General features: G+C 35.0%; 1 protein-coding gene and 3 pseudogenes across 2 annotated transcripts; 3 read left to right on the forward strand and 1 right to left on the reverse strand.

The window, feature by feature from the left end:
• The first annotated feature begins 4,526 nt into the window (after positions 1 to 4,526).
• LOC145690954 (uncharacterized) lies at positions 4,527 to 61,536 on the forward strand. Of its 2 annotated transcripts, none has more exons than XM_081766420.1 (2): positions 4,527 to 5,053; positions 51,291 to 61,536. In XM_081766420.1, the coding sequence occupies exons 1-2, from the start codon at positions 4,689 to 4,691 to the stop codon at positions 52,828 to 52,830; spliced, it is 1,905 nt and encodes a 634-aa protein (XP_081622546.1). In that variant the 5' UTR covers positions 4,527 to 4,688; the 3' UTR covers positions 52,831 to 61,536. The 2 variants fall into 2 exon arrangements, with proteins under 2 accessions (XP_081622546.1, XP_081622547.1); XM_081766421.1 differs by lacking the exon at positions 51,291 to 61,536 and adding an exon at positions 32,551 to 32,903.
• A 25,740-nt stretch (positions 61,537 to 87,276) lies between these two features.
• LOC145689744 (NADH-ubiquinone oxidoreductase chain 4 pseudogene) lies at positions 87,277 to 99,211 on the forward strand (annotated as a pseudogene).
• A 128-nt stretch (positions 99,212 to 99,339) lies between these two features.
• On the forward strand, positions 99,340 to 101,019 carry LOC145689745 (NADH-ubiquinone oxidoreductase chain 5 pseudogene; annotated as a pseudogene).
• Positions 101,020 to 103,165: 2,146 nt separating this feature from the next.
• LOC145689746 (cytochrome c oxidase subunit 2 pseudogene) lies at positions 103,166 to 104,289 on the reverse strand (annotated as a pseudogene).
• Between the last annotated feature and the right edge of the window lie 39,890 nt (positions 104,290 to 144,179).

The raw sequence follows: 144,179 nt of genomic DNA on the forward strand, positions 1-144,179 counted from the left end.
CGGAAAAGACAGGTGAGATAGGTGAAGAAGTACAAGGGCAACGGCAAATTCTAAAACTTAACAGTGAACTGTCAGATGGAACCGAACAATCCTTAGAAAGTTTCAGTGAACACCATAAAGCTACTGTTGAAATGATAATGGAGCATTTTGAGAAATTGCCCGCTGTTATCGTAAACTCCGAACATGATCAAAATATTACTCAGGAAATGCATAGATTAGAGAGAGTAAATCGTGAATTATTAGTACGACAGGAACATATTGATAAATTGCGACAATTGCATATTGATACATGTACGTCACCACGCAAAGAGAATCAGTTCGATCATGAGTACCACGGCTCACATTATCAAAGTGAAGGATTCGAATCCGACGGCCCCCTAGTGTATTTATGAATATGTAATATTTGGCATAATTTGAATGAAATTTGTCGTGACATCCTCATATATATATACATTCTGCGTGTGTGTCCCCCTCCAATTATACAGAGAAATGGGCGCCCTTGCGTAGTACTATATACCTAGGTACTTGCTAGAAATTACACAAAGTTATTCGCTTTATACCCACCCATTTTCGATTCGGTGCTGCCACCTGGCGTATCATACTGGAATTATGGTCACCTTACAAGGGCAGTGTTTGTCTGACCTGGAATACTAGCAGACACAGTTAAAGATGCTTTTATCATGGAATGTGGAAAGTCCTCAGAACTTTCCCTTCTGTTCTTTAAAATATTCTTTAGAAATTTATGACCCCGTTACCTGAAAATCAACGTTGCTACTTCCCTCTGTTGTCCCTTACTTTTATCTTCCATTCATTGTTTTTTTTTTTAATGCTGAATTTTGTTGTTTATGAAAGGTTACGGAAGTACGGCAACATTGAAGAGAATGACAGCGCACGTGCTGCTTAAGATCAGCTCTGGGTTGTGTGAGGGGAAATGTGTAGTGTTTGGGGCAAGAGATCTCTAAGTTTGTCTCCAATAGTTACAGTAGGTGCGTGAGTGATGGTAGTGACTGTTATCAAATACACCGAAAATCAACATCTTATTCCACGAAACGCATACACATACACACAAAAGCCACAACCAGTTATTGTTCTCAAATGAAAAAATTGTGTTAAAATATTAAATTGTTCGCACTAACTATCTTAAGTCGCGGCACAAATCACAATCAAAAGTAGCATTTAAAGCAATAATAGCACGTGTATTAAATAAAATTAGTACCGGTATACGCAACCGGAGTTGGACAGTCAGTCAAACCGCAATGACATACAGAAATACAGGTTTTGCTATTCCCGCTAAAACGATAAAGATGGATGGATACATTCTGAAACACGAGAATAGCGGTAAGAGAAAGTGAGCTACACTAGCGACAAAGGATCTCACTTGAACGAAATCTGAACTAAAGAAGAATGCATCCTGGTTCCTTTTCACTTCCTCCGGCTGCTACAAACAAACAAACAATTGCCTAAAGACAGTGATGCCAGTTGGCGGGAAATTTCCCGTAAAACGGGAAATACTGAGCACTGCCGGGAATGCGGGAATTTTTCTTTAAAATAAGCTGAAAACGGGAAATTCTGACATTCTCGACTTTTCTGGTATGTTTTATCATTCATTCATTTTTTCTTCTTTTGCTCTTCTCTCTCTCACACGAACAATTCCTTCACTGACTTATCTCAATGTTGACCAACTAAGCAGGCATATAGCCAGCACAAACTACTAGTAAAGACAAAGTGAAACAAAAAGGGTTTGGTACTATGAACTCCTGCTGCGATCTGACCGTGAGTAAATACCTGATCTTTCCTCTGTGCTACCCTTCCCCTCGCACATGTGAGGTTGGTTTATTGTTTCCAAAATAAATTGGGTACAGTTGTCTGATGGTTCTGTGTTTTGGCACACACACTGGTGTCACTGCTATGCTTCGATAATGAAAAGAAATATCAAACCCATCCGATACATATGATAGGAAAAAGCAGAAATCGGGAGTCGATACGAAAGCTAGGTATAAGATCTGTAACGTCGAGCTCTTTTGTAGTAAAAGTGAGCTTCACAGTATCACAATAAAACTTTAAGCATGTAGTTAATGTAATGCAATAGCAAAATACTTTGTCTATTGCTACCAGGGGTGGACTGGCCATAATCAAGTACCGGCCCGCTGGCCGCTGCGCCCTCCTCACATCAGTGCCTTTGCGCCTTCCTCGGGAGGGGCTAAGACCCGTCTTAGCCTCGGGAAGGCGCACAGTTTCCTCTCTGAACACATTAAAAAAAGCTACATAATTATTTTCTAAATTCGCTAGCCTTTGGCCAGCTAGTGCTCCACCCCAGACCCCGGTATTTCCTCGGCCTGCGGCCTCGCTCTTTCTGTTTTCGGCGTGGGAATGCTATTAATGATACTAGATTTACCTCTAAATATATAGATTTGACTCTAATATCGGTCATTTTGGACGATTTTACATATAACCCTTACCAACCCCACGCTCCGCCCCAAATCCTAGTATTTGCTCGGCCTGCGGCCTCGCTCTTTCTGTTTTTGGCTTTGGGAATGTCATTATAATGATGTTAGGGACCCTGAAATGTATAGATTTGACTCTAATATCGGTCATTTTGAATGATTTTTATATATCAACCCTCCCACGCCCACTGCTCCGCTCCCAGATCCCATCTTTACTCGGCCTATGGCCTTGCCCTTTCTGTTTTAGGCTTTGTTGGTACCATTAATGATCTCAGCGACTTCGAAATACGTAAAATAATCTATCTACTATATTATAAATGCCATTGTATATGAGTATGTTTCACTTCTCCTCCTAGGCGGTTCAACATTTTGAGCAAACTTGGCATAAATATTCTTTGGTACCAGGTAATCAACACTGTCGGGGTTAGCAACCTCCAACTCTCCCCTTTGCAGAGGGGGAGGGGGTGGAAACTTGAACCCAATGCTATTTAAATGGGGGTTATAACAGTAGAAATGGTTTCAATGGTATAACGTAAGAACGAGAAAAATAATTTTAACGAAATTTTGGAAACATATAGGCTATAGCGTGACATAAAACAGCCTTGGTATATAACTCCACTAACGCCCCTAACGGCGGGAGTGGGAGGGAGAGACATGTATAAATGATCCAAAATGACCGAGATTAGAGTCAAATCACATATATATGCACCGACTGACGATATTGTGGATTTAAGGTCTACAAAATGTGATGGAGTGAAGTGCAATCCTTGCTTTAAGTGCGCCTTTGATATGATTCTGCAGTACAATATGTACTCAAGACTCTACACAGGATTATTCAAAGTTTATAAGTATCTCCTTACATTACCGGCAACACAAGTGCCCTGTGAGCGAGCATTTTCAAAGCTCAGATACATAAAAACAAGACTCCGTTCAAGACTTACAGATGAACATCTGGAATCATTGTTCTTGACGAACTCAGAAAGAGACATTCTGACCAAAGTAGACAACAATCTTATTATTGACAAAATGTGTGAGAAAAGCAAGGAGATGCGAAGGCTCCTTCAAGCATAAAGCAGTGACTTTACTTTCATTTTCCAATTTTTGTTTCTGAATTTCTTTTACCGCTAGGTAGGTATATAGTTCTAAATTTACTTTTGTTAATTTGTAGTAAATGTTTCATGTTTACTTTTTATCAACGGTTTTAAAAATAGATGAAAAATAAGTTAATGTTATGATGAACATAGCTTTAAGAGGACGGAAGTATGAAAAATAGCATAAGCCCCAAACTTAACTCAACAAATCTTCAGTTATTATTAGGCTGTTAACAAATGTAGCCGAAGAATTTAAACAACTGGTGTGATTTTTGTAGTCTCAGTTAAAGTGTGCGATTTATGTAGGCCTAATATATTTAGTACTCAAGGTCTCTTTGTTTATGAAAATATTGAATTTGTATAATTCTATCGTGATTAACTGCAATAGCTACTTAATCTTTTGTTGTTGTTGTTTTTTTTTGTGTGTGTCTGTGTACTAATTTTCCGGGGGAGGCCCCCCGGCACTTTCTTTTATTAGGACGGGGTATTCCATACAAGCGAAAGCCTCGGATGGACGGCGCCCTCCCAGAGTATGTGACCGCGCCCTTTTTACATAGCCAGTCCACCCCTGATTGCTACAGCTTTTTTTTCTATTTTTAGCAAGGAACAAGTAATGTGCTGCAAAACAAAAATCTTGTTAAAACCAGAAAATTGTATTGTTTTTCTTTGCCGAACACTACATTCCCTTCCAAACCATAAAGAAAACCATAGTGTTAGTTAAAAAAAAAAAAAAAAAGTTCAGTGTTCTTGATTTAATATTGTGCCAGCATCTTTGTGATATTATCATACATAACATGTAAATAGTGGCTTCTACGTTACGAGAATGAGTTCAACTGCACGTTATAGGCCCTCTAAAGTGATATTTTTCAAAATTAATAGGTGTTATAAATTTTATCTATTTTAGTTGGCGGGAAATTTTGCGTCTAATCGGTAAATTTCATGGCTATGGACGGGAAATTCGCCGTTGCAAAACTGGCATCACTGCCTAAAGAGCGATCGTGGCTAAGGAAATAAGAAACTGCAGAAGAAGGTGATTTTAAATAAAAAGTTGCTTTTGTGAACGTTCTTGTAAATCATTTCATTAACACTGGCAACATAAAATAAACGGGAAGTATAAGAACAGTGTTAAATTCTTATTATATTTCAATTCACAATGGCTGGTGAGGAGTCTGTTAAGTTGGAATTGATGTGCAAAGAAGAAATTGCTTTTGACTTACCTCAGGAAGATCCACTCGAAGGGAAAGGATGGACATACGAACTGATGACTGACAAGAAAGAGTTAATATTATCCACAACGGAAGGAGAGGGAACAATGGACAATGATACAGCTATGTGTTCTTTGGATGTGAAACTGAACGTTGATAGAGTGAAATCAGAATTAGCAGTAGAAGAAGATCCTGAATTTGAAAGGAATATAGAAACGCCTAGAAAAATAGTGGTTCAGGAGACTTGCGCGTCATACTATAATGACTTCCAACAATTAACAACAAAAAGTTTAAATTCACTTCGCCCAGAAAGGTAATGTTCAATTTTTCATATACTAATTGGCCCAGATTGATAATACGGTTACATGCGTTCGGAAAGTTTGTTGGCTAAAAGCAATACTTCACGAGAAATATTTAGGTATGGGAGATATCTCGAACGTAAGTTAGTAACCTACAATTAGGAAATTGCAAGGCACAGAGAGACAAGCTGTATACAAAATAAAAATAAGATGGATACGACTCATACAATTCTTACGTAGTTTAGATCTTGATAAACTAATTATTTCTTGGTAATAGTTAAGAACAGCTACTTCTCATCTCCCGTGCACGAGGATACGTCTTACTGTTGCACTACCTAAACACCCTAAGTACAAGGGCAAGAACTCAGTCTATTACCTACTTTTTAACATCCTAGATAGTCAATGAATAATTCCTGAAAGTATAGCGTTTCTCGTCCTTCCCTAAATGGGAAGTACGGCTCCTTAACTATAACCGCACATATTTAAAATATGGGTGCTCGACAATATTGTTTTATTTATATAGAGACTTATGTATAATAAGAAATAGTGATAATAGTATTTATCCTAATATTTTGCAAATTTAAACGTGGAATGTATTATATTGGAACAAGAACTATGGACGTGTGTGTTTTTACTTAGAATTCAGCTCAAATGTTTCTAGCCTCATTTTTCCGGAGGGCTTCGAATGACATTAGTAAAATACAAGAGAAAGAATATTTTAACCATCAATGGATGTTCGTTAATTGTAGAGGTCCATACATCAAACCATTTCATAGCTGCACTCATTTCTTCCAAGGAAGTCGATTTTTTACATTCCCAGGAATCATTTCTAGAGTATGGACCTAAATTTCTCACTTTAGGGGCTTAGTGAACGTACATGATATGTGAATTATTGTACAAACAACGCTAATCAGCATGTGCTAGATGGCCGGTAAACATAAGATTGCTATGCAGATTAGGGCATTACGCAGAATGTTGGTAAACGAGGATAGCGAAAATTCTGTATTTAGGGTAAACTTACATGTCTTACGTGTTGAATGTGTTCTTGTACGTTCCTAAGTATTTTATAAGTAACATCCTGAAATGCTTTCTTTACTTGTATATTTAGTTCCAAATTAACACAATATATTAGGGACGTAATTCCTTAGTTATATGAATTCCCTCCTTCCCAAACGTTTTTCTAGTTTTGTGTCATGATTTGCCACATTGAATTTTGATATTTCATTTCGCTTACAGTGATAACTAGCTACCGTAACACGGGATTATTTTGCACATTGGGCATTACTTCCCACAAAATATGAAAAGAGATTCAGTCATCTGTTAGTAAAACCCTGAACTGTAAACAGATTGGTGGTAGTTCATATTTTTCTCACTGGGTGTCTCTGTAAAGTCATATGGTACTATGTTACTGTGGCGTCGCATATTCTGTCTGCTTCTATGTGTGGAATGCGGTGAGCGGGTAATTGAATTTTGGTTTCATGGCGACGATCGTGGCAACTATTCTCAACCAACTTTACTGAATAAATACCTTAGTTCTTTTCAGTTTTAGTAGTTAAGTTTAACAAATTTTGATTTGTGTTTTTTACAATTTAGAAATTTATAAGAACATCCCTTGGTGGAGACTACAAAGAAAGTTTCAATTCGTTCTATTTCAAGCGCGCTTTACAATTCGATTTTTTTTTTTTTTTTTTTTGCGCTGCTCTGAGCCTATCGTAGAAGTATATATTTGACATCTAGCTATTCCTAGTATAAGAGGCAAGTAGCTCGCGAGTTTTTTTGTTTTTTTTTTAATGAAGAAGGAAGTATTAATGTTTGTACTGACAATAAATGAAATACATTTTGATCGTAGCTTTAAAGTTGTTTCAAACTTCTGATCAGAACGGCTCCTAGTCTGCGGATAGTATAATTTGAGAACGTTTTATTTCTTTTAGCCGAGTGCAATAAATTGAGATCTTATTTGAATATATAAAGGAAAGCAAGAATATCTCAGGTACAAACCATGAAAAATTTCCCAACCATTCTATTTTTAACATCTTTCAAACTTTAACAGCTATTGCCAGTTATTTCGCTTCTAACTGCAGTGAATATAATTGAGATCACGTTTTTCTTATTAGGTGAGTTAAATAAATTTTCTTACTCTACTTTTGGATTTTAGATTTGTGTTTTTTTATTTAAGAACAGTTTTAGGATAGAACATTAAGAATAGATCTATCAATACAAAATAACTATGCAAAGTATCTATTTTGTCAAAATAGAATCTTAGTATGTTTTAAAAATGTGCCCGACGTCGGTATCTTCTTTTTGGGTTCCCTTTAAAGGGGGGTGTTCATTATGACTACAAATCGATTTCTAAGTAACGTTAGTTTCAATTTTTGTTATGGGGTAGCAGCATTTTATCAGATAATGCTCTCGTTGTACTGTTGAAAATGGTATTTTATAAACGACTTTTCCTTCTTCTACATAGAAATGTAGAACTTCTGTATAGATCATCATTATTATTTAAATTCATTTCAGAACGATATTAAATCAAATTTCATTGTGGGTTACTGAGATATACTCACAAAATACCAGGGAAGCGTTATTTATTTATTTATAAATTAGCCTTTTTAGAGTCCAGATTAAGAATATCATTAATACAATATTATTAAGTACATCCCGCCTTTCGAACAAAATTTCTTAGTATGATAGAAAACTACATTGTATAAGCTGCATTTCATTCTTGAATTTAGGTTTACATTAGGAAAGCACGATGATGGTTGAGTCCAAGTTTTTATGAGACAAATATTTAAACTGCTTTAAGAAAAATTATTTTTTCCCCTTTTATTATATTTCTTACACGAGGTAATATATTCTATGATCCAATAGAAAGTGCAGGATTGTGAGAGTAAAACGAACCAAGACAGACGAAAATGTTATGGAGTTAATGGTTTATAGTTTACTTGTGTATCAGTTTTCTGATATATTTTGTTTCCACGTATTTTTCCCTTTCTTTAATTTGCACTTTTCTCAATTTTTAAGATTTTTTCACAGCATTTTATACTAAATTCCACCAAGATATGAGTTTTCTATCATTTTGTCAGTACTTGTGTGTATTGATAGCTTTTTCCATAGTTCATACTTCCTTTTTGGACAGGTCTACATTTTTGCTCTTAAAGTTGTAAACGCTGAGCTATTCCATATGAAATCAAGAAGTTCACGAGTGAAGCCTTAAAAATTAAAGTTAGATTTTATGTTTCAAATGAAATTGACGTTTGTTTGATTTGCACACGCTGATAGCTCAAAGCTCATAGGATACAGGCTTGGGTGTCGTTTCTAATCTTGTGCATCACCCTTTACAAGATTTTCCATTAACAAACCTGGATTTCTTTAATTTGTACTATTGTTTTCTTTTGAGATTTTAGCCTGCATTCTCCGTTTTTTGTTGACTACTTACAGCTTTATCTCGGGTACTTGAGTAATGCGTTTTTCATCCTTGTAAATGTCTATTTCCTTTGTTTTTTTCTGGTTAGTTATGACTCAGTAGGTTAGGAAAATGCATTTTAAATTTTGCATCGGCCCTGAATTATAACTCGATCTTTTTCTCCTTCGTTTCCTTCTCCTTTTTAACCCTTAAGGGGAAATATGTGTATGTCAGACACCTATGGTTTTACTTTGTATTACATTGGCAACACTGAATCACTCAATGTATCGGTTCTCTCAGTACCTTCCAATTATTTAGTTGTATGTGTGTCGCAGTAGTCCATTGTTGGCGTAATGTCTGAGTGAACATTTATCGATGATTTTAGAAAGAGGCACACATTTCCATTATTGTTTATATTTTTGCGTGATTATTCGACATACATTTCCTGAAGAGTTTTGCTTTCAAAAATTTTTGTGGCTTACTTTTATTTACAATGAAATAGAAGCTATTAAGCTCTTGAAACATACTATTTTGTTTGTATGAGATTTTATGTTTTTGCAAAATATAGACCTAGTACCTCGAGAAAGAAATTTAAGAATGAAACTGTAAGTACAGCAGATTCTTATTTAACGGCAAAAATTCCAAAAATGCTGAAAGTACAGAAGGAATTTATATTATTGTCTTCAGTAGCTTCTGACTGAGACGCCTAATTTTTTCCTCAAAATCAAGAATTACCTACTGACAGTGAGGGCGATACCAATTCTGATACAGTGCCAGGTATGAGGTCAAGTAGTAACAGAACTGTCAACGTGAGGAGGCCTAGTGAAGTTTCATGTGATAACGAAGGCCTTAGATACAGAGGTAAAAACAGGTTTGTTTGGAATTGAAATGAACCGCTAATAAACCGAAGGGTTCTTCATCAAAACATAGAGGGATGCCTGGTATAGTCACCCATGTAAGAAATCTGGGGAAAAAATCTTGTCTAAGTTATGTGATGATGATATAATTCAGGAGATTTCAATATGAAGTTGGAAGAAAATCGAAAAAATTTTGAAGTAAATTAGAGCAAAGTCAAACTACAGATCTACTGATCTATCTAAAAATAAAGCCCTTATTGCTCTCCTAATATTGTGTTCTATTTGTAAATCAGGTTACGAAGACGTGTATTCACCATTTTCAAGACATTTTGGGACGACCTCTATTTAAAGCTACCATGTTCGTTAAACGTTTCCAAGCTCTTGGACAAATAGCACATTTGAACAGGGCAGCAACATATGGACAAATAGCATATTTGCAGGGTAGTAATATGTAGAATTATACTAACTTAAAATTTGTCAGTTTTTAAATTTATGTACTATTTTATTTAGAAATTGAAATATTTTCCGAATTTATATTCCAATGTAACCGAATTATTACATGTAATTCTTGTTTATCATATTTTGCTCGAAGTACAAAATATAAAGTTTCATTATTCTACATTACACATACGTTTTTAAAAAAAGATATTACTTTATACATTTCAGTGTCCCACAGACACGCATTTCCTGTAAGCGAACAAAAATAACGTTCCTTGTTCGGGTTTAAGATATTTTCTGAATATCAAAATTACTCTACTAGCATATATTTTACAAAAATGGAAATTTTAAAAGAGCTGGGAGTGAATCAAAAACTACTCTCTCTTCTTTGTCTTCAGTTAAATATAATGTTACTATTTGGATGAATCCTTCGCGATTAATTCCAATCAGTATTGTCTTAAAATCGATAAGATAAAGCGCAAGGAAAATGGAATTAAAACAAGAAGAAACAGCTGGCATTCAACAAGGATATCATCTAAAAGTTTGTTCTTGGCTTTCTTTCCATTCTTCCGAATATCTCTTTTCCATTTTGTCTATTGCCAAACAACATCTGGAATTACAAACATGTATTATAACGAACATTAACAAAACGGAAGTGATTTTCACCTGTTTCACGTTATTTCGAGAGAAGATAATTTTGTTTATAACAGGTTTTCGTCTTCGTTTATAAAGATTTATAATTTGTGCTGAAGTAATGTATGATTTTTTCTTGCTTTCCTTGTGTCTTTCTTCTCCCGATATTCTTTACTATATATTGAGCTAAGTTATGAAATTAATTTCCTATCTAGAAAGGTAGAAATAAAAAAGTTAACACGGCCGAAAATATATACAGTAAAAGCTACTTTTTCATTTGTAACTTTTTGATGTTCTTTTAATTTGTGTAAATTACATTCAGTATTATCACATTTTCTGCACAGTTTAACCAGGCTTTATGTTTGCACCAGAATATAATTTTAGTTTGTTAATATCTGAGGTTAATTTGATCATTTGCTCACTTTTCCATTTTTACGGTATCTATGTTTTGTCTACCGTTCTCCCCAGCTTCGGTTTATGACACAACGTATGTACGGAAGAAAAAGCGTGACTTGCCGTAGCAAAGTTGGGATAAACGCAATAAACAAGTGACAGAGAGAGAGAGAGAAGGATGTGTAAACTTTCGGGAAAAAAGCGAAAATCTATATAAACTTTCCCAATATATTTACAAGATTCTAACAACGACAGGAAACAGGATTTCATGGCCACAGGACTAATCCACGCAGTTAAAAGAAAGAAATAGAAGTGTAAAGATATTTCACCAACACTAGCCTCCACTAACCACTGGGCAATAAAATTTAAGATATCTACAAGAAAAGCAGAATTAAATTATTATTAAAAAAATAATGTGTTTTGAGAGTAAAATATAGCTTGTACGTACCAGCCGATACTTGAACGCGGCTTCTTTAAAAAAATAACACGACCTAGTTCCGACGTGTTCATGCGAGAGCTTGTAAATATTATTTTCGAAGATTTATTTACGCTGTCAAAACATTACATAACAAAACTAAGAAAAGTCATTCCCGCCATGCTTTCCCTGTCTCAGCATGATGCATATTAGTATATTAATTTTGTTTGTATTAATTTTCCTCTCTTAGAACTGAACGTGAATGTAGTTTATCAAATCTATCTAGTGCGTCTCTAAGTGATGGCGAAATATTCGATCTTTTTTTTTTCGCTCCAATTGGAGAAATATACTGGCATGTCATATTTCGGGGCATGCTTGTTGCCATGTACGATGTCCAGCTATCAGACATAACCTGAAAGAATTCAACTGAAGGAAGGAGCTACTATTTCTTAGAACGCCAGTCTCCTTAAATGTTAGTGGTTAGCTGACTAGGACAAGTAATAAAAAATTGGATTAAAGAGAAATAAGTGAACGTTTAAGAAATATTTGGAACAATTCCTATTATGTAGCTAAACGCAATCATCAAAAGAAAATGCATGTCATGGTAAAAAATAATTATAAAAGGACAAATTGGAATAATATATACCGACCTTAAAATTAGGAAAGGGAAAAGGAATTTAAACGAAGAAACGATGGAAATGTTTATAGGTCATGGTTCCTATAATTCTTATACTAGAAGATTAAATACCGAATATGATTAAACATGTCACTGCATGGTAGACCAAACGCCGGAAGAAATCAGTGTCGGACTAACTTATGGCCAACGGTTTGCGCTTCCTACAAGCAACGGCTTTTGGGTCAAATATGTGAAATGCCATATGATCGTTTTTCTGAAGTTTGAACCCACAGAGATCAAATAATCTATCTATGTGACTACTCTATCCTTGAATTTTTATTATGTTCAACTTTTCAATTTGGATTTCAGGGTAAAATTTGTACATGTTTAAATATTTGGTCCTCTAGCTATATTTTGTACATTTCAAGTTGGTAGCATTGTTATCCCGGATGTGTAGGCCTGTATCAGAAATATTCGATTAAACTTTTCTTTACAAACGTAAAAGTTATAAAATGGCCTTCTGGCAATTTTGATAACTCACTACACTACCTGTGATCCGAGGAGGTGTGTTTCCAAACCTAGTAACTTATTATGGAATAGCTATCATTTCGCTGCGTTTAGTTATGGAGAAAGAATTTAAGATAAATACTGTGTAGAAGTTGTACCGTATACTGTATGAATACTGTATAGAAGCTCTACCGTATAAGAGATGTAAAGAGTATTTACCAACCTTATCTTTTAAGATTTGTGTGTTTCTAAGATTGCTGAAGGCAATGGTTTCATGGTAAATTCAAGGTGAAAACATAATAGTGTCTGGAGAAAAGTAAGATCATTAAGTCGTTTCAATACGTTTCTGGTTTTAAGTTTGTTAACGTTGAGTTTTGCGCTTAAATACAATTACTATTAATGCGAATACATTTTACTACTCCTCTGGACTTTCCTGACTGGGTATATACTATTCATTTCACTCCGTTTGCTTCTTTGGAAATAGTTCCGCAGGTGTGAATTCGTTTTGCTAATGTGTACGCTAGGAAAGTAGTACCCGAATCATGTGCTGGCATGTGATGGTATTATTGCCACCTCGCATACAATTTTGATATTTGGTGACTTTTCACTTCACACTCAGTTAAAATAAAAATTAATGGTTTAACAAATTCTTCATTACCATAAACAAGTAATAAAAATATCATTTAAATTACCTTGTCGATTCCATAATACTTAGATACAAAATTCAAAATATCTATGTTGCATCCGTTAGTGCGCTCTAGTTCTGAAACTGAGTTGTTGACCACGCGGAATTTACGTGGCATTTCACACCAGGTGTTGACAATAAGGTAACTCTGGTTAACAAAAAGAATGTCTTTGTAATCCACAAGGAGCGTAGCAGTTTGTGTGTTGCGTAAGCGGGAGGTTGTACGGGTAGTATGGAGTTGGAGAGGGGTAGGTTCCGAAGAAATCAGCAGGAGGCATGCATTTTGCTGTGGTCAAATAATATCAAACCATAGAATGTATTCCTTCGATTGTAACGTTATAATTAAATTTAACGTATTTTTCATCACATTAGCCCAGTTCAAATACTAAGATAAGTTACTGCTATCAGGCACCCTCAATTTATACGTATATTTGTAATAACTAGTGATTGCATAACTTTCAAATTAGACACATCACATTCACCACAACTACATTTTATTCTGTAATCTCCATTAATAAATACCAGTTGCCATAGCAAACCGAAACAAAAATTCTATTTTATTACTGTAACCACAAATAGAGATTATATATCTAAAATCAACATATATTCTATATGTTTTTTCTTCTTCTTCTTAACAACAGATTGTGCACTTTTAAGTAGTACCTTTCCCCAAGATAGCTACAAGAAAAATGGAAGTAATTCACAAATATATAATATCGTTGCATGATCTGAATTGGCATGTCATGAAATCAAAGAATACAGAAGAGAAAAGTTTCAGACCGTGCGTTTTCAGTGATGTCCTTAACAAAATCATTCAAAGTGTGACTAACCGGACTTCGAAACACGAAAACCTTTACCACAACTTTGTGTGTTCGATCGAAGGCGGATTTCTGATTTAGAAGACGTACTACCGTCAAATGCAATGAACAAAATCTGTGGCATAGATGAAGGGAAAGCTATCGAAGAACTAAAGATTTATACAGATATTTAGTCCAAGACATCGCAAGGAGATGTTGTGAGTGAATATGATATTGAATATGTAAGTAGTGAGTATGAAGAGGAAGCATGTTGAAGCGATATTGAACCAGGGATGTAGGAAATCAAAATAAACTTGCAAATCCTGCCTTACTTTTGCGTTTAAAATTATATATGAGTATCACATGTATGACTTATGTTATACATACCTTTTTAAAATGTACAAGTTCCTCCTTACTATCCCTCTTACACATGTAGAAAGGAAGTTGTAAATATGCTTTTCTTGAAACTCAATATTATAAAATAAGGATTGAGAGCAAACCACGGGAAAGACAACCTTCAATCTTTAATTTTAATGCAGTATGAAAGGGATATACTAAATAAGGTGAATAAAGATGTCTTAAATAATAAATTATGTCATGATAATGCAGAATTGAAAAATTTCTGATATAAGGTAACGATGTCCTTCCTTCTTGTCATCTAAACAGATCAAAGTAATAAAAGTTAAATGCTATATATATATGATGCACTGCCACTACATATATATAAATATAGTGACAGTGCATCAATAGTAATTAAGCTGTCTGAAACCAAAGTGAACTATCATAACTCCATTTTCGAGCTGTCAACAAGTATGTGTAAAACTGGAAACCCGGGATGTCAAATACCACAAAAAAGGTACATTGCCACATTTTTACATCATCTTTTCATGTGAGTTTATCCACCACTCTTTCCAAAAATTATAATTTATCACAAATTATGAAAAACTACAAAGTTTAACCTGGTTGCTGATAGTTTGAAAATGCATTTAGTTCACTGTTTTCAGACAGCTCAATTGAGGTCCCCATAATAAAAGGGATCCAAGTTATACATGACGTTTCCAAAAAGTTTTATTTATAATCGGAAAACCACTCTCCGGATCACAATATGCAAACTTCAAAAACCTCATCGCACTCCACTCGAGGGTCTACCAATGAGTGAATTGTGTCGTGGTTATCCTCCCAGCTTATATACAGATGGTGATAAGAAAAATGAAAACACCTGTTGTTGGCAACACGTCAGATGTATGGGTAGACAGTGATGTGGCACGTGCAGCGCCGGAACGCTGGTGGTGGTGTGTTAGGTCGGTCTCCATACTACGTCAGGCGCAGTGGAACAGCAGTGTCCAGTGGCTGCCTCAGACGGAGGTAGTGTAAAATGGGACAATTATCAGATTTTCAAAGAGGGCAAATTGTTGGTGCGCGGTTATTTGGAGTGAGTGTGACGGCAGTGGCTACTATGTTAGGTGTGTCGCGTGGGACAGTGTCGAAGGTGATGACGGCCTACACAACACACGGGAAAACCACATCGGGGAAACGGAATAAAATCATGATTGACAGGTCACGCCGGGTATTAAAGCGCATTGTCACCCAGAACCGTCGTGCCACTGCGGAGCAAGTGGCGGACGAACTCAACCAGCACCTCCCCACCCTGTTTCGACAATCACAGTCCGCCGCGAAATACATGACATGAACTTAAGGGGTCGTGTTGCACGTGCCAAATCGCTCATCAGGAACCATAACGCTTTCGCACGCCGCAAATGGTGCCGCGACCATGCAGCTTGGACCGTTGAGGACTGGAAACGTGTGATATGGTCGGATGAGTCATCCTTCACCTTATTCCCAACACGGGCTGTGTTTATGTGTGGAGAGCATCCAAAGAAGCTTATGATCTCCAGTGTCCCCGCCCAACTAAAACATCTCGGTGGCTTGGTGATGCTGTGGGCCTATGGTCAAACTTAGCGGACGAATCACTGCCTACGATTATGTCGAAATTTTGGAGACCACTTGCATCCTATGGTCCGGATGTTGTTCCCGGTCAATGACGCCATCTTCCAGGATGATAATGCACCCATTCACACAGCTGGAGTTGTTGCAGAGTGGTTTGAGGAACATCGGGATGACGTTCAACACCTTCCCTGGCCCGCCCAATCACCAGATCTCAACATAATTGAACATCTGTGGTCCGTCTTGGAAACACGACTCCGGCGACGATTTCCACCTCCATCCTCTCTCACAGAACTGGCCGATGCCCTGCACGAGGAATGCTGTAAAATTCCACTTGCTACCATTCACGACCTCTATGCCTCCATCCCACGTCGCATCAAGGCTGTTCTGAAGGCGAAAGGTGGCCCGACACCATTTTAATCTGGTAAGTTGCAATTTCGTTCAGGTGTTTCCATTTTTCTGATCACCATCTGTGTTTCATTATGCAGAGTCAATTTCCTAGACATTAATTTATCTACTTCAAAAGTCACTTCCCTTGCGCTACAAGGTCTTCACCTTATGTTTGATGTAGATGTATTATTGAGTGTAACGGAATAACATTATGTGGTTTTGAAACTTACAATTTTGAGCGTTTAAACGGTCTGCGAGGATAGTTTGTAATAATACTCCACATACAACTGTTTATCAGCAAGTTAAATAAAAAATACGCATATGTTATAACGTCCGTATTTTACATTCAGTGCGCCTTATTAATGATTTTAGGTTTACGCCCCTCACAGGTTATCATTATAACCCTTTTAGAAATAAGAACACTATTGATATTAGAAAAATCCAGAGGCCAGACTAATCCAGAGGCATGGGATAACATCAAAGCGTAAAACAGAAAATTAATTTGAGAACTTAGCTCAATATATAGTAAAGAATATCGCGAGAAGATAGAACAACGAAAAGAAGAGAAAAATCATACGTTACTTTAGCACAAATTATAAATATTTAAAAACGAAGCCGAAAATTTGTTATAAACAAAATTAGTTTCTTTCGAATTAACCTGAAACAGGCGAACATCACTTCCGTTTTGTTAATGTTCGTTATAATACATGTTTGTAATTCCAGATATTGTTTGGCAATAGACCAAATAGGAAAGAGAAACAAACCATAACAAAATGATATTCGGAAGAATGAAAAGAAAGCCAAGAACAAACTTTTAGATGATATCCCTGTTTATTGCCAGCAATTTCTTCTTGTTTCAATTCCATTTTACTCGCGCTTTATCCTGTCGATTTTATGACAATACTGATGAGAATTAATCGCGAAGGATTCACCCAAATAGTAACATCACATTTAACTGAATACAAACACGAGAAAGTAGTTTTTTCATTCACTCCCTGTTCTTTTAGGATTTCCATTTTTGTAAGGTATATGCTATTTGAGTATTTTTAAATTCAGAAAATATCTTAAAAATCAGAACGAAACGAAGGAGAAAGGAATTGAGTTTAAACTTCAGAGACGATGCAATATTTAAAATGCATAATCGTAACCTACTGAGTTATAACCAACGAGAAAAGAGAGGCAACGAAAATAGGCAATTACAAGGAAGAAAAAGGCATGAAGCAAGCGTCCTAGATAAGACTGTAAGTAGTCTACAAAAAACGGAGAATGCAGGCTATAATCTTAAAAGAAAACAATAGTACAAATTAAAGAAATCTAGGTTTGATAATGGAAAATGTTGTGAAGGGTGATTCATAAGCTTAGAAACGACACCCAAGCCTGTATTCTATGAGCTTTGAGTCATCAGCCAGTTCTACTCGAACAAACGTCAATTTCACTTGAAAATCTAACTTTAATTTTTAAGGCTTCACTCGTGAACTTCCTGATTTTATATGGAATAACTCCGCGTTTACAGCTCCAAATGCAAAAAAAAAAAAAAAAAATAAAATAAAATAAAATAAAATAAAAAGGACCTGTCCAAAAAGGCAGTATGAAGTATGGGAAAATCTATCAACACACACAAGTACTGAAAAAATGATAGAAAACTCATATTTTTTGGTAATTCAATCGAAAATAGTGTAAAAATAATCTTAAAAATTGTGAAAAGTGCAAATTAAAGAAAGGGAAAGATACGTGGAAACACAAAATATATCAGAAAACTGATACACAAGTAAACTATAAACCATTAGCTCCATAAAGTTTTCGTCTGTCTTGGTTCGTTGTACTCTCACGTTCCTGCAATTTCGATTGGATCATCGAATATATTCCCCCTTGTAAGAAATATAATAAAAGTGGAATATAATTTTTCTTAAAGCAGTTTAAATCTTTGTCTCATAAAAACTTGGATTCAGCCATCATCGTGCTCTACTAATGTAAACCTACATTCAAGAATGAAATGCAGCTTAGACGGTGCAGTTTTCTATCCTACTAAGAAATTTTGTTCGAAAATCGGGATGTACTTAATAAATTCGTATTTATGTTAATATTCTTAATGTTGACTTTACAGGGCTAATTTATAAATAAATAAATAACACTTGGCTGGCATTTTATGCGTACATCTCAGTAACCCACAAAGAAATTTGACTTAACATCGCTCTGAAATGAACTTAATTAATAATGATGATCTACAGGAGTTCTATATAAAAGAACGAAAAGTCGCTTATAAAATACCCTTTCTAAAAGTACAACGAGAACATTATCTGTTAAAATGCTGTTGCCCCATAACAGAAACTGAAACTAACGTTACTTAGAAATCGATTTGTAGTCATAATAACCACCCCCCTTTAAAGGGAACCCAAAAGGAAGAAACCGTCGGGCACATTTTTTTTAAATATATTAAGATTCTATTTTGTCAAAAAAGATACTTTGCATAGTTATTTTGTATTGATAAATCTATTCTTAATCTTCTATCCTAAAGCTGTTCTTAAATAAAAAAATACAAAATCCTGCAGGACTTGTATCTATGGCCATTCTCACTTATGTCTAAAATCTAAAAGCAGAGTAACAAAATTTATTTCACTCACCTAATAAGAAAGACGTGATCTCAAATTACATTCTCTCCAGCTAGAAGCAAAGTAACTAGCAATTGCTCTTAAAGTTCCAAACATGTTTCAAATAGAATGGTTGGGAAATTTTTCATGGTTTGTACCCGGGATATTCTTACATTCTTTTATATTCTCAAATATGATCTCAATTCATTTCACTTGCCTAAAAGAAATGAAACGGTCTCAAATTATTTCATCCCCAGAGTAGGAGCCGTTCTGATCACGAAGTTTGAAACAAGTTTAATACTACGACCGAAATTTCTTTCATTGTTTGTCAGCACGAACATTAATACTTCCTTCTTCATAAAAAAATACTCACGAGTTACTTGCCTCTTCTACCAGGAATAGCAGGATGTCAAATATGCATACTTCTACGATAGGCTCAGAGCAGCGTAAACAAATATTCGAATTCGAAAGGGCTTGAAATAGAACGAATTGAAACTTTCTTTGTAGTTTCAAGCTAGGGATATTCTTACAAATTTCTAAATTGTATAAAGCACAAACTCCTTATTTGTTAAACTTAACTACTAAAAATGAAAAGAAATAAGTTATTTATTCCGTAGTGTATGTTGTAGAATAGTTGCAAGTAAAGGGTACAAATCCGATACAAGTTAGGAAGATATTTCCAATCCTTATTCTTGAAATATTATCAAACTTGTGGTTGGTAATAACTGTTTTTACGCTTCTCAACACAAAGGATATAATTTGAATTTGTCTTATCCGTAATAAGTGAGGGAAACACATTTGTTACTATGTGATACAATATAAAATATACAACTATGTCCGTAGATAACAAACTAAAATTATCCGTTTCTTCTATTCTTTACGTACTCTAAATTTTGGCCCCTCATTTACGCTCTCTGAGGAACTGACGTGGAAGTTTTTCACTACAAATCACGTTATCGCTATCCGATGAGTGAAATAATTAGTTATTTTCTACAATCTGTTAAAGGATAAGAATATATGGTAAGGTAATATGGTCAACCACTTGCACCTTCGTTACTTTCTGATTATTGCTAGTGCTCCTATGTTTGTGCTCTAAACATAGAGCTTATCATAACCTGCTCTAATGCTAATCGGAAAAATCGAAATATATAGCCTACTAGGTTTGGAATTTTGCTTTTACAGAATTTTTGCAAACAATGCCTCTCGTGTGTTATTAGCATCGTGAAACACTCTTGTCATTATTGCTTTTTTATGCTAAAAGTAAAAAGGGAGTGTGAAGATAAATGCTAGACTCTGAATACCGAAAAATTGAAGAAATATGTTATACATCACATTATAAAATACAGGAAGCTGAACTGTTTGAAATAAATATTTAATATGTTGGGCTTGTTCATTTAAGTGGCATTTAATTACGTTACGTTCATTCAAATGGGTATCATAAAGACGGGAACAGGATTAAATCTGTACGTCAAATATTATAATCTGGGTGTTCTCTCTTGTTAGAGAAAGGACAGTTGGCACACTAGCCATTTTTACTTTTAAAAAAGTGTCGCCTGCAGCAGTGTTTCCGGAAATAAACATTCAAGAGAGAGAAGACGAACAATCTGAATACTATACTTCAGTACAAAAAATTTGACACCAACCTAATCTGGTATTAGCTCCAGAAATGGCTGAATCGATTGGTATTAAATTTTACGTGTCAGCAGTTAGCCAGACATGTAACTCATTTAGAAAACATTTTTATTTTTTCGTACGTTACTGTCACTAGAATTAAGATCCTACGACTAAAAGAACAGATTTAAATTTTACGCTAAAAATGGTGAGTGGATTATCCTTAGGAGGTTTCTTTACGCTATTACAAGTGAGCAAGTGATCTACGACTTACGAGATGAAAACGGGCAAATTCCGCCTTAATATGCATTTATGAATAACAGATAATGTTTTGTATATGGTACTAGTTTATATCTGTGGTTACTTTATATTGAAGCACTTCGCAAAGTGTAATCTGAGCTGTGAAAAAAACAAGGATTGGTTGTTAATGGTTGTAATATCAAAATTCTTCGTGTTTCATGTTTTAAGTGCATGTTTCTTATTTTCGTATCAAACTGAGACATTTATATTTTTGTAATTTGAAATAGTTGCTTTTAAGCCATATCAATATGGAGGCTAGTGTTTTAGAACAATTTCAAGCAATGTTGACAGATGAATTAGAGAAACAATTAGAAACCAAGCTTAGAAAATGGAATTGAATATTGGACGTCTAGGACATAAAATAGATGAATCTGTAAGTGATTCAATTGTGAAGAGAACCGCGGCCGCCAGAGGGTTAATGGTCTTTGTTAAGTATCACTGAAGAAATCACTATATTGTGGAACATCCTATATATAGGTTCAATTCACTGGAAGTTCGCCATGGAGATCGGTATATTGGTACCTCACTGTATATAATGGATCACTTTTCACTTGTTAACTATAAGGTTATTCAACGTATATGACGATAAATCACCTGTTATATTTCTAATCCCTCATTTAAGCCACCATTATACCACCATTAATAAAAAGTATATATTATTCATTTAAATTTGCAGTTTATAAGTCCTTTTCTTTCATTCACTTATTTATTTATTTATTTATCTATTTATTTTTCAACTGTGGGTCTCTCAGAATGAGTGGATGTTTCAATTGATTTTCCAATCTTGTTCACTGAACATATAACATATTTGAAATCATAGTAAACACCTTAAACTAAATGAATATACTGGTAGACATTAACACAAAAATACTTAATTACTAAACCATAATAGAAAATGTGTATATTTCGGAAGTGTTGCCTAACAACAGTGTAAACGCTAAAGCCGGAATTCCTAATATGTGTATTTAGTGTAGTGTAATGTGTGTATATGCACCTTTTATTACAACAAACTTGTTCAATACTCAAACCTTTTTATTCAAAAATATTTTGTAATATTTAAGTACTAAATATAAACACATAATGTAGCATTAAAATTATAATACAAATTAATATATATATATTCATACACAAAAAACATTAATAAAGCAAGACAATTTTCAGAACAAGCATTTCGTAAAATAGTTATAACATTACTTGTATACTGATTATTTAAAATACTGTATCACAACTTACTAAATAACAAAAATTCTAAAGGAATGCAAAAACATTTAAAGTCTCAAGTTTCAATAATCATATTACTCATACGGCAAAACGAAAGACTCATTAAAATGTTTCAAATAAATTTAGAATCGCAGGTCAGCTCACAAAACAGTCCCTCTTGTCTTGCTGTTATTTAAACACATATATATGAAAACTTACATTTTTTTTAATTATCAGTAGTACTCGCAAACAAACTTCTATTTTTACCAAATCATCAACTATAACAGGTACATAGGCATCAACACTAATGCACGGATCTTTACAACATTAGCGAACACGCGATCTTTAGCTGATAGAATCATTACTTAGTCTTATTTTCAACAAACATCTTATTGGCTACGGCAAAGTAAAACTCTACTAGCACATTTATGGGCATTGATCGCGAACGAACATCACAAGAGGGATATTCTATCCACCTCCAAAATATTAATGATGCACAACAAACGGTTCCTACTCATCTATCATTCACAAGCTAGGCATTCGGGAAGCAAGAAGGAGTAGCTATCTACGGAGTGATCCGCCCTCTAATGGCCATTGGCATCACGTTAAAATACGCATTCATTATAACAGTAAATTCATGTAAGGATGCCACTCTAAATCAGCCTTTTGGCATCTTGAAAATAGCCCTAAATCATTTATAATGCTCAATTGCCATTTAGTTGAACTCAAACGTGCACAGCTCTAAAATACTTTATATGCAATCATTTTGTTCGCTTGACGAACGTTATCAATTTTCACGTGCCTAGTTGGGTCATGCATTACTCCCTCAACATACCATGAACAACGGGACCTACCCATCACTAGATTCCTCAACGAATCAAAAAAAATATCGTTTTTTTAATATCAGAATTCTCAAATCTAATTTAAAATCCGTTACATAGTATTACTGTTGTGTGAATCATTCGAACCGAAATCAGTGAAAGATTTATGGGGTTTGTAAGTTTCAGGCTGAAGGCCACCCAAAATTGCATGATTTCTTTTTCTTCTTTTTTTTTAAAAAAAGGAAAATACTTAATTAGACTCAAACAGTGATTTAGACGGTTCTTATTGTTTCAATCACTTCTTGGAACAGTTTCTGCGTGAGTCACTTGCTGGAAGTGTTCGTGCCGTTTGAGTGACGTTCTATTTGAAACATTGGTGGTAGTTCATATTTTTCTCACTATATGTCTCTGTACAGTGATATGGTAGTTTGTTACTGTGACGTCACATGTTCTTTCTGTTTGTATGTGTGGAATGCGGTGAGCGGGTAATTGAATTTTCGTATCATAGTGACAATCGAGTTAGCAAGTGCGATTGAGAAACCGTAACATGAATTTAATACAAAGAATTTGAACTTGTCGTTTTTAAATATGTTTGAATTAGATTCGGATATTAACTCATATCGCTTTGCAGCATTGTGTGGTTTCATTGAGTTAGAGAAATCCTAATATAGTTGTGGTCAAAGGCTGAAGATATTTCTGATGTATGGTAAAAGTGGGCGTTTATTGGTTAGTCTTGTTTGTAATAATAACAAGTGTCCTCGCTTTAGTAAATCGACGTCTGTGCGGAAAGGAACATTTTTCAGTAATGTGTAATTGAGTATTGCGCATGTTTTCTTGCTATCTTATTTTTTCGTGAATCATCACTTGTGAGTTCATTATTTATGAATGTTTTGGTATGGGGAAACGGTAAGTGCTTTCGTTATTAATTGATATTAATTTTATTCTTGATTTGCTTTGCATTTGAGTTTTTAGCAAAGCATTTGTTTGGCTGCTGGTGGTTCTATTATCTTGGTGAGATGTAATTTAGTTTTCCTCGTCATGCTGCACTAATTTATAATTAGTGATGATTCTTTTTTCTAAATTTTCCTTTTTACGTCAGCTTTATAGTACTGGTTTGAATAAATATTGTTTTTTTGAATGTTTTTACGATACTTGAGTGGGGGATTGAGGGAGCGGTAGTCCCCATTTAGATATCAATATTGATAGTCATCACTTCACCTGGATTGATTAGGTATAGTGTTTAGTAACATTTTGGCCCTTGTACTTATAGCAACATTCTTAAGATTGTACATTACCTTGACTCGGAAAGTGACTGTAACCGATTCATCTGATCCGGTTCCGGGAGCAATTGAGGAATGATTCCTAAACTGCTCTGGTAACCGGATCAGATGAATCGTTTGCAGTCACTGTTTGACCGAAAGTAAAGATTTGCCGAAGAATCTATTGTTAGTGATTCCAACATGTATAAGCTACAAACCTACTCACAAAAATTTAGTGATTTCTAAAATAAAAAAAAAAGAATTTTTGAATGAAGGTCCTGTCAAACTACTTTTCTGGATTCTCCGGTGTTCATAATTATTTTTCTAGCAAGAAATTCATTCCGGCATCTACCTAAATAGGAAATTTACCGAACGTGCAAACCGGTGCAAAGTAACCGCGAGTATAGGCTGAAACCCCTTCTCCCAGTTTTACGTTTTTTATGACTAATACGTTAGACATTTCAATTTCAACTACTGCATCAAAGTCCCACTATACATGGTAGTCTACGAAACTAATTTAATCTTGACGGAAATTCTTATAGATGATATCTTTCAAATTTTATCAGCCTTTACAGTGACTGCTTTCAATACCTCTACAAAAATAAACTTTCCCGGTAAGTAGAACTGAATTTAACCACCAACATTACAGCCAAAATACAGTTACGTGTTCTATCTTACGGTGGAAGTTGAAACTTCCGGTTTACTGCTCATGGTTTTCCCGACAGAAAACTGTGAAACTCTTTTCGAATTTTGTGCAAAGTAATGCCCGATGTGCCAAGTAACCCCGTCTTATGGTACTTCAAAGTAGTTTTATGCAAAACATCATAGTTTTCAATAAAGAGTAGGTTATATATCATTATTTGGTTTAGCTTAACTGGGGAAAAGGAATTCCTATGATGATATTATTAATTTATTTTTTTTCTCTCTCTCTGTCATTACGTTAGGAATATAAAGCTCGATTCGTATACTAATTTATAACAGGAAGTTAATATACATTTATAACTAACATTATGGAGAATAGCACTATAGATGTGAAAGACCCCAAAATATTATGAAGAGTAGAGATAAGAAAATGATCAAATAGGGCCGCTATCAGTATCGAATCCATAGTTTTCTGGCGCAGTAAATGTTGCTCTTTGGTATTTATTTTGCTTAATTTTTATAATAATAGTTATTATTATAATTACGATAAGGAATTGGAAATGTAACGGTAATGGGCATTGAAATCGCAAGAATGTGTTTTTTATTTATTCTCATCAGTTTCTTATTTCAAAATTCTTTCTATATGCAGTTCTTTCCTGAAGCTAGTGCTATTTCGCCTGGCACCTGGTAAAATACAAGTTTGTACAGTATTATAATAAGAATTTTTACCTAATACTGCGCAAAAAATTCGTATTGTGTATCATTTGTTTAACATAGCATACAAAAATATAACAGAAAAATATATATTAATAATCAGTACCTGTTGAGTAATCGAGGACAATACATAGTGATTCCAATGATGTGTGAAAATTTTTGTAACAACCTTTGAAAGATTCATCACTCGAAATCGAAAATGGAATCAATAATCACTACAGTTTGGAAATACGTCTCAAATAAATAAAAAGCTAAGAAATTGTGTGTGATTCATATCTAGTCCCATTCGTTCTGTAAGATCCTCGAAAATTTTAGGTCATTTAACTTGTCTTTTAAATGGTTTGATTTCAAATTATAACTCCTATGGTGAAAAGCTGAACGCACGCCATTAATAGATCCAAATTCAAAACATGTTACAAATAAAACGATTGAGCATATTTTTATAGCTCTTACCTACGATATTCTTATCCTTTCCTAGATTGTAGAAAATAATTATTTCACTCATCGGATAGCGATAACGTGATCTGAAGTGAAACGCTTCTACGTCAGTTCCTCAGAGTGCTCTAATCAATTGAATAAATTTAGCTGTTAGAATAGACGTATCACGCAGCTACAGTTTCACTTGCAATCGATCAGGAACGAGAAAATATCTGTTGACCGGCTTTACAAAATTTCATCTGAACTGTGAACAATTCCACAGAAAGACCAAATTGAGAAATGGATGATCATTTCTTTTATCTCAAAAATAGAAAGAAAGAATAGTGGTTTCGATAATCTAGTTTGATCTACTAATCCTCCTAAACATGATTTATTTTTTTTAACTATTAACTTTCGGAAAAAATTAACCTGCACAATGATGCATGTTCGGCTGGTATTGTATATATGGCTGATTCTATTTACCTGCACAATTGTGTAGGTCAGGGCTGAAAGGGTTACAAATGGTTATTAGCAATCAGCTAAAAGACGTAACATCTTCAATAACTTACTTAGCGTGATATGAAGGAAAGAAAGTTTACATGTTATATATATATAGTTAACACTTACAGTAGAAAGACATCACATTTTTTACATAAATAATGAAACCGATATGTCTACTATAGGCGGGTCACGTTGCTTGCGTCAGTAATATGCATGTGAACTGTAAATTTTTCGTGAAAGGTTGGTGTATCAAAAATGATAAGATAATATTATACAATACGATAAACTAAGAATGGGCTATAATAATAAAAGTTGGCATGGTTTAGTATAGTATGATATCCAGTTGAGAAGTTAAATGTATGAGATGTGGGACTTCGGTTATGGTTAATTAGTGAGTGAATGAGTTTCGTATATTCTTGAATGTATACGAAACTTTAAAGTGAGGTATATATTTTATTTTTAAGATTTTAATATTTGCTGCTAAAATTACACAGGGAAAATTACTATGAAAACTTCAAATGAAGGTCACGTTTGTTGCAATCAATTGACTATTTCGGCCTTCATTCACAATTTTGCAAACGTATGCTCAGTACGTTGTACTTTCTTGTAACCAGCGAAACAAACATCTGATCACGAGGGTGCTACCTCTGCAAAAGAATGTGCAGGAAACCAATGCTTAATCTCAACTTTTAAATTTCACACATAGTACAGTAAACACAACAAGGACCAAGCTTATGCTTATTGTCCCTGGTTCAGGGTATGCTTATGCTTATTGTCCCAGGTTCGATATTTTTCCCTAGAAGTATGTAGATATACTTCCCCATATAAGTAGATTGCTCCATATAAGTAAAGAAGCACATTCGGAAGGAATAAATGCGTAGTTTGAAAGAGAAATGACGAAAATAATTTGTTTCCTAGTAAACAATTTTTAGTCGTATACTACAAGCCTTTTTGCTGTTTTTGACGTTGTTCTTGTTAAAACATCTAAAGAAGTCTATAGTTTATTTGAGGTTTACAGCTTAATTTCACAATATCCTCTTGAAAACGTAGTTCTTCTATAATTCTTTTTATGCTAGCAAAATTGTGATCACTTGAGTGCATCAGGCAATGTGTGACGAAGTTCTGTACATTGCATATTAATGTTATATCATATGGTAAATTTATGTATTATGAAACCGGCGGAAATTGCCCGTTTTCTTCTTGTAAGTCTTAGATCACTTGCTCTCTGGTATAGCGTAAAGACACCTCTCAAGCATAATCCACTCACCATTTTTAGCGTAAAATTTAAATCTGTTCTTTTACTCGTAGGATCTTCATTCTAGTGACAGTAACGTAAGAAAAAATAAAAAAGTTTTCTAAATGAGTTACATGTGTGGCTAACTGCAGACATGTAAAATTTAATTTCATCTATTTCTGTAGCTAATCGCAGATTAGGTTTATGTCAAATTTTTTTACTTAGGTGTAGTATGCAGATTATTCGTCTTCTGTCTCTTGAATATTTATTTCCGAAAACTGCTGCACGTGACACTTTTTTAAAAGTAAAAAAGGTAGTGTGCCAGCTGTCCTTTCTCTAACAAGAGAAACCACTCAGATTATAATATATGACGTACAGTTTTAATCCTGTTCCCGTCTTTATGATACCCATTTGAATGAACGTAACTTAATAAAATGCCACTTAAATGAACACGTTCAACATATTAAATATTTATTTCAAACAGTTCAGCTCCCTGTATTTTATAATGTGATGTATAACGTATTTCTTCAATTTTTCGGTATTCAGAGTCTAGCATTTATCTTCGCACTCCCTTTTTACTTTTAGCATAAAAAAGCAATAATGACTAGAATGTTTCACGATGCTAAGAACATTCGAGAACATTGTTTGCAAAAGTCCTGTAACAGCAGAATTTCAAACCTATTATATATTTCGATTTTTGCTAATGGCATTACAGCAGATTGTGATAAATTCTATGTTGAGAGCACAAACATAAAAGCACTAGTAATAATGTAAGAGTAACGAAGGTGCTGTTGGGTGTCCATATTACCTTAACGTTGAATTCTGGAATCATTATATCATGTATTTCAAATAAGTACATAATAATAACAATAATTTACAAACTCTAACTTCTCAAATGTATTTGTTTATTTAGAATGTATGAGATGTAACTACGTCGCTACATATCAATATAAACAAAATTTTACTATCTCAAGGTATCAGACTATATAAAGCGCAACCTTAAATTGGTATGCTTAATGAAATCACGTATCTTGTGCAAAATTTTAAAAGTTGTTATATCGTCCTTTTTGTTTCTTTGTAATCATAGTGACAGTTTATTGTAGCTGCAATTGCAAAAGCCTCTTCCGTTTTTAAATTTTCTGACACAAAAAGTAATAATATTAGTGACAACGGATCTCTATTTTCACTTATAATAAATGTTTATTCCATATAGCACAAAATAAATATTTTGGTATGTACACCTTGTCTCAAAAAGGTTGAGCGCATTCTTTATTGGTGTTTTGAGGCAGAAATTTTCAAAGTCCAACTTCGGGTATCTTCGGGAAATAGTAAACCAGGTTCGAACCTCCAAGCCAGCCTTTGTAATCGGGAAAAAGTTTGCAGATGTGTTTTTGTTCTTTTAAATATAATAAGACTTGTTATCAAGTGTTGAAAAAAAAGCAATATTGATTGAAATACTTAATGACAGAATATTTCGAAACTTTGTATTAATGTCACCACATGCTTGTTTGTCATTTAGCTCTCCATACGTAATGGAACATTTAGATACGTAAACGAATCTTTCCATATGTAAAATAATGCTCAAAGTTAAGACATAGAACATAATTATCGCCTAAGTACTAAAATAATAGTCAAAGTAGAACAAAAACAGCGTTTCTAGTGGGTATGAATGTCATAATTTTCTTGTGAACCGTTATACATCGCTAAAAGTACCTTAGCAGAAGTCCTTGTGTTTGCTCACTGGTAAGCTGTTGGATTTCAAATCATAAGGTTGTGAGTTCGAATCCCTTCTGGGTCAATGCCTTTTTAAAAAATTATATTTTCCGCAATGCATAAAAAATTATATAAAATAATGACATTAAATACATCAGTTGTATATATATAACATAATCATTGCAGAATGTAGTAATTATTATGTTTAAAATATAACATCTGAAATAGGTAGGTGTCCACAGTAGGTCTGTATTATATATATGAGAATGTTAACTACAAGTTAAGAAACTCGTTCACTAGCAATAAATAAATTATGTAGTGTATTTATTTGCAGCTATTTGTCATATAGAGTGTAATTCTCATACCCTCTATATGACATTTTCATCATACAGCATGTCATTTATGTTTTTGAAAACTTATTCGATGCATAAACCGAAGGTTTAAACAGAGAATCCAAAGTCGCAACGCTCGCAAGAAATTCATGAACCCCAAAGATCACGTGAGCAGACTGGAATTGTCCTTATGAAGCATGCCACAGCAGAAAGTCTTTACATAGATTTTCAATTCAATTCCTGATATATGCTTTTGCAATGTGGAAGTGGTGATGCCTTTAGTCGTTCTCTCTCGCTCGCTCGCTCACTCTCAATTTATACAGAATATAAAAGTGGATGGATGTGTGTGTTTCAACATAATTCTGATATATCTAGCGCAATTATAACTATATTTCTTACAGTCTGGAAAAGAGTACTGTCGGGATACATATCAAAAATGCTAGAAACTGGTCGATATTAGTATCGAATCCATAGCTTCGTGGTCGCTTAGGTGAATAGTTCTACTTTCAATTCAAGTCCAATTAAGTTCCCATTAGCGCCCAGGGTGGTTACGTAGCGACATAAAAATATCGAAATCAACCGATATTAGAATCGAATCGTAAATTTTCAGCGCCGCTAACTGCCGCATTTCCCATTAGTCCACATTAGTCCACACTTCACATTACTCCCATTGCCTAGAGGGCAATATATTTGCAGAGTGCAAAGTTTAAAACTTGAATAATATTTTAATTTTTTCCGTATGAAAAAGTTAAAAATTAAGAGCAAATATACTATTTCATGAACAATCCTCTTTCACTGTTCTAATATGTATAATAATAGCGTAAGAAATCTAAAAATAATTCAGAACACGTTTCACATTTGTTATTTTTTGTTACGTAGTTCTAGCTGTAGCATGTAGTGAGTGGTATTTAAATGTAATAAATTCACTAATTAAGCATATTCGAATTAAGTTTTATTTTTAAGTTAGGGATGAAGGGGCAGAGAAATATGTAGTTATTGGGGCGCCGAGAGCAAAAGTGCGTAGAGGCGCCGAGCTTTTAAATGCAACACTGGTCGCTAAATTAATTGGTAGAAATTTTAATGTGATTTAAGACCAAATTTAGTCCTAACGGTGGCAGTATCCGTTTGCTCTCCTAGGAGAAATGAAAGGGCTGACATGAAAATTATATATATATATATATATATATATATATATATATATATATATATATATATATATAAAAGACCGACATTAGTGTCGAATCCATAATTTTCGAGGTGGATTAGATAAAGAGTGGCACTCCAGGTGCTTAATGATATAGAAAATTAGTTTTTCTTTCTTTTTTTACGTTGGTCTACTTTTCCTTGATTTGAGACTTTCAAATTTCATCCTATTTTCTACTGAAATGTGTCTGTAAGGCAACAAAGAAATAATTGTATATGATAAATTTAAATTCATTTTAATTCGGAAGTTGAGAAACACTTTGCCATTATATATCGTAAAGGTCAGATCCACCAGCATAGTAACAGAGAGGTGCTTGAGCCATTGACGGTAGAAATTCAAACTCCGGTAAGTGATAATTTCACAGTCTTGTTTTATTACAAGTGTAGCCTCTTTAGTCAACGGAGAAGAGGACGTGGATCATGGGTCAGAGTTGATGTCGATGGGTCGGAGTTGTTCGCAATGGTTCAGAGTGGTTCATATTTGGTGGTGGGTCAGAGTAGATCACGATGGATGATGGGTCAGAGTGGGCCAATGGGTCATTTGGGTGGTGGGTGATACTGGATCATGGTGGGTCGTAAATCAAATTTTCATTGACCCACACCATCTCTGGTTAAAATTGTACTAAAGATAAGAGGCACCGAAGATGCATGTCGGCTATTATGATCAAATTTTGCACATAGATAGCACCCCACCAGAATGCAATAAATCTGAAACGGTTCACGGTATCACCTCCTAGAACTCGAGATGTAGGGGTTTGTCTGATTGGCTAAATTAAGACGTCAATGATTTATCCTTCAACAACCAAGCTTTTTATGATCGTTTCCGTGGGGAAGTCAGAAGAACACGTGCCTAGTAATCGTAATATTGATAGTTCGCGTCCTCCCCGGGGTATTTGTTTTGTGTTTTTTGACTCACCTAAATATAAACAAATCACACATATAGGCATTTTAGCATATTTTGAGAGAGTAATTTTGTGGTTCGTTGTCGTTTCATCGCGTCTCTGCCGCTGGTAGTAAAGTTTTCAAAATGGAACTGGGGCCACCGTGGATTGTCGCTGCGGGGCCACCAATTTTTGGCGAGAGGTCAATAGTTGACCATCTGTAGTCCGCCGACGCTTACAGCTTAGGGTAATGAACGATGTCTTTGCCTTGTAGACGTCATGACTACCGACGTCGGCAGTCAACTAGCTTTTAGTATTCCTTTACTAACCATCTATCGTTCATGTTTATACACGGTGTTGTACTACTACTACTACTACTACTACTACTACTACTACTAATAATAATAATAATAATAATAATAATAATAATTATTATTATTATTATTATTATTATTTGTAGTAATAGTAGTATAATTGATAATAGAATAAATATATTGTCTATGTATTGTCTAGGTAGGACTACACACAGGATTTGGCTCGTTTTAGTTTGACTCGACTCTAATCCGAGTCGAGTTGGAGGATATTTTTCGCGCCGAGTCCTAGAGTAGACCTCAAAGATATCTATTTCGAGTCGAGTCGAGTTTCAAAGAAAAGTCGCTCGTGCCCATCCCTACTAATGAGAGCTTAATCGGAGTTAAGCGAAATCGAAAGTCACACTATCTAAGCGACCCCGAAAACTGAATTCGACACTAATACCGATCATTTTCTAGCAATCTTTTATATGTATCCCCCTCCCATTCACCATAGGTAACTCGACAGCACTCTTTTTCAGACTATAAGAATTTTGGTTAAAATTACTCTAGGTCAGTGGTTCTCAATCTAATTCCTATCACGATCCCCTTTTATCACATCCTCTTGCCAGCGACCCTTTTATAATTTGTGTTTTATAATAAGCTTGTGTGGGATTTTTAACATACCTATTTCTATTTTATAATAGTAGAATCCATTTCTTGTTTATAGTGAACAGTGCCGTGGCATGGAAAATCAGCGCTCGGGGCAAGAGTATACGACGATGTCTCCGTACATATGAGTGAGGTCGACAGACTAGCTGCGAAGCGCCACCATGGTTGTCACGAAGCCCAATAAAATTTTCAAAAGTAAACTCTGCCTTTTCTTGATTTTGAGCACATTTTATTACGTTTTTCCTTCTATTTTATACATGTGCACATGCACTTTCCTATAGGGATGCACGCGAGACGCGAGAAGTCTCGTCTCGTCTCGCATTTGCGATACGAGACACGAGACGAGAGTGAAAATTTTATGCGAGACGCGAGACGAGACTAAACCATGCGAGACGAGACGCTAGACGAGACTCGGTTAAGTCTCGCAACATTTATGAATTACATTTAATTGTATATTTAGTAATTTTACATTTATTGAGTTTTCTAAGTTGAGCGTTAATGCCTCCAGGAACAAAAAAGTGATTGGGGCAATAGACATTTTATGAGATTTATTATTAATCAAGGTTAATTTTCAGAATTAAAGCCTTCTTTAGTTTCTAAAAAAGAAAAGCTTTGTAAATTGAAAATTTATTACAGCATCGATTTAGGACTTTATTTTGCGACACAAACATATACACGCGGGCGCGCACGAATACATGAACTTCTATTTTTGGTCTGAAAAGCGAATAAGACTCCCTATTGCTGCGAAATATGATATTTCTGTTGTTTCTGTCTTTTTCACATTACTACTAGCGATTAATGTTGGGGAATGGCGGGGAAATCCCCTCTCGTCAAAGTTTATCCCCGGCCCAGCTCGCAGAAATAACATGATATTTTTACATGGAATAAGTATTTTCTTTCTATATATTTATCAAAAACATCCCCCTCTAGTTCGGAAGTTTAATTCAAATACTGGTTTGGCAGGATGTCCCTATAGGTTTCGTAGGAGATGGTAAGAATGGCCCTATATCTGTCAGTAATTTTATTTTCTAGATCTGGCAGTATAAGTTGAAAGCGAAAGTTGATAAAATGCGATAATCCAACATTGCTACAAGCCCGAACGAACCAAAAGAATTGGGTCGTATTGTGTTGTGAGGAGTTCTTCAACAAGCGCTTTTTTAATTAGTGTACAAGCGCTTTTGGTGGTATAAAAACATCTTTATAATGGAAAATCACCCTTCAAGAAAACGACCAAAACGTGTAAATGTTGATAGTGGCGACGATATTTTAGAAGAGACAAATATTGCTGGAGACCTCTAAGCTGGAAAACAATGTTGGATCCAGCAACAATTATGCTGGTTTTGCTGTAAATTATGCTATTAATTTGACGAAAATTAATGGTCCAGCGATCAAATTCCAACACAACTTTTCTTTTAATTTGGAGCGGAGGGGACACAAGTTCGGATACCATATTGAACTCTAGGTTCCGTCCCCTTAGGATGTTATGAACATTCATCCCATGGAAAGCAATGGCAAACCACCATTCACCTTGCCAAGGGACTTTTAGGTCAAATACCTGCCTTCGGAAAGAATACCACATCATCATTCATTAACAGCCGTAGAATAACACATTGCAAAATTTTGACCTAGAATATATGCGAGACCATGCAAGAAAGTCTCGCGCGAGACGCGAGATGAGACTGAAAATTTTATACGAGACGCGAGACGAGACTTCACATTTGCGAGACGAGACCAACGCTTGAGGTTGCGAGACGAGACGAGAGTTTTCCATTTCTCGTCTCGTCTTGTCTCGCGTGCATCCCTACTTTCCTAACATGAGTAACACACTTCCTCCGAAATTTGTGCCCCCTTTTTTCGGCGCCCGGCATTGTCAGTGGATACAGTAACTGTACCATCTATATTCCCAACGACGAAGGTGCTGGTTCAAGATGGATGTTAAACTCCTTCTTTGAAGAGACCATTAACGTATCTGATCTAAGCCCACAACTTCTTAACCAAATAATAGAATGATAATGCTACAAGTCTTTGCAACTGGTTTTCTGTAACAAAGACTTGGACAAGTTCTGCCTGATGAGGAGAGAAGAATATCCTGGTCTGATATCTGCTGCTTTAAAAGTAATAATTCCATTTGCTACATCGTACTTGTGCGAAAGATTTTTTTTCATGGTAAACATTAAAACAAAGACAAGAAATCGCTTATCAGTTGAAAATGGCTTCATAATGTTCGTCACGAAGATTGAACCGGGCATTGCTCCACTAGTGAAATTACACCATGCTTAAGTATCTCATTAGGTTTCAATTTTAATTGTATTTCAATGTGCAGGTTTTGTTCCATGTGTATTTTTCTAGTATTTCTATATACAGTTCTCATTGGTATCATATCATACGTCTTTCATTTAAATTCATTTTTAAACAACTCTGCACCCTTTGGCAATGTTCAGTAGACTTATTTTTTATTATTCTTTACAGTATGTATAAAAAATAAAAGTATGCCTATCAGAACAAAATTCAAAATAATTTCCGGTATTAGATTCTAACTATATTTATCTCTTCCGCTTATATTCGCGACCCCCTATGGGCCACGACTCCCAGGTTGAGAAACCCTGCTCTAGGCATACATGAGTTATGTTGAAACATACATACATACACTTTTATATGTATAAATGCAGATAAGAGAGAGTTGAGAGAGAGCGATTAAGGTATTACCGCTCTCAATCTCTTCACTTTACTTTTGCGATTCGTGAGTTTGTTACGTGACAGTTTGGGGCTAGCTAGTTTTTTGTCTTGAACCACGATCCGATTTTCGATATGCTCTACCTAAATGCTGTAATGCGAATATTGAGAAGTTACCTGCGTATGAAAATAGCTGCAAATAAATACATTACATAACTTATTTATTGCTATTACACGATTTTCTTAATTTGTATTTAATATTCACATATAACATACCGACGTTCTGTGAATACCTTAAATGTTATATTTTAAAGATAATAATTGCTTATGTCGTGAAATGATATGAATATATATATTCAGCTGATATATACAACTGATGAATTGTAATGTAACTATTTTACATAATTTTCATGCATTGAGCAAAGTAGAATAGCATAAAAGAATCTCACCTGAACGGGTATCGAACTCACGATTTAAACGCTCGGGTGTGTACCACTGAGCTAACATGACAGCTTTTCGGAAGCTGCTTCTGAAATATAACTGAGCTCATACGTAATTTTTTTTTTTCGTATGGAAATCACAATGACGAAACGAGAGTGTGAATATATAGTTTCGAAATATTGTATCATTAACTATTTCAATCAACTTTACTTTTTTTCTACACTTAATACCATTTCAACATGTCTTATTATATTTAACAGAAGGAAAAACATATCTGTACATTTTATCCCGATTGCTAAGTTTGGCTTGGAGGTTCGAACCAGCAGCTTTAGTTTACTGTTTTCAGAAGATACCCGAAGTTGGACTTCGAAAGTGTCGTCTCAATACAGCTATCATCATATCGCTCAATCTGTTTGGTATATGGTATGTGTTTTTATACGTGTAAAGTCAGTATAACAATTCATTCTTTAAACAGCTTTTCATATGTATTAATACTCCTTTATAAAAACCAGCGGCGTAGCGTGAGGGAACGCCGGTATGCCCGGCATCCCCTATTAATAAGAAAAAGTACGTATTTCATTATATATAAATTGTTTGCTTCTAATTATCACAATTATTTCCACTGCAATCTTCTGGCGCGCTCTCTCGACTTACTTTGACAAGAGGAACCTACGCATGCGCGTCGCTCAGATGCACATTTTCTGTCTTTCCTCCTGTCGTATGCTATTTTCCTCGGGCTTCCAGGCCTACTGAAAGCATCGGTTTTTTCGTCTGCTTTCTGTTGAATGCGCATGCGCAGTACTTCCCTTCTCACTCCTCCTCATCCCTTGCAACCGTACATTTGCTTTAGATATACGCTGGCATATTCAAATATTTCCAACTGTATATATTTTGAAATAAGCTATAGTTTCTGAACAGAACGTACGAGCCCTAATATAAAGGAAATAGAACAAAACGGAAATGGTTAGTTCAACGCATTTTTGAAGCATACCGGTTATGTAAATAATAGTATTAAAATAGTTATGCCTTAATCGTAACTAAATGCATCGTAATTGTAATCTTCATCGTAAAGGAGCTCACAGACACAGGCATAAATTTAAAGCATTCTGTAGAATTACGGTCACCGATCTGGTAGGACAAGAGAGCCACCACTCCCCGTCACTCGCAAAGATTGTGCCAGGGCCCTTCAGTTACTGGCACAAATCTCGGGGACATAAAGGGAACAAGTTCCCTACAATCTTGTCCACTCCCCCCCAATAATCCGATTTGAGATTGTGATGGTGATTTCTATCCGACTGCCACAAAGGAAACTGATGTCCTTTGACTTGTTTCATTTTTTAAAAAGAATCGTATTCTTTAATATTTCATTGTCATCAATAATTAGTAGTGTATTTTCAACTATTTGTTTAATTCCTGTAACAATTCCTATAATGCTATTGTGGTAATTATAGTTTTGCTCAGATAAGAGTATTGTTGCGCCAAATATAGGCCTGATTAATTTTCTTTCATAGTTTTGGGGAATTCATTATTTGTATTGTTATAAAACAAATGTCCTAAAATTTTAATGTGGATCATTGTGGATGCATAAGTAGAAACATGTCAATTATTATTATGCATATATTCAAATTTCAGAATGTGCTCACGGCACTGAGTTGTAATAATGATATGTACCACTATTTCATGTACATCATTTGGTATATAATATACGAGTACAACAAGTTTACCTCAGAAATCTGATTCATCTACTGTAATATGAGTCTCTTCTCCCCTCCCCTCACAATAAGCCTTAAAATGTGCCCTCCTGCCAATGTTATAGACAACTCTGCTCCCCTAATCCTCCACAGCATTTTTTTCAACTTCATAAATATTTTGAACATCGTTAAAAAAGGAAAGGATTATGGGAACAGTCTTACCCATCCCTCAAACGTTCAAGACAGATTTGCGCCCTTGACTTCAGTATTTGGATACAGAAACAGGCCCCCAGAGTTGGTTTAAGTGCTTTGTATTTACATCTTCAAATGATATATACACTCAGGTCCATATTCACGAACGGGCGTCTCAGTTCCGGACCCAAGATGACACATTTCTAGGGGCGATATTTTTTTTTGAAAGAACAAGATTGACGTGTGGTATGTGGAGAAAAAAGCCGCCCACGAGAAAGAAATGAAGGGAACGATACTGGAAACCATGTTCATACAAAAGTGGGGCCTAGTTTTCTCGTCACAACGGTAGTGGCAAGAAGGAGCTGAGACAATTGGTTATTAAATTCTAACGTAATCCACGCATTCGCTTTTCTATGCCCCAGTAGACCTCCAATTAGAGGGGCTTCCTCCTAAATTTTGTATAACCCTATATTTCCATTCGGAATAGCTATGTATCGCTGCTTGCAGTAGTACTATATCGCACAAATGACTAACTTTGGCATCCCCCTTTCGGAATATCACGCTACGCTACTGATAAAAACTGTTTTTAATATTATTATTACGGCGCACCATTTTCAGATTTCTTTCGCGAGTCGTTGACCAAGTCGTTCCGCACAATAGGCGTGTCGTGCAATTAACCAACCACGCGTCAGGTACTAGCTTTTACCTGTTGCTTCCTGCTCACAGCTCAGAACATTGGTAACTATGGATAGACGTACAGCAGTAATTACTTTATGGGAGTTGGAGGGCTATTCTGCAACTGCAGCTAGCAGGCGAGTAGGTATCCCGGCCTCTACAGGAAAGCGATGGATTCGGAAATATGGTCCTACACGTCAAACTGGTAATTTACGATCTTCTGGTTGTCCGCATGTGTCAACCGAAGCCGAAGATGCGAGATTAGTAAACGAAGCCCGGCTAGACCCACTAAGGACGTCTAGACAGCTAAGGGAAGCTTCTCTTTTTCCTGGTAGTAAGCATACAGCTCTGCGAAGGATTCGTCATGCCGGGTTACGTGGCTGTGTTGCTGCCGTGAAGGAAAAACTCTCAGACGACCACAAAATTTACCGTCTCGCGTTTGCACAGGCGAATGTGGGTCGCAATTGGGAAAACGTGGTTTTCTCAGATGAATCCATATTCACAACATTAAATGAGGGACGCCGTTTTGTGTATCACCCGAGAGGCACCCGATATAACCCTGGATGTGTTGCTGCTTGAAATCGCAGTGGCCATGTATCTATTTCATGTTGGGGTTGGATTTTCAGGCGCGGAGCAGAACAGCTTCACAGAATTGAAGGACACCTGGACAGTGCTCAGTACTTGGATATTATGAGTAATATGGTGCCATCTGTACGAGTATTTCAGCCTGATGGTGTAATTCAGTTCCAGCAAGACCAGTCGCCAATACATACTTCCCGTGTGGTTTAGGAATGGTTCGCAGGGCAGCCTGAGATTGATTTAATTGACTGGCCGCCTCGTGGAGCAGACCTCAATCTCGTGGAAAATATGTGGGCAGAAGTGAAGAGTACTCTAAGGGATAGTTGGCCTGAGGCAGATCCACCAGAACCCAAGATGACCTGTGGCATCTTGTTTCCGAAGCATAGCTGGAGGTAGGGGAAGGAGATAAATTTGTCACCCATTTAATAGATTCCATGCCCAGAAGAATAGGGCGTGTAATAAATTCAGAAGGGTGAATATTTTTATTCTAGTGTTTGTTTTAAATTGATAACATAGATGTAATATTTTATGTAAGACTCCTGTAATTGGGATTCTCTTGTTGGAGTCAGCGGATTTAAATAAATAAAATAAATATTGGACACAATGTCCCCGCCTTAGCTCCCGAAAACAGTCCTTTTCAGGGCTACCTAAACGCTTCTGAAAATATTTCTAGAAGTAAACCACTCCTTGAATCCGATTTCTGTGCAATTCTAGTAACAAAAAAGGGATAATTCTCTGCAGGCTTTGAACTCAAGACGACCTCATTAACAAGCCCGTACTCTACCAGTGAGCTAACATGAACACGCAAATCCAACCTGAAGAAACACGACTTTCAATTTCCGGTATTCCATTACACTGATGGTCATATACTTTGCAAATGTTGTATTCAACTTGGGATATTCCGCAACACATAAACAAAGGGAAACAGAGAGAGAGAGAGAGAGAGAGAGAGAGAGAGAGAGAGAGAGATGAATATACAAAAGCATATTCAACGTATTCGAATGAGACTCTAAGTAACGATATTCCGTTCTAAAGAGAATTTGTGTTTCTTCCCGTGACGTTAAGGGGATCGGGAAAAGTTGTGTCTTGAAGCAGGATCCGAGTTTGGATACTCTGTTTACACACTTTCTATATTCGTAGGAATATGCTGTATTTCACGAATGTAAATGACATGCTGTATTGAGAATATTGAGAAGTTACATCTGTATGACAAATAGCTGCAAATAAATACACTACATAATTTATTTATTGCTATTAAACGATTTTCCTAACTTGAATTTAACATTCTCATATATAACACTGACCTACTGTGAAAATTATCTCAGATTTTATATTTTAATGTAATTATTTTATATAATTTTTCATGCATTGCGGAAAATATAATTTTTAAAAAAGGCATTGACCCAGAGAAAATTCGAACTCATAACCTTATGATTTAAGGTCCGACAACTTACCAGTGAGCTAACACAAGGACTTCTGCTAAGGTACTTTTAGCGATGTATAAATATTCTCAAGACAATTATGACATTCATATCCACTACAAACGCTGTTTCTGTTCTACTTTGACTTTTATTTTAGTACTCAGATGATAATTATATTCTATTTATTAACTTTAAGCATTCTTTTACATATGGAAAGATTCGTTTACGTATCTAAATGTTCCATCACGTATGGAGAGCTAAATGACAAACAAGCATGTGGTGACATTAATACAAAGTTTCGAAATATTGTATCATTAAATATTTCAATCAATGTTGCTTTTTTTCTACACTTGGTAAGAAGTCTTATTATATTTAAAAGAAGAAAAACACATCTGCAAACTTTTTCCCGATTACAAAGGCTGGCTTGGAGGTTCGAACCTGGTTTACTATTTCCCGAAGATACCCGAAGTTGGACTTTGAAAATTTTTGCCTCAAAACACCAATAAAGAATGCGCTCAACCTTTTTGAGACAAGGTGTACCTGAGTTAACTCTGATATCGTATGTGTCGTGTCGGACATAAGTCTTTGACCAGGTAATGGCGACTGCTTTGAAACAAATGCAGAGTGTGAGAATTAAATCTGCCATGTCTGTAGTTTCGTGTGCAGAAGATACATACTTCTGGGTCATTATCGCAGTGGGTCGTGGTGAGTGGTGAGTTGTAGTGGGTCGCGTGCTGTTGATCCAGTATCGACTGCCCCACCGACTCAATGACCAAGTCCAGCTGTGGCACTTTCCAGAATATCCGTACAGATTTTGGAAAGTTCTAAAGGATATGTAATTGTTACATTTTAATTTAAGGTATTGCTAGTCTGCTGTTTTGTTTTTGAATGGAATTACGATTCGCCATGACTTTTTCTACATATTGTTTTTGTGAGAAAACCTTAATGAGTAATAGAAAATACATCTGTTTTTTGGTTCGGATTGGTTTGGGTTAACAGCTTGAAAATGAAATCACTTAATGTCCAACGCTTATCCCTGTTAGGCTAAGGAAAACTATGATTGAAGCAGGTGATGATGGACGAATTGGTGGAATGAGGAATTGCGAGTGTCCCCAGAAAACCCACGACCACTATTTTGTCCGTCTCAACCTTGCTTGCCTTGGAAACGAACCAGGCACACCACCCATCTGATTGATTAGTAGGCGGGGTCTCACTTTCGATTATCGATGGGAAAACCTTTGAAATATACAATGCCCTTGGTGTATCCCTGCCTTTCCAGGTTATTGAAATTACCTGTAGAAGGAGAATAACCGAATAGAATAGAGACAAATTTCAGAGATGCTTTCAGTCTTTTTAAAATTTAATCTTGAATTCTCTGGACTGCACTATTTTATCATGACCAAAATCAGTGATTCATGGTTAATAAAACATTGCATTTGTAAACGTTTGCATTTCCTACATAGACGAGTGATTCTTCACTCTTACTTAAAAGAGCATTATTAGGGTAGTGGCTTGAGTATTCGCTTCGTGTATTAGGGATCCGCGGTTCGATTCTCCGTGGATATTCAGAAAAGAAATTATAATTTAGAATGATCATATTTCTGATTTGTAATAAAATGTAGAATTGTCGATTTCTGTCGTTCTTACAAATTAAAGTTGAAACGACTTCCTTCACAGGGAAAAAGTAATTACATGACGTCACAGCCTACAATCTCGATTTCTACTGTCTGAAAACTTCGCTTCTTTCGCAAACAATTCATGAATAGAAACGGGTCATTTTTCAGGCCTAGTTTGAGTCATAAATTTTCCTGGAACGTCATTGTGTGTTACTAAGTGTTCTTGCACTCTTACTAGAAATAATATTTTCGTTCGGCATTTACAAGAAGTTCCGTATATTCCCTCAAAAAAAATTGATAAATTATAATTATTCCTTTTCATATATTTTGATAATATATCAATATTTCGCATACATAATCCAATGTCTTTAGTATTGTAATAACCTAACTTCTGGGCCAAAACTCTGGCCAACCCATTTTGGAAATATCATTTAGCAGCACAGATTGAGTAGGGTGAGATTGAGCAGGTTGCTTTGCGCATAGACTTTTATGCCATTTAAAATCATAAAAAACTTACATCTAAAACTATATTACACAATACATAATTACATTTTTACTTTATCGCATAATGTCCTCCTGATTGTTTATAACTTCTAGACCATTTTTTGAGTTTCTATAACTTTCAGCACACCCGTTATCGCAATGCTTTGATCAGAACATAAGAATATCGTGAAGTATTTAATAATTAGAACGCTAAAGTGCTTTGAGGTTAAAGCTAAATACTGTACATTGCGTCTATAACTAACTAACTAACTAACTCTATGGCCTATGGAACGCGGAGGTTCAATGCCGCGTTCACAAAAGCTCTCCACTGACTTCTATCCTTAGCCAATTGGATCCAGTTTCTACTTTGCTTTCCTATCTCTGCGAGATCCATCTTGATATTGTCCTCCCATCTGCGCCTAGGTCTTCCTAATGGTCGTTTTCCGATTGGTCTTCCAGTCAAGACTTTGAAAGCGTTTCTACTTTCTTCCATTCTAGCTACATGACCCGCCCACGTAAGCCTTCTAGACTTGGCGACCCTAACAATGTTGGGTAAACCATATAACTTATGTAGTTCCTCATTATGAAGTTTCCGCCATTCCCCATACCCGTCCCTCTTGGGTCCGAATATTCCTCTAAGGATCTTGTTCTCAAATACTTTCAGTCTATGTTCTTCCCTCAGAGTAAGTGACCATGTTTCGCAGCCATACAGAACAACAGGCATAATTATCGTTTTGTATATTTTAAGCTTCAAATTCCTCGACAGAAGTTTAAATTTACACACAATTCCAAGAATACTTACTTTGGGGCATACTCTCTTGCAAAACAGATTTGCTTAAACTTACATTCCTAAAAACCTTTAAAGACAAACTCTGTTGGGATATAGTTTCTAAAAATTGTCACATCTCAGGAAAAGAACTAACAGCCTTCTTGAGAGAATTTGATACTATTATCGATTTGTACGATATTACACCACTGCTAGATGAAGCAGATGTGAGAAATAACAAAATAAAGTTTACTGGTCAAGTGTTAGTTTACACGATAAAAGCGAAAAGTTCGTTCTCGAGTTCGAAAGCAAAGGTTTAGAGTAAAAACAACATAATACGCACTTGTTGCGATAGGAAGTTCTCAGAAAACTTTCTAATGAAAATCACAGGTAAGATCGATATGTTTAAATTCTTAACAGTAAATAAGCATGTCACGAATTCCTCAGAAACAAACTAATGCTACTCTTAACAGGTTTACATTTAATAGAGAACTCAGAAGAATGCTCAATATGCAAAGAAACAAAAACTGAATTATGTAAAATGACGTGTAAGCTTGTGTTCTGTGTTGAATATATGCTTACCTATCTAAGAATTAATAACACTTTTCCTTTCTGTAGAACAGTTATTATACTTAACAACAACAATGAATATCCTGAAGAAAATCCTGATTTTGATAATCCGTTTTTTTTTCTGTGGAAGATTGGAAATAATAACATCGAAGATTGATGTTAAGTTTTTTTGAAATGATAATCGAAAGTTATATCGAAAGTTTTTACATAGGACTCGATGTTAACCGATAATAGAAACAATCAATTTTTTTAAATTTCTTTAACCAAATCTTCTTCTGATAGGGACGTCCAAAACTCATTACCCTTACCTTTACGAATATCTAATTCTTTTAGCACTAGGTTGAATAACTTAATACTGTTAGGATCTCGAAACTTTTCGTATATTATCTCATGATCTGGATATTTTTCTTCTGCCTCATTAAGAGGCTTATATAGATTTCTCTTTTGGCATCTGATAGCATAATAAGGGAAAGGATAATTAAGTTTGTTCTTCTTGTATATGATTAGGCAATTATCTTTTGAATCATCGTCTGTATATGGTGCTGCTATTTTTTTAAGCCCTTGTTCTTAAGACTTAACTTTTCCGTCTGTATTTCTATATCTTGCATTCGTGTTTGGAGTAATTCGTTGTTAACTCTATATTGCTTAAAGTCTTGGATGAAATAGTCTTCGATAATATCATAACACTTATTGTAAAAATCTTTAGATAACAAAAAGGCAACAGCTAGAAATATTTCTTGTGTACATAAGTTCCACATATGATTAAGGTTGCTTCTTTGTCTCCTCCTTTTATTAGGTATGTGGAAGAGCAATTCCTATAATTAGAGGAGTTGGTTAATTCTAGCTCGTAGTATCTTATTAGCTCTTGTATCTTTTTTTTAACCAATTATCAAACCTCTTACCACCATCTTGACACAACTTAGTAGCAATGAAGTATCTTGTACTCTTATCCACAATCAATTTAAAATCTTCAAAAATAGCATACCAATATATGTCTTCAATCTGTTCGTAACAAATAACGTTTAAACTATCCATAGTACTCGTATTTATTGTTATGAAAATATTTTTTAACATTATTTCGTTACCAGCTAGTTTTACTGTATAAGGTGAGTTTTTGAAGTGGCCCGAATTCGGTACACTGAGTTTGTTATTGTAATATTCTAATATTTCATTTGAACCTTTATTTTCTAACTTTTTTGTACATCTTCTACCTCCCATTGCACACAATTTAGTAGCATTGAAGTAACCTGTGTTCTTATCTATAATCAGTTTAAAATCACCAAAGATACCATACCAATATCTTTAGTCTGTTCGTAACATATCTCATTCAAACTTTGATCCATACTAACCTATTATGGTTATTATTCCATAAAAATAATATTTAAATTTATACTATAACATTACTTTTATCTATCCAGCTATTATGTGAATCATCAAATACTAACCATTTAACGTATGCTTTGTCACCTTTCTTTCTCAACACCTTCACTAAGTATTCATCTTTATGTTTCGTCTATAATAGTTCTGGTCGTAAAATCTACCTTGCACATCCTCTTCTTCTAAAGCTTTAATTCTATACGTAGGTGCATTAGATGGTATAACTTCGCTAATAAGAAATACTTCTGTTGACCAATTAGGTGTATATCCTTTTTCAAATAACCCTTTCGATTTACTTGTTTTCTCATTCTTTTTATTAACTTCTATAGGCTTGAAACCAATGGTTCTATGCATACGATTATTATACTTGTTAACTAGTGTTGGTAATATTTCTATCAATTTATAATTTCCTTGTGTTGTAAATTTTTGCACGTGTTTTGTTTAAGAGTTATATTGAATCTCTCAACAACAGAAGCTTTCTTACCCCTATAGGTTGAGTAATGATTAATCTTATTTTCCTCCATCACCTTCTTAAATTCTTTATTGAAAACTCTTTGCCTTGATCAGTTTATAAGTTACGAGGTTTTCTCGTTCTTAATATGGATTCAAATGCTTCTGTAACATTTTTACCGCTCTTATCTTTAACAGGAACATCAAAAGCATATTTCGAAAACATATCTATAATCGTTAGCAAATACTTATAGCCTTTGTTTACTTAGAGATACCTTTTAACATGCCACTATGCATTTCCACAAGATCTGCTTGCCATAAATCATCTATTCTTTTAACAATAGCATTTAACCTAAGATAATTCTTTCCAGAACGTTTGTGAATTTCTTCTATAATGTCTTCTCTAATATCTTTACCTTGTTTTAGTCAATCTTTCTTTTTAACGAATTACGATTTAGTAACACCACATATTGAACCAATACCTTTCTTACTATATCTTCCATTCTGTTTTTTTTTCTATTCTAATAGTGTTTTCTTCGTATCTGTTGATTTCTTACACTTAACACAATACATCCTGTTTATTATATACAAATTTAAAATTCATCATTACCTAATACTACCCTCCTAACATTATCATTATCACTTGATTCGTTTTCGTTTTCATCTTCATCCTCTCTTTCTACATACATAATAAGCATTAATGATTTGCCTTGTTTCAAATCAGAATTTTTGGATTGTCTAATTGTTAACTGATCATTTATATTAAAGTGTAATGGAAAACTTTCAAATAGAATGCCATTTAAAAATGTGTCTATAAGTTATGAATTGAAACTTGATTCTGTATGCATTAACTACTTCTATAAAGAAATTTGTAGGCAGCAGCTAAATTATATACAAAAATGACTGATTTCTCAACATCATCTTTTGCCAATCGACATGGTAATTCTACAGTTTCTTTTTGTGTAAACTCTTCGTTTGCTTATTCAAGCTGCTCTAATGTTACAACATCTTGTTTATCGATAGCATTAGATACATTAACCCATCTTTTATTCTTAAAATCAACCCAGGATGTATAATTTGACGTAAAAACTTCTTTTTTACTTTTAATGTTAGATGTAAGTTTTAGATGTAAGTATTTTATGATTTTGAATGTCATAAAAGTCTATGCGCAAAGCACCCTGCCCAATCTCACCCTACTCAATCTGTGCTGGTCAAAGATATTTCCAAAATGGTTTGGCCTAGAGTTTGGCCCAGGAGTTAGGTTATTACACTACTGTCCTTTACCCAAAGAAAAGGTGTTACTTCGAAAAGGTGTTGTGATAAGGACACATCCTACTTAGGTTCTGTTCGATTTTCACATTATCCAGTAGCTGACACCTTTTTCCTATCTTTAATTTGCATAGTATCTCATAACTCAATTCATCCTTATATAGGGTTAAAAGAATTTATTTTCATTTCCGTAACTTCAGTATGTTTATTTACTTTGCTGTAGGACGTAATATTGAGGTCTCAAATATTCAATAATAATAATAATAATGATAATAATAATAATAATAATAATAATAATAATAATAATAATAATAATATAGGTAACAATTTCCGTATGAGGACACATTGTATTAAAATCTCCGTAGCGTTAGCCAAAAATTACAAAATAGTCGGGATTAGAGAGAAGTGTCAGGATCAACAGGACATACCCTCACAAACGTCCCTACAACTAGCTAAATGTTATAACGGAAAGTTTCCCTAGTACTAGTTAAATGTTATAACGGAAAGTTTCGAGGCAAATTTCGTGTAGAAAGTATGTATTCTGAAGTCACAAGAACCGTAAGAAAAATTGCTTTTAAGTGATGGTTATGCCGGCTAAGCTACAGAACACGTCGATGATGAGAATGAAAGAAATATTAAAATAAAGAAAATACGAGGAAGCAGAACACGGAGGAAATCTATACACACGTTGTTTGTTCAGCACAATGCATACTAGGCGGGAGCTAGGTGGAACAGGTTGTACCATTAAATTTACAACACTTCAATAATAATAGTAATAATAATAATAATGCTATTAAAAGTTTGTAGTTGCACTAAAATTCGGCAAAACTTACTTAAACGTAGGGGTTTCGAGGAAGGGGTACAGCTACTCTAATTGAAACGAAAGCTTTCTGCTGATATTTCGTGTAGAAAATATTCTGCTCTACGTTTCCAGGAAAATAACTGTAATAGAAAGAACTGAATATAATTGAACACTAAAGCTTGTAATAAACTAACGTGTGGAGTTTGCAGATGTAATTTTAAAAGCCTTGCTACAAAAATATATACCCAGACCATAAATCAGTGAGCTCTGAAGTACAAACTAACAAAATAATATATAAGGTGCAATCTACATAGCAATTGTTGCTTAAAGAGTGGCATATACTATTTCCAGAATCAAGATAAGACGAGAAATGTTTACGATACTTTTCGTCTCGTCTCGATTCTCATCTCCAAAGCATGTCGATAGAGTGAGTTAGCCTTGTCCCGTCTGGAATTAAAATGTTAAGTCTCATCCCGATTTTGTTTGGTTTGTTTTTAGAATCTTTTCATGGGCAACGTTACACAAAACCATTTTTTTTATTTCTGCTTGTAATGGTATGACCTGAGCGATAATAAATTTTTAATTTTTAAATATTTTTCCGCATAATATTTATTATTACTAGTATTATTCTTGAAAATTTGATATTTGAAGTGTTGAGACAAACGAGTATTTATTTATTTATTTATTTATGACTTCTTTTACGTGGCGAAGTTAAGGATCTGCAGCCTTCTCCGAGCACTTAACCACGTGCATACATTATATATATTAAAAAAAACACCAATATATAGAAAATATTAACAATTACAAAAGAAAAGTATTGAACCACATAAAAAAACAATATACTACTCAATTAAAAAAATGGTTAAGCACTTCAAAAAAAAATTGAAAAATATTATTCAATAGGGGAAACAAAAATAACATGGAGAAACCAAAAATTGCATATTGCATATAGCAGTACTAGAAGTATGAATAAGCTGTACAAATTAACATAGGTTACCTATTGGTTGTGTGTTCATATGTGGGTTATTAATAATCTGGTAAAACGAAGATGCCTCATGTGCTACCAGTGTCCTTATCTTTACTTAAGAGAAGGGAATATACCGATTTTTTTTTTTAATTTGGCGACTGTGGAAACCTTGTTTATTAATTGAGGTAAACTGTTCCAGAGGCGTGTAGTACTTACTGTGAAGGATTTTGAGTATGAATCAGAATTGTGACTGGGGATGGAGAGCAAAAAATTATCTTGTGATCTTGTGCTTCTAGTATGAAAATCTCATAAATATAAAAATCTACGGACTAGATACGATGGTTCTGACGTAGTCAGTATTTTGTACAATAGGGTAAGATTATGTAAATTTCTTCTTCCGACTAACGTCAGCCATGACAGTTTTTTTTTATAAAAAGATGTGAGATGTTCCCTGTAAGTTATATTGAAAATAAATCTATTGCAGGCATTTTGCAGTCTTTGCAAGCGCTTTGATTGATTTTCTGTTAGATCAGAATAGACTGAGTCGCAATAGTCAAGACGTGGGAACACCAGTACCTTGACAAGTTTGATCTTCAAAGATATTGGTAAGAAAATTCTTAGTCGATTTAACGTATGTAGGGCACCAAATGCTCTCTTAGAAACTCCATTTATTTGATCTGACCAGGAGATATTTTGATTTATTATGACTCCGGAATTTTTGCAGCTGTAGAGAATGGAATACCAGTATTGGACAATATTATATTTGGGAACTGATAGATATTAATAGAAGAAAGAATTCTTGGGGAGCCAATTAAGATGCACTGCGATTTTGTTGCATTTAATTTTAATCCATGAGCCGTAGACCAGTCGCTGATTTTGTTTAACTCAGTATTTATTTTCTCAATCGCATTATTAATATCTTGTTGGGGAAAAGAAGCATATAACTGAAAATCATCTGCGTAAATATGGTGTTTACAATAGGTGAGAATTTTAGGGAGATCATTAATGTAAAGGGCAAAGAGAAGGGGACCTAGTACGCTACCCTGCGGCACTCCACACTGTTGATACAATGCCATGTCGATATGTGATCCTGATTGATCACTACTCTTTGTTTACGTTCGTGAAGGTAAGAATGAAACCATTTAACCACTGATTCAGAAAAATTAAACAATAATAATAATTTCTGAAGTAATATATCAAAATCAATAGTTTGAAATGCCTTACTATAGTCAAGTAGAGTAAGGAGCGTCAGTTTTCTGTTATAAATAGCCAATCTTATATCCTCCGTTATGTTTACTAGTACAGTGCATGTGCTATGATTACTTCGAAAACCAGATTGAAATGTATCCAATAAATTATTTGTTGTTAAGTATTCCTGAATTTGATCATTTACAATATATTCAAAAACTTTTGAAAGCTCGGGAAGGACACTGATAGGACGATAGTCTGCAATATTATCAGCGTTGTTCTTTTTTGGAAGTGGGGGCACTTTAGCGAGTTTGCATACTGTGGGAAAAGTACCTGTGGCAAGAGAGTAATTAAAAATGTCAGTAATAGGATTAAGTACATGCAGTAGGATCTTCCTTATCATGGTTATTGAAATATCATCTGTACCAGTGGCTTTAGATTTAATTCTTTGGATCGCTTTTAATACATGTGCAGACTGTACGTGAGAAGACGAGAACAGAGAGTTAATTTCCGAAGCTACAATATTCTTCATTGTTTGCTGTTTCATGGAGGCTGGTACCATACAGCTTTGCAGAAAAAGTGTTCAATTCATCTGGCGTATAGTTAACAGCGTTCTTGGCTATGTTTCTCCCAACACCTAATACTTTAGCAATTTCCAAAGAACCGCTCCATTATTTTGGAATTCAAGTATTTAATAGGCAAAGCGCCGTTTTGCCTTCCTTCCTTCTTGAGTGCAACGGTTTCTTAACATCCTATTGTTTTCGAATTTCCTATTAGGATTTATTGTGCTATCACTGGAAGGATCACTATTTTTAACCTATCTCCTGTATGCTCTATAAGCTTTATCTCTCCGCGCCATTAACGAACGTAATTCATCGGTTTAGCATGGTGATGGGTGTTGCGAAACACGTTTCTTAACTACAGGGGCGTGTCTATCATAGAAATTTATTATTAAAGAATTATTAAAGAAGTATTCAAATATTTGAATGTAATAAAGCGTGTGTTATCGCTTGTCAACCGCCATCAACATTCCTAGTAAAAAAAAAAAAATGGTCGACATGTATTCGATCGAAAAAGTTCCAGATTACTGGCCAATCGCCTAGACCACTGAACTACAATCACTACGCTGTAAATGATTCGTCTTTAGTCTGATTACTTTAAGTTTCTCTGCCTCACCTTGGAAAGATGTATATTATTTTTTTTCTTCGTTTCAAAATGCCTTTCGTATTCCTTTTATGATGATATAAGTGAATGATCTTCGGTAGAGTTTATTTTAATAAGTTCAGTTGTTCTTAAACCTTTGATACGCAAGTTTGTTTTTTCTCCACATGAAACTACAGAAAAGACAGATTCAATTCTCGTACTGTGCATTTGTTTCAAAGCAGCCACGGTCAAAGACTTATGACAGCCGCGGTATAAACGATGGCTCAATTTGATATATTGAAACAAACTACAGCCTCTTATTTTGAGAATAGAAAGATATGGAAACTACTCAGTGGTACAATATTTGTACAATATTTCATGTAATATAATAAATTGAGTGTAATTTTATCATGAAATATAGAGAATGATTATTTTTTTGTTGCTACTTAATCATTATCTCCATTCACATTTCCTTATTTGTTGAATTTGTTACAGGCGCAATAACGTATTACCATTCCACGGAGAAGACGACTCGTGTATTACTTTAAAGGAAACCATTTCTCATTCACATGAGGAATCTCATACTTCGATGCAGTTTGGCAAGGGGTTTCATCCATCACTTTTGTCAAGGCATATTCTAGCTCAGGAGAGTCAAAAGCGTAATACCTACCGAAAGAGTGAAAAACACTTTAGTCAAAGTACAACTTTGTCAAGCAATAACTTAGTGCACACAGGTCAAAAATCCCACAAATGCGGAGTATGTGGAATGGAATTTAGTGTATGTTCATGTTTGGCTACGCACATTTTAAATTGTACAGGTGCAAGGTTACACACATGCCAAGAGTGTGGTAAGGGATTTAGTGCACGTTCACATTTGGCTAGACACATGTTAATACACAGAGGAGAAAAATCTCACACGTGCCAAGAGTGTGGTAAGGGATTTAAACAACGTTCACATTTGGCTACACACATGTTGATCCACACAGGAGAAAAACCTCATACGTGCCAAGAGTGTGGTAAGGCATTTAATCATCGTTCCAATTTGTCTTCACACCTGTCAATCCACACAGGAGAAAAACCTCACACGTGCCATGAGTGTGGTAAGGGATTTAGTGCACATTCACATTTGGCTAGACACATGTTAATACACAGAGGAGAAAAACCTCACACATGCCAAGAGTGTGGTAAGGGATTTAAACAACGTTCACATTTGGCTACACACATGTTGATCCACACAGGAGAAAAACCTCATACGTGCCAAGAGTGTGGTAAGGCATTTAATCATCGTTCCAATTTGTCTTCACACCTGTCAATCCACACAGGAGAAAAACCTCACACGTGCCATGAGTGTGGTAAGGGATTTAGTGCACATTCACATTTGGCTAGACACATGTTAATACACGGAGGAGAAAAACCTCACACGTGCCAAGAGTGTGGTAAGGGATTTAAACAACGTTCACATTTGGCTACACACATGTTAATCCACGCAAGAGAAAAACCTCACACGTGCCAAGAGTGCGGTAAAGTATTTAGTGTACGTTCACATTTGGCTATACACATGTTATTCCACACAGGTGAAAAACGTCACACATGCCAAGAGTGTTGTAAGTCATTTGATCGACGCTCAGATTTGGCTTCTCACATGTTAATCCACACAGGAGAAAAACCTTACACTTGCGAAGGGTGTGGTAAGACATTTAAACGACGTTCAAATTTGACTACACACACGTTAATCCACATAGTTGAAAAACATCACACATGTCAAGAGTGTGGTAAGTCATTTAATCAACGTTCATATTTGGCTAGACACATGTTAATCCACACAGGAGAAAAACGTCACATATGCCAAGAGTGTGGGAAGTTATTTAATAAAAAATCAAATTTGGCTACACACATGTTAATCCATACAGGAGAAAAACCTTACACATGTAACGAGTGTGGCAGGTCATTTAATCGACGTTCCAGTTTGGCTTCACACATGTCAGTCCACAAAGTAGTAAAGCATCACACGTGCCAAGAGTTTGGTAAGGGATGAAACATCGTTCAACTTTCGTTACACACGTTAATTCACAAAAGATATAAAGATCACACATGCCAAAGTGTGGTTAAGCATTTAAATGAAATTCAGAGTTGCTACACCCGATCCAAAATCTCACACGTGCCAAAACCTTGGAATGGAATTTATTTAACGTTCATACGTGTTGCGCCACATAGGACGTAAATCTCACACATGGAAAATGTTGAAAATGATTTAGTCTACGCTAAATCTTTGCAAGGCATTTCAATACACAAGTGACAAACCAAAGAGATGCATAGAACGTAGCCTGCTATTTACATAAGGTTTACATTGAGCAAGTTAATGTTAATCCACACAAGACCAGAGTCTCACACGCGCGGAGTGTAGAAATACATTTACTGGCAGTTCTCATTTGACGAATCGCATGGTAAAACAGTTCTATAACCACAGATATGCGAAGGAAGTACAATAGCATTTAGTTTAGAATCAGCTTTGGAAAGACACGTAACTAGACATGGCATGTAGAAAAGAATTTGCCGCTCTCACAAGTTTAGTTTTGGCAGAAATATTATGCGCACGATAAATACCGTGCTGAAGAGGACTACAACAGAATTAAATATAAAAAGAGTCAGACCACATTAAGCCCTTCAAATGTTCCTGCCCTTTCGAATGGAATGTAAGTTGTGAAGGACAAATTGTTAAGTCCGTATTTTGGGGGCAGATGTTACAGGAAATTGGTTCCGCAACTACTCCACGAATAGCTCTTCTGCTTTGCCGCCACAGCGATTGCTGCATAGTGGAAAGGTGGCTGACGCCGACGAAGATTCAAGTGACGATTTTGCAAAGGAACACTTATCTAGAGATAAAAATTCCAAATGAAGTCCATGAGAGTTCCTGTATGTATGGGAGTTAAGGGCAACTAGTTTAAGCGACATCCATAGTGAGGGCGCACCTTCCTCATCAGCTACAAGTGTAGATCCAGCGGAAAAACATCTGAATTCCAACACTAAGACTTTCTGGACCATCTGCATTTTAGCTGCATCTTGCTTGTCGATACGTGGTTGCGCAGTTCCATTTTCACCGCATATATTTATATTTTCCGTTTATACGTCATTCTTTCATGCTCTTTGACAGAAAATTTTATCCAATTTGAAGATAAGAAGCGATCATAAACTCAAGTCTTCGTCCCTTCAACATGGGTTAAACTGATCAGATAAACATTACGTTAAAATCGAATTAAGGTTGTATGTGTCAAGAAAAGACTGACTAATAATATTGAAAACGATTGAATTCCAGTTGTCTTTGATTTGAAAGCGAGATTAATAGCATTTTTATCCAAAGTGTTAATGACTTTACCGGAATTCGTGGTGTTTGTGCGAAAAGAGGGTCTGTACCTCAAGCGCGGGATGATATAAGGTGAATGTGCATGTGGGTTGATAAAAATGAAGTTCGAAGCTATGTTTCGCATTCCTTACTTATTCTCTTGTATACTTAGAAGTTTTTTAGTATACTGACTTACAAACTTTTCACTCGTTTTATAAGAAAACTTGTTAAATCAGGTTTTAAATTTTATTCAAAAACGTTCTCTTTACCTTTTAAAAATCTGGTACTGTAAGACAACGTCACACCTGTCAAAACGAACCAGCATACAAAGTTTTACACTATTGTATTAATATATCGGTATTTCAACACATTTCTATAAAATTTAAAGCGTGATCCTGTAAAATCAAGCAATAATAAGCTACCAACTTCTGATTTCAGTGCTTCATATAGTTCGCGTTCAAGCTTGGCAAGACAAATTTTAATATACACAAGTGGAAAACTTTACATATACAAGAGACTGGAATACTACTTGGTCTATACTCAAGTTTGGAAGGATATTTTAATACAGCGATGAAACTCTCACACATATGACAACACACAGGCGAAAAGAAGATTTATATGGAGCTCACGTTTTACAATGCACAGGAGAAAACATATTATTAAATACTAAGGAAAAAACTAAAGCGTTCTACGTGTGTAGAAAGGGCTTAATTAAAGTTTCTATTTCCCAACATATATATTAATACAGATGGGAAGTAACTGCTCAGTCAAGACTATGAAGAATGGTATAATCGAAGTTCAATTTTAATGAAACATGCTATCTCATACAGGTAAAAGATGGCTGTGCATAATTGTGAAAAGCGTTTACATGAAGTCCATATTTTGTTAGTGTAAAGACATTGTAAGATATGTGAAACTATTTACTAAAAAATCATGTTTGTACATAAAAAGTATATTCAATTTACACACGTGATAAAATATACAAATGCGAAACATCTTAGTTATCAAAAGTGCGATAAAATTCGTTCAATATTACGTATCAATCTCACTTACTGCCAATTCACGTTTCCGCTCGCGACGACGGTAATTCGGCCGTGATTGATTATTCACATTTTTCAGCATTGTGCATGATGCAAAAAGTGTGTCTTGGTGCATTTAGGTTTAGTAAATCAAGACAAATCATTGTTGACCAAACGTATAAGTTTAATTAAACTATAATACTGCTAAATATGAGTGAAAACACTGTACAAAACACAAAATAACAGATTCGAACCTAACTAGTATCTATGTCACTGAGCTTGTTATAATGCTGATATTTATTGCAGAGAGCAGTAATGATTGAATGCTTTTTGCATATGTTTTTCCAAAATATGTAGACTCAAGGCGGGTTCAAAGTTAAATCAACATCCACTTCACTGCTCTCTTTCTGAGATTGCTTGCATGTATTGCAAGTAGTGATAATTGTTGACTGCAATCTGAACATGTATTTTCCACAGTCATTACATTCAAGGCGAGTTCTGTTGCTCTCTCTTGACCCGCAGATGTAGGAAATATCTCTTCGGATTGGTTACACTGCTTCATCATCGGTAGTTAGTTTTCTGTATTGTGCCAAGCACACCAATTTTGTTTGCAAAGTTGATATTTTACGATGAGCTTTCTGGTTTTCGTTTATTAATTCTAATGCTAACACGTATAGATATGGGTTTGTAATATTTTTTTATGTTAAGGCAGTTAAAAATGAAACAGCGGATGAAAAATAATGAAACTTTTATTTACAATTTTATGTAAATGCGAAACAAAAAATCACGTTTTGGCTCCCTGTGACGGCGAATTGGCCGTCCACCCTCCACTACCAACTTTGGGATTGTACTGAACGGGAAGTAATGCATTTGATAATTTTCTCGCAGAGGATTGATATGTTTAGAGTAGCGAGATATTGCTTTTCCATTACACATTACTTTCTAATCGACATTTACAAACGGAAGAGAATCGGGCTGTTTTCCAAGAACAGGGAAAACAGGTTTCTCTGAAACGTCTATTAAAAATGAGCGAAAGTGGAAAAGAAATAATACATGATTTCGAACACAGAAAGGTCCAGCTTATATTGTCCTGGCTAGAGGCTCTCAGGCCGGAGTGAAAGTAAGAGTAACTCATCCTCTGGGGAAGTGATAAATAAATGAGATAAGGTGGACGAGTAAACGGATTGAACAGGGAGGTACGTCGATTATGCAGTTGAGAATTTATTACAAAAGAATTCATTAAGATTTGTGCACCTGATATAACATTGTACTTTAAAAGACTTATGCTAGAAGTTTAAGATCTAGATCTGATAAGATACCAAAATTGTTTCTGTGTTGTTGATGCTGGTGTCTGTTTTTTTTTTTTTTTTTTTTAGATATAATCTAGGTGTTTGCTGCATCTCAATAGCTTTTTATATATCATCCATAATTTATCAAAATCTTTTGATCTTCTAACCAAAAGTTTTCCAAACAGCTTTGCTTGTTCGATTACCTAGTCCTACTCTGGAGCTATACCAACGCATAACTTTCCTCATATTACAGTACTATATCGAAAAACTAAATCTCACCTATATCAGCAAACGCCTCTAAACTCAGCACCCTTTATTCATACAATATCTATTACCTCCCTTTAGATCCTACACGAAATCGCTATCAGCATACCCCTTGTCCCTAATGTTTACGCCCTGTTAGTACACTTTACCCTCGTGACATTCATTGTTCTTAACCCTACAGTGGTAACGTGAAAGACAATTTCATGAATGGTAACACTTTGCTTCCTGGACCCAGGACCATTTATACCATATAAGATGTGAACTAGGATTTAAATTTCTATTATATTTACAATATTAAATACAAACACCAGATAGTGGATACGCTTTAAGCGAAACTGTACATTCACTTTATTGAAGCAATATCTTTCTTGTTATAATTAAGTTCGATACCTATGTGACTATTTTATTGCTTAAATACCAGCACTCAAAATAAAATATTTATTAACTAGAAAGAAGTAAACAAGGATTTCTCCTAATAGGGGTGTATTACACATAAGGAAACTCATTAAGTTCACTGTTGACTCATTATGTTCCATATCGAAAAGACGAGACTTCACGAGAAACTAATCAATTTCTTTATATTCATAAACTATTAGCATTTGGCAACCACACTCTTCAAAACGTTCATCTTTTGCACAATCATGAATATTACACGTTCAGCACACAGCTCGCAACATTCTTCACTTCGATTTTCATGCCACTTACAATGGTTCGTACGTGCAATTCCATGTATCTTCACTCAAAACAAATATTTAACTTCATAGTGATCATATATACCTAGGTATTTGACTATGACTTTTATTTCTATTTCTCAACATTCTCTTCTACTTACTTCATAAACTCATATTTGAACAATTATTATACGAGGAACAATTTCACACATTGCTTACCAGTAAAACGCATCTCACTTCCAAATTTAATTGCAAATTTACCGGCTATCAACTCATTCGACACGATAAGAAGGTTCCGGCTCGACGCGCCACCAGCGCCGTGACAATAGTATTTTATCCTTACACATGGTATAGTATTGACTCTCCATCTAATATTCCAGAACATCTAATCATAACTGTTTATTACAGATCTTTATGTGTCACAATGACAGTCATCTATGTTCGACCAGGTCGTCCTATTCCCCTCCCATTCCAATATATTTCTAATAATTTCCGACATTACTTGATCTCTTCCAATATTAACATCCATAGCCGCTGAGACCGAGAGAAATAGCTTTTAACAATTTATCCCTGCCTCCACTACATGCTTCATTCACCCATTACCAAAACCATTCCGTTCCTGATCTAGTGATCACATGATCTCTTGCCCACAGTATTTTCATCTACATTCTAGATCCTCTGGGAAGTTCACATGTGCCCATTACACTCACTCAAAAAGTTTCCATTACTTCTTCCTCCGTCTGAGCACCTCCTCGGCTAATACTTCGCTACTAAACTTACTAAACTCATACACAGTCAGCGGCCTATCCTCCTTTTACTAAAAATGAATTACACCTTTGAATACCAAAACTGGGTCAATTTGGCCCAGATGATCTTTTATAAAGAAATGCCACAATATCAAAAAGAGGAAGTGGGCTAATATCTTTGGTATTCTTCCATTAGCAACCATTTTTACTTTTGGAACTCATTTCAGTAGAATTCATATTAAAAAAACAAAATACCCCCCAAAATGGCAGAAGTTGTAGCCAGGTCATTTTCACCCAGTTTTGGATACCTCGCGGCACGGCCCACAAGAATATCATTTTATTATTATTATTATTATTATTATTATTATTATTATTATTATTATTTTGCCGACTGAAATGAAACCTGGAATAATCACTTCTCCGTTCTACCGAGCTTTGATTCGGGTAAGAGTAATAGTAAATATTGTTTTATGAAACTCCTTTTTTCCCCACTCTTTCCCACGTCCACACATCACTACATATTTCCTTCTCAGCAATTGTTATATTTTGGTTCAGTTCCCTAAAATATCTGGTTTTATTTTTAGCAAGACACGTGATTCTTCACCCCTTAAAAGTACATAGGTTGGATAACAAGTACTGGCAACCCTGGCGGCACGCGCCAGTCTAGTGACGAAAACCGCGAGGTGGCAGCACCGGAGAAGACAATCTCAGTTGAGGAACTTAGGTGAGTGGGAACGTTGTTGAGTCAGTCAGTCAACGAGAGCAGTGGCGTCAAATTGGTATCGCGAGTGGAAGCGCTCTAAACACAATGTTCACTAAACATGAACAGCGTTCGTGGATCAAAATTGAAGTGGCACGTGGTCGTAGTGCACGAGAATGTTTTCAGGGACTGCGGGAAGCTTGTGGTGCTTCATCGTTGCCATACCGCACCGTAGCTCGATGGGTTAAAGCGTTTCGTGAAGGCAGACGAACGTGGAAGACCGCCAATATTCTGGACGACCTCCAGTGGACAACATGACAATTCAGCTCCTTGCATCCTTGCTGGAGGTGGATAGACGGTGGACTGCGCGTGAGATATCGGCAGAGTTGGGGTGTGCCATAAAACTGTGCTTCACATTTTGAACGACATCTTGGGTTTTCGCAAATTTGATGCACGCTAGGTTCCACATGTCATTACCGAGGTGCAGAAATGGTACCGATATGCACTGGCACAAGAATTGCTCCACAGCCACCAGAGGGAGGGTGACAATTGCTTGGGCAGGATCGTTACCATTGATGAAACGTGGGTTTGATCCTACGAACCATGTTTGAAGCGCCAATCCAACGACTGGAAGCATCCCGGTTCCCTCTGCCAAAGACTGTGCGCTCTAGTCAGGGAGTAGTGAAGGTGATGTTGATAGTGGCGTATGATGTCCAAGGGGTTATTCTGCACCATGCTGTACCAACAGCGCAGACTGTGAATGCGCCATATTAACTTACGTTCTTGCAACACCATCTGCGTCCCACACTTCGGAGAAAGCGACCTGATCTTTTGGCACGGACCCCAATCATTTTGCATGACAATGCGTGCTGTCACACAGCTACCGCCGTGACGGACCTTTTGCGTGCCTGGAACTGGGAGATACTGGAACTTCCACCATATTCGCCGGATATGAGTCCGTGCGATTATGACCTGTTTTCCAAGATGAAGCAACCACTTCGCGGACATCGATACAACACCAGACAGGCCATCCTCAATGCCTTAGGGCGGTCGCTGCGAAACATAGCCAGAGAACAACGTGCTGACGGAGTACGGCTCCTTCCATACGTGTGACAGAAGATTGTGGACATGGGGGTGATTACATTGAAGGAATGTAGAACGTATTTTCCCTTTTAATACAGTCATTTGTAAATTATAACAATTGTGCCATTGCTTTTTATCCATCCCTTGTATGTAATCTGTCACAAGCTTGTTTGCAAGGCGCATTGCACTAGCAAACCGCTGCAAGGACTGTCAGGTGTAATCAAAATACAATGTGTGACAGAATTTATTCCTAACAAAGCGTATTTCTATGTATAAATTTCTAATGTTACAGTACTATAATTCAGGTATTGTTTGAAAGAATCTAAAGCCGCCACTGACAGTGTATACAGCGTATGAAATTTACTGCAAGAAGCACGAATGGGTCAAAATAAACCACGCTTAGTACTTTACCTAACATTTTAGGTTTGGTTCTCTAAAGGTTAATCCACTCTAATCTCTACCACCAATCATTCAACTCGCAATTGAGCTTTTCATCCCTCAAGCCGCATATATATCACCTCATCATCCTAAAGTTCCTCCGCGCTACTTTCGTCTAGTTAAACACTCACGTCAAATCTATACAGAATATGATTGCACTGGCAACCACGAAGCTCTTCAGCAAAATAGAACCCTCCACCGAACAGTGTATAAATTACGACAGTGGATTAAAACCTGAAACACAATTTCTGCCTTATCACACCCTTCGCAATATTAGATGCGTTTCAACGCATTAGGTGGTAAATTTACCCAAACCATTTATCCTCTCTTACATCATGATCAGGAATTGTACAGAGACCAAGGAAAAGCTAAAACCTTTGCTTCCTAATTATAGGAGATTTTTACACCTCTATCATTCACTTAGCATTTTAGGCCTAATTATTATCCTGTAGGCATTTCAACTGCAATTCACCACATATCCATCTTCAACCCAACATATATACTCACAAAGCACTCACTACCTTCATTTCTACCACTGAAATCACTAATTTCATCTATCATAAATGTTATAATGACCCGAAAATCAAGTCCACGAATACTGCTAAATCTTACAAATCATCCAAATTTCTCTTGTTTTTTAAAATCAACAATACCGTCCGATACAGCTCAACAGAATCTCTACCAAATTCTAGAGAAAAATATCGTCAAATGACTTCATGCTCATGTTTCTCATTACTATCTTTACCACACCATCAAGCACGCTCCCGCTCACAAATTACCATCAACGATCAGCTTCTGCGTCTCCTCAGCTGCATCCATAAGCAGTATAATACCACCAAGCCATCCTGCCTGGTACTCTTTAATTTAGAAAAGGCATTTAATGACGTGTAGCGTTAGGGTTTGCCTTCAAACCTGCTACACTTTCGCCTTATCGCATATATCCGTTTTATTTACAATTTCTTGTCTGGCCACCGTACTTACGAATACTTTAATCAACAATCATATCAAATGATATTTATGCACTCAGCCGTATTTAAGGCTCTTTACTATCACCCTTATTATATCTGTTTTATGTTGTTGACATGCCTCTTTCCCCACAAAGTATTCAGTTATTTCCATGCGCTGATGATACAGCTTTTTTTTTTTTTTTTTTTTTTTTGCAATTTGCAGTATTATACACTAAGTAAACAACTCCTTACAACCAATAATACAGACGTTTGGTCTGTGGTGCAATAAATGGCTACTGAAATCCAATGCTGCTAAAACCCAAACTACAGCATTTCTGGCCCCTAAGAAACGCTCCAGAGTTCACAGTAATTCACTTCCATCACTGTTAACGACAACTGTCTTAGAATCTCCAAAACATTTAATACTTAAGACTCACCATAGATAGACACCTCAGATGGAAGACTTATGTCCAGGACATCAATAGAAAGGCATACATTTGACTCAATCTATTAAAACGACTTACTGGCACAATCTGGAGTAGTTCTACAAACCTACTCTTAAACACTTATTTAGTCTTCCTTCGACCTGTGATTAGTTACGGCCATACCGTTAGGTCTCGGCAGCTACCCCCCTTTTTTTTATCAAAAACTTAAGGTTCTCGAACATCGCACACTCAGAATTCTATACCACATCAATCTCCTGAGCTCTATGCTCGCGTGACTTTTCAATACATATGGTTCCATGTAGAAAAGCTTTGCCTCAAATACTTCCGGAACGCTGCATCCTCATCGTCCACTCCTCTCTGATTCCATCAACGCTCATATTTATTTTTATATCGTTCACAGCATCAGTCATTCTACATCTTCCTCCTCTTTACAATGTATCATTATTCCTTACCACCGAATCATCAAGATCTTCCCCTCATCAGAAAGTTTCTTCTCTATCACCCTCCGCACAATATCATACAATCATATTCTACACAATAATTCCTTTGTCACTAACAGAGCTACCCATCCCTTTGAATAATGCTTGAAGAAGTCCCCGAGGGATAAGAATATCCGTCATTTTACAATATATTATAGTTTGTCTCGTCCAAACGCACCTCGTCTCATAGATATCACTCAACAACGCAATATGACGAAATGTAAATCCAAATATTTTCATCATGATGTCCATAATTCATTGTAAAATTTCCTTTCTCCACCATCATTATAATTACGATTGTAAAGATCGTAATGTCCTATTTACTCACGTTGTTTATGACATAAAATTACAAAAATTTTAAAATCCGTTAGACCATCTTTAACTCCTTTCTCGAAATACCCTTCACTTCTCTTTCCCCCATGGAGGGCATAACCCATGAGTGGGTGGTTATCTAAAACAAACGTGCGCCATACCTTTACGTTATAATTTCAATTATTATGTTATTTCTAAAGGGTGTCTTATAGGTAATTTATGTCTTGAAGCAAAGTAAAGTTCCTTGTTTATACCTTTATCAAAAGACTGAAGTCGCTGTAAGACCGTAAGTAAAATTTTTCCCAAATATGTACCCCGTTGGCACTTTCAGATAATGATTTTTTTAAAAAAAAAATTCCGTATCAGGGAGCCAACACAAATATAGGGAATAAGTGTGAGGTTTAGGACAGTTGGAGATGTGGGACAGTGATATACCTCTCTGGTGATTTGTGTTAAGCCGTAGCGGTTGCTAGCAGATGTGGCGGCTACGTTTAATGAGCATTGCTACCAGGTTCTGAACGTGCACAAGGTTTTAGAAGCAAAGACAGATTTTCCTTCACCGCTGATAACTATTATATCAGATGTATATTATAAACATATTTCACAATATGAAGAGGTAGTAGAGGATTTGATATAAAAGTAGAGAGTTAGGTATTGAAAGTATATTTAAAACATTTTTGTATGATTCTAATACCAGAGTTCGTGGCTTTATAGTGACAGTAGTAAAAGTGGATATACAAGGAGGATTATAACATGATGAGTTGAGGAGGATTGGGACACTGTCCCACTCCTTTCTGCTCACATGTGTGAAAACGTTGGGTACCCTATTATAATTCCTGTGCTTCCGCTTGACTAACGCTATATTTATTTAGTACTTTTTCTCATCAGTGTTTCAGAAAAATGCCAAGGAAGTGGAAGAAGATAAACATAGACTAAATACAAACAGCAAACAGTGATATTCTGCAAGCCGTAAAGATAATAATATAGAAAAAGAAGAGTATTTGAGAGGTAGCAAGAGAACACAACATGTTGAAAAGTACAAGCAAGACTCAAATGGAGATGCTGTAATATTTCAAGGAAATCTCTTTGTGAGAAAGTCTCGTTAGCGCAAGTAAGACGAACTATGGGCTTAGAACGAGGCACGGACGAACTTTGACTTACGCATATGAAAATGCCTTGAAGAAGAATATGCCAGAATTTTAAACTGTGCAGAAAAAGGCGGGATATGGCTGGCTTAATGGTTTTATGGAGCATCCCCCTCAGTTATCTCTGCGATCCCTGGAACCAAAAGTTTATCAAAAAGTACCAGCTTCAATAAGCAGAACGTGGACGACTTTTTGAACAATTTGAAATCACCATATGAGAAATGAAACTTCACTCTGAAGTGTACTTTTACCTGTGATCAAACTGGATTTAGTACCATACACACAACGCCACCTGTGATAGCTTCACGAGGACAGAATTATTTCGGACAGGTAACTTGAGCGGAACGTGCTGAACAAGTGACAGTCCTATACCTTCAATGCAGTTAGGAATAGAATTCCTCCAGTTTTTCTATATTCGAGCGTAAAGTACAAGAATTTCTTCCTGACGAAAATACCACCTCATAGCTTGGTATTAACAAGGATCACTGGATGGATGATTGCTGAGCAATTTGGTGTTTGTTTAGAACACATTAACCAAATTTCAAAATATTCGAAAGAAAATCCAATCATATTGCTCCTCGAACACCACGAAAACCTCCTAAACATCATTGTGGTAGAGAATGCTTACCAAAATGGCGTGTTATGAACATTTTAGCCCGCATTGCAGTCAAACTGCAACTGGTGGATGTTTCGCTTTATGGACCTCTGAAGACCCATTACAATCGTGTGTGCAATGACTGGCTGATTAATAACCAAGGAGAAACTATTTCTCCTCATTCTATTGATGAGTATATAGGACGGGTTTACCACAATATGACACAATAGAATATCATATCTCGATTTAAAAAGACTGTAATATACCCTTTCAACAGTGCTTCTTTTACAGAAGACTAATTTCTGATATCTTTAGTAAATGACCGTCCAAATCCCTCGTTGAACAGAAACGCACCGTTTCACCAGCAAACTCTATAGGCAACCTTACCACGCAGAATGTTGCTGTCATATCTGAGGGTATGGACCATGGTTCATCAGAGCTTCTGCCTCAAAGCTCGCTTATATTAGCTATCCAAGAAACTACATATGTTATATTTAGCAGTAATATTTTCCACTGCGTTAGTATTCACTCAGAATATCCGTCCTTATCCGAAGGCTGCCTACCCCTCTTAATAAAACCAACCGTGAGAAAAAGAGAAGTGGTCGAACATGAATACTTACAGCAACTCCAAGAAAGATGAAACCAAAGAAAAAGGCTTTGCACAGCAAAAGCGAAAGAGATGTCGGTATTAGAATTCATTTACAACAAGTAAGAGGAAGGTTGATACGAACTCAGAGTCCTCAATCGAAGACAGTATTTTCTCTCAAGAACAGTGTGTTGATATATCCTTTAGTAGTTCTCATAGTGATGTAGGTCTATCAATGAACGAAATAGGATGGAAAAACACTAATGTCAATGTTGAAAACAGTAATATTATACTTCTTAAATTTTACATCAATAATGCGTACAGTTTCTGCCAGGTTTTCCAGACCAATTACTAATGGTTGAGATCACTCAATGGTAATGTTTACTTCTTCTTTTCAATTAAGTAATATGTTTCAGAGTAACTTCCGAATTTCTTTTCGTGAAGTGAGTAGTGTGTTTTCTTGAAATGTAAATAATTATTAAGTGGAAGTTATTATGTATATTGTTGAAATTATTAATATGTCAGGCGATGTAATTGTAAACTTAATAAAAAAATAAGAAATAGTTCAACTCTGCGCTGCACAGCATTATTTGTTTCATAGAGATTATAATTATTGTTATAGTTCGATGTGTCCAATTCTGCTCTGAGTTTATGGGAGTAGGTGATGGTGATGATCGACCACATAGTAGACTGAAGAACGTGAGATGAATCGGGTTCGGGACAAACCTGAGAAGTCACACGGATAGGGTGTTTATCTACCTAAAGCTCACTTGACGAGACCTAGGATCAAAACAGGAATCCTACATATCAGAACTGATCGGTCTACTACTGAGCCACTTCGAGAACCGGAAACATTCATGTTGGAAATGAACGTAATTCTTTCTACTCCATATCTTATCCGGAATTGCATCCGAAGCACCGGGAATTATCAAAAACCCTAAAGAAAATACACATACTTCATATTATGTGAAATCAAATGTACATTCTAATTATCCATATTCTTCTCCACATCCACATTTCAAAAGCCTGCAATCTTTTATCGTCCCTTTTGCTTAAGTCCATGTTTCTGCCCCATTGAGAGAAAATGTATAAAGCAATCTAAACATCTGAAAAGAAAACAGGTTCGCAATTATAGTATCGGTGTCTAAACGTATGAACAAGTACTATGTTTATGGGCTATCTAGAAGCAAATGTGATTAAGAGGTTTGGATAATTTATCTATTCATGTTACAATGTTCAATATTAATGTTTACAGCGTTGAATATTAATGAAAAACGCAAGTGCAACTCTGCAAAAATTGAGTCACACACAACATATTACAGTAATGCTTAAATATAGTTAGTGATGCCCACGAGACAAGATTTGAGAATGTCTCGTCTCAAAAAGTTTCGAAAGTTCTGTCTCGTCTCGAAAACTATATATATTTTCTATTGAAATAGATCTATCTCGTCTCGAATCTTGTAACGAAAATTCTGTATCATCTCGTGCGTATTACTAAGTATAGTGTGTGAAGTAACAAAAAATCAAAATCGCGAACCTTGATCCTTCAATAAATCCCAAATTTTAATTAACCTTTAGTCTAATTTTTGAATTGATTTTACAAATGTTAAAATAACTTATTCGTATGTTTAGTTTGGACCCTCCCGCCCTTGTTCAGTTTCTTCCCTTAGTAATTATAATACTTCAATATGAACGACTCGATTATGTTATATACAGAAACAGTATCAATCAATATTGTATACGCTTAGTTAACTATCTACTCTCTGTATTTCGCGATTCATCGCCATATTTAATCTCACTCTATTAATAGAAAAACTCCAATTTAATCTTTTCAGGTGGCTAAAGCGCGTAGCTCCATGGTAGATTCATAATAATTAGCGACTTGCTTTTCGAACTGAATGAAAATCTTACCTGGTGAGGGATAACGCGCTCTTTAGTGTCCGAATTCTCGTTTATATTCGCGAGATCAGACTAGTTAAAATTCTTTGCCGTGTTACCTCTTACGAGAGAACCTATCCAAGTGAAACTGTGAAAAACTGATATTAAAATTAAATAACAAACAGGCATAAGCTTTTTTTCTAGCATGGCAACACATATGCATTGAAATGAGTATTAATACACAATATCTGTTGAATATTACGGAGGCTTGCGGACAGGTTTACAGTGCATTTCACGGAGTTCGATATTGTAAGGATCCTAGCGAACTCCTGAGCCTTAACCACTGTACACTATAAGTTAAATTCATGCTTAATTAAAAACTATTTGTTTAAATTTAACACTGTTAACCGTTATCACCTGTGCACTACGGGCAACAATCCGCTAGTATTTCTTCAGTTTTGCCCTTTGTTTTAGCGCCATAAATGTTTTTGTTCATAAATTTCTTTGTCTATGATTTTGCATATACGTAGCGTGGGCATTAGATTTTGACTTCTACTTCATATGCATCTAATTACAAACACACGTATAGAATGAACACAATAAACTTGGAATATATAGTTTGTGTACAGAAAATCATACACGAGGCGCTGCACGGGAGAGCAGTGTGCATACTTTTGGCAGTCAACTTCCTAAGAAATTTATAATAATAATAATAAACAGACAACGAAACAGTTATTTACATAATTTACTTATTTAAGTCTGTAAGTGTAATGTACTTAAGTTTTCTCTCTCTCTCTCTCTCTCTCTCTCTCTCTCTCTTTGAAGGCAACAACCCTTAGGGTACCAACACGTAGAAAAGGACTTGTGGCACTCACGACTATAGGGTGGTGTGTGTTTGCACATCGGCTAATCTTGTTGTTAGTCCCATTTTTTGGACCGGATGAGTTATTCACGGTAGAATATACAAGAAAATATACCTTTCTTTTACTTTTAAAGTAAATAATTACACTCATTCCCTAAATGTGATACTTGTTTCTTTAACTGTATACACATAACTGATTCGTGGAAGAATCGTTGATAAAAATAAATAAAATAAACTCCACAACTATTCTTGTAAATAATAAGTAAAAGTTTGCGTTACACTGTTCATTTTGCTGGGCACGCAAGTGTGCCGTGTTATCCGGTTGTGGCACACTGGAATATAGGGTATGGCTTTCTATTTTTTCCCAGCTATTTTAACTGCTTCAATTGAAATGAATCTATAATAATAAGAGAGTGAATTTAGTCTTCTTATCCTTCGATTTGAAAGTAAGGTCCACTAGAATTGTATATATAAAAATAATAATACTCAGAATTCTATACAGTAGTTTGTTTTATTCGAAATGACATACTTCCTGCAACTGTTTGGGTTGGAATTATTTGAAATCAAATCTTAAAATTTTACGACCTACGGTTATACCGGCTAGGCTATAGGACACGGTGATGATGAGAAATGAATGAAATGGTGCAATGAAGAAAGTGGGAGAAAACGGGAGAATCCCGAGAAAACCCTTGTTCATGGTGTTTCTCCACCACAAAATTCACCTGGTGCGAGCTGGGGTCGAACCAAGGATCCCATGCACCAAAGATGAACGCTTTATGAAAACTTGATATCGAACATATTTGTTTAAAAATACCAGCTTTTTGTGAAATATTGCTTAGTATTCAAGAAAACCTAAGTCAATAATAATAATAATAATAATAATAATAATAATAATACATTGAAAACTCTCTGGACCTAGTGCATTGCCACAATTCCAACAATTAAAATGAATTTGTTTCCTTCTCATGTAAGTTTACAAGGACTTGATCCCTGTTGCTTTCAATATACGAAGAAATTGTCCAATTGTCAAATGAGATGCTACATAAAATGCCCTATGCAACATAATGTAGTATAGAGCCATCATTTCAGGTTGTCTAAAGAACACTTTCGTTTTAGCAAGAAAAGATGAAAATAGGAAGTACTCAGTTTTAACCTAGTAGAAAGTTTGCAGATTTAAGGGAATATGCACAGAGTTGTTGGATATTAAATGTAGTTCGGATTGATGGAGTAAGACATCGTAAGTAATTTATTGTTTGACATATACTGGAAATGGCCAAGCCATTACTTATGGAAATATCGAAAGAGATACGTTAATGGTGTTAGTTTCAAACTATTGTAGAAATGAAAAATTTAAGGAAATCTCTAAAACTCTGAAATCACAGATCCACATTGACTGACTGCTAAGTAAAACTGCTAAATCTGACTAAAGCCAAAGAAAAAGTCTTAATGACCTTTGTTACAGTTTCAGACATATCATTCTCATATCAAAAGTACGATAGAAGTAAACTATGAATAAAGGTGAATTTAGTTTTGGAATACCAACAAACGATTTTGCTAGATGTAAATTTTGGGAAAACTTTTTATAAGGCTTTAGATTTTGTTTATTGGTTTGTTTGTTTATTAGCTTCCCCATGCCGTAAACGTCGTCAATACCTAGTGGTCACTTGACGGTAAACGGCAATCGTCGATATAGCGACGCGTCGAAGGATTGCCGCTAGTGTGCCACTAGTGGCAGGCATTCGTCGAGTCGAAGGAAATATCGGGGGTATTGAAGTTACCACCACGTAACAGCGAGAACTTCATTTTGATCCGCGCTCCTTTGATTTGTCACGGAGAATGGCAAAGGGACAAACACGTACTATCGCCAGTCACGTGCATGCGGTTATTATTATATAATATTTTCCCTGACGAATTGTTATTATAAGGACAACACTTGAGCTCCGGGGGTCAAGAGTAACTCCTGCTTTTGCATCATGAAGTGAAAAATCTTGAGATGGGTGCGTACAATTGTATGAATTTGGTTGGCAACTGTCACTGATCACTAGCAAGTGAATATGGGAGAACTATGAAAAAAGTAAATAGACGCTTGTCATTTTGTTATAAAATTACATGACGAGTGCATTTGATCTGATACCAAACAGTTATTGTCAAATACACACGGTTAAAGGAGCACTCTGATTAGAAATATTAAAACGACTTCAACGATTTATCACTCTACAAGCTGTCTTCGTCATCGCCTCCGTGGCGAATTCGGAAGAACACGCAACTAGCAACCCTAAGGCTGGTGTTTCATGCCGAGCTCAGTGCACTTCTTTTACTTTTTTAAAAAAGTTTTTAGACTCACCTTGATGCAAAGAAATTACGCATATAGGCGATTAACGTATTTTAGGGGAATAATTTTGTGGTTCGCTGGTGTTCCGTCGCTTCTCTGACGGTAGTTGTATAATTTTCAAAACGGAAGTGGGATCAATTTTTGGCTGCGGGACCGCCAATTTTTGGGGACGTGTCGCTAGTTGCTTATCGGTGGTCCACCGACGCTTACGGCACGGGGTTGCCCCCTCACACGTGAGACAAATTGCAATCGACGAAAACTGTTTGGAAAAACGGGAAACATCTTCCGACTTCGACTTCCGAATGATTCGTTTAGGATCAACTCGAATCAAGGCTGCGCCACGGGAAGGTAGAACAAGTGAGGCAATCGCTCCAAGCAGTACGCTCGAGAGCCTCCGTCTCATTGAAGACTTAGACTCTCCAAGAGAAGTAACAAGTTTATTACTTTGTGGGCAGAGCCCGTACATTTTATTTATTTTAGGTTTATTTTCAGTTAATCATATTTTAATAAAGATTTAGATTTTGAGTATTAGATTCATAAAAGCAGCAAAGTGTCAGGAAATAATAATCCACGAAAAACAAATTACATAAACATTGTAGTCATTGCTTTTTAATGTAGAAATACTTATGCAACAATGGTATGATGTACGCTTTCTCTATCAAATTGTTTCATTACAGGAAATTAAAATCAGAATTCAATTAATGTCTGATTGAAAAGAATTGGCAGAATTCGTTGTAAGTAAATTTGTAAGATGTTTGTGAACACAAGACACTCTTATCGGGTATGTTAGAATTGCCAGGAATTGTGAGTCGATGCATTCCAAGCATTGCCAGTCGTCGACCACAATGAGGAAACCATTGCGTTTCCAAGACAAGAAAGAGCACACGCCTCTGACATCATGCACAAGCGGCAGATTCCAGGTCACAGGAAGGTCAACAAAAACGAGAGGACCAGAGGTCACTGGAGCAGTTGGACAGTCGAGATCAGATCAGTCAGGTCAGGAGTGATCAGTCGAGATCAGTCGGAGACGGAGAGTTGGAGAAACGGAACAACGACTACAAGTCGGAGATTGACGTTAAAAGTTCTAACTAGTAGAATGTCTAGAAACAGCTTTCTTTAAGTTAAGCGAGTTAACGTTTCGCTAAGACGAACTCTGAAAGTTTATCATACGTTACGGAGGAGATATTATTATGCTGACCGTTCGCAAAACTTCGGCGTAATCAAATCATTCGCAGCCCGTTCTTAGTTCGATCCTCCGTTTCATCCTTTGGAGTGGCCGCCAGCGACATACCATTCAGCCTGTGGTTTGACGATCGGAAGGAGCTTTTGGTGGACCAGCATTTGCGGGAGCATAAGAACAGAAAGCCAAGAGGTATGTGCTACTTTCTAAACATTAGTCGAAGGCTCAATATTTGGTATGTAGTGTTAGAACTGGCAATTTCTAATTACCCGAATTCATACACGACATCTTACACGTACTTACACAAAGTAATGAAAATACAACAGTAATTCAATTATCGAAATCTGGAGTTGTTATTTAATTACAGAAATCCCCATAATATCAATCTCGAAATATTATCTCTCGCTTAGTTGTACATCATATTCCCACTCATTTCAGATAGTGAGTGGAAGGTAACTTCTCTGCGTTCACTCAAAACATCCCCAAGATCAGAAACGAACCAGGGAGGTTCACATGGCGGAGATGTTCTGGGTTGGAGCCTAGTCAAAACTGATCACCACTGTCAATAATTCTATTGTTCGATTCCCGGTTAATGCATAGTTTATCACGGCTGAGATGCTAGAAGTTCGAGTCCTTCGATATTAGTTTAGATTAACCATCATTGTTTTGATATTACATTATATTACACCGTATTGTCATAGTGGAGTTCTTAAGTTTAAGGCCCGTTGAGGTTAATTTTTTATTGTTATAGTACAGATTGTGATCCTATTCTTATAATCAATTCTAGTTTACATTACCCAGCCTAGTCTAAATTAAGAAATTCAACCACCCACCCACCCTTGCTTCATTTTTCTGTTGTTTTGATTTCATCATAAATACTGTACAAAATGCTGTCGCTGAAAAACAATCACCGAATTCACTATCCTGTGATAAAAAGCAGTGGCAAGCAGGCCACAATGTTTTCAAAATAGAGGTATTACTATTTAGACTTGGGTGTACTAAAGCATTTCGTAGAGTATAGCCCGACTTACGGGGAAAAGAATGAAACCATTATACGGGATAATTTGTTAGGTCTAAGGTACAAAAGATATTTCATGGTGCAGTTCACCGATAAGAATTTTAATTTAGAAGACCTTATCGATCTAAGATTCAGGAGGCATTTCTTGTCTATTATAACTGGAATTGCAGAGACAAATACTGTTTTGCGAGAATCCGTTTTCTTCGCATTAAAATCCGAACAACACAATTACACATTATGTGCCTTATTCAAGTCGAGAGCAGACCAGGTTACTGTTAATAAGTGGTTTGATCCCTTCCGCAATAGGTTCAATTGCTCTCAAGCGATTCAAATAGCGGAATTTGTATCAACAGTCGCACAATACGAAAAAGAGGCGAAATTGGTTATAGCGAGCGACAAATTATTTTTAGATTTGGTAGCATTCACGAATCTCTTCAGAGAGAGAAATTCTTGGTTATGTAGGTAGAGAAGTGAAACGGTGGTAAATGTAAATGTAGTTGTTAATATAAGGATTTTAGATATTAGTTATATTTTATCCGCATTGATATATATACCGTAGCATTTAAGTTAAGATTATATTAGAATTAGATTAGTATTGTTAGTGGTATTATTATTATCATTATTATTTGACTATTAGATTAGGTAAGAAGTATAGGTTTAAGGATTATAAGTTAGATAACACAGCTGTTATGGTGATTAGGATTATATATATATTATTATTAGTAAATATTACGTTGAAAAGTTAGGAAGATTAAAATTTAGAAAATGATAATATGTCTCGAGGACATATATAAAGACTAGACAAATAAATAAACATGACTAATAGAGAGATAGAAAGTAGTAAATAGAGAAATGTTTAGTTAACATCTGTATTAAGAAGAGTGAATAGTAAAAGAGAATTTAAAAAGTAATTATGTGTATATGATAAGTACCAAATGTGACCGTGAAGAAGAATGAAAAAATATATAATAATTGCTATCTAGAAGGAACATCTAGGTTAATATAAATAGGAAAAGGCAAGAAAGAACGGAATATTAAAATGAATGATGTAAATTAATGTTAATGAGTTACCTAGCAGAAAATTTATAAAAAAAGAATTGGTTAAAATAACATAAAATTTTGGAGAACCTATCAGAAGGTCAGAGTACTAGATAAGAGGGAAGTCCCATTCTCGTTGAGTTCAAAGTGGGCGATTATCCAAAACGTCAATGAGAATATTTTATGTATTATGTCACATAAGTCTTCAGTGATAAAGCAAAGAAGAGACACAGAGGTTGCCTCGTTTATCACTCGAAAGTAGTGAATATTTTTTAGGTGAATCCGACTTATTTAGCAGAAGACACGACGAATACAAAAGTAAAATTTAAATTAAATAAATGAGTAAGGTTAATGTGATTAACATATTAGAGTATAGGGGTAAGATAAACGTAAGTGTTTTTTAAGATAATAGTAACTTGGATTAAGATAGCACTATAGAAGATAGATTTTATATCTAGTGGAGTGCTTGTTTAGGGAAATATAGTTAAGAGTCTAGCAGATCATTTACATTTATTTGAATATGGAATGAGAGAAGAGATGTAATAGAGAGTGGATCCGAATAGAAAGAGACTGAAAAGAAGGAGAATAGCAGTAGATAAATAGAGATAGCATAGAGATAGATTAAGAGAATATTGACTACAAGAATATGGATACGATATTGACATTTATATAACCAGATTTAGACAAATAAGATAAGAGTATAATCGCTAAAGTAAATAAATATAGTTATAGAGAAGAATAGAGAAAATAGAGATATAGATAAAGGTAGAAATGAATAAAAATAGAGATATATAGAAATAAATAGAAATAAATAAAGATAGAAATAAGTGAAGTTAGCATGCTACAGAATAAATAGTGAAGATTATAAGATATTATAAATAGTAGAAAAAGAAAGAAAGAAAATAGTTTTAGGGAATTAAAAAGACATAAGTGTTTTACTAGTCTAAAGATAGCCCTAAACAAGTAAGAAATGTTTCGAGACGGTAAAGAATATCTAGTTCATAGTGACAGATTTAAAAGCCACCGTTTCACAAGCTAGGCCATTTGGCAATAAGATAAGATAATATAAGATTAAAGAAGTAATTATAAGATTATTACCCCGGGATATTTTGTTTACTCTACTTGGACATGAGATAAGAAATATACGATTAAGACGAAGGCGAAAGTTGTTTTGTTGTTGGTTGGCCCCCGACGCAAAAGACTTAGCTACCGTACCGATTAAGGATAATGAATATACGGATTGGACATAGATTTTCAAATGAATATACATATTGGACAAAAATATATAATAATTATCTACACATTAGGTAATTTGTAGTTTATAATTAAATAGACGACATAATAGGTAAAAGTCAGCTTAGCTATAATTATTTTGACTTGACATATATTTAAAATGATAGATGAAAAATACCGTTTACGAGTATGAAGAAGAAAAGTGTTTTTTTTAAAATGGATATAAAAGTGAGATTTTATTATAGTTGTATATACATTGTAGTTTATAAATATACTGGGTAGATAGAAAACAAGATAACTGAGAACAAATCACGTTTAAGATGCACGGCTAGTCGAGCAGCCGTCGAACGACCAATGCTCAACCCGAAATCTGAGAAAACGCAGATTTCCCTCGTTTTCACCAACCTCTGAATCTCTAAACGGGTTTTGGTTTCAGTTATCGATAGATAGGTGTAAATAAATGTTCAATATTTATACTCAGGTACGTTAAGGATATAAACAATTTTGTAAATAAATATGTGCGTAATCATAATATTATTAATTAAATCATAAATGCAAAATAGCATAGGTTCATGTACTTACCGAGTCATAATTCCCATTGTATGCGAGAGTAGAGAAGAATAAAGCACATAGACACGACACTAACATACATATTATACAAATCATTAAACACACTCTATTTCAAACAATGCCAGATTCAAGCAATGCATATTTAAACACTAGCACTGATCATGGAAAAGAGGTAGCATATTCTATAAACACCAAAAGTCATAATTTGCATCCAGAAGACCCGGCAATGCGAATAGGACACGTCACTGATTTCCAATCACGGATATCGAACAAACTAGTGAATAAAACCGAAATAAACCGTAAAATTGGTGTCACGAAAGACGGCGAAAAGGAAACATTTTTCCCTTGTGATATAGTGTTAATTTAAGCTTAAAATTTAATAAAATCCACCACACACAAATTTTTTGTGTGTTAGGACGCCGTTCATAACTACCCAGGTACCGACGCGCAAATGAACGAGAGACGTGGAAGTTTTTTGAGTCAACCTTGATTAGAAAAGTGATGATTTTGCTTTTCTCAAAGTCAAGTTCAGCGTTGCTAACTATCTCAAAGTGGATTTTCATGATTCATAAATATGTGGGTCTGGTGAAACTTATTTTAAATTAAATATTAAATAAATTAGTGATGTTAAAGTGTAGTGATAAGTGCAATATACATAAAAATAATAATTTAAATTGTGTTGAGCCTATGGAAAGTTAGTAAAAAGTGTGTGAAAATTTTTCATAAATGTTGCAATGAATTATAGATGGACAGATAACTTGTCTTAAATTGGCAAGACTGCAAAAACAGCATCAGGTGATATGTGACAGTGGAAAATTTTCATTACAAACGTTGTTACCAACGGCAACCTAAATAATCTTAATTGCAAACATTAAAAAGAACTTCATGTGCAATTAATACGGCTAATGCGTTCAGTTGAGATAATTTTCAGTTTAGCCGCTAGATGATGGGAGAATACAGACTCATGACTAAAATACATATAATTTTTTTAATTAATAAAATTAATGAAGATTAAGAATATTAATAATCTGTTTGGTTTTGGGTGTGATATATATATTCATATTGTAATATATATGTGTATAATATTAGATGTTTTTCGATATTTTTATGTACAGTTTTCATATATTTCATTCTTTTATATACAGAGTGTTTCAAACTAAACGATCTCCTGTGAGATCTAGTCTGTTAGAGGAGCTAACAGGGTTTCAGCAGGGGGCATGTGGCAGAGCCTGTATATTTTATTTACTTTATGTTTATTTTCAGTTAATCATATTTTAATAAAGATTTAGATTTTGAGTATTAGATTCATAAAAACAGCAAAGTGTCAGGAAATAATAATCCATGAAAAACAAACTGCTTTTGTTTTTTGCTTTTGCTTTTTAATGTAGAAATACTTATGCAACGATGGTATGAAGTACGCTTTCTCTAGCAAATTGTTTCATTACAGGAAATTAAAATCAGAATTCAATTAATGTCTGATTGAAAAGAATTGGCAGAAGTCGTTGTAAGTAAATTTTTAAGATGTTTGTGAACACAAGACACTCTTCTCGGGTATGTTAGAATGCCAGGAATTGTGAGTCGAAACATTCCAAGCATTGCCAGTCGTCGACCACAATGAGGAAACCATTGCGTTTCCAAGACAAGAAAGAGCACACGCCTCTGACGTCATGCAGAAGCGGCAGATTCCAGGTCACAGGAAGGTCAACAAAAACGAGAGGTCCAGAGGTCACTGGAGCAGTTGGACAGTCGAGATCAGATCAGTCAGGAGTGATCAGTCGAGATCAGTCGGAGACGGAGAGTTGGAGAAACGGAACAACGACTACAAGTCGGAGATTGACGTTAAAAGTTCTAACTAGTAGAATGTCTAGAAACAGCTTTCTTTAAGTTAAGCGAGTTAACGTTTCGCTAAGACGAACTCTGAAAGTTTATCATACGTTACGGAGGAGTTATTATTATGCTGACCGTTCGCAAAACTTCGGCGTAATCAAATCATTCGCAGCCCGTTCTTAGTTCGATCCTCCGTTTCATCCTTTGGAGTGGCCGCCAGCGACATACCATTCAGCCTGTGGTTTGACGATCGGAAGGAGCTTTTGGTGGACCAGCATTTGCGGGAGCATAAGAACAGAAAGCCAAGAGGTATGTGCTACTTTCTAAACATTAGTCGAAGGCTCAATATTTGGTATGTAGTGTTAGAACTGGCAATTTCTAATTACCCGAATTCATACACGACATCTTACACGTACTTACACAAAGTAATGAAAATACAACAGTAATTCAATTATCGAAATCTCGAGTTGTTATTTAATTACAGAAATCCCCATAATATCAATCTCGAAATATTATCTCTCGCTTAGTTGTACATCATATTCCCACTCATTTCAGATAGTGAGTGGAAGGTAACTTCTCTGTGTTCACTCAAAACATCCCCAAGATCAGAAACGAACCAGGAAGGTTCACAACTTATAATTTATTCTTTGAGTCAAAGTATTTTGCATAAAACATCGTTTCGTAAGATATGTATACGATTGTATACTATTAATTTCGAACATTGTACTCATAATATAATTTCCCATCATGGATTTGAAAAAACAAAGTTCGAAGAAAGAAAGATCTCCGATCCACATATCTCTTCATGTTTGATATGGAAGTCTCATCTTCATTATTGACCCTTAATCTATTTTAGTCCTACGCAACGCGAATCAATGGGATGGCTCTAAGTGAAAACATTCATTTAAAAAGTTAGTAGTAGTTGCTTACGTTTGCTTAACTAGGAAGAAGGCAAGTGCGCCGATCCTGGGGGCCGGGCCCACCAAAGCTCATGTAGGCCTCCTTTGTATTTATGAATATACAATATTTGGCATAATTTGAGTGCAGTTTATCTTAAAATCCTCATATATATCTTCTGCATTTGAATGCCCCCCACTACATTTACAGAGAAATCGGCGTCCTTGGAAAAAGGTCTAGTGAAATAAATAAAAATGTTATAACGTAATACTTGAACAACTCTATCTAATGGTGGAAAGTAAATTAGTATTCAACACTTCCTTCAATTTTAAGCATTTCAAAGATTCTCGTAATTTAGTATCGTCCCGGATTTGCATTTTTGAAGTACGAGAACTCTATCTATATATTAACGTGGGAATCGGTTTCGGACCATGCACTTATGCCGCTTTGCCTCAAGATGCACATTGGAGTTTTTCTTTCGATTTCCTTAGGAATATTGCGAATGGTATGACTTTTAAAACTATGTTTAAAAAAGAATACACACCGACACAATAAGATGATAATCTGATACTAGGAAATATATTGAATTGTTTTTAATTTGTTCTCACGCTACCAAAACAGTACTTATGCTTTTTTATTCCAGCCTTTTAATATAAGCATTTCCCATTATTGTCTGTTCTAGGACGATACAATTCTAGTTCATTTATATGCTAGCTTTAGAAATAAAGTAGGCTTTCGCTTATCCGACATAAACAGGCAGGCAGAACGCTGGATAATATGGATGTGTTAAGAAAAGACCTATTAAAAATAAAACTTATGATATAATTTTACATATTACGCCTCTAATAATAATATTTCATAACAAAAAACTGCAGTGCACTGAATCAGGGATGTATCCAGCGTGAGGGCTTGAGGGCTGGCGCCTCCGAAATTCAAGCACTTTTTAATAAACTTGCTTTTACCCTTTTGAGGTTCTTTTATATCAGTTTACTAGTAGTCAGTGTCCAAACTTTGGGCAACGTGCTGTTGTCTTGTAATAATTCTAAGAACATACCACGATGCCATTATACCGGGTGAAATTAACCCGTAAGTACTATGGACCGTCTCTCAGACCGCTGCTGCTTTTCGTATCATTATATTTTCTACAGTCTCACTACTACAAGTGGATCTTTTCGTCTACCTTCCTGTCTAGCATATGGTTACGTTGTGTGAAGTTCGTGTTATAATTGATCCCCTGTGCGCGGCGCTGGAGGGGTCGAACTGTCTCACAGACGTACTATAGTAGTTACGTGAGTATTTTGCTGTTCAGTTGTCTTTTGTTATCTACTGATTATTATCAGTATTGAGTCTTACCGTGTGGCACGTCTTACACCACACATCAAATAATGACCCAGAGACTAGAAAACCTGAAATAATCATATTTTATAACATGAGTAAAGGCGGAGTGGATACTCTAGACAAAAAATGTACAGATTACACATCAAGTCGTCAAACAAGACGATAGCCATTGACAATTTTCTTTCTTCTGGTGGATGTTGAGTGTGGTATCAATGCGCATGCCTTGCGTCAAGTCTATGTTAAGTCCGCAGTGATGACAAGACTTGAGTTCATGAAAAGGTGGGCAAAGGGATTTGTTAGGCTTCATATAGGACGTAGAATGTTCATTGGACATCTACCATCAGAGCTGAGTTTTTCAATCAAGAGCATACTATAACTTGAAAGTGAGTTTCTCACCATCGCGCACAAGGAGTTGAAGAGGAGAACATAGTCCGCTCTCCACTAAGTTGTAACCGCAAAGCAATGATATTCGTGTCAGCGGTGTAGGGTACCGATTTCCATGCAGTGAAAAATAAAAAGATGTAAGTGCCTACTTGAAGAGAGTGCATGCTATCAGAACAGTTAGTGCGGTACCGGCAAAACGAATTTTCTTTACTCTCGCGATCATATAAAAACTAAAAATAAGTTTTATTCATTACCTTTTTACTACAAAAAATATAACAGTACAACTGTAACAGTGCTTTCTTGTAAGTTTTGAAAGCTAATATTCAATGTTTTTCTTCCCTTTTTACTGTATTTTTTATTCTCCGTGCATCTATAAGAAGAGTGTATTTTAAATTAGTGTTATTTTTACTACATAGAAACGGAGAAAAAATTGAATATCTCAACAATTACAATTTTAGAATAACAATGAAAACATTGTTGCAAATTTTAGCTATATTCTTTTTCTCATTGCTTTAAAAATATAAAACTTTCTCTACATTGTGAAATTACTATGTTTTATTTTTCTATAAGCAACTAAGATATGTAGGATAGCATTATAAGAAAATATGCAATAAAACTACTATTCAGAAAATGTGAAACAACAATGCGGTCTGACAGGTTACGTGATTACTTTCGTCAATAGTACTTAAGGGTTAAAGAACAGTTTCAAATAGGATTAACATTTCGTTTCCGTTCTATTTTTAACTTTAGTATATTAGAACGATACATTCAATGTCTTCTTGCTATTTTTGTTATGTGATATACGTAATAAACAGTTTTCTTTAGTTACATTTCTCTCGAAAATATATTTCATTTTGTTTGTGCTTAATGCAGTTTCCAAAGTAAACCGGTTTATAAATGGAAAGTAGGAAAAAGTTTAAGGGAAGTACAGAACTGTTGCATTATTATTATTATTATTATTATTATTATTATTATTTTTATTATTATTGATATTTTTAAAACATTAGAATTACGTGCTTACGAGGATTCGTGTTAGGCCCCCTCCGAATAGAAAACCTGGATACGTGTCTGCACAGCATGATAGACGTATGAGGCAACGTGTAGACAGACGCGATAGGCGATAGACTCCAGTGCATGAAAAATAGATTAAGACCACAACTAGCAGTTCTTCTTGCCGATTTGTGCTATCTGCAATGATATATTGGATCATACAGTATGTGGAACAAAGGATGGTCGGATAAGCGAGACCATGGTGTATTGGTGTTTAACGCACCTTAACTTGTAAAATGTTTGTATAAACAATTATCTTTCACTCTTTAGCTAAATTTGTGGGTACGATCGCAAACCTTGCCTCATAAAGTATAGTCTTACAAAGAAAAAAAAACTTTTTTTTTACCTAAAAGCTAAAGAGAAGCCAACTTCTATAATTTAGTTTTCTTTTTTTTTAATAATGGCAAACTAGTCCATTTCATCATAATAAATCAGGCTTGGTACTAGGATGTCTTCTTCTGTCCGTATATACCCTTCACACTTTGTCGAAGAAAACAGAATGAGAGAAGCTATACAACAGCATGAACTGAAAACAATAGCTATTACTAATAGTACTCTAATCCTTGATAAATACGTCATTACAGCAAAATATCAATAAGTTGACCTTATTATATTGCTTCGGTTCTCATTAACATGAAAATTATAATGTTTTGTAAAAAAAAAAAAGAATGGGATAGGATGGGATTCGTTCGTAAAATAACTACGAGTCCGCCGCTTTATCCACCTAACCGCGGAGGCAACGCTGTGTTTGCTCTTTTTTCTTAAGAAATAATCTTCATAACCATGGTGCGTATCGCTTCGAACCTTAAGATAAGAGTTTTTCTGTTTAATTCTATATTTTCGTACGACATGTTAGTTACAGAATCTAATTTATATTTAGCAGGCAATCTACACACAATGTTTTAACCAATAAATGCAACATTTTACTCCACTATCCAGTTTTTTGATCCAACTCCTTGACTCCCTTACTGAATTCCCTCCGCAAATGTGCTCTGCTACTGAAGAAAACCTAGAAAGCATCGCTGCCAGTATACACAAAACCGAGCATAATTTTGTTTTTTTCTTATATTTTTATTATTTTATTATACTTTTTGAAAATATCTCCTTAGATGGATTGCTTTCTATTATCTCCACATAGTAATTAGTGAATTTTACCCATAAAATGGAATATATGTGCGAAAAACGTGAGTTGCAGTATACGCCCAATTTTTATTTCGCATGGGAGTACGTCCGTCTGTCTATCAACAGCAAAACGGCAAAAGCTGTCGACAAGCCGTTTTCAAGGATCGATTCAGCGTTCAAAACATATAGACCAACGGCCAAGGGGATGATAACTCTTCCCCCTAAAGAACTTTTGCCACTATATTAGGAATGTTCCTTAGTGTCCCTAGAATCAAAAAATAGTTGTTAGTCAACACATAATTGTAACACCTGGGTCCTGAGGTCCTTAACTCTTTAGCACCCGTGTGTGTATACAGACATCGATGGGATCTCTCTAAATAACCGTAGATCAGACCGTTAGGGCAACACTGGAACACGTTATACCTCAATCGATTTATACGACCGTAGGCTTTCAGTTTACGTAATAAAATTGACATTTCTGTGTACAAAGGAAAACTAATGGAGGGATATTTAACAAAATTTCCCCTAAAAACGTCCCTTCTTGCCATTCTTTTAGTTACTACGTGGCAACACTGCAAACTACGTGAACAATAAAACACATTTATGGATCCCATTTCATGCTTAACTTACACTGAAAATTTCATCTTGATCCAACAAACAGCAGCAGAGGAAAGTTTGTTCTTTTTATAGTTTTCACAAAGTTCATAACAATAGATATTCATGGAAGTACGAGTACTACTTTGTGTCAATATTCTGACCGTCGGTGCAACACTGAAAGAAGTTATACCTCGATCGATTTGGAGGAGTGTAGGCTCTCAGTGTACGTAACCAACGAGACATTTCTACTTACAAAGATAAAATAATGGAGGGATATTTAAGCAAATTTCTCGCGATTCTTTTAGTTATTACGTGGCAACATTGCAAATTGGGGAATAAAAAATGTATTTAGGTATTCTGTTTTATGTTCAACTTAAACTGAAAATTTCGTCTTGATCCATCAAATAGCAGCAGAGGACATATGTATTTTATATTCGTCACAGGGTTCATAATAATGGATTTTCATGGAAGTATGAGTACGACTTTGTGTCAATGTACAGTTATTACTTGACAACACTGCAAACTGCGTGAATAATAAAATGTAATTGTGTGTTCTATTTTATGTTCAACTAAAACTGAAACTTTTCTCTTGATTCATCAAACAGCAGCAGAGGAAATATGTATTTTAAAGTCTACACAATTTTCGTAATAATTGATTTCCATTTAGGTATGAGTATGACTTTGTGTCAATGTTCCGTTTTATTTTTGTATATAAAACAAGTGATACCAATTATTCTATTCGATTTTCTCATTAGTTATATTACGACATATCCCAGTACCGAGAAATCCCTCAGGAAGGTTTTATTGTTTGTTGGTCCGTGGTATAATAGAAAAAAATTTCAAAGCAATAATTTTACTGTTGTTCGATTACATTATGTTCCTTTGAAAATACTTGTTGTTCTGCTATTCTACAATGAATACACTTTCTAAACATGTCTGCTGGTATGTGAAGTTATTAAACAGCTCTCGAGCGTATTGCGTAGAGCATGTATCCTTATTGTATGTGCTCATATATAATCGCACTTAATATTGTATGCAATATGTAGTTTTTTAACTGCCGTAATATTAAATAATTTGTTATATTCTTTGTGTTCTTGTCTGTCTATAAGTTGATAATAGTAGCGCATTCGCCCTGAAATCACGTGTTCTTAGTTATTCTGGAAAAGATGATAAACAAAAAGAAGCCAGTCAGACAGACGACAATTGCAACAAGAAAAATGATTACTGTAATGTGTCACCGTCCTACAGCTCATTTTTGCGATTTAAAAGAAACATTGAGAAAGTAGATTTATTCTGAACTTTATTAACCAACCCTCGTATAGATCCAAGTGTTCTAGAAACTCTTTGTCATCGCTTTGGTATGTCTTTTCATCTCTGTTAGTGGACTTCCGTTAGATTTCGTAACCATATATGGACATACGTTGCAGAGACAGTGATTTCCTTTGCGAACGCTCTCTGAGCCCAGAAAAACGGGAAAGTCGCAAAAACACTTTACTTCTTGTCAGTGCTCAACGCTGATTTGTTTATTTAAAATGTCCGCACTTTTTCAACCAAAGAGGGTGAACTTGTTATCATACGTCATCACCGAAGAGTTTCAGCCCGGAGAAAATATACGCACTTGCTAACTGAACAAGAGGAGCAGTCGCCGTGAGCCAGTCCAGGAGGAACGTGTCGACGTTCGCTCCCACAAATTACGCTTTCCTAAAAACAGCATGCTAGCTGCCTGGCTTTCTTTATACAGAAGTGACAGTTGATATCTTTTTTCACAGTGATTTTTATATAAGTGCACTTATTTAACAGTACGTCAAGAACGACCCTATGAAACAGAACTCATACTTATAGTTCCTATTTGGGAACTCTCATTGAATAAGCAGCGGTGGAAAACTAACCTTGGGACTTCAACTCCAGAAACAGCGCATATCCCCAAAGGCGGGACAACGAGGGAGCAACTTCAACAGGCTAGCCGAAGAAACACGTGAGTTTACTAACATTTTAAGCCACCATCGTCATTTATTATTAAAGCCACGCCACCATCGTGTCAATAGTGTTAAATTGTTAATGGTGAATATATTGGAAATGTAAAAGTATGTAATATTTGTGCTCTTATAGTAACATTATATTTCTTTTATCGAAAAGTGACTTTATCATTTGTTATATGTTTAATACTTAACTTTCTTTATACGTGTAGCTAAACAACAAACTTTACGTTGCTTACATTTTCATCTACCATATTCCCAGTTATCGTAAGTTGAAACTGTAGGCATGGGCAGTGATCGTATACGTCATGGCGTAACTGGGAAACATAACTAAGAAAAGGGGGAATATATGAGAAATAAAAGTTGTTCCGAACCACGACGTAAATAACGATTACACCCTAAATGGCGACCGTGACAGGACATACTTCAATCTTCGGATAGAACTGCATTTAATTATTTCAGCGTTCATTTATTAAAATACGAAAATAGAAACATTTGAACCACGTAGTCACAGATAGCTAACTCAGTACAAATACATGTGCAGATTGCTTCAGCTAGTGAAAAGAAAGAAAAGAAAAAGAAAATAATAAATAGGATTTGAAAAAAGAAAACAGAAAGTAAATTCAATTACCACGGAAATATAATTAGTACAATTTGTTTTGTAAGAAATTAAAACATTTTGTTTGTTCGCGAATTTTTCTTCTGCTAACTTTTCATAGTACGAAAGCACAGAACAGCTGATTCTAGCCGAACACACAAACACGTATATATACACCCTATGCACCTTTTTTTTATTATTTATCACGATGAATGAATAATAATTCGTTTGTTTATGTTAATTGTCTATCAAAACACTTTTACAAAATGAAATTTTGAAATAAAATAAAAACTTTGTGCAACTGAAATAATGAAATAGTTTGAGAAAGGTGTTTATTTACATTGTTATTTACTTCAAGTGTTTGTTGCTGCATGTTTTGTATTGTGATTTGGTTTCTTTTAAGTTAAGTAAATATGGAAGCGATTATTTTACAACAATTTCAGGCTATATTAATAGAACAATTAGAGAAACAGTCTGAGAAATTAGAGAAACAGTCTGAGAAATTAGAAAAACAATTAGAAAGTAATAGTGAACGTTTAGAACATAAAATTGATACTAATAACGAGCGAATAGATGAATTAAGAAACGAGTGCACGAACAATAAGTTAGAGTTAGGAAATAAGTTTGATTGTAAATTCGACCGATTGAGTACCGATATTACAACCACCAACAATTCCATTATCGAGGTACACTCTGGATTAATTAATGTAACCAATCAGGTTGATTCAGGAACTGCCGAGTTTAAAAATAGTGTAGTGGAATGTAAGAAAAGCCTCGTTGAGTTTCATGAATGCATGCAGACGGCACGGCTTAATCGCAAAGAAGTGCAAGGCGAAAGCAAAACCGTAAATATTCTTGAATTCGCGCCGGCTCACATCGCGGAAGATAAATGCCTAATAAGTCAGAGAGTTAGTTATAGTCAGGAAAAGGAAATATGTAGTGTGGAGGTAGCGGTAAGCAAAGGATCGTTATGTGTACGTACAGACAATTATGTTTCTAGTGTACTTAGCGTTATTGATTTACCGGCTAGGGATGCCGATGGTTCATACACAATGAATGGTAGCGTTGGGAATACGCGTACCCATCCTCTCCAAGAAGCCAGAGAAGGCTTGAGAGTTGAATTGTTGTTTTCGTGTGAAGATGTAGTTACAGAGTTGTCGTTTTTACGTCGCGGGCAAGTGGTCTTGCGCGACCTAACAGATTCAAATTTGTCTTTGGTACCATACACGGCCAACGTGAATTGCATTTTTATACTGCAGGTCCATTCCGACTTTACTAACTTCGAGTACGGTAGTAAGAAACAACTCCAGATTAGTAGTTTGAAGTGTAGGCTTATCCAGCGAATTGTGTTTTACGCGCTAAGCGCTTTATTTGTGGATAACTTGTCAGAAACGTTTACGGTAGTTGAGCCTAAAAGTAACATTCTTACTCAAGTGCATGCAGATAAAGGGAAATTGCCACCAGTAGAAAAGCTAACATATAACACCAAGGTCAAGAAGAATAGTGAGATAGTCCACGGTAACCAGTTGAGTTTTGCTGATTTGGTAGTTTATCTGAATTCGGTCTCAATGCGCACCAATAATAAACATACTGTAGAAGGGCGTAAATTATATTCTAGTATGGTCACCTTTTATCAAGCTAGTACGTCATCATTGCGAAATTGTCGAAAACGAAGGTTCAAATGTAAATCTACTCGAAAACAGCTGATCGTTCGTGATTATGTTCATGCTCGTCAACTTCAATGCAAAGTGTATTCACAGCGCGCACAATCCCGCATTAGGTATGCAGCGAAGAGCAGGGCAAAAGTAAAACAAAAGCGTTCTCGAAAACGAAAGTTGGCACAAAGTAATCATGGGAGAAAGAAATTTAAGTGTAAATCGAAGTTGTGGCATATCAACAAACTCGTGATAAAGCCAAGACGCGAAAAAGGTGTATGTCGACTCCGAAGAATGCTAAAAAGCGAAAGTGTAAATTCGTACGAGTCTCGTGCAGCAAGTTACATGGTAAATACAGTGATAGTAAGTGTAAACTTAAAAGGAAAGTTGTGCATGGTCCTAAATTTAAGCGCCGTAAACGAGAACGCGTTACTATGTGGAAGTTCAGTAGATGCATTGCAAAGAAGAGAAAAGCCCCTCAAGTCATAAGAAGTAACTGGAAGAGTACTCGTAAGCGTATGAAATTGCAGGCGTACAAGTGTAATAGACATCGGTGGAAAATTAAAATCTTAGCGTAACTAAAGCGCAAATTTTGCCCGAACTTGGACTAAATCCCGAAAGAGACGAGAAATTAAACACCGAATATGACTTTAAACGTTTATAAGAAACGAAAATAAAGATTGTTATTTTTCTTTAATTGTTTCCCACCGAATCTCGAAAGTTAGGAATTTGTTTTTCAGCCTCAAGTGTGTGCATACCGCCACCGACGCGCCCGTTCCAAGGAACCACCAGTATCTGTCTACAATCAGGTACGTTCATTAAAATGTCATGTTTTATTGTTTCTTTACAGCTTTTGGAGATGAGAGATGAATGGAAAACCAGAGGAAGGACGTTATTGGAAAATTTTAAATAGGTAATCAATTTAGATCGCGATTTCGGACTTTGAAATTTTAATAATGCCCCACCACTTTTGAAAACTTGATTATCCCGTTTGGATACAGAATTTCTGTATTGAATTTTGTTAGGATGTCTACGTTTTGTATGTCTTATTTCTTTTCAGGTGCCTCCAGTCTTGGGAACCAAATGTCATTAATAAAATTTTATTATTTTATTTTCTTTGAGTTTTTATTCATTTACCTTGTATGATTATATGAACATTTAGTTGTCCCCATACCATTAGGCATTTAGAGAAATGTTAGGCAATTAGAGACATTTGAAAATTCAATTAGAGAAATACTGGTGAATATCATAATTAATTATGAAATTTGGACTTTAAAAAAAATGTGTCTCCTTCAGTTCATGAATCTTTTCATTCGACCTTGTCATTAAGTATGTGCAAGAGTATATTGAATTTGTAATATAAAATCAGTTAGGCGTTGAAAATTTAAAATTAAACCTTGTTTAGTATGGTTTTGAAAGTAATTGAAAATAATGTTGAATTTAAGAAATTTGTTTACGAATTTATTCACGTATAGTGTTCGTTATGTAAAGTCAGTGGGTATTTGTTACGACACTAATGAAGTTTTGAACTTAATTCAATCCAATTACAAAAACTGTTCTACAAGTTAAGAAGAGGCAAAAGGTTGAAAAATATAATTCAACCCTTAGAGGCGTCACTACTATTCTCTTTCAAAATTACAGTGACGAATTCGGGGTAGCGTCCGATTGGGCCTCAGCTAGTGTGTGATTTGGCAAATATATACACACACTTCAAAATTCTCTTTCGGCCTGTGACATTTTAAATATATTTATTTAAGAACAAGATATTTAATTTGACGCTTAAAATTTCACATTTTATTAGATATTCATTTTTAATTGACGAAAAAGAGATCATAAATTGTGTTTATTTGGGTTTTTGGTAAATAATTTTTCTCTTCTTTCCTTCCTGTAGTACGCTTTTCGTGAAATATTACGTATAGTTATAATAATGTTTTTCGAAAACTGTACTACCAATGATCACCGACACAATTTGGTATCGATATATAAAATGTTTGTTTTAATTAGGTAACAATTACTTATAATAAAATTGGCTCATAAAAATGGGAAATATGTATAATATAAATTGGTTCTAAAACCTTATGGAAATTAGATAATCAAAACTATCACCAGCCTTGAAATTTATTAATGTCGGTGACTGTGAACAAAGTCTGATAAATATTGTTTTAAGTTTTAAAAATAAATCTAGTTTTGAGAATGAAAAATGTGAATAAAAATTGTTTAAAGTAAAGTCAACTAAATCACAAATATGACATTGCAATTTTAAAAGATGTTTGTTAAATGCAACGATTAATTCAGAATTGTGAAAATTTTCCAATTTCAGTTCTTTTTAATCTTTCTTGTATGAAAAGAGTCTATTGGTTCTTAATTGAACATTTTCAACCCACCGATTATCATAGTCAGGCTCGTAATGTTGGCCTCATTTACTTGTTTCGTTGAGGTTATTACTATTTTATTATTCATTTCTCAGCATTAATTGAAAAAAAAGAGAATAAATAATAAAGCATAACATGTTTGTGCTCGATGCCGATTAGCGTTCTCTTACGCATCTTTAATTCTATTAGTCTATTGGAAAATTGTAATTTCAGGCTGTGAACAATTGTGGTGTTAGAGTGGTGGATGATTTACTTAATTGTGACGTTAATCTTTGGATGTGACTATATACCCGGATTTGATAAGTGCATTTTTGCCAGTATGGCCGCACAATCTTTTGTATTGGCTGGCGCTCGTTAAGAGAATACTTTGTAAACCTTCTAATTTTGTAGGTATGAGCGAGCCGAAAATAATTAATAATTAATGAGTGATTAATGGTACTAAGATGCAGGGCTGTAGTATCGAATTCCCCCACCACCAGGGTATTCTTATTGTCCTTTTCATATGTTTATTTTCTTGAAACACCTTCTTGAGGTCTAAATACTGGCAGCCCAATTGGGGTTGGAACAATTTACCCGATTATAACATAGCTGTAATGCGCGAAGCATTCAGCTGGGAGGGACTAGGATTTAGTGCAAGAGCGATTTATTCAAATTGTCGGGAAGTTAAGCGTTCCCGCACACTCTAGCTATGGGAAATAGTAAGTCGGTGCCTTTTGGTTTTCGAGACCAATTCATTAACCTATATTTTTGTTTAATTTATGACTTACGACCTGCTTTGTCAATTAATGGCACGCAGGATGGCGCTTCAACAGGCTTAACCGTCGTTTAACTCATTTATATATATTGAAATGTTTAAAGATTTTAATTGTGTTATGTAACGTAAGTGTATAGATAAACAGTTTACTATTTTGCATAGAATGATGTAGGAATATTAGAATACTATATATGCGGGTTTTTGCTTACTTTTTAACTTTCTTAGTTTTATGAATAGATTTTGCATTTAGTGAAGAAAATATAATCAGAATTTGGATTTCGTTCATATATCGTATTATGTTTATATATAGGTTACGTTTGTATATTCCAATTATTATTCTGGAAGACAGATATTTAGAAATGAAGAAGTAATCTTAATGTGGAAAATATATATTTAAAAAAAAAGAAAGAAAAGTGTTTTGTTTTCGTAATTTTGTAAGTTTATCTATTGCTCAACGACTCACATAAAAAAGTTTAAGTTCAAAGGGGAGAATACCTAATCGTTAGTTTCGTTCTGTGTTAAATAATTCATACAGGTGAAAAAATTTGGTTTAATTCACTTTATTAATAGTTTTTATCTGTTAATATGAGGAAAGTGTTAGTTAAAGCTTTCGCTATACAGTTCATTGGAATAGAATGATCAGAATTAACGATTTACTTTGTTGTTTATCCGATTATTTTTATGTTCGAAAGCTTGCAAGGAGAGAAAATATAGTTTCAAATCAGCACTTGTTAATAAACTCACATAATAATAACAATATGTAACGAAAATTTAGATTGAATTTGAGAATTTTGGGAGTTGAGAATTTTAGATAAATAAATAATGGAAAGAAATTGGTTTGTTGTACGATTTAATAGTAACTGATAGATTCCATTGCTTATAGTATGTTGAGGCAATTAAGTTTAAATTTGATAGTCACGTTGATATTGATAATGGTCATCGAGCGAACAAAATGATTGTGTGCAAAGTATTTTGAGCTGTATACGTTTTTCAATCGAATGGCAATTGAGCATTACGAGTAAGTTAGGGCTATTTTTAAGATGCCAAAGGCTGTATAGAGCGGCATTCTTATATGAATTTATTGTTACGGTGTACGTGTACTTTAACGTGAAACCAAAGGCCATTAAAGGGCGGTTCACGTTCGGAGATGGATACTCCTTGTTATTTCCCGAATACCTAGTTTGTTCCTAGATGAGTAGGGAAAGTCTATTCTAAATGGTTAATGCGTTTAGAAGTGGATTGTATATCCCTCTTATTATGTGATATGTTTTTGCGATTAATGCCCGTAAAATGGAACTGTAGTTTGCCTTTGCCAATAAGATGCTTGTTGAAAATGATAGTAGAAAATGATTGTATCAGCCAAAAGTTATATGTTCGCCAATGTTACACAAGGTCCGTGCACTAGTGTTGATGCCCGCATACTTATTGCAATAAATAAATAAGTAAAATAAAAGTTTACGTTTGTTGTGAGTAATGCTGATAATTAAAAAAAAGTGAGTTGATATGTGATTCTAAATTTATTTGAAACAAATCAATGAACCTTTTGTTTGTTGTTTGTTGTTATATGATTATTAAAACTTGATAGTATATTTGATTTTAGATTCTTTTTAGTACTTCGATATTTAATAAGCTGAAATATAGTATTTTGAATGATTAGTATTTGACTTACAGTATATTTATTTTGTGAATTCTTGTTTTGAAAATTCTTTTGGGTTGTTAATATTTTGCATTTATGAATATATATATTATTTAATATAGTCATTTTGATGTTATTTTAGAAAATTTGAGTATTAATTAAGTTTGTTGTAAAAGTTGCATATATACACATACTACACTACACAAATTACATATCAGGAATTCCGATATTATCGTTTATTTCGTTGTTAAGCTACACTTCCGAAATTGGTATACACATTGTCATTATTGTCTAGTAGTTAAGTATTTTTTGTGCCAATGTTTATTTGTACATTTATTTCGCTTTATATGTTTGAATATATTATGTGTTAGTGAAAAATAATTAAAAGGAAAATTAAGGTACATTGGATTATAGTGAAAAACCAAGATTTTAAAAAAAAATGAAAGGAATAAATAAATAAAAGAGACTATAAACTGAAAATATAAATAAATTAACAATGAACAATTTACTAATGGTGGTATAAAGGTGGCTTTATTTAAACAAAAGGTGGCTTAATTAGAACTTAAAGGTGGCTATATCAAAATAGAAGGTGGCTTTAAAGAACATAATAGGTGGCTTTAACAAAGGTGGCTTGTTGTCATACAGGGTGAATAACCACACAGTTACTTAGTGAAATGCAATATATATACAGTGCAGTCCCAATACGTCGAATTTTCATAGTGAGTCCCCAACGATCTTCAATTTATATACAGAGTGTTCCATGATATAGAGATTTTCTAGTAACACTTTGTGAACCAGTGAAGTTTGTTGTACACAGTGTAGTCCCGATATACTGAATCTTTATGGAGAATTTCCAGTGACAGTTGATTCATATACAGGACGTTTCAAAATACAGTGACCCTTAAGTGATATTCCAGTATGGACCGTTAACCCTTCAACGGCCAGGGTTCTCTTCACAAATTGAAGCAATTTGCTCGGACACTGCTCGGGCCCAATAGGTTGTCACCGTCCTACAGCTCATTTTTGCGATTTAAAAGAAACATTGAGAAAGTAGATTTATTCTGAACTTTATTAACCAACCCTCGTATAGATCCAAGTGTTCTAGAAACTCTTTGTCATCGCTTTGGTATGTCTTTTCATCTGTGTTAGTGGACTTCCGTTAGATTTCGTAACCATATATGGACATACGTTGCAGAGACAGTGATTTCCTTTGTGAACGCTCTCTGAGCCCAGAAAAACGGGAAAGTCGCAAAAACACTTTACTTCTTGTCAGTGCTCAACGCTGATTTGTTTATTTAAAATGTCCGCACTTTTTCAACCAAAGAGGGTGAACTTGTTATCATACGTCATCACCGAAGAGTTTCAGCCCGGAGAAAATATACGCACTTGCTAACTGAACAAGAGGGACAGTCGCCGTGAGCCAGTCCAGGAGGAACGTGTCGACGTTCGCTCCCACAAATTACGCTTTCCTAAAAGCAGCATGCAAGCTGCCTGGCTTTCTTTATACAGAAGTGACAGTTGATATTTTTTTTCACAGTGATTTTTATATAAGTGCACTTATTTAAAAGTACGTCAAGAACGACCCTATGGAACAGAACTCATACTTATAGTTCCTATTTGGGAACTCTCATTGAATAAGCAGCGGTGGAAAACTAACCTTGGGACTTCAACTCCAGAAACAGCGCATATCCCCAAAGGCGGGACAACGAGGGAGCAACTTCAACAGGCTAGCCGAAGAAACACGTGAGTTTACTAACATTTTAAGCCACCATCGTCATTTATTATTAAAGCCACGCCACCATCGTGTCAATAGTGTTAAATTGTTAATGGTGAATATATTGGAAATGTAAAAGTATGTAATATTTGTGCTCTTATAGTAACATTATATTTCTTTTATCGAAAAGTGACTTTATCATTTGTTATATGTTTAATACTTAACTTTCTTTATACGTGTAGCTAAACAACAAACTTTACGTTGCTTACATTTTCATCTACCATATTCCCAGTTATCGTAAGTTGAAACTGTAGGCATGGGCAGTGATCGTATACGTCATGGCGTAACTGGGAAACATAACTAAGAAAAGGGGGAATATATGAGAAATAAAAGTTGTTCCGAACCACGACGTAAATAACGATTACAAATGAAAAATTGAAAATCCTATGTAATACACTACCCATAAAAGGAAACTGACACGAGGACGATAAATTTCATTAAAAAACCTTCCGTATGAACTTTCAGGTCAAACTACTGCGGCAAGAGACTGACACTGCAAAGCTGCATCGCTCAACATCAAATTGCATCCGAATTCCTAAAGAACACGACACAAACAAACATGGTCTATCCTTGGGACTACCAAAATTTCACAAAATTACCACGATTGCTAAGTCAGTCTGCTGAATCCTAGGTAGCGAAAAGTTGTACACCCTTAGTGGATTATTCACCATATTTATAGAGTACTGCTATACGGCAATATGTAGCAGACATCGTGTTTAACGAGGAGCAGTGCGTGTTTGGCCAGAACTAGAGCTAAAATGGTAATGACGAAAAAAGAGAAAGGATGTTTCATGGGAAACTCTGTTGACATGTGTTACTAGAATAGTTGAATGTGTCATTAAAGAAACACCTATTCGATAGGAAGACGAATCATTAGTGTTACAGATTCAAGAAGTGGATTTCATAGCAGCCGAAATGATGTACCGTAACTTGTACCAGATCGTCGAGCTGAAAGTGTTCATGGAAGAAACATTTCTAAGGATAAATTCATTGAAGACGCAGTGCTAAGAGGGAGATCTCTTTATGATATTCGAATGAAATCTATCAATGATAAACATGAAATCAGAGCAAAAAAAAATATACACCTGCGTTTCAAAGAAGCTAAGCAACATTTTCAGAAACACAAACTTTATTGTGAAACTACTTTGTTAAAGAAACCTGCATTCAATGTTTAATTGTAAATTTGGTGATTCTGTGGAAACTGAAATTGTTTAAATTTTTCTTCAACAGAAATTATGTGAGGCACGCACGTACGCAGGAAGGGTAAGTGCCCCTGGTTCGATTTCACGCCATGTGAATTTGTGATGATCAACATTACCTTTTTGTATTTTTTCTGGGTTTTCCTATTTCCTTTTATATTCTTATTTCACGATGTCATTGAAAACCATTCACTATCATGGATTATCGATCTCTTTTAACTTCTACACGGCATACAGTAATCATGGTTCATAAAAGTAGGAATTTAATTTTCTACAATAGAATCTACAATAATAAGTGAAAAATAAAAAGCCGAAACGAAAGTGTATAACTATTCCCACGATTTTTTCCCTCAGAATTTGTTTCGAGATTACCGAAACGATAAAGAAAGAAGATCAAGAATAATATTCTGAACGAGACGCTTTTCGACTCGAGACGAGACTAAAACCGCTGTTGTTTTGACTTGTCTTGTTTTGTTTTCGTCCCTGGCTATTTACCTTCGCCTACTCGCTAGTCTTATTATTTTAAAAACAGTTGGAATGTAGGAAAATATTATTGTAAAATATCGTCTAGAATGTATGCTAATATGTGTAACTAATAATCATAGGCGTAGCTGTGGGGTGTGCTGAATGTGCCTTTACACACACACAAATAAAATGGTTTGAACCTATTATCTTAAAAGGTCATGTAAACTAAAACGCTTTTTGTAATTCGTCAATTCATTATTTTTTATTTTATTATTTCTAATACATTTAAAATTCAATAGAAATAGCACGTGAAAATGTTATGGTAAGATACGGTCGGGTTTAGTTACCTCTGTACAAATCCATTGAAAAAGTTATTTTAATTTCTTACGCGCATACCCATATGAAAAGTTATGTTTTGTCTTTGATACACTCATAAGAAAGATCCTGGTTTAATTACCTTTGGTAGACCCGTATAAAAATTCTGCTTTAATTAACTCTGCGGACACCCAAATAAAAAGTTCCGGCTTCTCCTATGTAATAATGTTATTTATTAGAAGTTTCAGTATATAAAAAACAAAGCACTTCAATTGATTTTGCGCACCAGTATATCCGTATTCCACAACTCAGAAACTTCAATGTCAACGTCCATTTACCAGCAGTGTATCGTTCTAATGTTTAGGTCTAATAACTCATACTTTTACTTCATGTGTCTCCACACAAAACTCATTTACCGCTAGTGATACGTTAGTTTGTGTGAGATCGAGCTATTATATATTAAAATATTAAATACCACATAAAACAAACTAACTTCGATGCACTATAGGCGTTAAAGATTTGCAATTAAGATGTTTCTGGTTTGAATTCTGCGGTAAATGATCTCGAGTTCTATTTTCTGGTTTTACGCGGTTCCACAAGGGCTATTTAGGGACCTTAAATACATAGCCACCAGAAGAAGCGACTTTCCTCCACATACTGAATACTTAATATATAAATCAAGAAGAATGTACTAAAAATTCGGTGAACACTGGAAATATCAACATATTTTCCTTTTGTTGCATTAATATATGATCGTGGGTGCTTTATTTGAACCTGCCGTAGAACATCATATTGCTGTTATTATGTTTCATTACAGTTTAGCGTGATCCTTTTCAATACCGTGATTACATCAGATAAGATCTACCTAAAGAGGGATCCGAATCATTACTCAAGATTCTATCTAAGTCAAGTACTATCACGAGAATCGAAACTGGAACAATGTAGAAACATAAGCGCTAGCGACTTGGTCTATGTAGCACCGTCTTACTGTATTCAGAATGAAAAGACATACGTGATCTTAATAAATATTTAGTATTAAGTTTTCTATATGTATTTTGGTTTACCAAAACTCCTTTATATATTTACCATATCCGTGTGTCTGTGTGTGTGTGTGTGTGTGTGTTTGTGTGTTCGGGAAACAAAATTATCAAGAACTTTTTGATGGATCATCACCAAATTTGGTCAAATATAAAGGGTCAAAAATTAGGAGCTTGTTTTTTTATTATAGCCATCTACTCAAACCGGAAGTGGTTTAAATAATCTATTTTCGGTTTGATCACTGATCACCATAGATAAAAAATAGTAATATATAACGAAATGCGGTTGTCTGCAATGGATTAAGCGTCCTAAGAACATATTTTGTCTTCATCCTTAACTCTTTACTGAAATAGTAAGTGGTTCAAATTAATTATAACTTCCGTCTTCAATAAATTTTCATCTATATAGAACAAAAACTGTTAAAGGTAGATGAAATTCTTTTTCTGCAATCGATGGCTTTCATTTCCTCCGTTAATGTTCAATTGAAACCAGAAGTCACGAAAATTAACCTCTTCCTGTTTGAATAGTGATCTTCATAGAACAGGAGAATGATAACAGTTCGCGAGAAGCAGCTTTTACATTCAATTTAGAGTTGTTAAAATACCTATCATATTCTGCCTTTTGATTTTGCATATTGGAACTGTGCATGAGGTGCGCAATCAATATTAATCTAAAAAAAAGTAGTTTGATTTTGTTGTTACAGTTTCACATCGCTCACAGTGCGTAAAAGCCACCCAAAATTTACATCTCGGCAAATGTGAATTACTCTGTTGAAGGCTAATTCAATGCTTGATACATAATGTATTGCTAAAAATAGACCTGTAGCAATTTGAATAATTAAGCATAAACCGAGAAGAGAGCCGAAATTTCATCAATATGAGATGTTAATAGGAGCTGGCAGGTCTACTAAGGCGTTATTAGCAATTTTAAAAAGAGGATGATGTAAGCGAATTGGTGTTGACATATGACTTAGAAGGCCGGAGAGGGCCTTGATATAATGAAGTGATCTTTACTACTGCAATTAATGTAATAAATAGGTATGTTGCTAATATAATAGTATTTATTAAGATTGATGTTATATAAAATTTTATACCAGGGATTTCTTGATAATTAGTTGTGTATTGGTGTGGGTCTGGTAATGAAATTATGTTTGGTAGTATAAGGGGGTCGATAATTATTATAAAAATTAGGAACAATGGAAGTAGGAAAATTAGAAGGAAAAGATTAGGTGTTAGAGTAAATATTTCATTTGATGCTAGTGTTGTAACATAAATAAATAGAACTAATATGCCCCTAGAAAAACTAAGAAGAGAATATAGGAAAATCAAGGAGATTCTCTTATAGTCGAAATAGTTAAGCAAGTGATAATAGTGTTGATAATGAGTATTAACCCTATTGATAGAGGGTGAGATATTTGAATTAGAATAAATCTTAAAACTACTAAAATTATAAGTAATATTCAGGTTATTTTAATTTCAAGAGGTAGTTTATTAAAATATTAGTTTTGGGGACTAAAGATAAGTTTATACTTTCTCTTGATGCTTTTAGAATTTTATTCATTAATGGTTTACAAGACCAACGTTTTAATTAAACTATAAAAGCTTATGAAAATATTATTTATTTTGTTTTCTTGTTTTCTGGTTATTTTAGGAATAGCTTGTTTTGTTATTCAACGTAAGCATTTACTAATAGTTTTGTTAAGACTTGAATTTATTGTGTTGATAAGTTTTTTACTTTTGTCTTATTCTTTGGGAAGCTTATATGTTGAAAACTATTTTTGTTTATTATTTTTAACTTTTAGTGTTTGTGAGGGTAGTTTGGGTTTATCAATTTTAGTGTCTATTGTTCGAACTCATGGAGGTGATTACTTGAATTCTTTAGTTGTATTGCGATGCTAAAGTATTTACTGATTATATTATTTTTAATACCTTTGGGCTTTAATTCTAAATTATGATGAGTTGTTCAGTTTTGTCTTATTGGAGTTTGTTTTTTATTTATAATAAGAAATAGTATAGGGCTGGTTCCCTGGGAGGTGGGCTATTATTTGTGAAGAGATAGTTTGAGATATTCGTTGATTTTATTAAGTATTTGAATTGTTATCCTTATAATTATGGCTAGAGAAGGTGTATTAAGAAGTTCATTTTATACTACGAGTTTTATTCGTTTAATTTTATTATTACTTGTGTTACTCTATTTGAGATTTTCTTCTTCTAGATTATTTATGTTTTATTTTTTTTTGAGGGCTCATTCATTCCTACATTATTTTTAATTTTAGGTTGAGGTTATCAACCTGAACGAGTGCAGGCAGGCATATACTTGTTGTTTTATACTTTATTTGCTTCGCTGCCACTTTTGATTGGAATTTTTTATTTAGAATATGTTAAGGGTAGCTTATTAATAATTAATATGAGAAGTGTAATAGATTTAGGAATTACATATTATATATGATATTTTGCTTTAGTTGTTGCTTTTTTAATTAAAATACCTATATTTTTGGTTCACCTTTGGTTACCTAAGGCCCATGTTGAGGCACCCGTAAGTGGTTCAATAATTTTAGCGGGGGTTTTATTGAAGTTAGGAGGGTATGGCCTATTACGCATTCTATATTTTATAGAAAATGTAGCTGTAAATATAAATTTAATTTTATTTGGTATTAGAGTTGTGGGTATTTGATCGGTTAGATTAGTGTGCTTAGAGCAAGTTGATGTAAAGTCTTTAATTGCTTATTCTTCTATTGCTCATATAGGATTAGTATTGATAGGATTACTAACCATGGGGCTATGAGGATTTAGAGGTGCTCTTACATTAATAATTGCTCACGGCCTATTCTCTTCGGGGCTATTTTGCCTTGCAAATATTTCTTATGAACGTTTAGGGAGTCGAAGATTGTTAATCAATCGAGGAATACTATCTTTTATGCCGAGCCTAGGGCTGTGATGATTTTTATTAAGAATTGCTAATATGGCCGCGCCACCAACATTAAATTTATTAGGAGAAATTAGTCTGTTAAATAGAATTGTTGGGTGGTCTTGATTGAGTATATTAGGGTTAGCTTTACTATCTTTTTTTAGAGCTGCTTATAGATTGTATTTATATTCATATACTCAACACGGGATACCTTATTCTAATTTATATTCTTGTTGAGGTGGAAGTGTACGAGAATATTTATTATTGATGTTACATTGATTACCTTTAAATTTATTGATCTTTTTTGCAGGCCCAAGATTTTTATGACTGTAGTTGCTTGAGTAGTTTAGGATAAAATTTTAGTTTGTGGAACTAAAGAAGGTTTATTGCCCTTAGGCCATGGTTTGACCTTTTTCAATTTGTGTGACTAGATTTGCCTTTTTAAGTAGAATAAGTGTTTTTTTTATTTCTAATAGGTTTGAATTTTTTAATTAATAGATATAGTGTATTTATTGAGTGAGAAGTTATTTCTTTTAATAGAAATAAAATTATTATAACTCTTCTATTTGACTGAATATCATTTATATTTATAAGATTTGTACTTCATATTTCTAGAATGGTAATTTATTATAGTGGACAGTATATAGGATCTGAAGGATATCTTAATCGATTTATTATGCTTGTATTAATATTTGTTCTTTCGATAGTTTTATTGATTGTTTCTCCTAATTTAATTAGAATCCTTCTTGGATGAGATGGGCTAGGACTAGTGTCATATTGTCTAGTTATTTATTATGAAAATGTGCGGTCTTATAATGCCGGCATGTTAACTGCCCTTTCTAATCGTATTGGAGATGTGGCAATTTAGTTAGCTATTGCTTGAATGTTGAATTATGGGAGTTGAAATTATGTGTTTTATGTGCATAGAGTTTTAAATAATAATGAGATAGTAATTATCTCTAGCTTAATTATTTTGGCAGCAATAACGAAGAGTGCACAAATTCCTTTTTCTGCGTGATTGCCGGCAGCAATAGCTGCTCCTACACCAGTGTCAGCATTAGTACATTCTTCTACACTTGTGACTGCTGGGGTTTACTTGTTAATTCGTTTTAGAGATGTTTTATTAAGTGTTTATGCGGGAAATGTGTTACTTTTATTATCAGGGCTGACAATATTTATAGCTGGTATTGGTGCTAATTATGAATATGATTTGAAGAAGATTATTGCTTTATCTACGCTAAGTCAGCTTGGTCTTATAATAATAATTTTGTCTATAGGATTTCCTGTATTGGCTTTCTTTCATCTGTTAACACATGCTTTATTTAAGGCGTTACTTTTTTTATGCGCAGGAGCAATCATTCACGGTGTAGGAGATACACAAGACATTCGTAGAATAGGAGCACTTGTAAGTCAGATACCCCTTACTTTGTCTTGCTTAAATGTAGCTAACTTGGCTTTATGTGGAATACCATTTTTAGCTGGGTTTTATTCTAAGGACTTAATTTTGGAGATTTCTTCATTGTCTTTAATTAATGTAGTCAGCTTTTTCTTATTATTTTTTTCTACAGGCCTAACTGTATGTTATTCAGTACGTTTAAGATTTTATTTAACAGGTAGGGGTTTTGGGGGTACTAATATTCATTCTATTAGTGATAATGAAGGCTGGACTATGTGTAAGGGAATATTAGGATTAGTAGTGATGGCAATTTTGGGAGGTGCAGCATTGAGTTGATTAATTTTTCCTACTGTTAATTGTGTTATTTTACCTTTATACTTAAAAACGGGCGCATTACTTGTAAGTGTGGTAGGCTTGTGGGTTGGTGTTTTATTATCAAATTATTCTATTGGGCAGTCTTTAATGTGTGTGAAGTTTTATTTTAGCTCTACAATAATAGAAAGCATATGATTTTTACCTTACTTATCAACAAATTATATTATTAAATTCCCTTTATATGTAGGAGGTCTATATTATAATAATATTGATCAAGGATGGAGAGAATGCCTTGGTGCTCAGGGCATATATAGTAGTTTTAAGGACGGTTCAATATTGATTCAACAATCGCAGGACAATCTATTTAAAATGTATTTATTATTTTTTTTTATTTTTTACAATTTTCCTTTGCTTCTTTATATTTGTATATTTGGGTAGCTTATATTGAAAGCATAGTATTGAAGATACTAAGAAGAATTATATTCCCTAAATAGTACTCCCTGAGAGTACTCTCTGTTTTACCTCGAAAAGGTAATGTAATATTTATACTAAGGGGGTATAGTTATTTATATTAAGAGATGTTAACGGTCTAATCCGCTAAAGATAAAAGTTAGCAGCTTCTTCTTGATTAATTCACATCTCCTTAGTTGGGGTGGGAATACCCAATGATATCATTAACAATGAAATGCCTCTTTTTGGCTTCAACTAACAAGTATGGGCTAAGGAGGCCAAGGGCTCAGGTCGAAACTGAGTGCAATTGTTTGCTTCCTACTTATGAGATAAGTTGATAGCAACACCTTTTGGATGCAAACCAAATATTATACTTAACTATTATCCCGTTTCATTAGTCAGCTCATTTTAAGGACCCTTGATTTCACTCATGATAAAGGCCTATTAGGAGGATTACTAAGAACGTTAATCTAACCAGAGATTAGGATAATGTGTTAGTGTTGTTAATACTAATTGTTATTGGTAGTAGAAGGGCAATTTCTACGTCGAAGATGAGGAAAATTACGGCAATAAGGAAGAATCGTAGGGAAAAGGAAATTCGGGCCGATGCTTTGGGATCGAACCCACATTCAAAAGGAGAATTTTTTTCTCGATCGTTAATAACTTTCTTGGAAAGAAGAGTTGAAATGGCTATAACAATTAAGCAAATAATAATAGTTAGTAGGCCGGTCGTTAAGACTGTATTAATTGCCTATTTCATTTAATGATCCTTTTGATTGGAAGTCAAATATACTATATATATTAAATAGGCTTAACCTCCTCATCAATAAATAGAAATGTAAAGGAATAATCATACTACATCTACAAAATGTCAATATCAAGCAGCGGCCTCAAATCCAAAATGGTGAGTAGGAGAGAAATGTGATAGGAGGTGGCGTAATAGACAAGTGACTAGAAATGTGGAACCAATAATAACGTGAAGACCGTGGAAGCCTGTTGCTATGAAAAATGTTGAACCATATACAGCATCTGCAATGGTGAATGGTGCTTCATAATATTCGTATGCTTGTAGGGCAGTAAAATATAAGCCTAGAAGGATTGTGAGTAGTAGACCCTGAGTGTGTAGCCTGAGTGTGGTTGCCCTCTATTAGTCTGTGATGAGCTCATGTTACAGTAACTCCTGAGGCTAGTAGAATTGCAGTGTTAAGAAGAGGGATGTGTATTGGGTTAAATGGTACAATTCCTGCTGGAGGTCAGAAAGATCCAATTTCTACTGTTGGTGCTAGTCTGCTATGGAAGAAGGCCCAGAAAAATGAAACAAAAAAGAATACTTCAGAGATAATAAATAAGATCATACCTCATCGAAGACCTAATGTAACTTGTAAAGTGTGTAATCCTTGATATGTTCCTTCTCGAGTAACATCTCGTCATCATTGAATTATAGTTAATAATGTAATTAATATGCCTAAGAAGAATAGGGAGGGATCATATTGGTGGAATCATTTAGTGAGTCCTGTAGTTGTAATTAAGGCACCTAAGGCCCCAGTAAGTGGTCAAGGACTTTGATCGACAAGGTGGTAAGAATGATTTTGTGGTGCTGACATAAGTAACTTCTCTTGAGTATAGTGTAACTAGGACTGCAAATACGTATGATTGGATTACTGCGACGGCAGACTCTAATATTAGGAGGGCAATTTGTCCAATTATTAGTAATGAGAGTATGGAGAGAGATAAAGAAGGGCCTGTATTACCTAATAAGGTTAAGAGAAGATGGCCCGCAATTATATTTGCTGTTAGTCGAACAGCTAGGGTTCCGGGCCGAATGATGTTGCTAATTATTTCAATGCATACTATGAATGGTATAAGAGGGGCTGGAGTTCCAGAAGGAACGAGATGGGCGAATATGTGTTGAGTGTGGTTGATTCAGCCATAGATTATGAAGCTTATTCAAAGAGGGAGGGCAAGAGTTAGTGTGAAAGTTAGATGACTAGAGCTGGTAAATACATAAGGGAATAGGCCTATAAAATTGTTAAACAGGATGAAGGAGAATAAGGAAATAAATAGGAAGGTTCTTCCTTGGTAGCTAGTGGGACCGAGAATAGTTTTGAATTCCTTATGAAGAGTTAAGGTAATTTTATTTCATAAAATGTTTGGTCGTCCTGGTAAGAATCAGAATGGAATTGGAATGATTAGAAGTCCAATTACCGTTCTAAGTCAGTTAAATGATATATTTATAATTGAAGTAGAGGGATCAAAGGTTGAAAAAAGGTTTGTTATCACTTTCAATTTATGGTTGTTTTTTTGATATTAGTGTCACTTAAGGAAGGATCAGGCGTATTTGAATTAAAATATATAATAGATGCAAATAGAAGGTAACATAGAGAAAATATAATAAATAGAATGAGTCATTTTAGGGGGGATATTTGTGGGATAGAAAAATACTATTAGGTAGTAATTTAAGCTTGACATGCTTATGTTATAATTTAACTAATTTTTCCATTCGAAGTAATTGTTATTTTACTATCTTTTGGTTTAAGAGACCATTGCTTACTTTCAGCCATCCAATGAAAGTTCTTGTATTATTTTTGTTATTCATTTAATGAATACTGAATGAGGGCAGGCCTCAACAACAATTGGTATGAAACTGTGATTTGCGCCACAGATTTCTGAACATTGACCGAAGAATAGGCCTGTACGGGTAATATTGGCTGCTACTTGATTTAAGCGCCCTGGAGTGGCATCTGCCTTAATACCAAAGGCGGGTATAGCTCATGAGTGGAGAACATCGGCAGCGGTAATTAGGATACGAATATCAATATTAATGGGCAATACAATACGGTTGTCTACATCTAGTAGGCGAAATGAACTAGGATTTATTTCGTTGATAGGGATTATGTAAGAATCAAATTCTGTTAAGGAGAAATCAGAGTATTCATAACTTCAGTATCATTGATGTCCAATTGTTTTAAGGGTAATTGCTGGTTGATGAATTTCATCTAGTAAGTATAAGAGTCGTAAGGAGGGAAGAGCAATGAAGATTAACGTAATGGCAGGTAATATTGTTCAAATGGTTTCTAAGGTTTGTCCTTCTAATAAGTTGCGGTTAATATATTTGTTTGGTAGAAGGGAGGCTAGTAGATAGCCTACAAGAACTGTAATTATTGTTACAATGAGTATTGTATGATCGTGAAAAAATATGATTTGTTCTATTACGGAGGATGTTGCATCTTGAAGACCTAGCTGATTGCAAATGGCCATTTCTAAGAAAGACGATTATTCTTATATTTGGGGCTTAGACCCAATGCACTTATCTGCCACCTTAGAAGTTTGTTAGTAAGGGAAGTTCTGCATAACTATGTTCTGCAGGAGGTACGTTTTGAAATCATTCTAGAGATGTTGTTTGTTGGTCTGAAAAGATTACTGGCCGAGCTCTTGCGAAGGCTTCTCATATAATAATTACAAGCACTAAGACGGCGATGAAAGAGAGGAATGAGCCAATACTTGATACTATATTTCATGTAGTGTAGGCGTTTGGGTAATCTGAATATCGACGAGGTATTCCTCTTAGACCTAAAAAATGTTGAGGGAAGAATGTGATATTTACTCCTATAAATATTACTAAGAATTGAATTTTTAATCATGTGGGGTTTATTGTCGTACCTCTAAATAAGGGGAATCAATGAATGAGTCCTGCCATGATAGCGAATACGGCACCTATGGATAGTACATAGTGAAAGTGTGCTACTACATAATAAGTGTCGTGGAGGAAAATATCTAAAGATGAGTTTGCTAGTACAACTCCTGTGAGACCTCCCACAGTAAATAGGAAAATGAAGCCTAAAGTCCATAAAATTGAAGGTGAATAAGTTATTTGTGCTCCGTGAAGTGTGGCGATTCATCTAAATACTTTAATTCCTGTAGGAACAGCAATGATTATTGTGGCTGCAGTAAAGTAAGCGCGAGTATCAACGTCCATACCAACAGTGAATATATGGTGGGCTCAGACAATAAATCCTAAGAATCCAATTGCTAATATTGCATAAATTATTCCTAAAACACCAAAAGTTTCCTTTTTACCACTTTCTTGGGTTACAATATGTGAAATTATGCCGAATCCTGGGAGAATTAAAATGTAAACTTCAGGATGGCCGAAGAATCAGAATAAGTGTTGATACAGAATTGGGTCTCCTCCTCCTGACGGATCAAAGAAGGAGGTATTCAGGTTTCGGTCAGTTAAGAGTATTGTAATAGCTCCTGCTAGTACAGGAAGAGATAAAAGAAGTAATACAGCAGTAATTACTACAGATCAAACAAATAATGGTATTCGTTCTAAAGTTATTCCAGGAGTTCGTATGTTAATTACAGTTGTAATAAAATTTACCGCCCCAAGAATTGAGGATACACCAGCTAGATGAAGGGAGAAAATGCAGAGGTCAACAGAGGTTCCAGCGTGAGCAATGGCTCTAGAGAGAGGGGGATATACAGTTCATCCAGTTCCTGCACCACTCTCTACAATTCTTCCTGTTAATAGCAGGGTTAGTGAGGGAGGTAGTAATCAAAATCTTATGTTGTTTAGGCGGGGGAATGCTATGTCAGGCGCTCCTAGTATTAAAGGCACTAATCAATTACCAAAGCCTCCAATTATAATTGGCATAACTATAAAGAAAATTATAATGAAAGCATGAGCAGTAACAATTACATTATAAATTTGATCATCACCAATTAAACTGCCTGGTCGACCGAGTTCTGCTCGAATAAGAAGACTTAGAGATGTTCCTACTATTCCTGCTCAAGCCCCAAAAATCAAGTATATTGTACCAATATCTTTATGGTTTGTAGAAAATAATCATCGTTGCAAGTGAAATTAAATAGGGTGGCCGAAGTATTAGGCGGTAGATTGTAAATCTATTTATGGTTAGTAAACCTCCTATTGGGTTTTATAGTCAATATTTATGATGTCGGACTGCAATTCCGGAGTAGTAGTTAATATACTAAGACCTAAAAGATCGCCTTTTATTTATAGCTTTGAAGGCCATTAGTTTTTTTTAACTTAAAGTCTTTATTTAAAGGATGTTAACAGCTAGGGGTAAAATAATTATGCCTCTTAGTGAAGTAATAATGAATATTGATCTAATTGATGTTTCTTGATTTTTTTTCGTTAAAGATGTTCATGTTTGGTTATGGTGATTAATAATGAAGGCAGCGTAAGCAATTCGTATGTAATAGAAAAGGGTAATTAGTGCTGTTATTACTATTAGGGTGAGAAGAATAAATGATATTTGTTCGGCGGTTTTTATAATGATGATTCATTTAGGTAAAAATCCTAAGAATGGCGGAAGGCCACCTAGAGATAAAAGACTAGTAAAAATAGCTAATTTTGTTGTTACAATGATTTTATTAGAAAAGGTTTGATTGATATGAAATATTTTGTTTATTGCGAAAAGAGTGACTGCTATTGTTGAGAGTAAGGCATAAAATAGAAAGTAGAGAGATCATGCCATATCACTTAATAGTAGAGCTATAAGTATTCAGCCAGTGTGATTAATAGATGAAAATGCTATGATTTTGCGTAATGATGTTTGATTTAAACCTCCGATTGAGCCTACTACTAGAGACAAAGTTAGGGTTAGGTAAATTAGATTCGTAGGTTTTAGGCTGTAAGAGAGTAGGCCAAGAGGAGCTAGTTTTTGTCATGTTATTAAAATAATGCAGTCTATTCAGAGTATGGCTTCTATTACTTCGGGCATTCAGAAATGGAGGGGGCTGCTCCTATTTTAAAAAGTAAGGAAATAGTGATTAAATAGTATGTAGTTTGCAGTCCTATATACAGTAAAATGATTGCTATTAAAAGTAAGGATCTTGCAATGGCTTGTACTAAAAAATACTTTAGAGCAGATTCGGTATGACGTTGATTGTTGGTCTTTGAAATCAGGGGGATGAATGATAGGAGGTTAATTTCAAGACCAATTCAAGTACCAAATCATGATGAGGAGGTTAGGGAAATAAGGGTTCCTAACACAAGTGTTGTAGAGAATAAAAGAGTTTTAGGATTAGTGAGCAGTAGAAAAAGAAGAATAATCTTCATGTGCGGGGTATGAGCCCACTAGCTTATCTGAGCTTATCTTTCTACGTCTTAGTGTAAGGTGCACGTTGATTTTTGATGTCAAAGGTGAAAGTTTAATTCTTTTAGATGTAATAAGAGTAAATTGAAATACTTGATTTATCCTATCACGATAAGCCTTTAATCAGACATCTTATTATTATTTAATGATTATTTATAGTGATATACGGAAATTTAAATAGATCAATATTGTATTATAGTAACTAAATTTAGAAATATTATATACTAATAATAATTAAAACTTGAAAATCTATTAAATCCTATAAATTAACCTGAGATACCGGCTAAAGGTATATTAATAAGCTTAACGTATCCAGTATATGCTAGTTTTTACAGCATATATGTGAGGAGAAAATAAATATACTTGTATAGGATACAATTTTGTTTGAGGGGGGAAAAAACAAAATTGTATCCTAGACAAGGGGGAAATAGGGTTTATTTAATACTAATTTTTATTAATTAGACTAAATACATAATTAATAATTATTTATTTTAGCGTTATAGATTAATAATAAAGTATTATCTTGGCTTTTCTTCTCTTGTTTAACTAGTTGTACATGTAACCTTTCGGATGAGAAGTAAATGTTATTGATCTTGAGGATTATAATGGAGTATAATTGGTCGCAGTACTTGTTTTTGTTTATTAATTAATGTTTGAAGCAGTTAAGGTTTAAGGAGACCCGGCGAAATTCGTGCCAGCTGCCGCGGTGGGACGAGGGGGTTGAAGGGAAGAAATTAGTAATGGTTAAACTGTAGTTATAAATTTAAATTGAAGAGCTTGTTTTATTTATTTTTAGGTGAAATTATTATTTAAAATAATGAGTTCTATATTTGAGGCTATGAAATTATTTTTTAAACTAGGATTATATACCCTATTATTTTTAATGTAAAATGTAATACCTGGGTAATAGTAGTTATGTTCTTGAAACTCAAAGGATTTGACGGTATCTTAAACTGTTCAGAGGAATCTGTCCCGTAATCGACAATCCACGATATATTTTTCTTATTGTTGTTTAGCAGTTTGTATACCGCCGTAGTTGAAGGTATTAAGGAGAGGTCAGAGACCTTCATTATCTTTATTGAGGAAGACTTCAGGTCAAGGTGCAGCTTATCAGTAAGAGGAGATGGATTACAATAGGATGTTTAGACGGATTTTATTATGAAATTATTTAAATGAAGGTGGATTTGAATGTAATGTTAGTTATGTTGCTATTATGAGTAGGGCTCTAAGATCGCCCGTCGCTCTCGTTTGTTTAGGTGAGATAAGTCGTAACATAGTGGGTGTACCGGAAGGTGTGCCTAGATCGGTTTAGAGCAAAATAGAGCTTGTTAGTTGAGCTATTCGTTTACATCGAGGAGGTTTCTGTGCAATTCAGATTATTTTGATTGAAGGAGGCACTTATATATATATGGCTTTTATATTGAGATTAAGTGAATCAACTTTAATTGATGTTATTGTATAGGGTATAGAATTAATTCGTTGATATTATAGTTAATTAGTACCGTAAGGGAATGTTTAAATAAGTGATTTTTTTTGGGAGGAAGAAAACATGAAATGTTGTACCTTTTGTATCAGGGGACACTAAATAATATTATTATATAATTATTTCCCGAAATGGAAAGAGCTAAAATACTATGGTATTATAGGTGGCATATTATTTATGAATTTTGTTTTAGTGGTGAGATGCCTTTCGATTTCCACTATATCTGGTTGTGCAAGAATTGAATTTAATTCAGTTGCAGTTAGACTTGTTGTGAGTTTAATTCATTATAGTTTTGCTGCGAGTAATAGTAAGGGGGATTTGCTCTTTACTTTTGTTTATTTATAATGTGGTCTTATATTATCTGAAAGACGTGGGCTTAGAAGTAGCTATCATTTGTAATTTTGTTATAACTTATTTGAGTTATTTATCGTATTTTATTACATTTAATTTATTATTGTACTATTTGTCTTAAATTAATTAAGGCAATTTGTAATGGTGTTATTAGTATATTGGTGAGAATGATTAAAGGAATTCGGCAAAGATTTCCTCCGCCTGTTTATCAAAAACATGTCCTTTTGTTAAAATAGAAGGTCTGGCCTGCCCAGTGAGGGTTTAAACGGCCGCCGTATTTTGACCGTGCGAAGGACGCATAATCATTAGTCCTTTAATTGTGGGCTTGTATGAAAGGTTGGACGAGTGGAAGACTGTCTTTATTTGTAATGTTGAATTTTACTTTTGAGTGAAAAGGCTTAAATGATTTAAGAGGACGATAAGACCCTGTAGATCTTTATGTTTAAGTAGTAATTTTTGTATTTGCTAATGAATACATTTGCTATTTGATTATTGCGTTGGGGCGACGGGAAGATAAAATAAACTCTTCTTAATATAATTACTTTTAAGTATTTTTATGATCCTTTATTAATGATTAATAGACTAAGTTACCTCAGGGATAACAGCGTAATTTTTTTTGAGAGTTCATATAGACAAGAGAGATTGCGACCTCGATGTTGGATTAAGATTTTGGCTAGGTGCAGAAGCTTAGTATATAGGTCTGTTCGACCTTTAAAATCTTAAATGATCTGAGTTCAGATCGGCGTGAGCCAGATCGGTTTCTATCCTTTATTTAAAAATAGTACTTTAGTACGAAAGGACCAAGTACTAATAACATTTATTGTTGGGGAATGAAAATAATAGACAATTACTTTGGCAGATAAGTGCATTAGATTTAGGATCTAAGAATGGATGAATTGAGTCCAGGTAATAATGTATTATGATTATGTTATAGGTGTGGTTTCTTACTTGATTTTGATCATTTGTGTTTTCATCGGGGTTGCATTTTTGACTTTGTTAGAACGGAAGGTTTTAGGATACATTCAAATTCGTCGGGGACCTAATAAGGTAGGTATTTGTGGTTTACCTCAGCCTTTTGCAGATGCGATTAAGTTATTTACTAAGGAGCAAGTTTTTCCTACTATGTCTAATTACTATCCTTACTATCTAGCTCCTGTTTTTAGTTTATTTTTATCTTTGTTGGTATGATTAAGAATTCCTTATTTGAGTGTTATGTTGACTTTTTCTTTGGGTTTGTTGTTTTTTTATGCTGTACAAGTATAGGCGTGTATACTGTAATAATTGCTGGCTGATCTTCTAATTCTTCATACTCTTTGCTAGGAGGTCTTCGAGCGGTGGCGCAGACTATTTCTTATGAGGTTAGTCTGGCATTAATTTTGTTATCTTTTGTATTTTTAGCTGAGAGATATGGATTGTTTAATTTTGGTTATTACCAGGAAGAATTATGATTTTTATGAATTACGTTTCCTCTAGCATTAGTTTGATTTGCTTCTTGTTTAGCTGAAACTAACCGAACTCCTTTTGATTTCGCGGAAGAGGAGTCGTAACTTGTTTCTGGATTTAATATTGAGTATAGAGCGGGAGGGTTTGCTCTTATTTTTATGGCCGAGTATGCTAGTATTTTGTTTATGAGAACTTTATTTAGTATTTTGTTTCTAGGACATGATAGTTTTTCTGTTTTGTTTTTTTGTAAGGTAGTGTTTATTTCTTTTGGATTTATTTGAGTACGAGGAACATTACCTCGATTTCGATATGATAAATTAATATATCTTGCTTGAAAATGTTTTTTACCTCTATCTCTTAATTATCTTTTATTTTTAGGAGGCATGAAACTTCTTTTTATTCCCTGTGTATAGATCGGCGGGAATTGTGACGGATCTAGGCTCACTTTTTCGGACTTCGAAAAACAACTCGGTTGTTTATCTTCGCTACCACTGATTCACCCTCGCGGTCGACCTAGCTTTCCCCCTTACAAAAAAGTTTTGTAACTAACAAACGTTCTGTGTCTGACATATGACTGCCTAGCGTTCATTGTGGCTTCGTGGATGAGTGAGTAGTGTCGTTGCTTAGTAATCAGAAGGTCCCTGGTTCGAGTCCTGCTGAGAGCAGTCCAATTTTTTCATTATTTGTTTCCTATATCTGAAGATGTTTCTCCCCCTCCGTAATCATCTGATGCTCTCAACTGAGTGCTTCACTTGAATTTAACAATTGGTAGTGGGATGCTCTCAGGTTTGGGTGAGCTTTTACATGTCTACTTCCCAAATCAAAATTTTCGACAAAATATGGATGCTATCCGATCATTTTGTCTCAAATTCTAAATTTGCGCATGTGACTGTATCTCTCTTTCATCATATTTGCATCTCTCGTTTTCCAAGGTCATCAGCTATGACATAAGATGGCTTGGGAGCAAAGATTGAAATCATAAAAGTGCTATACCAATAGGCTCACTCTCACTAAGCATTTGATTAAATGTATGTGTTTTCACACTGATGGAGGTGGGTATCCGCTCTTCCTACCCTCCTGAAGTGACAGAATATTTATTCAGACTCTGCAAAGTCATTTCAGATCAAACGACAGAAAGAGTGTTCATTCCAACGGCAACAGGATTGGACTTCAATTTTTTGTTTCAATTTATCTCCACAAATAGAACAAATATCAAGTAATATGTTTGCCATAAGAAGTAGATTCGTTTTATTTGGAGGAATGATGCTGTAGACGATAGTGGGAACTTCGCCCAAGTGTACTGGGGTAGTGCCTGGTGTTAATGCCACCCGCCTTCTTTTAAAAGTTAATTCGGTTGCAATACTTCCCGGCAAATGCTTCATACTTAACTGTTGGAGCACTTTAGCCGTACACCTCCATATGGTTGTATCATTTAGAATTGTCCCATGCTGTACCACATTCCATAGTCAATTGGATATCTACGACTTGAGGAACAAGAATCAGGTTTGATAAGACTATACTATAAACCTGAGAAAACATATTATTCCCTCTTAAAACCTATAATGAATTCGACATTCAGGTCTCGAGTTATGTCTGTTTCCGCATTTCTCCGGCAAGTTTTCTATTGGCCATAAAGGTTTAGCAGGGTCCGGTGGTGGATCTCACCCTGGGGCCGGGAGACCTAGGCGCATAGTTCTTAGTGATAAAAACAATTTAAGGTATTATTTATATAGATTTTAAAGTGTATAGTAAACTCATGATATACCTATCATAGTCTGAGATCTGGTTGCCCCTCCCCAGTTTTTACCTTCTAGATCCTTCTCCTTCAAGGACGTACGGGAAGAAGATAAATATGCTTGACAATTTATGAGCAATTTGTCATTATTGTAGAAGAATGTTTTGAGTTTTTTTTTTTTTTTTTTTTTAGAAAATCTCGGATCTAGTGTACATGAATATCGTCTGTCAGTGTACCGGATTAAGGATATAGCTTCGTTGTTTTGGCTTCACTGAAATATAACCAAAGATCTTTACGTTTTTAAAAATCAAATTCAACATTCCCATAGCACAAAATCACATACATAAGCCACCAGCATATTTTCTGCACACACAAAGCAAACCAGGTCGAAATAGAACACAAAATGACAATGGAAAATGTCGCAGGTACACCTTGTCTCAAAAAGGTTGAGCGCATTCTTTATTGCTGTTTCGAGGCAAAAATTTTCTAAGTCCAACTTCGGGTATCTTCGGAAAAATGTAAACCAGGTTCGAACCTCGAAGCCAACCTTTGCAATCGGGAAAAAGTTCGCAGATATGTTTTTCTTTTTTTAAATGTAATAAGACTTGTTACCAATTATATATAAAAAAGCAACATTCATTGAAATACTTAACGATACAGTATTTCGAAATTTTGTATTAATGTCAGTACATGCTTGTTTGTCATTTTGCTCTCCATATTTAAAAGAACATTTAGATACGTAAACGAATCTTTCGATATGTAAAACAATGGTGCAAATTAGGATATAGAACATACTTATCGCCTGAGTACTAAAATAAAAGTCAAAGTAGAACAGAAACAGCGTTTCCAGTGGATATAAATGTCATAATTATCTTAAATACAGCTATATATGGCTAGAAGTATTTTCCGACTAGCGCTTGTGTTAGCTCAGTGGTAAGCCGTTGCATTTCAAATTGCAGCGTTGTGAGTTCTATTCCCATCTGGGTGAATGCAATTTTTTATGAAATTCTATTTTCCGCAATGCATGAAAAATTATATAAAATAATTACATTAAAATACATCAGTTGTATATATACGAGGGCTAGTCAAGAAAGACTTGGACTGATTTTTTTTCTAGGCAATTTATTATTACTCAGCAACAGGCACATGATCCTTTTCAAAGTAGTCCCCGCGCATTTGAATGCACTTTTTCATTCGAGTCTTCCAGTCCTCAAACACGTGTCGCAGGCCATTCTTTGAGAGGTCCTTCAAAACCGCCTCCGATGCCTTCAGAACCTGGTGTCTTCCACTGCGTACTGGCTTGCTTGCCCTCAGGATCGAAATGATGAAGCCATGACTCATCGCCGGTGACAATTGACTCCATATAGGCGTCTCCACCATCCTCAAACCTTTCCAACAGCTCCCTGCAAGTCTCCACTCAAACGGCCTTCTGCTCTGGTGTCAGGAGTCGCGGAATCCATCGAGCACACACTCGGCTCATGTGGAGGTGGTCATGCAAAATTGTGAAGGCACTGCCATTAGATATGCGTCGTGCGGCTGCCAGATCGTCGATACTGATGCGGCGATCTTCTCTAACAATGACTGCTGCCGTGTTAATGTTCACCTCAGTAACAGCTGACGCTGATACACCTGGTCCACCAGCTTTCGTGATTGTCATTCGGCCCTCTTTAAACTCTTTGAACCACCAGAACACGGTACTTCGTGGCAGAGTGTCATCTTTGTAGGCTGCTCTCAACATTCCTAGAGTTTCTGTTGCACTTTTCCCCAGGCGATAGCAGAACCGTATAGCTGCAAATTGTTCATCTCGTAATGACTCCATTTCTTCTACAGGCGACTTCTAGAGGCGGCGCAGAACATCACCTGCAATAAAAAGTCATGGTTACCAAACATGCAATGATTCCTTAACAACATTTTGTATATATGCACAGCAAGACCCACCCTACTTGTATGACAAACTATGAAGCTCCAGCGTTAACAGAACTGCCGGGAAAAAATCAGTCCAAGTCTTTCTTTACTTGCCCTCGTATATAACATATAATCAATCCAGAACATAATGATTATTATGTTTAAAATATAACAGGTGTTCACAGTACGTTGGTATTCTATATCACTATATGTGAATGTTAAATACAAATTAAGAAAATAATATCATCGCAAGAAATAAAGTAGTGTATTTATTTGCAGCTATTTGTCATATATAGGTTACTTCTCAACATTCGTATTACAATATGTCATTGATGTTCTTGAAAAATTATCCGAGGCATTAAAAGAGGGTATAAACAGAGAATCCAAAGTCGGAACGCTCGCAAGAAATCCATGAACCCCATGAAGGTTACGTGAGCAGACTGGAATTGCCCTTATGAAGCATCCCACATAAGAAAGTCTTTACATAGATTTTCAAATCAATACCTGATGTATGCTTTTGCAATGTTGAAGTGGTGATGCTTTTGGTCGGTCTCTTTCACTTTCTCGCTCGCTCACTCTGTATTTATATATATAAAAGTGGATGTATGTGTGCGTTTCAACATAATTCTGATATGTCTAGAGCAATTTTAACCATATTTCTTACAATCTGGAAAAGAGTACTGTTGGGATACATATCAAAAATGCTAGAAAAGGATCGATATTAGTATCGAATCCATAGTTTCGTGGTCGCTTAGGTAAACATTTCTACTTTTAATTCAAGTCCAATTAAGCTCCCATTAGCACCCAGGGTGGTTACGTAGCGACATAAAATATCGAAATCAACCAATATTAGAGTCGAATCGTTAGTTTTCAATGCCGCTAACAGTGCCACATTTCCCATTAGTCCAACTAGGCCCGTTTGAAGAGCGCAAAGTTTAAAATTTTAATTTTTTTTTCGTATGAAAAAGTGAAAAATCAAGAACAAATATACTATTTCATGAGCAATTCTCTTTTACTATCCTAATATATTTAATGATGGTGTAAGAAATCTAAAAATAATTCAGAACATGTTTCCCATTTATATTTTGTTAGGCAGTTGTAGCTGTAGCATCTAGTCAGTGGTATTTAACTCCAATAAATTCACTAATTAAGCATATTCGAATTAAGTTTTATTTGTAAGTTAGGGATAAAGGGCCAGAGAAATATGTAGTTATTGGGTGCGCCGAGAGTAAAAGTGCGTAAGGACGCCGAGCTTCTAAATGCAGCACTGTTCGCTAAATTAATTGGTAGAAATTTTAATGCCATTTAAGACCAAATTTAGTCCTAGTAGTGGCACTATCCGTTTGCTGCCCTATGAGGAATGAAAGGGGCTGACATCAAAATTATAAAAAAAGACCGACATTAGTGTCGAATGTATAACTTTGGAGGTTGCTTAGATAAAGAGTGGCACTCCTGATGCCATGTAAGTTAAGCCCCCATTAGCACCGTGAAGGAGTGTGTGAAATTTGTGACATGTAGAAGTAATTGAAAATGACTAATGTTAGTATTCAATCCATATCTTTCGTGGTCCCCAAGTTCATTGGGAGCAGTTCTGATGACCTTTAAGTCTAAGTTCAACTTCCAGTAGAAGTAAGATCCCCCACCACATCTAATAAGGAGAGTCGAAGGGAGTAACATAAACAATGATTCAAAACGACCGATATTAGTGTAGAGTTCATAGTTTTGTTAGCCCCGAGATAAATAGCAACACTTCTGAACGAGCATGTCAGCTGGATTTTGAAGTTACAGGGGCAGCATCAATGGCATTGCTCGCACACCTCTAAGTATTTTAATGTTTCTGTATAAATGAATATTCCAGCGTATTTCTGGAATGTCTGGGACAACCTTTACCAAACTTGGGAGACATATTACTTTCAACCTAAGAAGAAAATATTGTAGTAGTATGAAATGATGGAAATTGGGAGGTGTGACATGTAAACATAATGTAAAACGACTGATCTGAGTGTTTTATCCATAATTTTCTCGGTCGTTGAGATGGATAGTGATGCCCCGAATGGAGTTGACATCCAAATTCATCCCCATCTTCACAGGATGATGGCCTGGGAGAGCTAAAAATAAAATCTAAAAAAATTACTGAAATATTTGTCGAATTCATAGTTTTCGGAGTGAGAAAGCGTTTCTAATAACTTTGGAAGGTAATTTGTACCCACTTGAAGATGGGCTTTTTAATCATATCAATTTCTCATCTTAAGAAGAAATTACCATTTCAACTATGATATTAAGCCAACCTTGGCAATCAATGAAAAAATTGTGTGGACGTATGTTTCGTCTTTTAAATGAAATAAAACATGTTAAAATAAAAGATGGGATGGGTCAATGGGTCGGTTGGTAAGTGGGTGAAATGGGTCAAGATTTGTGAGTAAGTCAGTGGATCGTGGGTCAAAAGGACGTGACCTACTGCGAAATACCACTCACCGTGACTCACATTGACCCACCAGGTCACCACCCTTTTCGTCCAAAGATATTTCGTCCAAAGAAGATTCGTCCAGAAGGGCATTTCGTCCAAAAGGCAATTGGTCCAAAGGGCATTTCGTCCAATGGAAAATTGGTCCAAAGGACATTTCGTCCAAAATACAATTGGTCCAAAGGACATTTCGTCCAAAAGATAATTGGTCCAAAGGACATTTTGTTTCTATTAGAAGAGTAAAAGCGATGTATATAACATTATGACTCAGTAGCTTCTTATTTCTAAAGGAAATTTGAAATAGAGATTTATTCCGCAATTTTCATTTCGATAGAACAAATATATCCTAAGATATTCAGAAAAAACACGAATGCCTGAAAACAAAATGGCTGAAGAACAGGAATGAGGGAAAGGTTGCAGTGTGAAGTATGTTGCTGTAATAAGTGCTAACATGACATCTACAATTTTCATGTTGTGAATGAAATAGTTCTAAAATAAGTACCGGTAACTAAAATTAATGGAGTTTAAATTTGAGTAAGTAAAATATTAGGCATTTAAACCTCTGTGTTAGAAAAAATGAAAAATAATGTATCAAGTATCTGAAGAAGTACTGAGAATAGAAAAATACACATGTGTGAAACATATTCTTAGTGACCAAATACAATACTCTTACACAGTCACATTCTTCGCTGCAACATTGGGAAACGTGATGGACAAATATAAGATGAAATTTGGAACATTTCGTGTAGATTATACGTATCTTTTCAGGATAACCACAAGTCTTGTTTCTATTCGTAGACTATTGATAGTGTGTAACTTCGGCAGACGTTTCTATATAATTAGTGAGTTGTATGACAAACCAGAATTGTTAACTTTTCTTGTATTTTTATTTCAGTGTTACTCCTTATGAAAATACAGTATATACTTTGGCTTTCATATTGATTTTCCCGGTACAGCACAGTACATTTAAGATATCCATTGCAAAGTCTCAAACCAAATACAAGAATCTCATGATCATGCGGAGACAATGTTGTCCTCAAATGAAAAGGGAGTTTGCTCTTCAAAGGGTTGTTTATTATTTCGGGTGGAGATGAATTCCTTAACCAACGAAGCTACAAATGTATTTTTGTATAATTATTAATGAAAACAAAGAAAGGTAGCCATTTAGTTTTGCAAAATTGCCAAAAATATAAACGTAAGCAATAAGTTGTACCACGTGTTTGGATTTTTTGGTCGATTTTATCCCCTTTGATGAGGTGTTATTATCCTATATAGTTATATGGTCATGTGTAGGGGTCCATTCCCTTTCATAAGATATGGGTATATTTGTGCACGCCTTTAAAACTTTGGGAGGGGTACCTTGGCCCACTCCTTAAATTTTAGAAATTGCCCAATTTAAACATTTGGTATTATAGTACTGGACCCTAAAATGTATTATGATAGATTTGGGTGATCCACCTCATTCCGTTTTAGGGGTACAAAATTGCCAAAATATAAACGTAAGCAATACGTTGTACCACGTGTTTGATCTTTTGGCCCATTTTATCCCCTTTTATGAGGTCCTATTACCTTATATAGTTATATGGTTATGTATAGGGGTTATATGGTTATGTATGGGGACATTTGTGCACCCATTTAAAAATTAGTGAGGGGTACCTTGGCCCACCCCTTCATTTTTAGAAATTGCCCATTTTACACATTTGGTATAATAGTATAGGACCCTAATATATATTACTATAAATTTGGATGGTCCACCTCGTTACCTTTCATGGGTACGAAATTGCCAAATTTTTAGTACAACCACGTGTTTCGTTTTGACCTAATTTATTCCCTTAGATGATGTCCTATTACCTTATATGGTTGTATGGTTATGTATAGGGGTCCATTACCTATCATAAGACATAGGTACATTTGTGCACCCATTTTAATTTTTGGGAGGGGTACCTTGGCCCACCCCCTTTAATTTTGGAGATTACCCGTTTTATATATTTGTTATTATAGTATAGGACCCTAATAGAGATTACTATAAATTTGGTTGGTTCACCTCGTTTCCTTTCATGGGTACGAAATTGCCAAATTTTAATACATTCACGTGTTTGCTTTTTGGCTCAATTTATCCCCTTGGATGAGGTCCTATTACCTTATATGGTTATATGATCATGTATATTGGTCCATTTTCCATCATAGGACATAGGTACAATTGTGCACCCCGGGAGGGGTACCTTGGCCCACCCCTTTAATTTTGGAAATTGCCCAACTTAAACATTTGGTATAATAGTATAGGACCTAATATATATATATATATATATATATATATATATATATATATATATATATATATATATGTATATATATATATATATATATATATATATATATATATATTACTATAAATTTGGATGGTCCACCTCGTTCCGTTGTAGGGGTACGAAATTGCCAAATTTTAGTACAACCACGTGTTTCGTTTTTGACCTAATTTATTCCCTTGGATGAGGTCCTATTACCTTATATGATTATATGGTCATGTATAGGGGTCCATTTCCTATCATAAGACAAAGGTACATTGATGCACCCCGGGAGGGGTACCATAGCCAATCCCTTAAATTTTGGAAATTTTCCAATTTAAGCATTCGGTATTATAGTACATGACCTCTATATGTATCATGATAAATTTGGGTGGTCCACCTTATTCCCTTTCATGGGTAAAAAAATTGACAAAATATAAAGATAAGCAATATGTTGTACCACGTGTTTGGTGTTTGGCCCAATTTCTCCCCTTTGATGAGGTTTTATTACCTTATATGGTTATATGGTCATGTATATAGGTTCATTTCCTATCATAAGACATGGGTACGTTGATGCACCCTTTAAAAATTTGTGAGGGGTATCTTGGGTCATCCACTCAGGTTTAGAAATTGTTTAATATAAGCATTTGGTATCTTCGTACAGGTCTTCAATATGTACCACTATAAATTTGGATGGTCCACCTTGTTCCCTTTCATGGGTAAAGAACAACCAAAAATCAAATTTCGGAGGTTATTGACCCCTATTTAACACGTTATATGGTTTAGTACCTTCATATGTTTATGTTCCCTTTTAAATTTGGGAATTATCAAATAACAAAATTCGGTAAACGTTTTCTAGGACCCATTGGTATTCCTCTTATGGCCAAATATTCAAAATTTAAAGGTTATTGACCGGCTTTATTATGGAATAAGTACAGGATTTATTACTTTTTTCATAAGACACAGGTGTGTTTGTGTACCAATCTTAAATTTTGGGAGGGGTACATTTCTTATTGTCATATCAATAACTGGTAATTGTTCTTAGAATTGGGTGGTATCTCTTTCTTTGGGTAAATCATTGTCAAATATGAGTATGATCACGTGATCAGTTATTGACCTATGATGGGATTAGGAGTCCAGGACATTGGTACATTTAAACTTTCTAGGATAATTTGAGAATGCGTCATTGGTTTTGATTATTACAGCCAAATATAAACGTAAGCAATACGATGTACCATGCGATTGACCTTGATGAGGTAGTGTACAGGGATACATAGCTAACCTTATTGAATCTTATGACTCCTAGTCTTAAGGAAATACATGCTACAACACTGGCAAAGTTATTGTTGATGCAATTTGATTGGTTGATCACTATCTTTCGTGCAATCTGATTGGTTGCTGATTTTCAAATCTTTGCTGCATTCAGTTTTAAGTTTTGTTTAACATTTAAAAAAAGTTTTTGAAATTTTTCTTTGTTTAAACTTTGGTTTATTTTTTTCGTTTGATATTTTTAGTTTGAAAATTTATGTTTCGAAATTTTTGTTTGAAATTTTTGTTTCAAAATTTTTTTGTTTGAAACTTTGGTTTGAAATTTTTTCGCTTGAAACTTTTAGTTCGAAAATTTTGTTTCTAAAGTTTTGATTAATTTTTTTTAAATTTTTTTTTCAAAATTTTTTGTTTGAAATTTTTTGTTTTGAAATTTTTTTCAAAATTTTGTTTGAAATTTTTTCGTTTGAATTTTTTAATTTTTTTCGTTTCAAAACAAAAAATTTTTGTTTGAAATTTTAGTTTAAAATCTTCGAATTTTATTCTGTTTAAAATTTTTTGTTCGAACATTTTTGTTTCGAAAGTTTTGTTTGGAAAATTTTGGTTTCAAATTTTTAAGTTTGTGCACTCATAAGTGAAGAACCAGAACTGCGTAGAAGAAAATTTGGTTTGAAAATTTTTGTTTCGAAAATTTTGTTTGGAATTTTTGTTTCAAAGTTTGGTATGACATTTTTAAAAGTTTGTGCACTCATTAGTAAAGAACCGGAACTGTTTAGAACTAAAACCTCTGGCAACATTGTGGTGCTATAGTACACTTCAGAACATGGGGTTGTACTTGAAATGAAAAAAAAACAATTCATTGAAATGGATCAAAAGAACCGTAGTGAAGCTTGAAAATGATAAGAATATAATTTTAGCAGCAACGAAATATATTTTCCCATGTAAGCATCAAAACAAGAAGAACTGGTGCGTTTCTTAAATACTGGATCTGTATTTTTATGTTACAAAGGATTCTTGGGTCGAAGTCATCAATTTGAATTTAGTACGCAGCCGGAGTCGTCAGCAATTGTGATGAAATCATGAATTCAAACGTCAGCACATTCCTTTGACGTCAGACATAGTTGTATGAATTTGGTTGGTCAGCATGACGTCAGCAACAGTGATGAAACCATGAATTCAAACGTCAGCACATTCCTTTCCAATGACATCAGCCGTAGTTCTATAAATCAACCAATAAACTGTCATCCCACAAAATCATTTGAGCAAGTGCTTTTCAGGAGGAAAGATGTGTACTTCTAACGATAAAGAGTTTATCTTCGCAAGCTATTATCCAATAAATATATTTCAAACAAAACATGTGATGATTGGTATCAGTGCTAGAACATTTGAACCAGTGATTCGATTGGGCAAAGCAGAACAATTTGGTGTACAACTGACCTGTGAAGAATGGAAAATATTATGTTCACGAATCGACCAAATGAACGATTATTATCATGATGAGCTAAAGGTGACCATAGTCAAATCATTAGGCTCAAATCATGAAGTGGTGCTGCGTAGATCTTGAAGAGAAGATGGTGCTGTTACGTAAAAAGAGTACATTCCATGTCCCTCGCAACATGGTGTATCTAACGCAAACGGAATGGAACAAATTCATCAGCGTATTTCAGTGTGTTAAACATGCAGTGGAAGTGTGCAACAAAACAAGTATATTCCTGAAAAAGTACTATTTTGAAAAATGTGTTATGCATATTGTACAACCTGTATCTAGATATTGTGATGGTTGTCAACATCGTTCGTGGGTGCATACCTGTATTAATAAACAGTTTATTTGTGATCAAATGGACATTGAGTTTCCACCAATTGATATTGCAATAGACCTTAAAAGACTTCAATTGAAATTAAAATTATATGCTAAAGACAAACTAGTGCAGGAAGTTCAATATACACTGTATCGACAATATCCAGAACCACTATCTGGTATGGATGTATGTGGAGTGTAATAAAATGATCCATTTCAATGAATTGTTTTTTTTTTCATTTCAAGTACAACCCCATGTTCTGAAGTGTACTATTGCACCACAATGTTGCCAGAGGTTTTAGTTCTAAACAGTTCCGGTTCTTTACTAATGAGTGCACAAACTTGTAAAAATGTCAAACCAAACTTTGAAACAAAAATTTCAAACAAAACTTTCGAAACAAAAATTTTCAAACCGAACTTTTTCTAAGCACTTCCGGTTCTTCACTAATGAGTGCATAAACTTAAAAATTTGAAACCAAAATTTTCCAAACCAAAATTTCGAAACAAAAATGTTCAAACAAAAAATTTTAAACAGAAAAAAATTCGAACAGTTTCTAAACTAAAATTTCAAACAAAAATTTTTTGTTTTGAAACGAAAAAAAATTAAAAATTTCAAACGAAAAAATTTCAAACAAAATTTTGAAACAAAAATTTCAAAACAAAAAATTTCAAAACAAAAAATTTTGAAACAAAAATTTCAAACAAAAATTTTTTAAACAGGACTTTAGAAACAAAATTTTCAAACTAAAAATTTCAAACGAAAAAATTTCAAACCAAAGTTTCAAACAAAAAATTTTGAAACAAAAATTTCGAAACAAAAATTTTCAAACTAAAAACATCAAACGAAAAAAAATGTCAAACCAAAGTTTAACCAAGCAAAAATTTCAAAAACTTTTTTAAATATTAAACAAAACTTAAAACTGAATGCAGCAAAGATTTGAAAATCAGCAACCAATCAGATTGCACGAAAGATAGTGATCAGCCAATCAGATTGCACGAAAGATAGTGATCAACAAATCAAATTGCATCAGCAATAACTTTGCCAGTGTTGTAGCATGTATTTCCTTAAGACTAGGAGTCATAAGATTCAATAAGGTTAGCTATGTATCCCTGTACACAACCTCATCAAGGTCAATCACATGGTACATCGTATTGCTTACGTTTATATTTGGCTGTAATAATCAAAACCAATGACGCATTCTCAAATTATCCTAGAAAGTTTAAATGTACCAATGTCCTGGACTCCTAATCCCATCATAGGTCAATAACTGATCACGTGATCATACTCATATTTGACAAGGATTTACCCAAAGAAAGAGATACCACCCAATTCTAAGAACAATTACGAATTATTGATATGACAATTAGAAATATACCCCTCCCAAAATTTAAGATTGGTACACAAACACACCTTTGTCTTATGAAAAAAGTAATAAATCCTGTACTTATTCAATAATAAAGCCGATCAATAACCTTTAAATTTTGAATATTTGGCCATAAGAGGAATACCAATGGATCCTAGAAAACGTTTACCGAATTTTGTTATTTGATAATTCCCAAATTTAAAAGGGAACATAAACATATGAAGGTACTAAACCATAACTAACTAACTAACTAACTAACTCTATGGCCTATGGAACCCGGAGGTTCAGTGCCGCGTTCACAAAAGCTCTCCACTGACTTCTATCCTTAGCTAATTGGATCCAGTTTCTACTTTGTATTCCTATCTCTGCGAGATCCATCTTAATATTATCCTCCCATCTGCGCCTAGGTCTTCCTAATGGTCGTTTTCCTATGGGTCTACCAGTCAAGACTTTGACAGCGTTTCTACTTTCTTCCATTCTAGCTACATGACCTGCCCACCTAAGCCTCCTAGACTTGACGACCCTAACAATGTTGGGTAAACCGTATAAACTATGTAGTTCCTCGTTATGAAGCTTCCGCCATTCCCCATTCTCGTTCCTCTTGGGTCCGAATATTCTTCTCAGGATCGTGTTCTCAAATACTTTCAGTCTATGTTCTTCCCTCAGAGTAAGCGACCATGTTTCGCAACCATACAGAACAACAGGCATGATTATCGTTTTATATATTTTAAGCTTCAAATTCCTCGACAGAATTCGCGACGACAAGAGATTTTGAACCGAATAGTAACACGAATTCCCTGCTTTTAGTCGACATTTAATTTCTTCGTGAATATAATTTTCGTCTGTTAATATTGATCCTAAGTATTTGAAAGTATCCACTTTATCAAAAGTATTATTTAATATTTTAACGCCTCCACAATTTGCCGTATTACGGTCCCGACGCACTTCCATGTATTTAGTTTTCTCTGCATTTACTTCTAAACCCATGTCCCTGCAAGCGTTTAATAATATCTCTGCATTTATTTCTACTGTTCTCCTATCATCCCCTATTAAATTTACATCATCAGCATATGCCATAACCTGGTGAATGCCGTTCAACTCTAGGCCCTGGTTGCTATCTTTGATTTTCCTTATGGCGTATTCCAGCACAAAGTTAAATAATAATGGCGACAACGCATCTCCTTGTTTCAGACCATTTTCGACGTGGAAGCTCGTGGACAAAAATTTTCCTACCCGGACTTTACTTTGGGATTCACTTAAACATATCTTAATTAATCTAATTAGCTTTCTCGGTATTCCAAGCTCTGTAAGAACGTTGTATAATGTTTCTCTCCTAACCGAGTCGTAAGCCTTTCTAAAATCAATAAATAGTTGATGTACCGGGGTATTGTATTCCCACTTCTTTTCGAGTATTTGGCGAATGGTAAATATTTGGTCGATAGTTGATCGATTTCGTCTAAATCCGCACTGATAATCTCCAATGATTTTTGGTTGTTCTTTACCCATGAAAGGGAACGAGGTGCACCATCCAAATTTATAGTGGTACATATTGAAGACCTGTACGAAGATACCAAATACTTATATTAAACAATTTCTAAACCTGAGTGGATGAGCCAAGATACCCCTCACAAATTTTTAAAGGGTGTATCAATGTACCCATGCCTTATGATAGGAAATGAACCTATATACATGACGATATAACCATATAAGATAATAAAACCTCATCAAAGGGGAGAAATTGAGCCAAACACCAAACACGTGGTACAACATATTTCTTATCTTTATATTTTGCCAATTTTTTTACCCATGAAAGGGAATAAGGTGGACCACCCAAATTTATCATGATACATATTGAGGTCATGTACTATAATACCGAATCCTTAAATTGGAAAATTTCCAAAATTTAAGGGATTGGCTATGGTACCCCTCATGGGTTGCATCAATGTACCTATGTCTTATGATAGGAAATGGACCCCTATACATGACCATATAATCATAAAAGGTAATAGGACCTCATCCAAGGGAATAAATTAGGTCAAAACGAAACACGTGGTTGTACTAAAATTTGGCAATTTCGTACCCCTACAACGGAACGAGGTGGACCATCCAAATTTATACTAATCTCTATTAGGGTCCTATACTATAATACCAAATATATAAAATGGGTAATCTCCAAAATTAAAGGGGGTGGGCCAAGGTACCCCTCCCAAAAATTTAATTCGGTGCACAAATGTACCTATGTCTTATGATAGGTAATGGACCCCTATACTTAACCATACAACCATATAAGGTAATAGGACATCATCCAAGGGAATAAATTAGGTGAAAACGAAACACGTGGTTGTACTAAACATTTGGCAATTTCGTACCCGTGAAAGGGAACGAGGTGGACCACCCAAAATTTATAGTAATATATATTAGGGTCCTATACTATTATACCAAATGTGTAAAATGGGCAATTTCTAAAAATGAAGGGGTGGGCCAAGGTACCCCTCCCAAATTTTTAAAGGGGTGCACAAATTTACCTATGTCTTATGATAGGAAATGGACCCCTATACATAACCATATAACTATATAAGGTAATAGGACCTCATAAAAGGGGATAAAATGGGCCAAAAGAACAAACACGTGGTACAACGTATTGCTTACGTTTATATTTTGGCAATTTTGTACCCCTAAAACGGAATGAGGTGGACCACCCAAATTTATCATAATACATGTTAGGGTCCAGTACTATAATACCAAATGTTTAAATTGGGCAATATCTAAAATTTAAGGAGTGGGCCAAGGTACCCCTCCCAAATTTTTAAAGGGGTGCACAAATATACCCATATCTTATGAAAGGGAATGGATCCCTATACATGACCATATAACTATATAGGATAATAACACCTCATCAAAGGGGATAAAATCGACCAAAAAACAAAACACGTGATACAACGTATTGCTTAAGTTTATTTTTTTGGCAATTTTGTACTCCTGAAAGGGAACGAGGTGGACCATCCAAATTTACCATAATACATATTAGGGTCCTATACTATAATACCCAATGTTTAAATTGGTCAATTTCCAAAATTTAAGGGGTGGACCAAGGTACCCCTCCCAAATTTTTAAAGGGGTGCATTAATGTTCCCATGTCTTGTGAAAGGTAATGGACCCCTGTATACGCCCATATAATTATATAAGGTAATAATACCTCATCAAAGGGGATAAATTAGGTCAAAAACCCCCGAAATTTGAATTTTTGGCAATTTGTTACCCATGAAAGGGAACGACATAGACACCCAATACTGATAGAGGTACATACTATGGTCCTAGGCTACCAAACCCAATTTTAAGATTTGGCAATTTCCACAATTTAAGGGGGGTGGTCCTATGTACCCTGCCAAAATTTAGGTGGTGGGCCATGATACCCCTGTCAAAATTTAGAGGGGGTGGTCTTATGTACCCCTAGGTCATTGACCCCGGGCCAAGGTCATTGACCTTTGACCTATGACGTCACAAATGTCGGGGTCAAAGTCCAAAGTTAGGCCAAGTCAGGCCATTACTACTTAAGTCTTTTGCGTCGGGGGCCAACCAACAACAAAATAACTTTCGCCTTCGTCTTAATCCTATATTTCTTATCTAATGTCCAAGTAGAGTAAACAAAATATCCCGGGGTAATAATCTTATAATTACTTCTTTAATCTTATATTATCTTATCTTATTGCCAAATGGCCTAGCTTGTGAAACGGTGACTTTTAAATCTGTCACTATGAACTAGATATTCTTTACCGTCTCGAAACATTTCTTACTTGTTTAGGGCTATCTTTAGACTAGTAAAACACTTATGTCTTTTTAATTCCCTAAAACTATTTTCTTTCTTTCTTTTTCTACTATTTATAATATCTTATAATCTTCACTATTTATTCTGTAGCATGCTAACTTCACTTATTTCTATCTTTATTTATTTCTATTTATTTCTATATATCTCTATTTTTATTCATTTCTACTTTTATCTATATCTGTATTTTCTCTATTCTTCTCTGTAACTATATTTATTTTATTTTAGCGATTATCCTCTTATCTTATTTGTCTGAACCTTGTTATATAAATGTCAATATCGTATCCATATTCTTGTAGTCAATATTTTCTTAATCTATCTCTATGCTATCTCTATTTATCTACTGCTATTCTCCTTCTTTTCAGTCTCTTTCTATTCGGATCCACTCTCTATTACATCTCTTCTCTCATTCCATATTCAAATAAATGTAAATGATCAGCTAGACTCTTAACTATATTTCCCTAAACAAGCACTCCACTAGGTATAAAATCTATATTCTATAGTGCTATCTTAATCCAAGTTACTATTATCTTAAAAAACACTTATGTTTACCTTACCCCTATACTCTAATATGTTAATCACATTAACCTTATTCACTTATTTAATTTAAATTTTACTTTTGTATTCGTCGGGTCTTCTGCTAAATAAGTCGGATTCACCTAAAAAAATTTTCACTGCTTTCGAGTGATAAACGAGGCAACTCTGTGTCTCTTCATTCTTTATCACTAAAGACTTATGTGACGTAATACATAAAATATTCTCATTGACGTTTTGGATAATCGCCCACTTTGAACTCAACGAGAATGGGACTTCCCTCTTATCTAGTACTCTGACCTTCTGATAGGTTCTCCAAAATTTTATGTTATTTTAACCAATTCTTTTTTTTTTTTAATTTTTTGCTAGCTAACTCATTAACATTAATTTACATCATTCATTTTAATATTCCGTTCTTTCTTGCCTTTTAATATTTATATTAACCTAGATGTTCCTTCTAGATAGCAATTATTATATATTTTTCATTCTTTTTCACAGTCACATTTGTTACTTATCATATACACATAATTACTTTTTAAATTCTCTTTTACTATTCACTCTTCTTAATACAGATGTTAACTAAACATTTCTCTATTTACTACTTTCTATCTCTCTATCAGTCATGTTTATTTATTTGTCTAGTCTTTATATATGTCCTCGAGACATATTTCCATTTTCTAAATTTTAATCATCCTAACTTTTCAACGTAATATTTACTAATAATATACATATATATATATATATATATATATATATATATATATATATATATATATATATATATATATATATATATAATCCTAATCACCAAAACAGTTGTGTTATCTAACTTATAATCCTTAAACCTATACTTCTTACCTAATCTAATAGTCAAATAATAATGATAATAATAATACCACTAACAACAATACTAATCTAATTCTATTATAATCTTAACTTAAATGCTATGGTATATATATCAATGCGGAATAAAATATAACTAATATCTAAAATCCTTATGTTAACAGCTATTTACATTTACCACCGTTTCACTTCTCTACCTACATAACCAAGAATTTCTCTCTCTGAAGAGATTCGCGAATGCTACCAAATCTAGCAATAATTTGTCGCTCGCTATAACCAATTTCGCCTCTTTTTCGTATTGTGCGACTGTTGATACAAATTCCGCTATTTGAATCGCTTGAGAGCAATTGAACCTATTGCGGAAGCGATCAAACCACTTATTAACAGTAACCTGGTCTGCTCTCGACTTGAATAAGGCACATAATGTATAATTGTGCTGTTCGGATTTTAATGCGAAGAAAATGGATTCTCGCAAAACGCTATTTGTCTCTGCAATTCCAGTTATAATAGACAAGTAATGCCTCCTGAATCTTAGATCGATAAGGTCTTCTAAATTAAAATTCTTATCGGTGACCTGCAGCATGAAATATCTTTTGTACCTTAGACCTAACAAATTATCCCGTATAATGGTTTCATTCTTTTCCCCGTAAGTCGGGCTATACTCTACGAAATGCTTCAGTACACCCAAGTCTAAATAGTAGTACCTGGATTTTGAAAACATTGTGGCCGACTTGCCACTACTTTTTATCACAGGATAGTGAATTCGGTGATTGTTTTTCAGCGACAGCATTCTGTACAGTATTTATGATAAAATCAAAACAACAGAAAAATGAAGCAAGGGTGGGCGGGTGGGAAAATTTCTTAATTTAGGCTAGGCTGGTTAATGTAAAATAGAATTGATTATAAGAATAGTATGACAATCTGTACTATAACAATACAAAATTAACCTCAACGGGGCTTAAACTTAAGTACTCCACTATGACAATACGGTGTAATATAATGTAATATCAAAACAATGATGGTTAATCTAAACTAATATCGAAGGACTGGAACTTCTAACATCTCAGCCGTGATAAACTATGCATTAACCGGGAATCGAACAATAGAACTAATGACAATGGTGATCAGTTTTGACTAAGCTCGAACCCACAACATCTCCGCCATGTGAACTTCCCTGGTTCGTTTCTGATCTTGGGGATGTTTTGAGTGAACGCAGAGAAGTTACCTTCCACTCACTATCTGAAATGAGTGGGAATATGATATGCAACTAAGCGAGAGATAATATTTCGGTTAATGTTATTATGGGGATTTCTGTAATTAAATAACAACTCCAGAGTTCGATAATTGAATTACTGTTGTATTTTCATTACTTTGTGTAAGTACGTGTAAGGGTCGTGTATGAATTCGGGTAATTAGCAATTGCCAGTTCTAACACTACATACCAAATATTGAGCCTTCGACTAATGTTTAGAAAGTAGCACATACCTCTTGGTGTTCTGTTCTTATGCTCCTGCAAATGCTGGTCCACCAAAAGCTCCTTCCGATCGTCAAACCACAGGCTGGATGGTATCTCGCTGGTGGTCACTCCAAAGGATGGAACGGAGGTTCGAACTAAGAACGGGCTGCGAATGATTTGATTACGCCGAAGTTTTGCGAACGGTCAGCATAATAATATCTCCTCCGTAACGTATGATAAACTTTCAGAGTTCGTCTTAGCGAAACGTTAACTCGCTTAACTTAAATAAAGCTGTTTCTAGACATTCTACTAGTTGGAACTTTTAACGTCAATCTCCGACTTGTAGTCGTTCTTTCGTTTCTTCAACTGTCAGTCTCCGACTGATCTCGACTGATCACTCCTGATTGATTTGATCTCTACGGTCTAACTGCTCCAGTGACATCTGGTCCTCTCGTTTTTTGTTGAACTTCCTGTGACTTGGAATCTGCCGCTTCTGTATGACGTCAGAGGCGTGTGCTCTTGTCTAGGAAACGCAATGGTTTGCTCATTGTGGTCGACGACTGGCAATGCTTGTAATGCTTCGACTCACAATTCCTGGCAATTCTAACATACCCGACAAGAGAGTCTTGTGTTCACAAACATCTTACAAATTTACTTACAACGAATTCTGCCAATTCTTTTCAATCAGACATTAATTGAATTCTGATTTTAATTTCCTGTAAAGAAACAATTTGCTAGACAAAGCGTACATCATACCATCGTTGCATAAGTATTTCTACATTAAAAAGCAATGACTACAATTTTTATGTAATTTGTTTTTCGTGGATTATTATTTCCTGACACTTTGCTGTTTTTATGAATCTAATACTGAAAATCAAAATATTTAATAAAATATGATTAACTGAAAATAAACATAAAATAAATAAAATATACGGGCTCTGCCCACATAGTAATAAACTTGTTACTTCTCGTAAAGAGTCTAAGTCTTCAATGAGACGGAGGCTCTCGAGCGCACTGCTTGGAGCGATTGCCTCACTCGTTCTACCTTCCAGTGGCGCAGCCTTGATTCGAGTTGATCTTAACGAATCATTCTGAAGTCGAAGTCGGAAGATGTTTTCCATTTTTCCAAAACAGTTTTGGTCGATTGCAATCTGTCTCACGTGTGAGGGGACAACCCCATGCCGTAAGCGTCGGTAGACCACCGATAAGCAACTAGCGGCCGGTCCGCAAAAATTGTCGGTCCCGCAGCCAAAAATTGGTCCCAATTCAATTTTGAAAATTATACCACTACCGTCAGAGAAGCGACGGAACGCCAACGAACCACAAAATTATTCCCCTAAAATACGTCAAATCGCCTAAATGCGTAATTTCTTTGCCATTTTTTAAAAAAGTAAAAGAAGTGCCCTGAGCTCGGCATGAAACACCAGCCTTAGGGTTACTAGTTGCGTGTTTTTCCGAATTCGCCACGGAGGTGATTACGAAGACAGCTTGTAGAGTGATAAATCGTTGAAGTCGTTTTAATATTTCTAATCAGATTGTTCATTTAACCGTGTGTGTTTGACAATAACTGTTTGGAATCAGATGAAATGCACTCGTCATGTAATTTTATAACAAAATGGCAAGCGTCTATTTACTTTTTTCATAGTTCTCCCATATTCACTTGCTAGTGATCGGTGACAGTTGCCAACCAAATTCATACAATTATACGCACCCATCTCAAGATTTTTCACTTCATGATGCAAAAGCAGGAGTTACTCTTGACCCCCGGAGTTCAAGTGTTGTCCTTATAATAACAATTCGTCAGGGAAAATATTATATAATAATAACCGTATGCACGTGACTGGCGATAGTTCGTGTTTGTCCCTTTGCCATTCTCCGTGACAAACCAAAGGAGCGCGGATCAAAATGAAGTTCTCGCTGTTACGTGGTGGTAACTTCAATACCCCCGATATTTCCTTCGACTCGACGAATCCCTGCCACTAGTGACACACTAGCGGCAATCCTTCGACGTGTTGCTATATCGACAATCGCCGTTTACCGTCAAGTGAGCCACTAGGTATTGAAGACGTTTACGGCATGGGGAAGCTAATAAACAAACAAACCAATAAACAAACTCTAAAGCCTTATAAAAAGTTTTCCCAAAATTTACATCTAGCAAAATCATTTGTTGGTATTCCAAACCAAAATTCACCTTTATTCATAGTTTACTTCTATTGTACTTTTGATATGAGAATGATATGTCTGAAACTGTAACAAAGGTCATTAAGACATTTTCTTTGGCTTTAGTCAGATTTAGCAGTTTTACTTAGCAGTCAGTCAATGTGGATCTGTGATTTGAGAGTTTTAGAGATTTCCTTAAATTTTTCATTTCTACAATAGTTTGAAACTAACACTTTTAACGTATCTCTTTCGATATTTCCATAAGTAATGGCTTGGTCACTCCCAGTATATGTCAAACAATAAACTACTTACGATGTCTTACTCCATCAATCCGAACTACATTTAATATCCAACAACTCTGTGCATTTTCCCTTAAATCTGCAAACTTTCTACTAGGTTAAAAGTGAGTACTTCCTATTTTCATCTTTTCTTGCTAAAACGAAACTGTTCTTTAGACAACTTGAAATGATGGCTCTATACTACATTATCTTGCATGGGGCATTTTATGTAGCAGCTCATTTGACAGTTGGACAATTTCTTCGTATATTGAAAGCAACAGGGATCAAGTCCTTGTACACTTACAAGAGAAGGAAGCAAATTCTTTTTAATTGTTGGAATTGTGCCAATGCACTAGGTCCAGAGAGTTTTCAAATTATTATTATTATTATTATTATTATTATTATTATTATTATTATTATTATTATTATTATTATTATTGACTTAGGTTTTCTTGAATATTAAGCAATATTTCACAAAAAGCTGGTATTTTTAAACAAATGTGTTCTATATCAAGTTTTTATAAAGTAGTCATCTCTCCTATAAATAATTTCATATGGGCCGCGGTGGCTCAGTGATGAAGCGTTCATCTTTGGTGGGGGGGTATCCTTGGTTCGATCCCAGCTCGCACCAAGTGAATTTTGTGGTGGAGAAACACCTTGAACAAGGTTTTTTTTCGGGGTTCTCCCGTTTTCTCCCACTTTCTTCATTCCACCATTTCATTTATTTCTCGTCATCACCTTGTCCCTTAGCCTAGACGGTATAACCGTAGGACGTAAAATTTAAAGATTTGATTTCAAATAATTCCAACCCAAACATTTGCAGGAAGTATGTCATTTCGAATAAAACAAACTACTGTATAGAATTCTGAGTATTATTATTTTTATATATACAATTCTAGTGGACCTTACTTTCAAATCGAAGGATAAGAAGACTAAATTCACTCTCTTATTATTATAGATTCATTTCAATTGAAGCAGTTAAAATAACTGGGAAAAATACAAAGCCGTACCCTATATTCCAGTGTGCCACAACCGGATAACACGGCACACTGGCGTGCCCAGCAAAATTAACAGTGCAACGCAAACTTTTACTTATTATTTACAAGAATAGTTGTGGAGTTTATTTTATTTATTTTTATCAACGATTCTTCCACGAATCAGTTATGTGTATACAGTTAAAGAAACAAGTATCACATTGAGGGAATGAGTGTAATTATTTACTTTAAAAGTAAAAGAAAGGTATATTTTCTTGTATATTCTACCGTGAATAACTCATCCGGTCCAAAAAATGGGACTAACAACAAGATTAGCCGATGTGCAAACACACACCACCCTATAGTCGTGAGTGCCACAAGTCCTTTTCTACGTGTTGGTACCCTAAGGGTTGTTGCCTTCAAAGAGAGAGAGAGAGAGAGAGAGAGAGAGAGAGAAAACTTAAGTACATTGCACTTACATACTTAAATAAATAAATTATGTAAATAACTGTTTCGTTTTCTGTTTATTATTATTATTATTATTATTATTATTATTATTATTATTATTATTATTATTATAAATTTCTTAGAAAGTCGACTGCCAAAAATATGCACACTGCTCTCCCGTGCAGCGCCTCGTGTATGATTTTCTGTACACAAACTATATATTCCAAGTTTATTGTGTTCATTCTATACGTGTGTTTGTAATTAGATGCATATGAAGTAGAAGTCAAAATCTAATGCCCACGCTACGTATATGCAAAATCATAGACAAAGAAATTTATGAACAAAAACATTTATGGCGCTAAAACAAAGGGCAAAACTGAAGAAGTACTAGCGGATTGTTGCCTGTAGTGCACAAGTGATAACGGTTAACAGTGTTAAATTTAAACAAATAGTTTTTAATTAAGCACGAATTTAACTTATAGTGTACAGTGGGGAACGATCAGGAGTTCGCTAGGATCCTTACAATATTGAACTCCGTGAAATGCACTGCAAACCTGTCCGCAAACCCCCGTAATATTCAAAAGATATTGTGTATTAATACTCATTTCAATGCAAACCTATATAGACCTACGCACTTCAATACTCAACGAAAGTGCAGACTATTCTTGAGTTAAACTCTCTCACCCAATGTATTCTCCTAACATGTCTCCCAGCAATTACAACATTTTTTGGTATCTCAATCACTTCCTAGTAGGATAGCTTTAACTAGAGACCACTGATTAACCTGATATTGGATGTTTCACTTTCTTACCTTTGGAGTTGACTGTCATCCGTTGGACATTTCACACGCAAATATCTAATATTAACAACGTTTCTTCTATAATTTCGTAATATTGTGTTATTTCTTTGTATTACTCATTAGCTTGATTAGGCTTGTTTAAACACTTTTCTCTTTGCACCTATATCTTAACGTTGGATAAAAATACACTAGCTCTCACCGGGAACCAAATCCAGAACCAATGCACTTGAACCAATTGGCTACAACAAAGCACATTTAAACAGAACCTTGATTTTGTTAGGGAAATTGTGATTAGGTGTAACATTTAAAAATATATTTAAGAATAGGTACGGATGAAACGCACTGAATTTTCTCGCTCGAATTTCTTAAACTGACTCGTGTTAGGCTGCAGCTATTACTGAAACATTTATTTGGGAAATGCGAAAAATAATGTCTCTTGGAAAACTTTGTTGGAAGCAACTTACGTCCAAAATTAAAGTACAGAGTGGTCATATTTCTCTTAGAAATAACTTATGCCATATATTAGAATTCTTAAGAAAATAATTGTATGTGAACTATGAGCAAAAGCGTCTGAGTATTTTCTGAGAAAATCGTAGAAAAAAGTCGTCCCCAAGAATAAAATATCCCTTGTGTATCTTTTCTGGACAAACGAGTTGTGTCATATTATTAGGTTATTAATGATACATTTATTTATGAAATGTGATTGAGAAGATTGTTCGAAAAAACGCATCCCATACAGTAAATTAGACCTTACGTATTTTTTCAGAGCAATGATTCATACTATATTTCTAGAAAATAAACAAAATCTTTACAACTGTTTTTGAGACAATTTAATTATTTTAAATTTTCATCCTTCAGTAAACTGCCCTTATTTTTAGGTGTCGGGGGATATAGAATTCGAAACGATAAAGTGTTATTGAAACTTCATGTCTATAACTCGGTCCAGATACGTCGAACAGTATGCCCTCTATTTGAATGCATTAAAAACGGGACGAACCGACAGACGAACAGATGGACATACATCAAAATCACTTTTTCGATATGTGGGGGCGTGAAACGTGAATTCATTGAAATCTCGAATTCAACTTTTATCACTATTACTAGAATTTCTTTCGTCGCTCGAACGTGAAAACTAATAGAAATACAATGACACGTAAAGTGATAACTTACAATTTCTAAAATTTAATGAGTTACGTTTAATGTGTCGCCATGCTAGAAAAAAAGCTTATACCTGTTTGTTATTTAATTTTAATATCAGTTTTTCACGCTACTATATAATGTTGAAATATGGTATGATTATCGTTCATTATCATTCTCTCTTTTAGAAGTATTCGTGTTCAGTATACATAAATGTTTATAATTTAGTTTCGTTCAACAAAAACATTCCTTACACAGACTTTGATTGCATTTCTTGCACTTTTGGATATTAAAAAGGAAAGATAGAGAGAAAGTCAATACTCTAAAAAGAAAAAAAACACAAGCACACACACAAACGATAATTTGACATCAGCTTTTTTCCTTTCAATCTTTTTTCATGACAACAAGCGTCATTCGATATGACGTCATGTCGATATAACAATGGGTAACACTGGAAAGACTGTCAAGGTCGCGTATGCTCTTTTTCCTGTTCCTGACACACAAATCATAAGTGAGTTGTCTGCTGTTCAAAAAAAATGAAAATGAAATCTTTGAGTTTTACGTCCCACGGTTATGCCGGTTAGGCTAAAGGAGACGGTGATTATGAGAGATGAGTGAAAATGGTGGAATGAAGAAAGTGGGAGGAAACGGGAGAACCCCGAGAAAACCCACGAGCACGGTGTTTGTCCACCACAAAGTTCACTTGGCGGGGGCTGGGATCGAACCCGGGACCCCAAGCACCAGAGGTGAACGCTCTACCACTGAGCCACCGCGCCCCCCCGTCTGCTGTTCAAGAACGGGTAGGGGAGGTGTAACATACAAGACCGTAAACTGAAAACAATAACTGTTTCCAATATTACACGTATTCTAATACTGAATAAATACGTCGGTTGAATGATATATCAATTATACACTTCCTATAATGTTTTGTAAAAAAAATATATGGGATGGGATGGGATTCGTTGTGATGTCAAAATAATAAAATAACAACGAGTCCGCCACTCTATCCACCTAACCACGGAGGCAACGCTGTGTTTGCTCTTTTCTCTTAAGAAATAATCTTAATAACCATGGTTCGTATCGCTTCGAACCTTAAGACAAGAGTTTTTCTGTTTAATTCTATATTTTCGAACATCTTACTTACAGAAGGTAATTTATATCTGGCAGGCAATCTATACATTAGGTTTTAACCAATAAATGGAACATTTAACTACAGTGTCCAGTTCCTTGATCCAACTCCTTGACTCCCCTACTGAATTCCCCCCGCAATCGTGCTCTGCTACTGAAAAATCCATAGAGATCATCGTTGCAAGTAAAGACAGAACCGAGCATAATTTTGTTTTTGCACATATTTTTATTATTTTATTATATTTTTTTGAAAATATCTCCTTAGATAGATTGCTTTCTATTGTTTCCACATACTAATAACTAAATTTTACCAACAAACGTACGGAAAATGAAATAAACGCGGAAAATCGTGAGTGGCAGTATACGCGCATTTTTTTGCACATGTGCATACATATCCGTTCTACAAGTAAGATTTCAATTTGGCATTCATATAATTTGAAACCAAGCTAAAGCGATCTGCCATACCCTGATATTATAAATTGACAAACAAGTCTTATTTTATTAAAATTATTGGTTTGCAGATTTTTCTTTCTATACTCCCTTCTTTTTACTTCATGAACTAGAGTTGCTGAAGTTGTACTAGAGAAATACATGAGCCGAACTTTTCGCCCCAAGCCCAATCCATCCCTAACGTAGCTAAATCCAGTCCAACTCGGACCCGCAAAGATTTGGAGGTTTTTGGCTCGAACCCAACCTGGCCATTAAGTTTTAAAAGGTCTTTGCCCGAGCCTGGTCCTACAGCTAAAGATCACTAACTGTACAAATTGCATTGTTTGCAATGTCTTTCAGTACACGTGCAGCCGTGCAAACAGACTTCAACGCTTAGCTTTATTCCAACTATCATTTAATAAGAAACATTATTAACCCGAGAAAGCTAACGTGTCGTAAATTTTACGAGCGAGTTGTATTATTTTGATGTTCCTTCCCCCTCGCCCGGCGAAAATGGATAGTCCGCTGCTGAGTTCCGTTTCCTACTAAGCCTGCATTGTTGGGCAGTATTTACTTTGCTTAGTTTCCGGCTGTATTTCTATATGAACTCGTTAGCCGGTCGTAAGATTTACGATACATTAGGAATAACGCTTGGATTTTTTAACCTTGTTTACTATTATTTTCTACATCTAGAGTGAACTTACACATACATTTTAGTGAAAGTGTTGGTTTTATTTTGTAGTATTTATTCAAGGAAAGTTAAAAAAATGAATCGAACAGGTATTGGTGACAGTGACCTTATGGAGACTTATAATGCAACGAAAGGAGGAGTTGATAGACTGGACCAAATGTGTCGTGCAGCCGTAAGACCAAACGATGGGCTTTGTGTGTCTTCTTTGGGATAATAAATATAACCCTGGTTAATGCCTACTTCATTTATGTTCCCAACGTTGTGAAAATGGGTCAAAAGCCTCTTTCTAGAAGCAAATACGCCATGAAAATTCACGGCAGTCTTACTGAGCCATGGCTCCAAGAACGGATTCAATACTCAAATTTGCCCCGGAAACTCCGGCAATCCATTGCTGATATCCTGAAAATACAAGTGCCAGAGAAGAATGTTGTCCAGTCCAACAACCAGACTCGCACAATTTGTGGGATTTGTCCATCAGCCAAGAGGAGAATGACGTCAATGTATTACTGCCGCTGCAACAGGCCGATCTGCGGAGAATATCGTGGAAAATGCTGTGTGTACTGCGCGGAAAAAGTTTGAACAACCAAACTGGCTGCAAAAATGTTCACTCATTAGTATTCTTACCAACTGTAATCATTAAAGTCCCAGTTTGTAAAAAGATATGTATGTAGTTAAGTTTTTGTAACCAGTCGTAAATTTTACGATACGTTAGCTTTAACGTAACTTTTGAACATGTTAGCTTTCCAGGGTTAAAGAACTGCAATTAATCGTTTCGAGCTCGTCCTGCCCTCAAGAGAAAGCAGTATCGAACCCGCCCGAGCCAGACCCGATCCAAAGAAGGAAATGAGCTGGTCCTCCCAAGTGTGACCTGTAGGCCGAAGCGGATTGCGGGTCTCAGACTGAACCTGGTCCATGCAGATCACTAAGTGTAAATGACTTTCCTCCAAAGCTAAAGCGATTACTAACTTGATGGAAATGGCAAATGTACAATATTTGATGAAAGTCTTTCGAATTGGTAGTTCGCATGTACCTATAATTCCCTAATACAATGGGAGTGGTTTATTATCATCTCCTTGTGAATGGATTTTCCTACATTGACATCTAGTGGCTGACTCGCTTTGTGACCAGCCACTCAGTAATTAACATCATTCAATTCACAAGAACTGTTTGTTTAAGAGTATAAAATGAAATATGTTTCGCTGTTTTCATTATTATGTTATATTGATTGATGGATGGAAATTTAACGTCCCTCTTTAACACCGATCCTATGTGGCACGATATCTACAATTGACTGATTAATTCATTAAGGTTTAATGTGATGTCAGCATCGAAGCTATTCATTCCCGTTACGATAAGGCCAATGCCCAAAACATGCATCTTGTTCAAAGCAAAGACTTCTAGAGAAAATTGATGTTTAGATATAAGCTCGACAAAATAATAGAGTAAAAATAGCCATATATATATAAAGATTAAATTAGAAAATATAAATTCGGACACTAAAGAGCGCGTTATCCCTCATCAGGTAAGATTTTCAGTCAGTTCGAAAAGCAAGTCGCTAATTATTATGAATCTACCATGGAGCTACGCGCTTTAGCCACCTGAAAAGATTAAATTGGAGTTTTTCTATTAATAGAGAGAGATTAAATATGGCGATGAATCGCGAAATACAGAGAGTAGATAGTTAACTAAGCGTATACAATATTGATTGATACTGTTTCTGTATATAACATAATCGAGTCGTTCATATTGAAGTATTATAATTACTAAGGGATGAAACTGAACAAGGACGGAAGTCCAACTATGTATATACAAACATCATGAATATCTAATATTCAGTCACGTGCGCAGGAACTTATTTCGGAAGAGATCCAAAGCTTTTGAGGGTCCAAACTAAACATACGTATAAGTTAATTTAACATTTGTAAAACCTATTCAAAAATTAGACTAAAGGTTAATTAAAACTTGGGATTTATTGAAGGATTAAGGTTCGTGATTTTGATTTTTTGTTACTTCACACACTATACTTAGTGATACGCACGAGATGATACAGAATTTTCGTTACAAGATTCGAGACGAGACAGATCTATTTCAATAGAAAATATATACGGTTTTCGAGACGAGAGAGAACTTTCGAAAAAAAATTTCGAGACGAGACACCCTCAAATCTTGTCTCGTGGGCATCACTAACTATATTTAAGCATTATTATATTATGTTGTGAGTGACTCAATTTTTGCAGAGTTACACTTTCGTTTCTCATTGAAATTCAACGCTGTAAACATTAATATTGAACAATGTAACATGAATAGATAAAATATCCAAACCTCTTAATCACATTTGTTTCTAGATAGCCCGTAGTCATAGTACTTGTTCATACGTTTAGACACCGATACTATAATTGCGAACCTGTTTTCTTTTCAGATGTTTAGATTGCTTTATACATTTTCTCTCAATGGGGCAGAAACATGGACTTAAGCAAAAGGGACGATAAAAGATTGCAGGCTTTTGAAATGTGGATGTGGAGAAGAATATGGATAATTAGAATGTACATTTGATTTCACATAATATGAAGTATGTGTATTTTCTTTATGTTTTGTTTTTTGATAAGTCTCGGTGCTTTGCATTCAATTCGGTATAAGATATGGAGTAGAAAGAATTACGTTCATTTCCAACATGAATGTTTCCGGTTCTCGAAGTGGCTCAGTAGTAGACCGATCAGTTCTGATATGTTGGATTCCTGTTTTGATACTAGTTCTCGTTAAGTGGGAATTTAGGTAGATAAACATCCTATCCGTGTGACTTCTCAGGTTTGTCCCGAACCCGATTCATCTCACGCTCTTCAGGCTACTATGTCGTCCACCATCACCATCACCTACTCACATAAACTCAGAGCAGAATTGGACACATCGAACTATAATAATAATAATAATAATAATCTCTATCAAACTAATAATGCTGTGCAGCGCAGAGTTGAACTATTTCTTATTTTTTTTATTAAGTTTACAATTACATCGCCTGACATATTAATAATTTCAACAATATACATAATAACTTCCATTTTATAATTATTTACATTCCAAGAAAACACACTACTCACTTCATAAAAAGAAATTCGGAAGTTACTCTGAAACATGTTATTTAATTTGAAAAGAAGAAGTAACCATTACCATTGAGTGATCTCAACCATTAGTAATTGGTCTGGAAAACCTGGCAGAAACTGTACGCGTTATTGGTGTAAAATTTATGAAATATAATATTACTGTTTTCAATATTGACATTAGTGTTTTCCCATCCTATTTCGTTCATTGATAGACCTACATACTAACAGAACTACAAAAGGATATATCAACACACTGTTCTTGAGAGAAAATACTGTCTTCGATTGAGGACTGAGTTCGTATCAACCTTCCTATTACTTGTTGTAAATGAATTCTAATACCGACATCTCTTTCGCTTTTGCTGTGCAAAGCCTTCTTCTTTGGTTTTATCTTTCCTGGAGTTGCTGTTAGTATTCTTGTTCGACCACTCCTCTTTTTCTCACGGCTGGTTTTATTAAGAGGGGTAGGCAGCCTTCGGGTAAGGACGGATATTATGAGTGAATACTAACGCAGTTGAAGATATTGCTGCAAAATATAACATATGTAGTTTCTTGGATAGCTAATATAAGCGAGCTTTGAGACAGAAGCTCTGATGAACCATGGTCCATACCCTCAGATATGACAGCAACATTCTGCGTGGTAAGGTTGTCTATAGATTTTGCTGGTGAAACGGTGCGTTTCTGTTCAACGAGGGATTTTTTTTATCATTTACTAAAGATATCAGAAATTAGTCTTCTGTAAAAGAAGCACTGTTGAAAGGGTATATTACAGTTTTTTTTTAAATCGAGATCTGATATTCTATTGTGTCATAGCACAGGGGTATACCCGTCCTATATACTCATCAATAGAATGAGGAGAAATAATTTATCCTTGGTTATTAATCAGCCAGTCATTGCACATCCGATTGTAATGCGTCTTCAGAGGTCCATAAAGCGAAACATCCACCAGTTGCAGTTTGACTGCAATGCGGGTCAAAATGTTCATAACACGCCATTTTGGTAAGCATTCTCTACCACAATGATGTTTAGGAGGTTTTCGTGGTGTTCGAGGAGCAATATGATTGGATTTTCTTTCGAATATTTTGAAATTTGGTTAATGTGTTCTAAACAAACACCAAATACCTCAGCAATCATCCATCCAGTGATCCTTGTTAATACCAAGCTATGAGGTGGCATTTTCGTCAGGAAGAAATTCTTGTACCCTACGCTCGAATATAGAAAAACTGGAGGAATGCTGTTCCTAACTGCATTGAAGGTACATAGGATTGTCACTTGTTCAGCACGTTCCGCTCAAGTTACCTGTCCGAAATAATTCTGTCCTCGTGAAGCTATCACAGGTGGCGTTGTGTGTATGGTACTAAATCCAGTTTGATCACAGGTAAAAGTACACTTCAGAGTGAAGTTTCATTTCTCATATGGTGATTTCAAATTGTTCAAAAAGTCGTCCACGTTCTGCTTATTGAAGCTGGTACTTTTTGATAAACTTTTGGTTCCAGGGATCGCAGAGATAACTGAGGGGGATGCTCCATAAAACCATTAAGCCAGCCATATCCCGCACTTTTCTGCACAGTTTAAAATTCTGGCACATTTTTCTTCAAGACATTTCCATATGCGTAAGTCAAAGTTCGTCCGTGCCTCGTTCTAAGCCCATAGTTCGTCTTACTTGCGCTAACGAGAGTTTCTCACAAAGACATTTCCTTGAAATATTACAGCATCTCCATTTGAGTCTTGCTTGTACTTTTCAATATGTTGTGTTCTCTTGCTACCTCTCAAATACTCTTCTTTTTCTTTATTACTATCTTTACGGCTTGCAGAATATCACTGTTTGCTGTTTGTATTTAGTCTATGTTTATCTTCTTCCACTTCCTTGGCATTTTTCTGAAACACTAATGAGAAAAAGTACTAAATAAATACAGCGTTAGCCAAGCGAAAACACAGGAATTATAATAAAGGTACCCAACGTTTTCACACTTGTGAGCAGAAAGGAATGGGGCAGTGTCCCAATCCTCCTCAACTCATCATGTTATAATCCTCCCTGTATACCCATTTTAACTACTGTAACTATAAAGCTACGAACTCTGGTATTAGAATCATACAAAAATGTTCTAAATATACTTTCAATACCTAACTCTCTACTTTTATATCAAATGCTCTACTACCTCTTCATATTGTGAAATATGTTTATAATATACATCTGATATAATAGTTATCAGCGGTGAAGGAAAATCTGTCTTTTCTTCTAAAACCTTGTGCACGTTCAGAACCTGGTAGCAATGCTCTTTAAACGTAGCCGCCACATCCGCTAGCAACCGCTACGGCTTAACACAAATCACCAGAGAGGTATATCACTGTCCCACATCTCCAACTCTCCTAAACCTCACACTTATTCCCTATATTTGTGTTGGCTCTCTGATACGGATTTTTTTTAAAAAAATCATTATCTGAAAGTGCCAACGGGGTATATATTTGGGCAAAATTTTACTTATGGTCTTACAGCGACTTTAGTCTTGTGATAAAGGTATAAACAAAGAACTTTACTTTGCTTCAAGACATAAATTACCTATAAGACACCCTTTAGAAATAACATAATAATTGAAATTATAACGTAAAGGTATGGCGCACGTTTGTTTTAGATAACCACCCACTCAAGGGTTATGCCCTCCATGGGGGAAAGAGAAGTGAAGGGTATTTCGAGAAAGGAGTTAAAGATGGTCAAAGGGATTTACAAAATTTTGTAATTTTATGTCATAAACAAAGTGAGTAAATAGGACATTACGATCTTTACAATCGTAATTATAATGATGGTGGAGAAAGGAAATTGTACAATGAATTATGGACATCATGATGAAAATATTTGGATTTACATTTCATCATATTGCGTTGTTGAGTGAAATCCATGAGACGAGGTGCGTTTGGACGAGAAAAACTATAATATATTGTAAAATGACGGATATAGGATATTCTTCTTTCTCGGGGACTTCTTCAAGCATTATTTAAAGAGATGGGTAGCTCTGTTAGTGATAAAGGTATTATTGTGTAGAATATAATTGTATGATATTGTGCGGAGGGTGATAGAGTAGAAACTTTCTGATGAGGGGAATATCTTGATGATTCGGTGGTAAGGAATAATGATACATT

Source organism: Thermobia domestica, chromosome 7 (assembly GCF_964235325.1).
Source record: "Thermobia domestica chromosome 7, izTheDome1.hap1.1, whole genome shotgun sequence".
In the NCBI taxonomy this organism is placed as follows: Eukaryota; Metazoa; Arthropoda; class Insecta; order Zygentoma; family Lepismatidae; genus Thermobia; species Thermobia domestica.

Excerpts from the sequence above, each read along its gene's own strand:
- LOC145690954 (XM_081766420.1), top strand. The coding sequence starts at position 4,689 with ATGGCTGGTGAGGAGTCTGTTAAGTTGGAATTGATGTGCAAAGAAGAA. Across the intron at positions 5,054-51,290 it reads AATTCACTTCGCCCAGAAAG|GCGCAATAACGTATTACCAT; the intron begins GTAATGTTCAAT and ends AATTTGTTACAG.